The sequence below is a fragment of the Harpia harpyja genome, chromosome 2 (assembly GCF_026419915.1).
Source record: "Harpia harpyja isolate bHarHar1 chromosome 2, bHarHar1 primary haplotype, whole genome shotgun sequence".
Lineage (NCBI taxonomy): Eukaryota > Metazoa > Chordata > Aves > Accipitriformes > Accipitridae > Harpia > Harpia harpyja.
Window position 1 is genome coordinate 7,192,165 of NC_068941.1, and position 121,896 is coordinate 7,314,060.

The window sequence follows — 121,896 nt, forward strand, 5'->3', positions numbered from 1 at the left end:
AGCCTCCATCTGCACAGTCATTAAGGGCAAGCGACACCCCTCCTGCCCATATCATGGCTCTGGGGGTCAGAGCTGCAAAGACAGCTTCAGCACTCACGACGAGGGGTCTCAGGACAAACTTCCAGGGGCTTATGGCAAGAGGATCAAGAAACAGCCCTTTGGGATCTGGAGGCCAGAAACACATATTGGTTGTGCCTGCCTAGTTTTGGAGCCCTAGTGTATATAATCGGCATGAAGGCAGTGGTGAATATCACCATCTGAATGTGCACTGGTGGTATTTCACAGTATAATTCATATACTGCTGCACAGAGGCACAAATCCTCTGCTCAGACCTGCAGAGATGCAACACACACTGCAATTCATGCATAGCTTTGCCTCAAAATTATTTTTAAATAAAAGGAACCCACAAAAAAAGTACTTTATGCCAAATATCTCCCATTGTTAGCAGCTACAGAGCCAAGGGCTTGAGTTTTGTACAAGGATTTCATTAAGATGTATATCCCAGTATAGCAGCACTGCTATACAGCAATTCAAAACCAAGTTACCACAAGTTATTCTGCTGAATACAGCAACAAAGGATGCCTGCATTTTGTCAGACCCACATTCCCAGCCTCAGCCGCTGTAAGAATTTTAAACCACGTTAAACCACTCTTAGTGGCAAATTTTTCAAAAATAGCTACAGTACTAGTCAAAGAGGAAGTAAAAACATGAATAATGTAAATGCTGACTTGCTGAAATCCCTTCCCATATTTCAAACACAAAATAATACCAGTGATTTTGAAAGCAGCATAAACCTTATAGAAAACTGGACATCTAGTGGCACTGCATGAGAATTGCGGCACAGAGGAGAGATGATATCTCCTCAAACCCTCTTCCATGAAGACTGTGACAAAGTATAGGAATAACAGTGACGGCACATAAGAGTCCTCCAAAATCCTGACACATGACAAAATTTTATTGCAGGAGTTCATGCAACAATTATCCTTTCTAAATAATTAAAAAAACCCACCACCAAGTGATCAGGCAGGTATTCTACTTGATGGGTTTTTCTTTTATCACACACTTGCTCTTTGCTTCCCTTTTGTCCCCCCAAAACAGTCAAAAGGTTTACATTATGCCATCCTGCTACATCTGAATTATGGATTCCCACTTTGAAATACCATGGTTTTGCCATTATTTGTAATAAGTTAAGCAGAGAGCTCTGGTGTTGGGGAAAAAGAAAAGCTTTGTTTACCTACACTATCCCCTACATATCCTAGTATTTGATCCCAGAATACTTTTGTTTATTCAGCATTACCAGCAGCTGTGGGCAGATCCCCTGCTAGCTCTGCTCTTTTCAGTATGAAACCGTGAACAGGTTCCTGTAAGTAAAATGCTCCATACTGATAGATAATCTCATGCTAAGAGTCTTCAACACAGGAAAGCTTATTTCTGAGCTGGAAATGGGCCCAATACAAATGCAGTAGAGTCAATGGAGAAAAAAATAAAAGATGCTGAGGTTTTCTTTTTTTTTTGTCATCAGTCCTTAATAAGACTTTGCATTTAAGTTTGGATTATATGTTACACATTGAGGAAATGTATTTCATGCTTGAGAAACTGCATACTAGCAAATCCCACCATAGTGATGAACAAATAAGGAGAAAACAGTAAAGCCCACAGATCAGTCAGGTTACTTCAGTACAGACTGCAACCAAAACCATCACAATTCATAAGTGTTTAATTTCTCCCTCTGTACTAGCATTGAACAGAATTTCAGTACCTTCTAGCATTTAATAACTTCCTTTGAAGGAAAGCTGAAGGGGGAAGAATTTTCACAACAGTGAGCTGTCTGTACAGTTGAGTCAGATTTCAGTCAAGCAAACCTTTTTTAATTTGATATTCTTAAAAGACGTCAAGCAAAATGGCTTTCAAATGATGAATGAGAAATCCAGTCATGCATTGGCTATGCTCAATAACCTGGAGATACCAGATTTAAAAAAAAAAAAAAAAAAAAAGACTACTTTAAATTTAATTTCTCTTTAAATGAACATTGCAATTGCACAGTTCCAGGATTACGTATTTACTTTAAAAGTTGAAGTATTTCTACAAAAGCTCCCAGGTAATACTTCATTTCTCATAGCTGCAGACTGAGACAAGCAAACAGATTATTTTGTTACACGTCTTCTCACATCAAATATCTCTGCTCTGTCACAGGCATTTGTCAATGCTTGAGGTCTTTTACCTTCTAAAACGTTGTCACCTTCGGGTTTTCTATGGAGCCTGCTGATACTTATGGTGCTGGTGGCAGAAACGGGGGGTTGCAAAGGAAATTTGTTTGGGGGCTTAGTGCTACCAGTAAAAGCCACCAACTTGCTATCAAAGAGGGGGAGTTTTGTGGGTTCATTAAGCAAGTTTCCTCAATGCATCTCCTAGTAACTAGCCACCCATGTGGCAAAACAAGCCTGCATCACAGTACTCTCCTTTCCCCCTAAGCGGTTTCACCTGCCTTTCACACAGCAAGGGGAGAAGGGGAAAAAATGTTGCTTTTTCCCTGAGCTGAAGGCCAAATTGCAAGCTTTGTTTACCTGGCATTATAACACACTTTCTGGCAGGCTTTAGGATTTCTGACCAGCTTTTAAGTGGCAGATAACAGTGCACACAGGTGTAGCTCTGAGCCCATTCAGATTCGGCTCCGGGGACCCAAAATTTTGGCTTCAGCCACAAAGGGGCTCAAGGCCAGTGGGTCACCTCAGCCAATGCTCAGGTTTTGGGAGGCACATGAGCTCCCCACTGGCGATCCCCACCAGCAGCTTGTGTTGTATTCCTGCCAGTAACTCTGACTTTCTGCATGCTCAGAGCCAGTTTATGCCTCAGTTTCCCCATCTGAGGGATTAGGGTAGCAGGGTTTTGCCAAACACAGCAGTGAGGAGATAACAAGCACTGCACACACAGACCAGGTGTGGTACAATTCCCTCCCAGCTTTTTTTAGCCATGTACAAGGTGATTGAATTTAGCTGAGTTTGAATGAGTTACATGAATACAGGGCTGGTGTAGGGCAGTGATGAATCATCTTTTCCTCCGTGCTTATTCTTTGCACAATAACGTATTACAGACCTCTAATTCCTCTGCTAAACATTCATAATCTTCTGACAGCTGAAGAGTCTCCAGGGATTTCATATCTGAATCAGGGCAACAGACAGAGACAGGTCAGTTAAAGCAGACTTCAGTAGATCAGAGTTACAAAATGTAAAGACTTCTATTTTAACCAAACTGTGCATTTTAACATGGAAGTGGTTTACATCACTTCAACAAATTACCATAAATCACTCTTAACAAGAACATTTTGTTAGGGGCTTATGAAAAGACCATAAAGATATACTCTCTCTTTTTCCCCAGTTTTAAAACAAAAGAGGGCACCTCACCCTAAAGCAAGATGTGCCTCCCTCCGGCAGGCTTGCAGACAGAAAAACCTCTGCGCAGACACTGAAACCCCTATAGAAGTGCTGGGGAGTACGTTAACAGATCCCTCCATAGCTCCCCATGTGCTGGCTTGGGGTCCCCCTGCTAGATCCAGGGGCGTGAAGGGCCTCCCTTGCCATTGTGATGGGTTAACCCTGGCTGGACGCCAGGTGCCCACCAGAGCTGTTCTATCACTCCCCCTCCTTCTCAGCTGGACAGGGGAGAGAAAATATAACAAAGAGCTTGTGGGTCGAGATAAGGACAGGAGAGATCACTCACCAATTACTGTCACGGGCAAAACAGACTCAGTTTGGGGAAAATTAACTTGATTTATTACAAATCAACCGGAGTAGGGTAATGAGAAATAAAACCAAATCTCAGAACACCTTCCCTCCACCCCTCCCTTCTTCCCGGGCACAACTTCACTCCCGGATTCTCTACCACCCCCCCAGCGGCACAGGGGGATGGGGATGGGGTTTACGGTCAGTTCATCACACGTTATTTTCTGCCGCTTCATCCTCCTCAGGGGGAGGACTCATCACACTCTTCCCCTGCTCCAGCATGGGGTCCCACCCACGGGAGACAGTCCTCCACGAACTTCTCCAACGTGGGTCCTTCCCACGGGCTGCAGTTCTTCACGAACTGCTCCAGCATGGGTCCTTTCCACGGTGTGCAGTCCTTCAGGCACAGACTGCTCCAGCGTGGGCCCCCCACGGGGTCACAAGTCCTGCCAGAAAATCTGCTCCGTGGGCTCCTCTCTCCACAGATCCGCAGGTCCTGCCAGGAACCTGCTCCAGCGCGGGGTTCCCACGGGGTCACAGCCTCCTTCGGGAACCCACCTGCTCCGGCGTGGGGTCCTCCACGGGCTGCAGGTGGATATCTGCTCCACCGTGGACCTCCATGGACTGCAGGGGGACAGCCTGCCTCACCATGGTCTTCACCATGGGCTGCAGGGGAATTTCTGCTCCGGCGCCTGGAGCATCTCCTCCCCCTCCTTCTTCACTGACCTTGGTGTCCGCGGGGTTGTTTCTCTTACATGTTCTCACTCCTCTCTCCAGCTGCCGAATACCCCCATCCCAACTTTTTTTCCTTCTTAAAAATGTTATCACAGAGGCGTTACCACTATCACTGATTGGCTCGGCCTTGGCCGGCGGCGGGTCCGTCTTAGAGCCGGCTGGTATGGGCTCTCTCGAACACAGGGGAAGCTTCCAGCAGCTTCTTACAGAAGCCACCCCTGTAACCCCCCCTGCTACCAAAACCTTGCCACACAAAACCAATACAGCCATGCCTGGCACAAGGTGGCTGATTCCTCTTCAAGGATCCAGAGGCAAAGATGAAGGCAGCAATTCTCCTGCACAGCCTCAGGGTCTGCCTCATGCCCAGATTTGGCAAAGCATGAGAGGTCTCATTATCTAATACTTTGTAAAATCTCACTATTTTCCTGGAAATTATTTGGCTGAAGAAGACAAAAAAAACCCCCAAACACATTTCCCTTCCCTCTGGAGAGGTACCTCACCATACAGAGCCTCTGCTCTTTCCTACACATCAGAAACCAAGTAAAGCAAAATACATATATATGCCATCTGCTTTTCCTGGATCTCCTCTGCCCTGAGCCCCTCCATCTCTCTGCATCCTTACCTGCTTCTCTTGACAGACACCCACCAAGGCTCTCCGGAAGGCATCACTACTGCCCAGGTCAGCAGGCAACGGACACCCCTCCCCAACCCTCACCCCTCTCCAGGAAACCCACCCAGGTGCTTGTCCCACTCCTCTTAACCTCCCTGTTTCTGCCCTCTCCTGCAAGTAAACAAGCCAGCTCCTCTCTCTACAGGCAACACCTGTAGTTTGTCCTGCTCCCCTCCACCTCCTGCCCACCCCTCACTCCCCACATGGCTCCCTTTGGCCGGCAGCATCCCGCAGGGCTCACAGACGCAGCCCTGGGCTATCCCAAAGAGTCAGCAAGCTGGCGACACTGTCATAATATGAAGTCTGAGCGGGGTTTTGGGAGGCTTTTATCAATTTCAGCATGGGAATATCGAGTTTCATCACATGTCTGATGTTACATGGCATTCACATCATGTGGAAAGGACTGGTTTGAGTACATCAATCACCCCAAAGAAAGAGAAAACAAAAGAGGAAAAGTATACACCAGCAATCCTTTCTCACCAAGCAGAATAGCTAAACTTGTCTTCAGCAATCAATCAAGGCTCCAGCAAAACCTGTTCTACCAAAGATAGATGATCTTCTGCGAAAGAACAGATACCTCTGAAAACTTCATTACCATTTGTTAAGGCAAAGAGTTGCCTCTTGACAGTCTCCTTAATGCAGCATAAATTTTAATAAGGCATGCGCAAATGACCAGCTACAGTGCAGCTCACAGACTGCTGAGCTTTAGGAAAACAATTCCCTATAGCTCCTTTTCACCTCCTGTCTTGGTATTGTTGAAAATTTGTCCTGCTAATCACACATGGGAGAAACAGCAGCATGCGTTTATAGGCTCCAGGTCTGGTTTTAAGTTTACATCCATCATGCTCTTTCTAATAATCACTTGTCTCACATCAGCTGCTACAAAGTCGCTTAGACAATCCAAATTGCTTTTTTGAATCACTAACTGGGTACCCCAAACATTATTAAAAGGGGACAGTATTAAGGTCAGAAGCAATGGATAATTTTTTTCTACAGATACTTGGTAGGATAAGGAGATAAGGAAAAAAACTCTAGGTCATTCTGTGCTTCTTAGGTCAATACACAGTTATTGCAGCCAAGTCATGGAATTAATTTTTAGCATTATATTTGTCTTTTTTTTTTTAATCTTGGTGTATTGCATGTTATGGATCACTGTGCAAAAGTTTTGATATAGCTGACATGCTTTTAAATTTTCTACAAATATTGGTACTATACCAACTGTAAAATTAGGACTTGTACTATATTATCAGGCACATTGATTATTAAATTCTGATATCTGATATACCACTGATAAAGAAACAGCTCACAGTAACATTAATCTGTATGAAGGATACTCAGGCATGTGCAGGCTTGCTTCGTTTGGAAGGAGAGCACAAAAAAAACTAACTTCAAAATGAAAAATAGCTATGCAGGAGTGTAACAGAAACGTCTCACCTTAGTGCTAAGAGTTTCCCTTGGATTCAGCCTCCACCACTGCCTTACATTAACACTGCCTTACACTAACACAGTTCCTGTTTAACAAACCAAAATAAGGTTCATTGCTTTTAGTCACTGTGCCTTGTAGGACTGCCTGCACCCTGGGAAGATCATGAAGCAGCCTCTGCATGACCGCTGAGGTACTAGGAGAAAGTGGCCTCCCAGCACAGCGGGTACGGCTCACATGGCACACAAATCACCCCAGTTCAGCAGTTCATGCCATTTCAGCATATACAAGGCTCCAGTCCGAACAGGCCAGATGCAATCTGGGGTCATGAAAAGCTAAAGATGAGAGAAAGACCCTTGGATGAGATCAGTCCAAAGCACCAAGCAGGTGGTGGGAGAGAGGCAATGGAAGCAGTCCTCACGTTTGCTGTTATCATCTTTTAACAACCTTCCCAGTTCATATTCTGTCTCCTGGCTGTGGTATTGAAAATGAAATCAAAGGCAAGCAACTGAGTACTTTTTGCTCTACATCCATTTATGTTAAACAGAGCATCCCTCACTGGCACAGGAACACACCAAGCTTGTGATCACCCCATTGCAGCAGTCTGGAGAGAAAGGTTGTATTAGGAGCTATTTCACTAACTGCTTCTAGAAAACATAAGCACAGGGAAAATAGTATTTACAGCAAGGAAAGCAAGGTTTAACATTCAGCAGAAGATGCAGGAACTTGGCCTTTTAACCCTTTTTGCAGAGTGCTGTTTCTGTAAAGACAGGTTCAGAAAAAGGGTACAAAATTAATTTCTGAAAAATACACATAAAGACAGAAATAATAAACTAAGCAGAATGAGGATATACATTCTATCCTTGATTATTTAAAAAAAATACCCAGAAAAAGTGGAATATCATTTTAAGACCATTGTTATTGACATGCTGTATTCTGAAGTTTTTCTGAAATCAAAAATAAAGTACATGCATTTTCAGAAAGGAGTCACCTGAAGCATATGCTGCTGAATTTCATTGAAAGTCACACTGAAAATATGTAACATTTGGATTTGTGAGGCTTTTCTTAAACAATTCCTCCAATAATGGTCTAGATCTCTCATAGAACTGAATCATACTTCAATTTTTGTAACTACATCAAGTAACATATTCCCCATTTTCTAAAACTTTCAGTCATTACCATGAGGGAAACTAATAGATCAATCTAACAACAACAAAAAAATTTATTCTGTAAGCCCAAATCAGATGGACCATCATATTCTGTACTGAAAGCTTTGTGCATTCAGAGTCCTTTCCAGCTATCTGAAAAAAGGATCAGTTCTTTTCTGCACAAGGAGTAAGATGCAACCTCAAGACCTTGGTTGACGACCTTCTTCCCTTTCAAACTTCCTTGCATCATGGGACCTAGAGAGCTTTCTGAAAATAGAAACAGATTTGTATCCACCCACCCGAGTCCAGGAGCTGGGACTCTCAAACCAGCACTGAGTCTTCTGAGCATGACACAAGCAGCAGGAGTGGGTGGTTCAGCTCAGATGTGCCAATACTCCTGAACGGAAAACCTGTTTGGCTGAAGTCCCACCAAGGCACCTCAAAACAGGTCTTAAATGACTGTGGGAGTTTTGATAGCCCTCCACAGAGGCAGGTTTTCAAAGTAAAATTTGAGAGATGCAACAGCATTTGAAGGGAAGCAAAACAATAAAAAGTTTCTCGGGAATGCTGAGAAATCAAAGCTACTGAGCAGGTCTTGCAAGCTGTGCTGTGAGTAGAGCTACACTACATGTTACTGTGAAAATATTCATACTAGATTAACTACCAGAAAAAGAAATAGGTTGTTGTATTTGTTTTAGAGTATTTGCAAATGCCCAAAGCAGGACATTTCTGGCATAATTTTTCAGGCCTCACTGGAAATGATTTTGGTCCACTGAGCCTTTGTGTCTTTTAATGTAGAGATGGGAAAAGAGGTGATTACATAGTCAGTGCCTCTTCAGAAAAGCACATCTTTATTCCTTCTTGTGCACTGTCTAGTTTTCAACATACAGACATTGAACTTTGTGTGTTTTCCTTGGGAGATTATTTCTTGACTTCACGCACCTTATCCTCAAGTACCTTCTCCTGCTATTAGTTTTACTAGTCCCTACCCGTATTCTGTGTCGTTATGCCTAGTTACAGATTGTGCTAAATAAATCATATTCTTCCTCAGTGTTTATATCTTTTAAGTATTTGCAGATGATCGTGTTCCCCTATAGCTGCCAGCTAACAAAAGCACACATATTTAACTATTTTATTCTTTCCTTCTGAATTCCCCACAGGCTTTTCATCGCTCTTATCTGAATTCCCTCTGGTTGTCAACAACAGCCTAGTAATGAGGTGTCCTGACAGTGCCCAGCACATTAGGGCTGAAAAGAAAGGAAACCTTACTCGCTCCTAGGACAGGATACCTATGCCTATGCAGTTCAGCAACACACAGGACACTTTTGTTGCTTTGCAAACTCAGAATGAATTTACTACTAATGATCACATCTTGTATTTCTCTTGCCCTGCTGTTTATTTGTTTATGTCTTCCCAAGACGATTCATATGGCTAATCTTTTAGAGCCTTCAGCTTACTTCTGACTCTGGTCACTGATTAAACAAAATGATGCACATCTTCTGTTGTGAAGTTGGACACTGGGAATTTAGAAACTTCCCAGAAGAGCTCTGGACTGTGGGACAGGCATTCTTTGTGCAAGAGGTGGCCTGCCCTCCTCTCTGAGCAAAAGGACAAAGGGCTATCAGCAGCATCAATCTTCATTTGGAAAAACAATCAGGTACAACATCTGCGCAGAAGAGCCTGACCTCCATTCACCTTTCTGCCCTGTGACCATACCACCAGAGGGGAAGGTGTTACCTCCAGAGCTGTGCCCTAAAATCCATATCAAGAAATGGAAATTCACTTGAATGGTGGAGATGTTTGATGCCCCTTGCGTGTGTGGTGTCAAACAACTCCCCTGGTTGTCCTTCCAAATTACGCTGCAGGTGAGAACATTGAAATACGAAGATTACTTACAAGGAGCACTCATCTTACTTGCATGGGAAGTTTCGGGTATTTATTCCTACACTACAGGTATTTGTGAAATTAGGACATCTGAGATGCAGTACTAGTACCAAAACAAGACAAAACAAAGAGCTGATAATCCTCTGACTTCTCAATGTTTAACTGAGTAACCCCCCCAAGCTTTTCTATTGCACTGTGTTGGTGTAAAATGCATATATGTCAGAGGAAAATCATCTATTATAAAGGTAACTCAGCCTGTGCCCTGTCAGTCACGCTTGTGAAGAGTCATTACAAAAATCGGATTATCTCTATTCCATGCAATACAGTAAGTATGAAGTGCTTCTGCAAATCAAGTTATTAAAAGTGCCCCAACCATTCACCTGATTTGAAATACTTCAGGGGCACTTACCTGCAAAGTCAGCCGGGTATAAAGGTAATCTCTTTGTGCTCACGCAGAATATGCTTTACAGTTTTCTGGCTACTTATATTAATTGAGCAAAACCATTAGCCACTCTTCTTTCTAATCACTGACGTGAGGCCAAAGTCATTCCCACCACTTTCACAGAGGAAGAACCAGAAAACCATACAGATACAAGGTTGACGGGTCACAGGCAGGAAAACCTACACAGTACTGTTTCCTCATCATTTTCCCGTGACTTTGAAAAAGCCCACCCAAGAGTGCAGAAGGGCGGCTGGGGCACCAGATGCTAGGAGGAGGCACGGCAGGACTAGAGAGAATTGAGGCTCTGGCCCTCGCCTGTGCACCTGCTCTGTGGGAATCTGACAGATACAGTTCCCTTCAGCCGAGCTGAATTTGTCCTTGTCACCCTGTGCAATGAAATCCTCCTGATGCAGGAGCACACAGGGCATGGGGGAGCACTGCCATTCCTACCTGCGTCGCCCAGCTATGGCCCCAGGGTCCAAGAACCACAGAAGGGCTGCCATAGGCAGTGGAAGCCACAGTCCTGACTTCACCAGCTCCTACCAGCTGGCTACAGACAGCAAATCCTCGTGGCCCGAGGTATGTGAGGCAGGATGGCATCAGCTCCAAGCCTCCCATACCAGTAGCCCAAATAAAATGTCCTATATCTCGCAAAGCCCCTGGCAAGCAGGACTGCATGTTGGGACAGTCTGTATAGGAGATGACAGGGTCTATAATGATGCAAATAAGAGACTGACATAAATCACAGGGTGTGCAACAATTTCAAAAGCTTGCAATGAAAAGCCAGGGCCAGCCAGATGGAAGAAGAGCCAAAGCAATGCCAACACTCTATGGAGGAGGGCCTCTCCCACTTGTTTTAAACATTACCCCTGCACCCTCGACAGATACTTCCCCCCATGCCAAGTTACCCATCAGTGAGCAGAAGGAGAGAAGGGCTCAGATTCACTCCAGCGAGGGCTGGGGAGCCAGAATATCATATGGGCTCTGTGGCCTTTAACAGTGGCCTCATCCTCGCAGCACAACACCTCACCACAGAGAAATGCACAGCAGGCATGAATAAGGCAGACCGAGAGGCGCTTGTTTGAATTAGCAGCCTTCTGCCCTGTAAAATACACCCCACGGCAATGCTGAAGACCTGGCTGCCTGCTCTTCTGCAGCCAGACCGCCCCCAACAGCTGCCTTGCAATGTGACCCAAAAAAGAACCACCAAACCCCACGCATTTAAATAAGAACACCAGCTCTATAGTATTTATAAAATATTTTCCTTTTGCCAAGCTTACTGCACAGTTGTTAGCACCTATCCTTAACTTCTCCATGTGTCCTTCCTCTAAGGACAAATCTGTGTCCACCCTTTGCCACGGTGCAGAAACTCACTCAAGAGCTTTACCTCCTTGCCCTGCCAGTTGCCACCCCGATGGCTCAGTAACCTCAAGCCTAATGTAGTGCATCACCGAGCAGTTTGCCTTTGCCTCACGGACCCAGCAGGTATCCACGTGCCATTTCAGCCATCAAAAATCCTCCTCTCATAGATTTTTGTACTGATAAACACGGGAAAGGTGAGAGGCTTTTGTAAATAAATGACTGGATCAAAACTTGTATCAAGGTGCAGGTCATACACAACCACAGAACTCACACTTGCTTGAGCTCTCTCTCCAAAAGCCACTATGGTACAAGAGAGCTACCAAAACCGATGCTGTGAGAGGGCAACCAAAGGTCTGCCTCAAGCGCGAGTTTCCTGAAGGCCCAGTGGCCGAGTTGCTTCCTCCGTGCCCCCCTGATGCCCAGCACAGGGTGGGGGCAGCTGGCAGGAGGGTGCACCATGCCCCAGGGTGATGATGGACACCAGCCCCAGGCAGCGCCTGGGGAACCACAGCTGCTGTGCTGGGGCCAAAGCGGTCCCTGGGGACATCAGGGATGGGGAGAGGTCAGCCGTGGGATGTTGCCAGGTCTGTCCCCACCTACAGGGAGTGAAGCCTACTTAGCATTTTAGCCATACGAGGGAATAACTCCTGTGGAATAAAAGGAGGAAAACTGGGTTAGATGTGGTTAAAGTTTAAAAAAGTTAAAAAAAAAAAGTCATTTAAAAAGCGTGAGCATAGTCTTCTGCGTTGGAAAACGCTAAATTGAAAAATGCTCTAATCGGGTCAAATTCAGATCTCCGAATGCCAAAGTAAAGCCAACACAATCTCTTCCGCAAAGAGGGCCAGAGGGGAGTTTTATAATACTTTGTAAGAAAGTAGAAGCTGCAGGGCGAGCTCACCTTCAAATTTCCCCTGAATTTTGCGTTGCAAAGGCAGCCACTCCAGTGAGAGCGGGGCACCAGAGGGCTGTCGGGACGGGGAGCGCTTCAGCGGGGGAAGCGGCCGGAGCAGGACCCGCGGAGGAGCGCGCCCAGCCGGTGCCTTCCCAGGGGACGCGGTCAACCGGCGGCGGCCCCCGGGGGCGGCCACCCCCCTCTCTCCCCCTCCGCTTCCCTCCCTGCCTCTCGCCGCCTGCAGAAGCGGCGGACTCACCTGCCGGGCGGCCCGAGGCGGCGGCGGCGGCGGCGACGGGCGGTTCACAGCTCCCGGCACGCACCCCAGGGCTGCCGCGGTGGCGGGCGGCGGCGCGGGGGGGCACCGGGGACGCTGCCCGCCGAGCCCCGCAGCTGCCGGAGGAGCAGGCAGAGCAGCAGCAGCAGCAACAGCAGCAGCAGCAGGAAGAGCGCCAGGTAGAGGAGCAGGTTGAGCTCCCACTCCATGCCGCCCGCGGCTCGGCTCGGCTCGGCACGGCTCCCCGCGGACCGCCCGGTGCTGATGCCGGTGCCGGTCGAGCCGCCTCTCTTCTCGCCGCCCGGAGCCTCCTCCCCTGCGGCAGGGAGGCCGGCGGGCGGAGAGGGGTACCGGGCGGAGGGGCTGCGACCGGGCGCCCGCGGAGCCGGTCCTGCCTTCAACCCCCGCCTCTGCGGCACCTCCCTGCCCGGGCAGGGCAGCACCGGGCAGCACCGGGAGGGCACCGGGGCGCGGGGTTGGTGGGGGCAGTGGGCACCGTTGCCACCCCGCGCCCGCGGCTTCTGGCCCACGGTCCGAGCTGGGGCGCATTGGCCGTGCTCCTTGGGCACAAGGTCCCCCGTCAGAGCAACGGTGCTCCGAGACCACCCGTCGCTGCCAAGAGAAGTTCGCTTGGGTAACTCGCTTCGAAACTGAGCGTCCCGTCCGAACTGAAATGCCCACACGGCGGTACCCGCAGGCAGCATCCATCCTCCCTACCCCTCGTTTCACACACGTCCACCAGCACAGGCCAACCAGCTCCGAACTGCATCAGTGTGGGAAAATGTCTCTCTCCCCGAAGACCTTTGAGAACTGTCCCCTTAGCCAGTAGCAAAAACACTTGTCAGATGTTGCCATGGGAATAGGAAAGTTACTCAGATTTTTGGCCCCTTGACTCAGATTTCAGTGAACGATATAATTGTGATGGACCCGCCATGACTTTTGCTTTGAAGGCGATGAAAAAACATACTTTAAAAATACCGGATGCCCTTTGTCGTACCGTATTGCTAATGTCTGGCTGTCGGTCAGGTAACAGAGCCACTGCCCTTAGAGCCGATGGACACACCAGGGTTAGATCTGGCATGACCCAGTGGCTCCCGCACCCACTTTCGGAAACGCTCTACTTAGTGCATGAGCCTCCAGACTTAACAGACAGGTTACTGAAGAGCGCAATCACGGCGGTGGCTCACTGGCCCCCTCGGGACAGCGGCACCAATCGGAAAAAAACCCAGACATATTTCACACTCTCAAACTATTACATCTAATCTCCCTCTACTTCTCCCTGCTCCCCAAAGACCGCTAGTGCACTGAGGCTGCAAGAGAGCAGATGAGGCGAAGGGGGTAGAGGGATGTCAGCTTGCTGCTATCCTCAGGGAAAACCCTACTTGCACTTTTTGGGTACCATCTGTCCGCTTGCCCACATGATTTATCTCGGCTCAAGTCATATCCCCAAGGCCTCCACGGATTTATAAGCATCAGAACTGAAATTTCACAGAGTGAACATAAGCACTGCTGCATATATTGCAAATTTGAAAAATGATCATTCACCTTTTCTTGAAGTAGCAAAACTTCATTCTGATATCTTCATCAATACTGTAGAAAACATTATCTGTCAGAAGAAGGAAAGGCCAGCATCCATCATTCTCCAGTGCTCAGACATCCCGGCTCTGTATTCTCTCAGGCACAATAATTAGCACTTTCCCATTTTGATTGTATTATTAGTGAGGAGTTGAACTACCCAAAACACAGTTTTCTTATCAGCATTGATTCAGGAGGAATTAAGAATTAGGATCTTTGGGAAATATGGCAAGATTAACACTTGCACTTGATGCGCACAGAATATTGATCAGAAGCTCCACGAGAGACAGTCTGCTTTTGTGCAAGAGACACTGGTGATACAATGCCTTGTGAGTGGCTGTTGTACACGATAGCAAGTACTTCTAAAACATGCTTTTAACCTTTAACAATGACTGTGCTTTAAGATCCAACTGTAAATGTGAAATTGTATTTCAAATCAGCTGAATCAACAAAAAGATACATTGTTTTGGGGTTGTTTGTGGTTTTTATGACCAGAACAGAATTCTGAAATTTCTTAAAGCTGTACAGAAGATAAACAGTTCATCTTCTTTTACTCTTAAAACATTTTGCTTAATCCTATAACTAAATAGTGCAGTCTGGTTCTTGTAGTCTAAGCAGGACAGTATAACACACAACCTAAATAAGCAGGAATGCTAGAATTCCTCCCCAGTCCTTACTCCTCATATAAAGAAGCAGTCAGACTCTACAGAACAATGGCAACACAATTACTCAGAAGAGGCATATGCATAAATTTTCTAAAATGTATCTCCTGATTTAAAAGAAACATTTTGGTATCAAGATTTATTAGTTTCAAAAGAGGTCGTGCGTATACAGCAACAAAAAGACTTGCTCTGAAAAGATTATGACTTTCAGCATTTCAAGTAACCAGGCGGTCAAGATTAATTTCTGGTTTCTAACAGATACTTTGAAGCTGAATAAGCAGGAGAAATAATTGAAAAGAGCCGTTCTGATTTAATGGTTTAACCTGATCATTTATTATTTATCCCGCTTATCCTGAGGCTGATACCATCTTCCCTGTAATTGCATCAAGACACGCTGTTCTAACATGCTACAGCTGGCGAGGCTGCGCGTGCACAGTCAGATTTTCCTCGCGCGTTTGTAACCAAACATACGTACTGATTCAGTTATCACTCTGAGTCACGATGGTGGAGAATCTGGGAATGGGGATGATACTGGTCTGTTAGAGCTGCAAAGCTGGGCAGATTCAATTCATAGGCAGCAGAAATCCAGATCACGTTATCCGAGCGTTCCGTAGATACTTCTTACACCAGTACACCAGCAGCAGCGTGATGTGGCATTCAAGACCAATAGAACTGTGGACTATGAGAAGGGTGGCACAACACTGAAATGAATTATTCAAAATAATCCAGGTTTCAAAAGAGAAAATTATCCCCCAATTTTATTAAATGTGCTATCATCTCTTACAGATCAAATGTGACCTTTAAGCTTTTCAGGACTCTGGATTTCCAGGATTTGCAGGAGTATCGACATGTGGGATGAGATCACACATGTGTGGTACCAGTAAACATTTTCTGTCTTCTTTTCCAATAGAAAAAAGTAAGTTTCCAAATTGATATTCACTTCAGTTTCACACTCCTGAGTTCTTGTATCAAGCCAGTATTTAACCTGTCTGCTAAGTTATACTGAAGACCAGGATTTGAGAAAGTGATTTTTTTTTTTCAACAATTTTGATTTATTTTTGCCTACTCTACATGAAAGCAAACTATAGTTTCTACTTTAACATAAACATTTACTTTTTAAGAGAATTTGAAGATGCTTCTAAAAGGTTTGAAAATTTTAAACAACACTAAAATCTTAATCCAGACATTGGTTTTGTATGTTCAGAGCCTTCTGTAACAATTTCAGAGCTGTAACAATTTTGGCTTAACATGACACTTAACTCAGCAACTGTTTTCACTTGAATCAATAAAAATCATGAATGCAGCTTGGCTGGAGACAGAGAAATTGAAGGATGTGGAGACAGCAGACCTCTTGGTACTTAGCTATTGTGCTGAGACTCAAAGCTGCAGATTAATTAATTGCACTCACATGGTGGCAGGACAGCACTTGAGCCATTTCAGTAGCTCTTTGGAAGACTACAGAGCGAAACAGGCAGCAGCAGTAAAAAAAGAAGGCGTGTAATTTCTTTCCCCCAACTTTGTTGCTTGTCTAGAATCGAGCCTTGCAAATACTTCCCACTTTCCCAAATGGATTGCTGAGAGCTGGGAAGTGCTGAATGCAGCACTGTCTGCAGGATCAGAACTTTTGGCAGGACTCTTTGGTGCAAAAAACTTCTTTCACAAGAATAATAAAACCCAAGAGATTATGTGAAGGTGAAGTATGGGTGGAAACAGCAAGAATATTTTGGGGTTTACTCAGAAATCCAGCCTGTGAAAGACGATCAAACAAACATCCAGCAAGTAGATGAAGCAGAAGTTACTACCAACTTGCTTTAAGCTGGTATTTGGATGATTTGCTGACAGTTCCGGGTCCCTTTTTTGGCATAAAATTACTTTAGCATATATATTAGGCAACTGTTTTCCTAAATTTTAGCCATGCAAGCTGTGACACCTTCCTTCTAATAAGTAAGGGACAAAGGCACTTACGGCTGTGCTTCAGATAAAGAGCTTGTTTAAGTGCTTCTCTGGATCAGGGCCAGAGAACCCCGCTCCTCACTGCATCAAGCTGGTACGCAAGCTGTACTCTTCATGCTTTATTTCTGCCAGCTGCACTGCTTGCAATGATTACCTATCCTCCCACCTGCATGGAAATGTATCTGTTTCAAAGCCTCAGAGGCTCTCATAAAAACAAATTATAAATTATATTATTGCATCTCTGCAGAGCCTTTCTTCCCAAATAATCTTGTAAACTGAAATACGGTATACATCATGTTGTGCATGCATGTGCAAACGTGTATACTGCAGGCACTGGAGAGCAGGACTTGCAGCTAACCATCAAAGGGGCATTACAGTTAAGGCTACCATGAAAAGGGAAGATAAATTTTTTATTTACTTTTATTAGGTCATAAAATCTGGTTGCTGGAAGCTTGCTGTCAAGATGCTGAGATTCTGATGCTGTTTGTTTTTTTCTTCAGTCCCCAAATGCGATTTTCCCTCATGGCTCAGTTCGGTAAGGTAATCCAATTCAAGCATTTCAGCCTACAGAGCATTCATCTCAAATGAAGAAATGCTTCTATGTGGGCACAATAGATCATTAGGCTCTTCTTTCTGACAATTCCTGCTTTAGCGTAAGTGCCTGTGATTTATTCACTCATTTATTCACGCTGCAGTGTAAAACACTCATTCCTTTTCTTTCTGGTTTCGAACACCCAGAGTATTTCTATGACTTGATTACAGTTGTAACTCTGCCTTTCACTGTACAGAAATGTAGTAATTGCTCAACTTCAATTTAATTAACCTATTATATTGACCTTATTTTCCATGTAGCCTGCTTTAGATTTCCAGTGCTGTGATTTTATGCCTCCTTAATTTGTGCATGAAATTCTTTACCCTTCCCAGCACATGTGCATGCACAAAATCTGCAAAGTAGACTTTGTGCAAAGAAGGTGGCATGAATCAAAGGAGATAGCTGATTTCCAGCCCCCACACACGACTTGGTTCCCCTGGAATCACATCCAGCTCCTCCTGAAGTTCACCATCAACTTCTCTGTGTACTAATCGTGACCAGGACCAGCATCAGAAGCAAAAATCCACCATACCTGCCTCCCCAGCAATAAAGTTATAATTAGCACTTCTGGAAACCTAATGCAAATGACTGACAACACTGTTGAATGTTCTGGTTTAGTGTCAAAAATGTGAGTCCTTTGAAAATACTATTTCATCGAAGCTGTTATAAAACTTCCTTTGCAAAAAAAGCTATTGCTGTTATTTGCTAAGCAGCAAGACCGCAACTCCTCACCAGCCCAAACACTCAGTCACTCACTTCTGTCAAGAGGAGTGATGCCAAAGGGCACTTTGCCACTAGCCTGACAGATCAAGGCACACGATGGTTCACTGGGAGAGCCAGGACAGGAATTTTTCCCACTCTAGCCCCAAGCACAAATCTCAGCATATGCCCAAGTAGACATTTTTGTAATTGATGGAGAGTAACATAGTTTAGAAGGCACCTACAAACAATACAAACCCTTCCAACGTTGTTGATAGTAACTGAAGAGTTTCAGAATTTAAGCCCAAGCCTTCACTAATGAATATTATCACTGAAGTTAAACAATAAAAAAAGCAAAACCAGACAGAATTTCTACCTAAAGACTGCCAGTTAAACTCCAAGGAAAATACCCAATCAACCATATAGCTGCGATGAGAGAGAACCTTATGCCAAATGTTATCATATTCATGGCTAGAAAAAAAGTTGCAAGTGTTACATCACTTTGTTTCTTATTGTTGCTTCACATGTAGTGCCATTTGGGAAAACTGTTTTTGTGATCTCATCATTGTTCTTTACACTGAATATTTGTGATGATATTCATTTTATCCTAAACGGAAAATATAAAACCAGCATGGAAAAATCAGACAGCACTCGCCCTCACTTGCACAAACTTGAAGTTTCTGAAATGTGACTCACTTTTTAGTTTGCACTAGAATTTCAGTCTTAACAAGGTTTAAAAAGACAGTATAACAGATATTTCAACAATTTTGTGTGAGAAAAGTCAGAGTGTCTGGGGCTTAACATTAGTGGGAAGATACAGTAAGTGATTTTCTCGTTTCAACTCAAACTAAGCATAAAAGCCACTTGTAAAGGCCTCGAGTTTTTACTTACAGGCAACACTTCAGAACAGCAGGAAAGGATGTTCTTCTGGCAGATTTGAAAACAACAGGGAAGGATGTTCTTCAGACAAATTTGAAGCTTTTGCTGCATTTTCGTCTACAGCACTGCCTGCCTCGCTCGCGCTACCAGCTTGGCTGTTTTCTAGGGGCTGTAGGAGCACGCACATCTTGAAGACTGGGCACTACAACAGCGTTAACCACTCGAAATGCCTGAGACGCGGGGTTTTTTGTGTTTGGTTTTTTTTTTTTTTTAATTCCAGACGGTTTCCCCGACGACCGGCACTTTGTTACAAGCCCACAGGGCCTCTCTCCCTTCGGCCGCTGACGAGGCGCGGAGAGCCGCCATGGTGGGGGGCGGCTGCTGCAACAGCCCCGTCCCAGGCCGCGCTCTAGGCAACCGAACCTCCGAGCCGCGGCTTAAGTTGCCCCTACGGCGAGGCAGACCCCTGTGCCCACCATTTAGCGGGCTGTAACGGAGGATGACCGATGGCGGACGGAATCCCCCCGGGGCGGGAACACCGGCTCCTCACGGCCGGGCGGCCTGAGGTGAGCCACCGCCCGTGGGCGGGGTCGAGGGCGGGAGCTCGGCGCCTGCGCGCTGTCACTCACACCGCGCCCGGTGAGTGACGCGAGCGCGGCGCGCGACGCCTCGCCTCACGGCCTGCCATGAAGGCGACGCCGCTTTCCAACTGCGAGCGCCGCTTCCTCCTGCGCGCCATCGAGGAGAGGAAGGTGCGGCGCCAGCTTCCTCTTCCCCTTCCCCGCACCGGGAGGCGGCTGTGCGGGGTTCTGCCGCTGCCCGGCGGAAGGCCAGAGCCTCGCCGCCACCCCCCCCCCCCCCGCCCGGCAATGGCGCATTAACCGTGTGTGTGTGTCTTTCTCTCTGTGGGCCCTCAGCGCCTGGACGGGCGGCAGTGCTATGATTACCGGAACGTGCGGATCTCCTTCGGTGCCGACTACGGCTGCTGCATCGTGGAGCTGGGGAAGACGAGGTGAATGCGGGGGCCGGGGGGGCTCGGCCGGCGCCGGGCTGCGGGCAGGCCGCGCTGCCTATGGCGGCCTGAGGAAAGCCTTTCAGGCGCCTCTGTCGTTCTGGCTTTAAAGCGTTACGTGTCCAAACCCGCGGAAGCGAAGGGAGTGCATGGCGTTGAATGTTAGGCGTCTGAAAGCCCGCTGAGATCCCGGTAAACAGATTTTAAGGACTGGAGCCTAAAAGTAGCTTCTCCTCTATAGGAGGAGAAGTGGGAAGGGAAGGAATTGGGAAGGGATGGGGTTTCCGTGTTGACTGTAGATTACAAATAATTTATAAAATACAAAATGGTTATAATTTTTCATCCCTTTATTCGCTGATCTCACGTTACATTTTGCGTCCTTCCAGAAATCAAACGGCTCTTTTTTGTATGTGGAAAAGTGGCATATATGCGCTTACGTAAACATTTACTTACACATTCTCAGGTGTTTGAGCCTTATTTTTAATGCTAAAAGGCAGGAGGATGCTCTGATTTCTACATTTGGTTCGCTCAATTGTTGACCAGAGTTTAAATACATATGACAGGCATTGAAACAGAAACTGTCAGGAGTGAGAAATACAAACTAAAAGCCTCAGCGCGTGCTTTTTCAAAACATGTATTTGGTTTGTAGCGGTAGGAGTTTTCTCCTGCTAAATGCCGTGACTTAGCGGTTTGTTTACCTTTGCAGGGTTCTTGCACAAGTCTCGTGTGAACTTGTTCCCCCCAAGCCAAATCGGCCCACAGAAGGTATACTTTTCTTTAATCTTGAGCTCTCACCGATGGCTGCACCTGGTTTTGAGCCTGGCAGGTATGTAGCTTTCTTGAAAAGACTAAGCCAGGATGACATAAGAGCCACTGTTCTGATACATGTAAGTATATAGTGTAATCATACTCAGTTTGGGTTAATTTTGTTTTAACAGGCAATCTGAGTTACTGGTGAAACTGAACAGACTAATAGAACGATGCCTGAGAAATTCCAGGTGTATAGATACTGAATCTCTTTGCGTTGTTGCTGGTGAAAAGGTATGAAAACCTACTGTGTTGCTGGTGAAAAGGTATGAAAACCTACTGATTTCAAGTGGCTTTAAACTAAAAGATACATATAGTCTGTTTTTAAGGTGGTCTCTCTCTTGTTTTGGACACTAGAAATTCTGATCTTAGGTTAATGTAAAGATCCACAGATCTGACTTCACAGGTATTTTTAACTTGCGTATCTGCACAGGCTTTCTGAAGTAGTTGGGACCCTGCACACTTGAATATTTCTTGGCAGAATAAAGTTTAATTTGTACTTCAGAGTTAACGTATTTTGTCATAATTAAATGTAGCATACTGGGTATCTTGGAACGTACCGAGATCTTTCATCTTCTTAAGCAAAGACCTGAAGAATATATGCTGGTTCTTCTTACGGTTTGAAAAATTAAATTGTTTTGGAAAACAGTAACTTGTGTAGAATCATGTCACAAATTACCAAGCAGTTATGTATGCTTTTTCTCAGGTTTGGCAAATTCGTCTGGACCTGCATCTGTTAAATCATGATGGTAACATTATTGATGCTGCTAGCATAGCAGGAATAGTAGCTCTGTGTCATTTTCGCAGACCAGATGTGTCTGTGCAAGGAGAGGAAGTAACTGTGGTAAGTTGCACCAGATTATAATAAGTAATGTGGCATCGCGGGTAGCTGTTTCTTTCTGTCTAAAAGGGAGAAGTAAATGTTTGTGTAAGCAGATAAACTCCAAGATAGTTAAGTTTTAGGATAGATGTGTTGCTATTTAAAATGTGAAAGGATAGTAAGGAAGCCCGCTGAATAGAGAATTTTACCAGCCTCAGTTTATGGGAATATTAATTGTAAAAGATAAGTGTTTTACAGTATTTCGACCAAATCAAGCATAAGGCTGATGAATGTGCTATATTTACCTATGTAGGTAGTAAACAGTAAGAATTGCACAAGAAGAGTAAAAAGGTTTTAATATTTAGATGACTAAACATTTGTTAGCCTTTTTTTCTTTTTTTTATTTAACTATCTTTGTACAGAACATAACTTTAAAATTAAATGTTTTTCGTAAATAATTGTCTTCTGGGCCAATTCTTTTCAAAGTACACTCCTGAGGAACGTGATCCTGTCCCCTTGAGTATCCACCACATGCCTATTTGTGTCAGTTTTGCCTTCTTCCAGCAAGGGTAAGATTTTTAAGTTTTTTGACAGAAACAGCTTATTGTAAATCTGCAGAATTGATTTTAAACATAGAAAAGTCCTAAAAGTATTTGTATTGACAAGCTGATTTCTTACGACATTTTATCTGAAGTGAGATGCTATGGGGAGATATTTACGTGTTCTGCACGGTGTAACTAACCAGCTGGCTTTCCACAGATGATGTAGAAAAGCTTTCTGGGGGGAGTATACCCATAATTTCTAATACGTAAACCAATTCCTTTGTTTAATTGTTTTAAGGGTAGTAACTCACCTCTAACTTTTACTGTTGCCTTATATTTAAAAACTTGATTCTAGGACCTATTTATTGGTGGATCCAAGTGAACGCGAGGAACGTGTAATGGATGGCCTCCTTGTAATTGCCATGAATAAACATCGTGAAATTTGTACCATCCAGTCCAGTGGAGGGATTATGCTGGTAAAGGATCAGGTAAATCTTTGCTTTGACCAGTCTTTCATATAAAAACTCGTTCCTGTGTTATAATCTTGATACTGAAATATCCTTGACATTGGAAGCTAAGAAATCAATTACCTGTCTGATTTAATTGGAAAAGATGACGTATTTTCAGTCCTAGCGGAAGAGTGTAGTACTGTGCATCATGCTGAACAAGAAACGTAGAAAAGGCGTATTGCTTGGTCAGATACGCATCCTTTCTTTTCCCCCCTGTGATTTGGCTGAGGGAGTCTGTAAATTAATTCAGACTGCACTCACATGGGTAGCTAGAGGCTGTTGTCTTAACCTTTTGCATCAACTCGTAGTGTATCCAGTCCCTCATACCAAGATGCCATGTTTTATTTTCGTGTTTGCGACTCCTATGATGTTCTACAGTTTTAGTTAAAAACATCTTGCTTTCGTGATCGTAAACTGTTGTTGTACGTATAACAAACAGGTTCTGAGATGCAGTAAAATAACAGCCGTTAAGGTTGCAGAAATAACGGAACTAATCCAAAAAGCCTTGGAGAACGACCAGAAAGTCAGGTGAGTGTTTTGGGAAGGAAGGGAAGTGGGTATTTTTAAGAAACATACTGAAAAGTAATATCAACCTGTACTTTGCACAGCAAATTATTTTCACTTGTATTTGTTTTAAATAGCAAGTATTTGTATATTTGAACTTGAAAAGAGAAAGCATTTTTAAGTGTGAAACATCCTGAAATAATGTCTGTCACGGAATGACTAGGAAAGAAGGTGGCAAGTTTGGCTTTGCAGAATCTATACCGAATCAAAAGATCACCGCCTTCAAAATGGAAAGCGCTGCTGTCAATACTAACAATGTGGAAGAACAAGCAGAAGAAATCATCACTAAAGCTGACCCTCCTTCAGAAGTGTATCTTTTCTGTTGTATTATTCAGGGGAAACCCAGGCTTCCCATCCCCTGCGTTAGCACTACTTAGAGGCTAAACACACATCCAAGATTGCTCACAGCTTAGGTAGCCTTACAGCCTTCAGAGGAAGCATCAACATCATATTGGGTTTGGTTCTCACTGCTTTTAGGTAACTTAATTCCTAGCGTAAAGTGCAAACCTGAGGTCTGAAGTGACTGATTGTTACAGTAACTGGAGATGTAGTACTCTCTCTCAGCTCCCCTTTAAGGATGTTCTCCCCTGGGGAGTAAAGGTACAGCTTAGAAAACACCTGGTTTGCTCTCAGAATACACAGAGTTTACCAGCAAACACCAAGATTTTTCTTAACTACTTCAGTTTTGCCAAACCAATATTGCACACTCCTGGGACAGCCCAAATTGGGGAAGGAATAGAGAACTCCTGGGGAGACCTTGAAGAATCTGAGAGGGAAGAAGCAGCAGAAGAGGAAGGTGAAAGCGAGGCTACTGCTTTTGAATGTCAGACAATGGAAACCGAGGATACAAGTACAATGAGGGAAACTAAGAAGGGTAAGTATTTATTTATCTTGATATCTGATATGCTTTATTAGCAGTCTACAATTGAAATGTGAAAGAGGTCCATAGCAAAACAGGAGAACCATCTAGCCTCTTTCCATTTGAGAGTTAAACCCATTTGCTACTTTCACTTCATCTGGTCACTTTTGTTTTCTTCAGAAGAAGACTTGATTTCTGTAGTATATGGAGAGCTCCAAATTAAGCACTAGCCACTCTGAATGTTTCTTTAAAAATGCTGTGGTTATTAGTTACAGAAGTTGTTTGTACAGAACCAATCACCAGTTTGTGTTTTTTTCGTTTGGTTGTTTTTTCAGATGAACCTATTGTACTGTCTGACAGTGAAGAGGAAGAAGTTGTCATTCTGGAACCCCAGGAACTACCAAGGAAAACAAGGTAACCATCATGTGAAATTAAGAGGGGAACAGAGTTTGTAAGGAGTATTTTCAGGAAGCGGAGGATTTTGGCAAGGCCAGGAAAGGTCTCAGTTGATCAAGGGGACTACATAAATAGCCAGGAGCGAGGAATTTTAAAGCTAGGCTAGTTTGCTCCTGTCCTAGCAGCTGTCTGAAACAGTTATAGATATTTGACTAATCTTAATCACTCCAAAGAGAGTGAGAGCATAAAAGTGGATTTGAATCAGCTGCTCCTTAGAGATGCTGCAGAGATTTTTAGAGTATGCTACAGCTAATCTTAAGTTTTAACTCCAAGAAGTGAATTTATTGCTGTATCCCTGCATGAGACATGGAAGCCTTCGTTGTCATGTGTAGTACATTTTCTAGAAACTAAGTTTGAACTTTGCACCAAGTATGGTGGATGATTGCTCTGTTACAGATGATCAGCCCATGTTCTTTTGAAATAAAACTATTCAGTATGTTTCTTTGATATGAATGTTGTTTGCTCACAGAACACAGACCAACTTGAAACAAGAAAATACAAGTAAGAAGGCATTTAACAAAAGGAGAAGAAAGAAGAGAGCTGCTTATTAAAGCCATTGTCCCTCTTTCAGAAATGCTGTATAATACATAATTTGATCTACCATTACTGAACTTATATTTTTGTAGATAATTTTATTTTCTCCCACCCCATATCTGATCCTGCTTTTATGTATATTTTATAAAAGTGTTGTACACAGCTTTAAATAAAAATTTGCATGTAAGTGAAATTCCATGGTTAGCATCCAGCTGCAGCAGAAAACTCACTAGTTCAACTTGAGCTGACTCAAGTTCTACAGCTTTAATTGCAGAGGTAAGATGCATTGTTTTCTTAACAAAACAGCCTCTGCCATTACTGAAGTGAGCTGTGCGTAGTCAGAGTTCTGGTGATAAAAGGAATCATGGCTCAAGTTTAACACCTTAGGAAAAGCTTCTTTTAATTAAGGTAGCTATTACTACACCTTGGAATGTTCTTCACAGAGGGAAATAGTGTGCTGTGACTAAGAACACCTTGCCCACATCACTCCCCATCTTGCCTTTCAGTGAAACTGCTTTGTGTAAAAATCAGCAGAAATGCCTGTACTTAACAAAATAGCGTAGAACTTCTGCAAAACTTTCAGAGATAAGCAACTCATACTCAACAATAGAGTTTCTTAAAAAGTTTAATTAAATATTACATGCAACAGACAGGAATGCTTCTTGAACTATATTCAAAGAATTACGCTCTGATTTTAGAATCGGGCAAAACCAAGAGACAAGGAGGTTTCCAAAAATATCTGACCTAGCTGCTTTGTTCAAAAACGAAGTCCAATTGGAAACATGCACATATTTACACAAGCACAGGAGGACTATTTTACGTGTGACCTTAGTATTTTGTGAAATAAGAACAGGAGAGAAGTTACTGTTGCAGATGGATATTACATTCCCCAAATCAGATTTAGAATTTAATGTTGGGGGGGTAGGGGAAATGCTCCCAGCCAAGCAAAGCTTTAATCAAGTTGTGCTCTTTCAGAAAGGGACAAACAAAGAAAGCCCCATTCCTCCAGGAGCTAAACCAGTGTGTTCGTTTCTTAGTGTCAGTTCTTCCACCTGAAAGTCACTGTCAGGAGTACAAGGATGAGTGAAGATTCAGTTTCTTCTTCTGCAGTACTATGAGACCTTGGAATGTCTTCAGGAAAAAGAACGGTATTTGCGCTGCTTTTTCTCTCTTCACATGTAACATCTCACACCCTACTTTCCTTGGAGGCTTTACTTTCAAAGGACTAGAAGTTCAAGGGGATTGGCAAAACAGTAGTACAGTACAACCTGGGATATTTTGTTGCAAGCTTAGTAACAAGAGCTGGAATCGTCCCATGTTAACTTTGGAAAATGAGAAGATGGAAAAAGATGGTACTTACTGCAGCAGCGAGAGCTGTCGGTGAGGAAGGAGGAAGATAGCCTGGGCAGAGATGCCAGCCCATGACTGAAGCATTTTTTTAGGCCTGTAGAGGAAGTCGTATCAGTATGTTCAAAGTAAAGCTCTGGGAGCAAGGGAGAATTTTTCTCAGTGCTATGGGAACACTAACAGAACAACCTCCATTGAAAATAGAGCAAGGAGACATTTCATGAAGCAGTAAATTAATACTGTAAAGCACTGAAGTCCTTTCACTTAAGTACTGCTACTTGCTTTTTTCCAGGAAAAATAATTTGTAATCTTCCTTTAAATTGCTCCTCTTCCAGTGTTCGTATTTCTCAGTGGTTTTGGAAGGTTTCCAGCATATGTCACAAAAAAGAAGGGTAAGGCAGAACCCAGTTGCGCAAGAAGAGCACCATGCTCTGTTGTCTTCAAAGAATAATTGCCAGTCAGCATTTTCAGTTGCCCTTCCCAGGTCACAAACTGACTTCATAACTGTGGCAAATGTGTTCTGTATATACAAACTCCCTGTCCTGCAAGGTTAGAGCGTTACCAATACTAAGCACCAGACATGATATATGGCATAGGTTTTTTCCCAACTAGCTTTCGGTTTTCAGTGGTAACCTACTGAAATTAAGCTAAATAAAGGCTATTGGAGAACATGGTAGACCAATGAAATAACAGTTCTTCATTAAACATTAGAACATGTGTAAAAGTCAAAGTGCGTCCTAAAAAGCTCAAATTGGCCAAAAAAGGCAGCCTCTGCTGCTTACTTTTGTCTTGACTGGGTAAGCCACCACCACTTGACTTGATCACTTTTTTAACTGAGTTCGTTCATGGAGAGCTCAGACTGCAGCACAGGGGTGGGGGCAGAACAGCAAGTTTGTAGCAACTGAGTCAAGACACATGTTGTCTCACTATAAAGCATGCTTGTCAGCTTGACAAAGGACTGATTTTTAAAAATGTATTTCAAGTAGCCGACACCACAACAGCTGTTTGACACCTGTGAAGAATTTATACTGCTACCTGCCAGGCATCCACATAACCAGACAGACAGTGTTGAATCAACTTCAGGTTGAAGCAGCACAGGTTTCACAGGGCAGCCTTTGCCAAAAAGCTTTAGAAATGAATGCCAGTTCAAGATGGTAGTACTACCCCTCAGTAGTTTTAAGGTATTGGCAAGACCACTAACATCAGATGTAAAAACTGTTTATTAGCCAACCTGGAAATGGCTCGATTAAACCCACTTCCATGCACTCACTGCTTTACATGCAAAGAACAGCGGGTACAGGGCAGCATCACCCCATTTACACAGGTTGAAGGTAAACGTTCACTTGATCTAATGCTGTTTATGTGCTAGTTTGCTCATGTAAGGGGTCTAGAACTAAAGAAAAATAAGACCAGTTGGTCTACATTTTTGCCGTGTGCTGCAGAGGAACCCTTCCCAAGAGGGATGTACAGAATTCATACCATTCTGCACGTAGCCCATCCACACCAGAAGACATTCCCTCCTCTTGAGGGCAAAAAGCAGTAAGTAGTTCACCCTCCTGCAGTTTAATCCCTCTGCTGCCCCTGAAGAGGTACCAGGTAAGCAGACTGATGACTGTTTATTTTTTTTAGTAGATACTGATGGGCTGTCAGGCCAGCTAACACATTGGTGGGAACTCCATGGGTTTAAATTAGTACCAGTTTCACACTTTGACTAGAAAATGCCTATAGCAAGACCATTTTCTACATACTGGAAGAGAGAAGTATGAACTGGTATACTAGTTTTAGCTGCTTGCAGTCCCTGGAGCAGAGCGTTCAACCTTTAACCTGATGGAGATCAGGCAATACATGACATAGCAATCAAGGCTTCCAGTAACTGGCATATCCTAAAGAGCCTCACAAGAGTCAGTTCCAGCAAGGTGTTCTCAGAGCTATATAGTTTTGTTTCTTCCAGTATTATAGCCATTAAGCCACATTTTGGATCTATACTAAGTCTCAGTTTAAACTAGACAGTACAAAAATGCTACAAATACTGATGTGGAGTCCAAGTCATTCTTACTTGGAGGGAGAAAAAGCCCTACTATAATGCACTGCTAATATTAATGTTTAGTCTATAATTAGATAAGCAGTCTCAGACTTCACTTGGTCTGCATGGTTAATTCCGTGCTCAAAGAGAACATTTTTATAAAAACCCAGCTAAATATTTTAACAAGATTGCATGTACAAAAGATTTACATTAAAACCACATAAAGCTAACTTCATAATTAAGCTCCTCAAAACCTGTATTAATATTCCAAGTGATCACATCTAGAATTTTGAACCATGTTTAAAACTGTACATCATTTTCTTGTAATATACATCTTTTTAAAAGATCAGTCTCTTGATTATTACAACAAGTTTAGTGTCTCTGGTGGGTCAATAAGCGATACTCCATGGTACCTAGAGAGGGGGGAAAAAAAAAAAAAAAAAGATGCAGGATGTCATCTTGCTCAAGTGCTCTCTGCCGTGAAGAACAGCATACATACTGCAGCAAAGCACATTTCTCACAAGGCGAGGAAACATTTGGGGGCTTGTCAGCTGGATGCCGACACAGATTTTTAGAAGCATTAGGTACCACCATCTCCTGCCCACCAACTGTAGGAACGTCAAGAACATTCCTCCAGTTTCTACCCCACAGTTCAGGTAGTAATAGCACAGGCCTGGTGGTGAACACAAAGTATTGCTCAACAAAACATTGTGCAAAAACCTGGGGAGTCTTGCCACCATTTCACTTAGATGGTAGATTTGGTTACTTGAGTCTGACTGAAGACTCAAGATACACCCCGCCTCATTAAGCGGTTACATACTAGGACAACTCGGGCGTAACATACCATCTTACCATAATGTCTCTACAGATACTCACTTTGTACTCTTGTACTTTTCCCTTATGGACTGTTGTGTGTGCTGTGCTGCTTTGAGGTAGGTCTTGTGTAGGTCCACGAGGCAAGGCTTGATGTCTTCAAGGGTGTAGCCTGTTACTTTGCACAGGGATTCAGGCTGAGGGAAAAAGGAAAGGGGCAGGGACATTTGAAGTTTTTCTGTTCGCTTATGCTGATGACCACTGGTGGAGTTTTTAAGCTTCCTGTTGAAACTACTGTTCTAGTAGCTTGGCAGACTGTCATTTTCTCAAGCACAAAGTAGTTTACTACTCACCCTTCAGATTTTTTCGGTTCACATAGGTTTACATTAATCCTGCAAACTATCATATTCTAAACAAGTATTCCTTGCCTCCAGTGCTTAGGCTTTCTTACTGCCCCCTTCCTCATCACAAGGAAGCTGTTTACAGCTTTGAGGAGGATCACCAAAAGGGAGTGCATCAATAGATGCCTCTTCCTTCCAAGAAAAGGTGTCGCCCCCTCCCCACCCCATTTTTCAAATACCATAGGGAGCAATCCCTAATTAACAGCCTAGGAGTGCAGGGGGGCTGCGATTCCTGCAGCCCAGCCCCCAGCATTCAGAACCGTGTACGAATACACTAAACACGCATAAAGGTGTGCAAAGACTCAAGTTTTAGTGCTACGTACCCAGGTTTGTCCAGTGATTGTATAGCTTGCTAGATGAAATGCTGCAGCAGCAATAACTGATGGCAAGTATTTCAGGTAAGGATCAGCATCAATTAGACTCAGCTCCCCAAGGTACTGCAAGGGGAAACGAGAGAAAGGGAATCGTCTCCTTCCAAAGGGAAGTAGAAGAGCATTCAACAGTTGCACTAGAACCCTGATCTTTAAGCTTCCAATCTTGCCATCAGTTGGAAGAACGGCTTTTACTAGTTTCCACTTACCTTCTCTTTTAGCATCTACTGTTAGCTACCGTCAGCGTTCCCAATGCATGCTTTTTCAACACCACGTTTTGTATTTAGACGTATACAAGATCTAGAGGGAGGAGTGTAGTCGGGTCTGACCTTTGCACAATGAGACAAAGGCTTCTATTGAGGAGCTGTGGTACCTGCCGTTACAGTTAGGATTTAATAGAACTTTAGCTGAAACGTTATCTGTGCTCTGCTTTAGAAATTAGCCTCTGGATTTAGAGCTCGCTGCTTGTTGAGGGGAAAACCAAAACAAAAGTCCTTTTTAGCCAAAGTGGGTGAGTAGGTGTGGCAGTCTTCGATAAGAAGGAAGGAAACATCTAGCAGTGAAACAACCCCCAAATTAAAGTTTGTCAATCTCTGCCTGCTCCGAGTAAGCGTGCGTGCTTGAACCAGGCCAAGTGCCAGCCTGCAATAGGAATGGAGTATCTCCAACAGTAAGTGGCAGTAGGAGTGTTAAGCTTCTAGTGGTGTGGCAGCACTTCTGGAGGAGCACACGTCATACCGCATGCACTCTCCAGAACTCTCCCAGAGAGACTACGCGTTTAAAAATTGGAGGAGGCAGGGAAGCCTGGACTGAAGTATCCTTCAGCATTTCTCTTCTAGCACGATGAGGAAACAGAGCTTGTAACATGCTTTAATAGTAAGAGAACTCTCTAGTTACACGGGCCAAGCTAGGAATTCTTAACTTACCATTGATAGGCTCTCCACTTTAGCATTTGCCTGCTGATGTAGGAAATACTGAGTGAGGAACTGGTTGATTGTTGGCGCTGCCAAGTCAAATGATAAAACCTTCAAAATTAAGTGCTCCATCCTTAGAACCTGCTTCTTGGTATAGGTGTCATCTGTAATGTAGACAAATTCTGCTACTTCAGGAGGGTAGATTTCTTCAAACTTTCTGCCAGGAGAAATAGTTATGAGCAAATAATTGAGTACTAGAAAACCAGATAATCAGCAACATTTAATGAAAGCCAGCATGCTAATTTATATTCTGACTTGTGAAGTAGCTGGACACTGTTACTGAACAAGTTTGCTGCCCTTGGTTCAGTAGCTCTTGAATCAGCAGAATTTGAAATTACAGAGCTACAATAGCCTGATATTTTAGTACTAAGCAATTTGGGACTCAGAGTTACTGAAGTTCCAGAATAACCCACTGAACAAATAACTGGTGCAAGCAAAACTTTCTTGTCACATGCCTTCTGCTTATTCTCTCAAATACTGTTTAGAAGCCACCTGCTGCTGCAGCTAGAAATAATGAATCCTCACATTAGGGCACTCAACAAAGATAGCCTAGAACCTTGCTTGCAGAGTTTCACACAAACTGCCAAGCTTTTAGGTGGATAACTCCTGATTTTTCTTCTGATGCGAAGCCCTTCTGAGTTAGTCTGGCTATAGGCAACAGAAATGTGATAGCCACAAGATTTCCATCTGTATGAGAACAGCAGGTGGAATTTTAAATTAAGCAATTTCACTTACGATGCAAGCAGCATAGCTGCAGTACCCACAAGCTGAAGTTTTCCTCTCAAAACAGACATTGAAGAAAGAAACCTATCAATGTAATTTACAGCTAAGTGCAGGGTTTCATTCTGTAACTTGTATTCTTCTCCAACTTCCACCAGCCAGTCCACAAGAATAGCCCGCATGTTGTTTGTGATATCAGGTTGCTTCTTCATGTAACCTATTTTAGGCTTGCATTTCACCTGTAGGTTTAGATGACAGATAAGATTGAGTTTGGACTAAGTGCCGGTAGGGAAGCAACTGTTTAAGCTCTGTTTACCACTGTTTAAACAGATCAGAAGTAAACAATGGTTAAGTCTAGGATCAGTAAGTTCTATTTCTGTAATCTTGCTTTCCAGCTTCTGTTCAGTGCATGGCACAATCAACTTTATCACAAGAAACCAGTCTTGTGTTCACAGCAGTGGACACAGCATCTTATATCTCTATTTCTAGTAAGCTTTAATTTAGTCACTGCAGCAGTAGTAACTAATGTCTAGATGCATTTCTCAACTCCAGATTTCTACCCCGTAAGCTGTATGCAAGTAAGAAAGGAGCAGCTTACCTCCATTTCCCTAAGGTACGAATGGATATCGCTGATATAGTCTGGCACGTTATTAACGTTTGGTTTTTTCTCTTCTGCTTCTGAGGTTACTGAAATATCCATAATACTTGGAGAATCTAAGCAGAAGATAATAGCCATGTTAAAATGGGCACCATCAGACCATTCCCTCACAGCACAGGGAACTACCCTATTCTATAGTATGTGGATGGTGGCTCTCCAGGACTGCTGGGTCTCTTGCCTCCCAGGCAGGCAGAGAGGGCAGACTGTCACTCAACTAGACTGGTGGGAGTTGAGGAAGCTCTAGGGAAGCCAAAATGTTACGGCCACAGGGAAGCTTCCGGTTCCCCTTTCTCTTCTTCCCCCCAAGAACAAAGGGATGGAAACTCTTTTGCAATTATGTAGTGGTCAGTGCATCCTGTGTTACTTGCTACCTAAGTGTGAATCCTGTAAGCTTAGCTATTGTGGCTTAAAACAGGGCTGGAGTACCAGAGCTTTTTTTTGGACTGCAGAAACAGACCATGACAAAATCAGCCCTCAGATACTCATGCATGTGTTACAAAAGATGAATCTGACAGCTCCCATTCTTTACGCACTAGGAAGAGCTCAAAACACTTGTACCAGTACAGCGTATTGCCTGGGAGAAAAGTCTATTAAGTCTCAGGATTTGCCTGAGTAAAGGTCCCTTCTAACTCTACAGCAGTAGCAAAAGGTGAGGCTTCAAGGGCTGCTCTTGTCTGTAATTTGGTTTCTCTCACGAGGTACCGACAGTTAAGGTTAAAAGCATAAAACTACCTCCAAAGAGCATGGGATGGAAGCATAGCGGGTCAAGTAATTGATACCTCAGCTGGACTGAAAAGCTATTGTATCATAATGGTGGGCTCAAAGGAACCAAATCCGTTTCAGCAACTGAAGAGGTGTCTCCCGAGTCGAACCAAACCGGTCTATGCCCCAAACAACTGCAGGACCCACAGTCCTCCTCCAGTTCGGTCTGGAAATCATTCCCTAGGGTAACACCTCAGCGCAACCCTGCTCACCTCCCTGCTTCCCGGGGGAAGGACCCTGCAGATTCGGGCGCTGCCCGGGGCTGCTGCAGAGGGGAGCAGATGGGACGGGGCCCACAAGAGCCCGGGGCAGCACTGCCCTCCCAGCGGGCACGCCGCTCGGCTGCCTGGGCAGGGGGTACCTGGGGTGTGTGTGTGAGTGTGTGTTGTGTGTCACGTACCGAAGCTCAGCTCCATGGCGTTGTTCAGGGGCGCCAGGGGCCGCCGCTCCCCCAGGGCGCAGACGGCAGCACGCAGCCCCAGCGCCACCTCCTCCTTCTGGGTCGCCGGGCCGCCCCTCCGCCGCTGCTCCCCGTCCGGTTCGTCCACATGGATGGTAAAGGCCTGTTGCCCTCCGACCGGCCGCCCCACCGCCGCTCCATGGCCCTCACCGCCGCCCCGCTCCGCCTGTGAGGAGAACGGCCCGTCAGCGCCGCCGGCGGCCCGGCACTGCCCCGCCGCTGACAGCCGCCGCTGACAGCTCCCGGCGCCCCAAGATGGCGGCCCCCGCCACCCACACCTCCCCCTCCCGCGCCGCTCCCGTCCTCCCGCTCCCCTCTCACCTGCGGCGGGAGCCCGGGCCGCTGCTGGGCGCCCCGCAGCAGTCCCAGCGCCACGCGGGTGCCGGCGGCGGGCGGCGGCGGCGCTTTGCCGCCCGGAGGGACGTTCTCCTGGTTCTCCTGCTCCGCCAACATCATGGCGGGGGCGGCTGAGAAGAAGAAGGAGGACGGGGAAGGGGGTTGGGGGGGGGCGCCGGCGGGCGGGGGATGGGCGCGACTCGTGCCGGCGGCCGCCGAGTCTCGCACGGCGGCGCCGCTCTCGCCGTTCAAGTAGCCCGCGACTATTGAATCGGCCAATGAGAGGGCGCGGGGCCGCGGCGCGTCACGCGGCCTACGGGCGGCGGTGGGGGCCAAAGGGGGAGGGGGCTAACAGCGGGCGGGGCCTGAGGCGAGGGGCAGGGCCATCCTGAGGCGAAGTGGGCGGGCCGGGCCGGGCCGGGCCGGGCCGTTCCGTTCGGCGGGAGGCCAGAGGGAAGGGTCCCGGCGGGCCGGGACAGGCAGAGCTGCTGGCCCCGGGGGAACGGAGGGGTCGAGGGGACGCTCCTCCCGCTGAGGACGTGCCAGCGGTTTGGCTCTGGCTGCCTCAGGCTGGGGCGGCCTGCTCATGCCCGGCGGCGGGAGGGAGGGAGTGAGAGAAGCGCCTCGTCCGTCCGCCCCCCCCCCCCCCCCCCCAAACCAGGAAAACCCGTCGCCCCACTTAATGGCGTAATGTACTGGTTTTTTTTTTTACATCGCTTGTGAACAAATCTCTCGCTCCACAAGCTGGTTCCTCTCTTCTGACTTGAAATGAGCGAGAGGTAAGGTGGAGTTTTGAACGAAAGAACGGAGAGAGGGGAGGAGCACGGAGGACGTTTAATGGCACCCGGAGCCAGGCCGCAGCTCTAACAGCAGCTCTGCTCTGCTCTGCTCCACCCGGGCTGCCCGGAGGGTTCTTCCCTTGAGCCACCTCGCGTCTGGTGAGATTCCCCTACCCCCTCTCTCGGTGGGGCAGGCACACACCACAGTTAATGAACAGTTTAACACGCGAATTTCTTCTAACGCTGGTCAAGGCTCCCACAGCCAGTTTCTTCATACCTTCTTACAACTGGAGAGCAGCACACGTAGTCTTGAAGAGTAGGGAAAACATTTGTGCAAAAAGGGTATTTGGTATTTACACCTGATTTGCGTTTTCTTTAGCTATGAAGAACATTATGTACAGAGAAACTCGGCGCACGCTCAACACAGACAACAGCTTATATGAACCAAAGTTGACTGCTGTATTCAGTATGACAATAAATATGAACAAAACCTAAGAACTAACAGTACAACAAAAGAGTAAAAGTGGGTTTTGTTTTGTTTTCTTAAAGATATTGAACTGCCTTGATTTAAAAAGAAAAAAAAAGAAAAATTACTCTGCTTCTTCCTTGTCAGGCTGCAGCCTCAAAAAAAGCGATTAGTCCATCTTCATCACAGCCATCCAGAATTTCCAGAAGAAGAGGAACTTTAGTTTTCACATTGGTGCCTTTAAATTTAAATTTATCTATGAAGAGATCTGTGATCATACCTGCAAAAGTAAAACCCCAGGACTTATTATTAGCCTTGTTTTCATTGTGAGGTGCCTCTACTTTTAACTCATCATTATGTACCAACCATTCTAGTTGATTCTGGGTTTAGAGACAAGACTCGTTTTAAATTTCCCATTTTAAACAATTATTTACTGTTAAACAAACCCAAAACGCTGTTAGAACAGCCCAGATTCCAGCTTCATTCCAACATGTGTATTTCTGCCTTAGAATTACCCACATCTGAAACACTGAAGAGAGAGGAACTACCACAGGATGGTTGACGAGGACTCTGCTTAAGCTGTATATACATAGGCTTATTAAAGCTGGTGTCTGGCAGAGATTCTCTGAGCTGAAAGCTGCACAGGGAACACCACAGAAGGCTACATAACTTCCTTCACTAAATTAGTTCATCTTCTACGAGTCTCCCTTCCCACCCCATGTGCACTTTTCTGTTTTTCTGATGTTTTGCAAAACTTAACCACTCAGAATTTAATCACTTATTTAACTTGTATCCATTCTGAATTTGAATACGATCCTTAATCATGTCCATAAAGACAAGGATCACCCGAATGTAAGAAGCTGTCTGTTAAACAAAAAGTAGAAAAGTCACTTGCAAATAATACTGGTATTTTCATTCTCTGTGATACGCTTGTGACGCCAAATCAATTTTGGAAGTTCTCAGGTGAAAATTCTTGCAAACTTTTAGAGAGTTACTCAAAGTTTGTAGTAGCATACAAGCCATTTTCAGTTATGTGCTAGGTTTTACTGCCTCACCTTTAACTTCAGATCTTTATGATCAAAACCGCTGTGTAAACATGCAGCCTCGGCTGTATGACCAAACAGACATACATACTTAACATACCTATTGTTGTCCTGAAGCTACCCAAGTGTACCCACCTACCAAATTATTTCAATTCTGCTAATACTGACTTTGTAACTACTTCAGTTATGTCCAGCATGCTCTCTGGACATTGAGTTGCATGTAAATAAAAAGTTGAATTGATCGACAAACCATAAAGTCTCTCGAGATGTGCAGGTTGTCTCTTGTATTCCTCAAGCAGCTGATCTGCCTCTTCCAAAATGCTGCGGTATTTTGGTAGCAGGAAGTCCACATTTCCTTCATGAACTTGTAATTCCTCAAAGACATTTTAAATCATAAGAATTAACAGCAGTTAAGGATCATAGGAGAATAAAAGTAAGAAGAAATTAAGCTTGGTCCGACAGGATGAAGTACTTCAGAGACAAGACAATCCCGTTCTAAACTAGCAAGAGTGATTTTCAAAGCGCCTCGTTTTCTAGTCTTCTAATGAAATGCCAGGTGTTTCTTGTCACTTCATAGACTAGATTCTCCAAATCCTGTGTATTACAGTTTCCAGCTCCGAGTACTGCCTGAACAGGATCACGCCACAGCCCAGACCCTACAGAATCGAGTCTAATGAAGGCTCAAAGCCTTCACCACATCTTCATTTTTAGAGTAAGTAAATTCCTAAAAAGTGTAGCACATGCTGAAGTCTGAATGTAAAAGTAAACTCTGAAAGTATCACTCAATTCGTAACAGCAAAAGGGTTTAAAGACCTCTTCTAAAATGCCCCAGTCTACCGTCAGACCAATTTAAGATGGTCGATAGTATAGAACTTTTATCCCCCACAGAAGGACTGTTCTTTTCTAGATGGAAGGTAATTATGCTATGCATCATGAGTCTGCTGGGATAAGAGCTTTCATCAATCATCAGATTATTTTACTGCCTGAGAATAAGTTATTATCCAAAAAATGAATGACCAAAAAATTTGTCATAAAAGATTTGTCAGAGAAGATTTTCTGCCTAAAAAAAAAGCCTAAAGCAAGCAAGATGCGCAACATCATTATTATTGCACAAACATAACATGCATTAAGAATAAATTCTCTATTATTCTCTACGTCCCCTGTTTGCCAAATCAAGCCCAAGTAAAATACTTTTAGTGATAATAAAGATGCACGCTATTCTCATTGGTAGTCAGTTTTTCTACTAACTAAAGAGTTCTAACAAGTATTTGATTCCCCCAAAGGACAAGAGACAGTTGGTTGTCCATTTTCATCTGCCCTGCCCCTCAAAAAAAACCCCAAAAAACCCATACCAAAAGAGATGATGGCAAGTTTTTGACAGTAAAATGCTGGTTGTTGGAAGAAGTCCAAAAACTGAGACAAGCTGCCTAACTGGTACCTCCCAAAGACTAACTGCTGAGGAGGGTATTAAGCAAAAGAATAATAAGCAGATAATTCAGAAATTATGACACACTGGGATGAAATTCCAAAGCAAGGAAGTCACATCTGGCCTGGATGATCATCCCCAGATCTAAAAAACTTTTAAAGGTTAGTGGAAAGAGACAAAGAAGGAACTGGAAAATAACAGCAGGCAAAAAGAGAACATTAGATGATAAAGCTGGCTGCCTTCTACTGTCCGATTTAAGCATCCTCAACATCAGTCAGTAATCCCACGTTATTCACTAGTTACATAGTACAAATGGGAATTTTACTTGAAGAAGTCTGTCTCCTAGATAATTAAAATACATGTCCTGGGAATAGCAAGAGAACAGATACCAGTATGACACACATCTGACTTGAGCCCTACAGCTTGGTATCTGACAACGTAATCCCCCATAAAAATCCTTCCACAGGAGTTCAGATACTTACTCTCAAAGCATCTATTAAGTGAACCTTCTTGGCCAACAGCTGCTGATACTCTAATTTAGGGTGGATAAGCTTTAATGTGTGCCTCACAGATTCTTCATTTATGTCTGGTAGGGAGTAAAAAAAACCCAACAAGCAAATGAATACTACATATTCCGTTTATAAGAATATAAAATGAAGTCAAGGACAACAAAATAGAGAAGAAAGTTTTACCATATGATATGTTGAGATTAATCTTCCTTTTAGTAGCCTCTTTGGAAAGCACATCTTTTAGGATGGATATTGTAGAAATGTTGTCAGACATAAAACATCCCTCACCTTTTCTATAAAGGAAGAAAAACTTTAAATGAACAAACTTAAACACCCATGCATGCACTAGATTTGTCCCTATGCTAAAATAGAAGGCCTGTAAAAACAATTCTTGACATATCAGGTGGCTGTATACACACCTATGCTATTCCCTCCTTTCCTATTCCCAGTGTAATCCCGGTGTCAGAAAACAGTTTGTTCCAGTAAATAAGATAAAGCAGTATACACAAATGCCAGGTATACACAAAGCAGTTATCTTTATCGTATGGCACTAAGGTTATACAACTAAGATTTCTGACTGTATTCATTCCTCCTAAGTTTTATCATTACCTTGAAGCCAAAGAGCAAGCTTCAATACCAGAAGGGAGAAGAAAACACTCTCCCCTTCCGCCCCCCAAAACCCACCACCACCAACTTTCTACATTATGAGTAGACAACACATATGGTAGGCTGGGAGCAGGCTGGAATCTGTATAATTACAACACTTCATTTTTCCCCACTTAACAGTTCCATTTTCAGGTGGATGTACATAATTTGCTGAAGGAAGACATAACTAATTGATTTGAGAACAGAGTATTAAACACAGAAATAATATTTGCCTAATACAAGTTGCAGAAAAAGGTTTTCAGTTTAATGCTTATTCACATTTTTGTTTGCATGAGTATTAAATGCCTTTTAAATTATTTCTGCTTGTCAATACAAAAAAAAAGGAAGTTAGAAAACAATAAGCATTACAAAATAACTTCACTATATTAGTTAGCTAGGTTCTTTAAATCCTAAAAGCAAGCCATCATCCTAAAAATATATCAAAGCTTTCCTCCCTGGCAATTTTGGTTTTTGGACCAACTTCAAGAAAAACTCTATTCAAGTTACAGATTGCATTATTACTGGATAGTGCTCACCCCGGTCATGTTTGACAGTCCTTTTTAAGAGAGATTGCTGTTCTCTTTAATGGGAGTTTTGATGGGGCTGGGGGTGGAGAAGTGAACAGTAGTATGTGCATGAAACGGTACTTGCAGAATGGTCAAGAATGAAAAAGACAAAAGCCCCAGCATAGTCACATTGCGCTTTAGTAACTGTATTTTACCTGTAAGTACTTTCAAGCTGGGTACCCAGGAAGGTGTTCTGAAAATAAAAGGTGATACTTTCTCCAGCGGGAGTCTTTTCAGGCACCTCAGGCAAGCAAAACACAACCCACGAGTGAATTTCAGCAAAACTGAACTGGCCTTTAAGCGTCAGTGTATTCATGGGTCTATGATGTTATGAAATTAAAAAAAGAAAAAAAAAGTTAATAGTTATGAAGGAGGGGCACTGCCAGCGCACTTGTTATCCACATGAAAAAAGTTTAGCTCCACATGGTGATTTCCTTTTGATCAACACCCTGTAAAAAGTCAGGTATCTTGCTAAGTAGTTACGTACTGCAGATTACAGCTACTTTTCTGTATTTTGAGACAAAAAGCTATGCGTACATTCAAATTTTATCTCATAGTAGGCATGAGTAAAATGAGGCAGAACTGGATTAAGAAACTGGTTGGAAGTTTTTGACATACCCTGTTTCAAGTTGTTAAAACCTGAAACTTATGACAAAGGTAAATAACTGACAACACCGCAAATATGACTAAGAGCCTCAACAGTCTCCCATGCAATAAACCACAGGCATAACATTTATAATTAAGAACGAGGGAGCTCATTTGCACACTGAAGCATTTGCACATAAAAGCATTTGGTATCATTCCTTCAATCTTTCAGTTTTGTTTTGAAGCAAGCAATACCTTGGTGGCAAGACAAGATGATTTTTCCCCACTCTCAGTTAACAAGTAGAAATTGCATAAAGTACTAGGTTCCTAACAGAAAGATAAGGGGGGGAAGAAAGTCTTGGCTCAGTTTTGGAGCCAAATTAGCTATGGGAAAGAATTACATTAAAAGGGTGGAGGGGAGAATGAGGCTGAAACTGAAAAGACTGCGGTTGCTAACACAGGAGAGTTTCCTTTCTACCACACCCTCAGCTGTACCAACACATGGGGCTGCACTACAACCCAGGTCAGTAAAATGAAAAATAACCTGAAAACAAGGATAAAGAATGGCAAGGAAAGCGGGAACCCATTAAATCTGCATTTTCTGTCAGAAAACCCATAAAATGGAACTACAGGCTCAAAATTTAGAAATGTAGAAATGACATACTTAAGTTTATAGAGTAAACGTTGTTTCAACTGGATTGTGTCAGTTTTTCATGAGAAAAAGTAATTGATTTTTCTTTGCAAATACCTGTCATGGTCAATAGAATGAGTTCTCTGATGAAGCGAAAGTGGTTTAATTTGATATTGATGAACTTGGCAGGTTTTTGGTTGAATTCTTGGAGTTACATATGCTTGAAGGGTCCCGTACTGTCCTTCAATCGATCGAACCTGCAGAAATAAAAGCAGAATCCACAAAAAGAACAAAAGGAAAAAGATTAATTTACCACGATTTGGAAAATCAGTGCGAATTCAAAATATGTTAAAGAAAGACTGTAGGACTTCAAGAATATTTAGAGTACTTTATTTATTTGATAGTGCCACTATAAAAATGGGGCAGATCAAGAATGTTTTAAAACTAGATGAAGTAGTGTCCAATGAAGTGCTGCTGTATTAGGTGAATGAAATATTAAGAAAGCAAAACCTGCTAATTTACTTTCTGATCAGTTAAAATAAAAAGTCTGTAACTTGCTTCTAATTCTTCAGTGGCCCTATTACTTTTTTTTTTTTTTTAATTAAGGAAAAAATACATTCTGTAGCAGCTGGCAGCAAAGAATAGATCAAAGACTTTAAGAGAGTAAGTACACTGAATTTCAAAATATGTGTTCATCTCTTCGTAACGATCAAAGTTCTTCCTGAGCTATTTTAGGAAACGTAAGAGGCCAGATTTAAGTTCAAGTCTCAGAACACACAACAAGCAGGACGTACAAACACATTCAAGACACAGTAGGCACTCTCCACTCCTGGGGACGCAGCAATGCATCAATCACTTCTCTGCTGAGACCAGTTACACAGACTGCACTAAGAAGTCTGCCACTCGCACAGAATTGACAACACACAGGAGTGTCCCACCTATAGCACCAACGTGGCCATGAAAGTAGGCCAAAGAGCTACTGAAACAGCTTTATACAAACAAAAGAGCAGACTGGAGTTCAAGTACAGGTTTGCTTTATAACCTTATGTCCCCTATTTTATAGGGTCTCAGAACTCAAAAAGCAGTGTTTTGCAGCAAGACATCCACTTTAATGTTTTTAATAAAGTAAGTTCTCTTTGGAAATAAAATCACCAAGACTTAAAAGTTGTATGGTCTGCATGTGCATAGACAAAATACAAAAAGAGAACGAACTCCACGTGGCAGGTGTAAAATCACTAGACACCCTCAATGTATTGCAGTGAGGTGGCAGTAGAACCTGTGCAGATTGAATCCATCACCTCAGGATCCAAACGCAGGAATGATGGTACAGTGTTTTGATGACACACTGCACCATGATGGCGCACAACAGCAAGTTTGTAAGTGTTTTTAGTGGGAAAGTAAAAAAACCCCTCTTTTTGTGTATCACGAATGCATTTCATTCATTTTTCTTGTGTTGTTTACTCTTTACCTAGTATTTTCAATATTAAAGGTGGCCAGGGTCATACCCCTAAATTAAAATAAGAGAACTGAGACACAGGGAGATAAAGTAACCTACTCAGAACCAATAAGCACACTAATAGCATTTCTTAAGAAGGGGACCTGGGAAATAAGAGTCTTTAATTCTGCGCACTAGGTCCATTATTGCAACCTCACCAAAAAACAGACAACCACCCCCAGCTTCCCCACATTTGATACATCTTATGCAGGCTTAAATTTCTAATGATAATCTTTTGACTGCGAGTTTTACATAAATAAACACTATCAGATTTGGGGGCTGCAGTGTTAGGTGAATACACAAAGAGAAAACCTAGAGCCTGTGTGCATGTTGAGGATTTTCCTCATCATAATTTCCTTCATTACTTCCCCTGGTGGTAGCCACAAAATGCGTGAATTTGGTGGATCGTTAAAAATAAACCCCCAAACACCCACATGCCTCTAGTATAACAAGCATGGAATGACCGGATTTGCTTCCTCTCCAACATACAAATCCAGTCTATACTCCCTGGTTACTTCCCAGTGTAACTTCCTTCAAACATTTCCGATGACAAACAGTGCCAGAGCTTTCTTTCCCACGCCTCTCTCCACTTTAAGTTCCACACACTGTCTCCAGAATCAAGTATTTTCACAGTCTGTGATTTCCCCACTGTTTTCATCTTAGGGACACCCGAGAAGGACCCCAGGCTCTCCTCTGAAGTAACACATTGTTAGAAGCCTTTAGAAACCCTACAGGCAACTATAAAGGAACACAAGTCCTAGATTAGAAGGTTCTCAGGAAACAACCAGCAGTAGAAACTGGACTTGATCATTCACTCTGGCTAAGCCATCAGTCCAGGTAGAGATCTCTCCATTCCTAAGCAGACATCTACATAACCATTAGTTTATTATGGAAAATATTTTGGAACATTTTACCTTAAGTTCAAGTCTCGTAGTATTTGCTTGGCATCGGTAAGTTGCAAGAAGAAAGTTGCTATTTGGCTGTAAACAGTAAAAAAACAGAAAAATAATACAAAACAGGTCTGTGGATTCGCAAAAGTTCTACTGGTCTGTTTGAACTGTAGACATGTACAGTAAAGTTTTTGCTATTTATGTACAGCTATTTTACAACAGTTAAATACAAAAAAGTAATCTTTGGTTCCCCTGAATATTCCAATTAATTTTAATTATGGTGGAATTCAAAAAAATTCTCTATATGAAGAGAAATCAACTGAAGCCTCTTATACTCTTTAATACCACCATAAAAATTACATAGGTATCTACTTTTCATCTGAAGAATGCATGTCAGCCTGCCCTACTCATTTGCAATATTAGTCCAACATCCGAAAACTAAAGTAACATACGTAGGGAAAACACACCCCCCAAAAAGCTAAATTAATCATCATAAATGACAAGAAACTTAAAAGTTGATTTCTGAAAGCTCCAGGGTAGACCAATGATGTGCAAATTTAGTTCTTAAAATTAAAATACTTAGAGGACCGTTACAAGGAAAAAGACTTTACAGAAGATTTTCATAATGCTAGGGTAGTTTCTGGATTTTGCCCCTGGCCCTAAGCATCATTAGTAATTCTGTAAGTATTTAAGTTTATACTTATTATTCCAGAGAAAAAGAGCAATACTGAATGCATCTCTCACATTCCTGATCAGGCAGGAAAAAAAGCAAGAGAGCAGTTGTGTATATTTAGCTTTGCCTTATGTTAGGACCTGCCACTAACTCCTAATTCTGCAGTATCTCTAATGAAGCTGAGCTCTCCAAAATTAACAAATGAGTTAGTTTAACTCAATATATTTAAAATTACAAAAATATAAATCCAAATTCTATTTTTAATATACAGTATTAAGAGATTTCATCATGCAATCTCAATAAATATAATCTCTTTTGTTTCACTTACCTCAGAATCACAGCTGCTAAAACTAACAACAGCAGAATTTTTATCCACATCCAGCAAGTCTATTGGGACATCACTCTGCAGAACATATGAGGAAGGAAAAATAAAGAGCTTAAGTTCCTGAGTAGCTTCTAATGCATTTATCCTCTAACTGTCATCAATTATTTTAATAAGGGAGAGGCAATGATTGCTTCTTCCAAGAGGTAAAAGCCTAACAGACACGCAGCTTAGTACTTAATCCTGGAGTAACATGATGATCTTTCTCTTATTCTTTTACGGAGTCCTGAACTCTTGTGTGGCTGGCTTACAACAACTTCAGTATAAGATGTGTAACTACCTCTCAGACATGAAAGTCTATTCACGTCTTTCAGACACAAAAGCATACTTCATTCATATGCATGAAGTAGGTTAATGATTGAAGTGTTTCCCTACTTTAATAGGGGGATTACAATATTAATTCAAGAAACCAAGGATCATATTACATAATTATTAATGATCCTTTTACTTCCAGTAACGCTTCTGACACAGACCACTTCTTATCTAGATGTGTTTTCACTGGAATTAAAATTAAATCTAACACTGTTTTAAAAATGAGATTACAGGATATTAGAATGATTAATTACTGGATTTGGTACCGCTTTATAACTTCACAGAAGTATCAGGAAACATTGATAAATAAGCAACATACTTCCTAAAAAAAAAATTTTTTTAAAGTTTTATTGTTTTCTCACAGCAGAGGAATACCAGATACTGCTTTATATTTCTTTAAAGAAAAAGCCATGACTTCTAAACGCTACATTAAGTTCAGGACTAGATTAAACAATTTCATTATTCCTCACTTAGCTATGAAAACAGCAGATACTATAGAGCTGCATATTAGCTGTAGCTTAGCATTGCTCCAATAACACCCTTAATAAAAATAAGATTTTTATTAAGAAGTGAAAAATAAAATCCGACAGCAGTTCTCTTCCACCTGTTATGGCAAATTCACCTCACGAATCCCACCTTGTCAAATTTTTCTTCCCATGCATATCCCAAAGGAAGGTAATTCAGTACCACTACTCTTTCTGACTACCAAAGATAACATTAATTTCAGCTGATGCAGTAGGAGGACTAACAAATGAAGGTTGCTCTACTTGGCAGGAGTATTTATCACCAATTGCACACAAATCAGATGCTGTTCCACACTGGAAGTGCACAGGTGGCCCGTACCATTCTAAAATTAATATTCCAATACAGAGGGTACTTAACTGGTGAGTGAGAACCTGCACCTCATTTAAGATTTACTGAGTTAATTGCTGTTTAAATAAGGAGGGACATTCAAAAGCAAACACAAAAGTTACACAGAAACCTCCTAGTAGAGCAGGCATTTTGGTAATGTTGCTATGTTCAGTAAAGGTTTAAGTTGTATCTGTTCCCTAACAAGCATTTACCACAGTTACTTCAACGTTGCAAGGCTATACGCTTCAATTCCCTCTTAAAACAATTCAGATATTTAAAACCCCATATACTTAAGATATTATAACTCAGCTTCTTTTTAAACTAGAAAGTCTCTGAATGTTTTATTTAGATATCAAGAAAGCCAACAAGAACAAAACCACACTCACCTGTACCAGGACATTATCTATAGCTGTCTGCACCTCCAAGATGAGGCTGTAGCTAGCATCATCCTTATTTAATGTAAACTTATCATTCACACTAAATGCAGGTACTGATGAAACAGCAGTACTGGATTGAGAAGACTGCTGGTATTTTTCACGTTCCTGAAGTACTTTAATCTGTAAGTGTTCCAATTCATTCCTAGAAAAGGGAAACCACATATAATGTCTTAAAAAAAAAACAAAAACAAAAGCTACCCTAGAAATTAAGTAGATTAAGCTTGCAAGGCAATCACGTTTATCTTCTGTCCACAATTTTCCAACCAGAAATAGCTGGTGACTCCCCTTCCACATACGTAACAAAGACAAAATATAAACTGTATCACATGAAAATGTGGATTCTATTGTACCTTGCCAAAAGAGATTTCTATGAGTCATAGGAAAGGACAACTTTTTTCCTTCAAGAGTACAACGCATTTTGAATTATGTGCTAGTGACTACTTTCCTCCCATCATTTAGAAGACACAAGCAGCATGGAAGAAGGGAATCTTATCTTGCTGATACTGAGGAAGGCAGCATTAAGACATCATCATGTGAAGGCAAGATAGAAAAAGACTGTGAAATGAGGCTGCTATTAATTTCTACTGTGAAAAGGCTTGATTCTACTTCTAGATACATTAACGATACAGAAAATCCACTGAGATAGGAAGGAAAGATGACATTTCAGCTTTTAACATTTCAATTCTTCCATTTAAATTTCTTTCTAGTGCAATTACCTTAAGGATGAAATCTTGCTCTGCATTTCTTGACTTAATTTTAGTTCTTCACCTGATCCACCTTCTCTATGGACAGGTTCTGTAGTCAGTCCTGTCAGCCAGCCTAAACCAATATATGAAGTTTTTATTCCTTATAAGCTATAAAGAAAAGTCTACACTCAGCTTTTGTATGTGTGGAATGATGTTTGTTCCAGATACTGGGTAGAGAGAATCAAGACTTTAATTTAATACTTGCTTTGGAGGATTAATCTAAAGACTGAGCATGATTTTTTACGGGTTTCATTCTTAACTTACAGATTGGAAAACATTACTTATTCTTTTTCATGCAGTACTTTGAGCAATAAATCCCTCTGCAACAGTTTTTAACCTAGCGCTTACATTTTTCCCACCTCTGTTTCTCTGACAAAAATGTGTTTGTAACAAACTGTATGTTGCACAGTGTGCTTTGAGATTGAATGCTGCCAGTTGAAAAGGGAAAAAAAAAGTCATCTTTTTGTTTACTTAATTATATTTACTTATAAAAAAGCAAATACTCATTGATTATATCCTGACACCTCAGGTACAATATGCAGACTTGAGGGGCTGTTTAGAGCTCTAGTTACCTCACCTAATGCATGCAAACAGTATGATGGTGTTATTATAAAATGCACCATAAAAGCTGACGTCCACAATCTTTCACACTCCTTAGCTATCTACTTCAAGTACCAAGAAAGCCCAATAATGGAGCATGAACTTTAAAAAAATCCACAGAAATCCTATGCTGCCAGGCTTCAAATGTAACTTTTACTGCTCTAAGCACTACTTCTCCTGATCTGCCAAAATCTGCCAAACTCAGTTGACTGCACATCCTGCCAGAGTTTACCTTTGAAAACCCACAGCAGAACATGGGCTCTCACTTTTTTCTTTCTTCCATGATTCACGGATCTTTATAACATTCCCACTAAAAGAAGCCACAAATTACTTTGGCCACAGTATTGTTGCAGCCTATCATACCAAAACAATTCATATCAGGTGAGGTACGAGTCCTTTAATCATCTAAAGACTATTTAAAAGAGGTACTTGAACACCATTACTTCTCAATAACTGACCAGAGAATTGTATCTTGCCAAATACATGATTTTGAATAGGAGAGGTTTCAGTAGGCTCATTTTTTAGCTCATCTACGCAAAGATGGAGAATTAGCAATATTTTAGCTCCCAGCAGTTAACGTATGCAGCATGTTTATCGTGGCCTCTGTGACAGTCAGGCCAATAGCTTGAATCCTACAGAGGGGCTGCTGAGACGCCTCACATGGGGAAGCTTTACTTTCTACTAAAAGCAAAATCAACCCCATTTAAAGCCATATGAAGCTGAAAAAGAAGCAAACTATAAAAAAGATGGGAAAACAAAAAAAAGATATGCATGTCTGTCAATATTTTTAATTAAAAAAAAATCATAAATAATTCCTTCGGACATAATGTATTCATTATTTCATCACAGTTAGGCAGCAGTCTACACCAGAGAATAACCAGCCGCTGTGTTACACAGTGGAACACATTATGAATATCTTAAAATATAAAAACATAGCTTAAGTGTAGGAAACATTTTTTTGAAGTGTAAATATTAAATTACAAGAGATCTTTTCCACAAAACATTATCCTGCTTCCAACCAAAACAAAAATTTTAAGAGATGCAAGCTGCACTAACAACATAGCCTGCTTAATTTTTATCACATCACCATATGTGACATTTAATGAGTAAATAATATGAAGCTTACCTGAATATGTGGATGCTAAAATTTCATCATACCCATCTTTTCCTACACAGCCACCCTGGATTGATGCAATGCTCTCCGATAAAGCCTTCAAATAAATACATTCAAGCAGAGGGAAATATCATTTTAGAAGTTTGGGTTTTTTGTGGGGGTTTTAAGGGTTGCGCTCTTCCTCTTACCTGCATCACAAAATACCTACATAGATGGACAACATCTAGACCTAGAAAAGAGTAAGCTAGCTGATGACCATCACAGCTATATCGGGGGGTTTTAACAAACACATTCCGATTCTACTCTGCATAACAAAGACATTAAAAAGGAGTTTAAAGCAAAACACTGATGGACAGTATTTTTCCAGCAGGAATTAGCAATCTGACTGAAGGCTGAAATAATCACTATGGATCAAATCTACTATTTTAAACAATTTATAACCGAAGTAATTATGCTCAGTAAAGTCCTGACAGCTTACATTTATCATTTTGCATGTAAAACACAGACCACACACAACACGGGGTTGTTTTTTCACTGAGAGAGAAGCACTGTATTAGGTTTCACCCAGTAGAGACTTCAGTAGTCAACAGAGCTGGAACTTTAACATACCCTTTACACTATTTTGATATTTGCTCAAATCAGGACTATTTCACTTTCTGGTTCTTAAATATTAGGATACTGCTTTGAAGTTCATATTGTCAACATTACAGAGCTCATCAAATTAAAACCCATACATTTTAGTAGTAATGATCTTGTAAATACTTTAAGTTTTGAAATACAGATTTTTTTTTTTAATTCATTTTTCTAGCAAAGAAGAGTATGATGAATGTGGGCTTACATGATCATATCGAAGGACAGGATCATCTGCACTCTCAAAATTATAGATTTCTAGCACTCCATCATCTCGTCCAACGAGTAATTCTTTAACTCCATCTCCCAGAATGTCAAAACTATCAATACATAAAATACCTAATGAAAAAAAAACCAAAACCGTTTACTTCATCTTCATTCATTTATGACACAATAATACACAGGCCACATTCAGTTACATAAAAAGAGATTCTTGGTCGGCTTTTAAGGTTTCATTAATGCTATTTCTGGATGAGTCCACTAGAGGGCTGAAGTCCCTCACCTGTGCCTGAGGTTCAAGATTGTACAGTGGGTTTTACAGCAACTAATTCCAAACCAAAACCACTACAGCCCCCTTGGTGAAAAGCACTGAACAGAGACCCTTTCTGATGTTCAAACAGCTAACTTTCGAGGGGTTTAACCCTCACTCGTCAAACAATTCCCCAGATTAACTATCTGTCTGTCCACACTACTGTAACTTTGCCAGCTGAAGAAGCAAGCATTCTTTGTTTCCTATAACTGACTTACTTAAAGCTACTAGTAAATGGACTGACTGCTATGAATTCTGGCTAAGGTTGACAGAAGGAGGGTTCTGACTCGTGCCAGACCTGGACTAGGTACTGTTACTTGACACCTTGCTGGACAAACCCACTACTAGCACTTGTGGAACCAGCCTATGACAACTAATCACATTTGGGCAGGAAAGAGAGTTAGGGTCTAGAAGGAAAAAGCAGTGAGAGAGTTTGTACAAGAATTAATATGAGTAACGAGATGGAATTTAACTTTTATGACTACTTCGTATGAAGAGTAAGGACATACTAGGAACCATTTTAAGAAACTAATTTAGCAATAGCTTTTATGAGATAATTAAATTTAAAAAAAGAAAAAAAAATACTCTATTCTTGGTCTTCTCCTTAACAAAGGAGTGTGGGCTAACAGATGCTGCAGAAGCAGCATACGAAGGCTGGTATGTTTCCCAAACAGGGAAAGTGTCCTACTGTGCTCTGATCAGTTAAGCCTCATTTGTGGAGCTTTAATGAAAGCTTTATTCCATCTTCAGACAAAAACCCTTATAATAGCTTTTTTTTAAAAAAAAGAAGAAAAAAAAGTCTTGCAGAGAAGATGCTAATCTTTCCTCTGAAGAGACTTTAAGACCACTGAACATCTGAAAAATCTGGCAGGTATATTTGCACTTAGAAATAATCACCAAAATGATAAAAATCTCAAGTAATCGTATGTGAATCAACACTGTTTTACAAATGCCACTTTAAAAATACTGTAAAACAAAAGTATGCTAAAGTACTGGAAATAATATGAACAGAAAACCCAAAGCAAGACAAACTGATTAGAATTATTTGTAAGAAAATCAGAAGAATGAAAGAGACCTTACTCATATTAGTATCACATACTGGCATAATTACAATATGCCTCCAAAGTATCTATGAATAAGATTTCCTGATTATTATACTCGTAATTGTCGTGGTTTAACCCCAGCCAGCAACTAAACACCACGCAGCCGCTCACTCACTCCCCCCCACCCAGTGGGATGGGGGAGAAAATCGGGAAAAGAAGCAAAACCCGTGGGTTGAGATAAGAATGGTTTAATAGAACAGGAAAGAAGAAACTAATAATGATAATGATAACACTAATAAAATGACAACAGTAATAACGAAAGGATTGGAATGTACAAATGATGCGCAGTGCAATTGCTCACCACTCGCCGACTGACACCCAGCTAGCCCCCGAGAGGCGATTCCCCCGCCCGCCCCTTCCCAATTCCTATACTAAATGGGACATCACATGGTATGGAATACCCCGTTGGCCAGTTTGGGTCAGGTGCCCTGGCTGTGTCCTGTGCCAACTTCTTGTGCCCCTCCAGCTTTCTCGCTGGCTGGGCATGAGAAGCTGAAAAATCCTTGACTTTAGTCTAAACACTACTGAGCAACAACTGAAAACATCAGTGTTATCAACATTCTTCGCATACTGAACTCAAAACATAGCACTGTACCAGCTACTAGGAAGACAGTTAACTCTATCCCAGCTGAAACCAGGACAGTAATAAAGCCTCAGATATGCTGGAAAACTAAAGAGGGAGAGATTGAGACACATACCTCCTCTCTTTTTTTCATTTCCAATTTCCCACTTAGATACAGGCTTGGAACCAGTAATCTGGGTAAGACCCAGTTTACCATCAGAAGTTCCATATACAATTTCTTCTCCAGAATCACCTAAACACATAAACTGCATTTAGAATTGATAAAATCAAGTACACCAATTTAAAAGATTTGAAAGTATTGTGTAGTTACACTCTACAGCCTGAGGGAAAAAGAAAATACTAACACTAGTGTTGTGTAACAGAACTGTCAGGCTTTACAAACAAAAACAAATACATGAAAACTGCACCTGTTCTGATAAGTTCTTCATAGCTATCACTCTTCTGTGTATGAATGCCCCCCTGCAGTGGAGTTCTGCCTAAACACCATTCATAATCCAATACTTTGAATTACAGCAAAGATAGGCTATTAAACTGCCTTTACAGAAGAGGAACAAAGAGATTCATTCAGAACACACATCCAATAGTGAATGTTGTGCCAAGACATAAGCAAGAACGAGCAACTTTTCCAAACCAACTCTCAATGTCACTGTCACACCACCTAACCGAAACTAAATTAAGCACCAGATCAACACACTAAAGCGATTTCTATTAGGTTAGAACAGATTAGCAAGAAGGATGATCAAACTATTTTAAGCTTGATCCTTCCACAGTCTTAAACTTATGTGAGCTCTACTCTATATTGTCATCCATCCACGGACGGATGCAACTAGCAATTCTAGTTATGGAAATCCATGTGTAAGAGAAACCCAAACCCAGAACTTTGACAAGGCCCCCAAAAGTCCAGTTTGTATTTACACAATGAGACCACCTTACATCTCACTGCTCTTGTAAGAGGCTTTCAATTAAATGTGAATATCATTTAGAGCTAATACAGTTATATGTGTGTATGTATTTATTTGTAGGTAAGAAATGACTTCACATAGTCAGCTCTCTGCTGCATTTTTAACATCAGCTTAAAAATCAAGGCAAAATGTAATTAACAAATACAAGCAATAAAATCTTAAAAATATAGTAAAATAACATTATTTAGATATGTGTATATTCAAAATCTTGTTACCCCCATTTCCATTGTTTAGAGCAAGAACAGTAGGTGGTCCAGGAACTTCTACTTCATACAGTAAATCAGACCCCTAAAGACAAAGAGAACTATCTTGAATGAGTTTTGTAAAAAACAAAACAAAACAAAACAAAACACAAACCAAACAAAACCACACCAACCAAAACAAACAAACCCCAAAACACCAACCACAAAATAAACCATAACAAAATGCCACAAACATAAGGACAAAATTATTATGAATAACAGTAACAGATATGGTTCACTTATGCAAACTCCCAATACCTATGGGAGAACCATTTCTAAGCCAAAACAGGGCAAAGTTTATATAAATAAAATATAGGAGTCTTGAAATGTGTTATTATTAAAAATAATCTTTGAATTTATCTGGTAAATAAGGTTGTTAAACCACTTAATATCACTCAGACTTGCTGTAACAGTAATTTGTGAGAGCAAGAATTTCCAAACTGATAAAGACTTACACATTTAATTCCCTTATGTGAGCACTTTTTGTTAGAAGGGACCAATTTGTTATCTACTTCCACCTATGAATTCCAAATCTTATTTATAATGGTTTTATTAATCATCATTTTGCAAGTTGATAATCATGATTTTCTTTAGGGGAAAAAAAAAAAGAAAAAAAGGACCAGCATTATAAGCAGTAATGCTACCAAGTAAGATATAATATGCTTATCCTTACGATGCTCAAGCCATGCAGATATGCTGATTGCCTTAAGAATTACTCCAGTTCTATGGCATCAATACATAAAACATAAACAAGCAAGTATTTTAACCTGTAAAACTCTGAGGACTCTATCCTGACATGCAAGTACCGGTGTAATGCAATTCACTTTATCTACAGGAAGGCAGAGAACATCATTGATTTTATCTCCCGATAAGTAGTAGTTCTGGTCTTTGCAGTCGCAGTAATGGTTATAGATATAGCTTGCACAAAGAAAGAGATCTGCTCCTGAAATATGCCTGAGAAAAAGAAAACACTTCCTATAGCATTCTCCCAGTATAGTTGCAGTGATAGTCTTTTAGCCCTACTATATGCATGCACTACTGCTTACAGATTCAAGGCATTAGTGGGCCCCACAAGCTGCTCCAGCTATTAAAAAAAGTTTCTTATGAATGCTAAACCCACATGATTTCTACAGCTCTCAAATTTCCTATTTTGTCTTCACGTAAAATCCTAAAAATACCTTTATAGAAATGTCATTAATATATTTTGATTATATTAATTCTTCTCAAGCCAGTTTATATGTGGCAGCATCTCACAACACGATCCAAAAAGAAAAATAAAAAATTTGTTCCTGTTCTGCTACAGGAAGGGTATATGGACATCATACGCTATGGCAATAACCCCTGCTCTGCTCACCGGCCTTTGCACCAATGTGAGTGCCTCCAGACCCCTCCCAAGCTCCCCTGCACTTTCTAAACCTCACCTAAGTTCCTTCCTACAAGTCACGGCACAAGCTAAAGCTGGTCTGGCGCTTAGTGTTCCCTACAAGCACACAATACAGTAAAAAATTACTTCATAAAATCATAAACTAACAATCTGCTATGCCTATGAAAAATGCAAAATACCATACATACATAGCTTTGATGCTTTCAGTGAGGTTAGTTTCAAATGAAAGAAACTGCTTCCCTCTTTTTGTGAAACCTCTAACTTCTGATCCTGTAGCCACAAAAATTTTCTCTTGTGGTGTATTGAGAGCTCCTCCCAACTCCAATCTTGCAATTTTTTGGCCTGGCAGTGTTTTGAACACTGGCTGTAAATAGAAAAGCAATTTTCATCATAAAAGTATCGTATTTATGGTAATCCTTTAACATAAAGGATAATAAATTTGTTTTACAATTTCTGGCAAAACTAAGGATACTACGGATTATATGCAGACAAAAATAATCTGTGCGTTTCTCTTCAGAATCACAAAGCAATCAAGTATTTCATAAGTCAATAAACATAAAAAGCCATAATATAATAAATTAAGACTTTATTATTTCAGTGTTATTCATCCATAGGAAAATTTCAGCACTGCTAGTAGCTATTTTTTGGTTGTTTTTTTTTTTTAAAAGAACACACATATTCCCTCCCTCCCTCTTACATGTTGCATTCTTATTCCAGAAGACTACTTAGATTTCTTTGCATCGCTATAGAGTCCTTATGAGCTGGCTACAAACTTCCTCAAGGGGAAAAAAAAAAAAAAAAGATAAGTTTTTATTAAACTGGGCGTAAGTCTAGGCTCATAAAAAGCAATCTGCTTGTCAAAATCCCTTAAGGTGACTGACTTCATGAATCACTGCAGGTTTTTCTCCAGTCACAGTAGCTGAGTATGCGTACAGGCTTAAGCCCAACTGAACTGCAAAGCAAAAGGTGTTAAACTGACATTTTTGTGATGATATGCACTAGTGTCTGACTCTACAACTGTGGAGGACCATGTGCTCGTCCAGGCATGAAATCAGCACGCCCTCATCACGGCCAGGTACAGCTCTACCCGGACACCTTCCACAGGTATCTTATTTCCCATGTCAATAAAAACAGACTTTCAAAGTTCATTAGGAAGAGTTTTTAAAAAACAAAAATTTAAATGGAACATTTCCACTTACCACAGCTTCTCCTTTTTTTATGCCAAAACATGTAATGACCCCATCTTGATCTCCAACAACCACCTTCGAAAGTATAAAACATAATTATTTTTTATTACATGCGTAATTGTATTTTAAAATAATGCTTTTCCTATATTAATCATATTTGCCTGTATTTAAGTACTTTAAAGTCTACAGTACTTAATTTACACAGCTGGATGTAGAAAAGCTAGATAAACCACTACAGTGAGGACACTAAAGTCTAAGAGTAATTTAAGCGATAGCATTTACAATCCTTTTTCTGCTTCTCGGTGTAAACGCCAGCAACTATTGGGCAGAACACTCCAGAAAGATGTATTTGGGAATAGTTGTATTTTCATATTGAGAATTTATTACTGAAACAAAAAATGCACCATTATTTCTACTGAGTTTTCCTAAGTTTCCTTAGCTTGGACTTGTATTAAGGAAAATTTAAAAAGAGAAGTATTTCATCTATACGAGGCGTTAGCAAAACAGAAATAGAGAGATACGGAGGAGCTTCCTTGCGGTTTCAGCAATGCCTTAAGTTTTGAAAACGATTCCGTATCGGTTCTTGAAGTTTTCCAGAAACAAATCCAGCCTTCCCTATTTTTGCAAAAGTTGTCCAGAAAGTTCCAAGACCTTGGTTCCAAAGTTTTTTCCCCTCGGACGTACTAACACCTGAAGAAACTCAAGAGGTGACTACTACTCGTGTTACCACGGTACACTCCACGGCCAGAGAGCAAGTCAGCGGGAGCCGGCGGAGCCGGCTCTGCCTTGCCGACAGCCGCTACCTTCTGCGTCGCCTTTCTCCCCGAGGCGGGAAGAAGCCTCATCGTCTTCTGGGCTGTCACTCCCACCTGTGGGAAGACACGATCTTTAACCGACGGCCTTTCGGGGACCGGGAGCCCAGCGCAGGGCGGCGGGAGCGGCAGGGGCCCGGCTCTGCAGCCCCGCACCCGCCGGCCCCGCGGCCCGAAGCGGGAGGCCTGCCCGGCCCCGGCCCCACCGGGAGGCCCTTCCCGAGCCGGTCCCGCCACCGAGAGCCTCCTTCGGGCTTCTCACCGGCCCCGCCGCCCTCGCGTGGGGCCGCCGGACGGCTCCCCCCTCACCCACCGACCGCCTCGCCCCGCGGGCCCCGGCCGCCCCCTGCTCGCCCAAGCCGCCGGCTGCCTGTCCGGCCGCCCCCCGGGGTGGAAGGAGCGGAAGGTGGAGGCAGCCCGGGCCCACCTGCAGGTAGTCCACGCGGGCCAGGGTGAGCTCCATAAGGCCGGCGGGGAGCGGATCCCACCCGCGGCCGCTGCCTCAGCGCTGCCACAGGCTCCCGTTACCGCGGCAACCTCAGGCGGCGGCCCGCATCGCCCCGAGGCGGCTTCCCATTGGCTAGGCCTGACGGCGAGGAGGCGGGCCCGCAGCGAGCCGCGCGCCGCCATTGGACACCGTCTGCCGGAGGAGACCGGGGCCGGGCTCTCGGCAGCCGTCTGGCGGCCTGAGGAGAGGCTTGAGGCGAGGCGGCGGGCGGCCCGTCGTCCCCCCCCCCCCCGGCACTTGGTTGCCAAACTCGCGGGACGACGTGGAGTTATCAGTAAAGTAGGAATATTTTATTTAACAATGAAGCGTCGGAGGCATTGTTTGGAACAGTGTAACAAAATACCAGCCCTGGGCGGAGTCTGAATTTAAAAAAAAAAAAAAAAACAACATTTCTACCACATAAAGAGTAGCTTTGGACTGAGTTCATGTTACCTTCCAAAGTGGTTGGTGGTGTTTTTGTTTTTTTTTTAAAAATTCTAGTCCTTCCTCGAGAAAGTCAATACGCTGAATTAAGAAACGGTAGTTGTGGGTACGTGTACATACGTGTTAAACAGTGCTACTACAATTCCATTCACACTTTCACCCGATTTTCATTAATTCCTTGTGATTGTACCGCGAGTTCTCAGCTTACACGCATTACTAGCATCGCTAATAAAGAACAAAGATTTCATGTAATCCTCCACTGATCTCTAGTTGATTTATGGTATTACAAAAAAATCTCTTCATACCCAGTTGCAGCAAGGAACAGAGTACTATGCTGTATATCTGTTATTTTAATTTTTTCTTGCAAACTTAGTGCAAAGAATTCTCAATATGTATTCATAAACCTGTTAAAATATCAGCAATTCATACCATTATACCTTTTTAATGCATAAATGCAAAAAAAAAAAAAAACACCCAAACCAAAAACCAAACGGATGATAGTTCTTGCTTTCAGACAATTAAAATAGAGTGATGTTTTTGTGGTGAGTTAATAAAATTTCCTAAGACTAAATTCCAGAGAAGCTGTACATAAAGTTATTTAGTGCTAAAAATCTACAATACGTTTTTCAAGTATAAGATACTGAAATATTATTGCCAATAAATAGTTGTGCTGTAGTCAAAGCCATGGTTCCTCTGTTGAATCATTCACATCTCAACATATTAGGATTTAGTTTCTCACTGAGTTTATGTATTAAAATTGCTAACTCTTCTGTTGCTTGGGACTTATCCTCCAAAAGTTCGTAGCGAAGACTGGAGATATCCTGTTTGATTTCCTTTAATTCACCTGTATTAATCATTGAAAGAAATACTTGTTAGCAAAGTTTAACATTCATTCGATAATGTTAAGTCACATCAGTGCATATTTCAGATTATTATCTCAAAATGTTCACAAGAGCAGGTACAGGGGTGGGGCAGGAGGCTTTACCTCATCATTCTCAGTGAGATGTGAGTGTCTCCACCCCTAAATAGTACCAAAGGCATTTTAATAGTACATTGAACTCTAATGTTGTGCTCCACGTGTATACAGAACATCAAAAAGTGCTTTACATAGGTTAATGAATTAATCACGGCAACACTGCTGAACAGCTGGTAAATATTAGTATCCCCCTTTTAGAAAGAAAAGGCAAAGAGATTTTTTCTGAAGTGATGTGCCAAGATCACACAGAAAAAGTGTGGCAGAGCTGGCAGTAAAACTCACAGCTTCTGAGTCTCTCTCCTCTTCCTTACCAATATCCTTTGAATTAGAAAAAGTCAACCAATTTAAAATTATGTTACAAATGTGACACAAGTACACAAGACATTTAAAAGAAAACAATTGTCAAGGCCAGGGTCGTAACAAGCAACAGCATGTTTTCCATTACAGGATACTAAGTTCGAGAGAAGTTTTTAAAATATTCAAATACTATCCTTCCAGCAAGTGTGAAGTATGTGAATTCATACACAACAGCCACCGCAGGAGACTATTTGTCCTATATGAAATCGAAGACTATGAAAGAATACCTAAATTCTCTAGTGATGCAAAATGGGGAAAAATCCCTAGACTTATGTTTAAAATAGCTGCAGTACCTAAGAATGCAGAAGTTTTCTGTTTAGCATATAGCAGACTTCAAAAATTGTATCTTCAAAGGCTGGATCTATACTTTGGGTACCAATGAGATGGGGATGACACAAAAAACACCACCTCTGCTATGCAGCTGAAGACTGAGGTTCAGAGGTTAGCTGACTTGCTCAAAGCGGACTTCCCTCCATGAAAATTGGTGACAAAGCAAGAACCATGATGTCCACGGACCACAATTCTTCCACGCTGTCTTGCTTATCTACACACGTATATGCCAACACCAAAGAGGCATCAAGAACTGGAAAGACTTGTACACCCTGGCACTGTTGGTGAGAGAACAGTCTTTTCATCAATTGCTAGATAGATGATTTCCCCCACCACAGAGCAGGAGGAAAGCAGTGGGAATTCAGGAGAGGGGCACAAGGGGCACACTGAGAGGAAGACACTTTTAGGAGCTTCTCTGCTTTTGTCACTCACGAGCTCAGCTCTGTACAGCCACATAAGATGGGGAAGAGTCAGGATAACAGTCAATGCACAATGCTGCCTTTTGAAGGCACAGAGTGGGATTTAATTTATACCTTCTTTTCTGCTCCCTGCTTGTTGCTGCAGAGTTACAGGTAAGGAGAATAACTACCAAGCAAAACAAAAGCTATGCCGCCTTAGCCGAGAGTGAGCGCGTTCAGGCCCCTCACATCACATATGCACGCAGCCGTCTGATGCTTCCATGCCAGTAAAAGCTGTTCTGATCCCAAGTTGTCACTGCACACCAGCTGGAGAGCACAAGGCTGCCAGCAAAGTGGCTTAGGTAAACGTTTCCAGTGCACCGAAACCAACTAAACTAGCCCAGACAAGAACTAGGTATGCCAAGCAGGTATGTTCTTCTGGTGGCGGTCACAGAGATTTCTTACTGGCTGAACCGTGATGGTTATAACCTCCAGCCTATGGGGAACAAAACTATAGCTGGGGTGTTACCTTTCCAAGAGCAAAGCCAGCCCTGGAAGGGACATCATTCTACTGCCTGATAGTTTTAGCTAGAGTACAGAGTAAATAATGACCCATGTTGCACACACCCCTATTATTTTGTTTGGGGACCTGCCCAGAGCTCAAGAGTGTCATTTTTGGCCTGTAGGCCTGTGTTTCATTCCTGGAAGGCTGGAGGAAGGAGGACAGCATTCATCTTAGTGTCATCCCAATGGGGAGTCGGGGTGCGTGTCTCGAGCATGCACCCCTCACTGCTACAGGGAAGTTCTGCACTGTCACCAGACACCAAGCTCAGACTTATCATTGCTCTAAAGATCTCCGGTCGCACACTAAAAGAGTGGCTACAGTTGTCATTTTTCTCACCATGCAGCTAACTCTATGCAGCTTTGTTCAATGATAATGCAGCTTCACAGATGAATATTCCACACAGCTTTATGAAGGAAGGTAACACAAGTAGTTAATGGTGTAAAGTGGTAAATTGTGTGTTCAGGTGCATGAAACAGAAAGATGCCCTGCAGCTCTGACTAGGACTCTGGAAGTGTGAATGCAGTTAGCGGCTTCCTCACAAATTTCCTCTGTAACTGTACGTCACGTCTGTGCTCTCGTTCTCCACCTGTAAAACGGGGCCCATAATACTTCTCGGTTCTACTTTTTTGGTCCTGCTCGTCCATTTTTGTTGTCACAGGCATACTTCCATGTCGTGGTTTAACCCCAGCCAGCAACTAAACACCACGCAGCCGCTCACTCACTTCCCCTCCACCCAGTGGGATGGGGGAGAAAATCGGGAAAAGAAGCAAAACCCGTGGGTTGAGATAAGAACGGTTTAATAGAACAGGAAAGAAGAAACTAATAATGATAATGATAACACTAATAAAATGACAACAGTAATAACGAAAGGATTGGAATGTACAAATGATGCGCAGTGCAATTGCTCACCACCTGCCAACCGACACCCAGCTAGCCCCCCCGAGCGGCGATTCCCTGCCCCCACTTCCCCATTCCTATACTAGATGGGACATCACACGGTATGGAATACACTGTTGGCCAGTTTGGGTCAGGTGCCCTGGCTGTGTCCTGTGCCAACTTCTTGTGCCCCTCCAGCTTTCTCGCTGGCTGGGCATGAGAAGCTGAAAAATCCTTGACTTTAGTCTAAACACTACTGAGCAACAACTGAAAACATCAGTGTTATCAACATTCTTCGCATACTGAACTCAAAACATAGCACTGTACCAGCTACTAGGAAGACAGTTAACTCTATCCCAGCTGAAACCAGGACATTCCACTACTATCTATCTGAGTTCAGTGCATTTGAAGTAGAAATAAACCATCTTTTTACCTGAGACCCCCATGCACCACTGTAATAACGATTCCTAATACGACATGACAAAAATTGTCTCTGAATATTGCAAATGCAGCCTCTTTCTTACCTTCATTTACTTCATCATTTTCTTTGTCCACTTGTGCTTTCAGAACATAACGTTTTATCAGTCTTTTCATTATTTGCTGCCAGAATAAAACAGTTATATAATCAGGTGAGCATACATAATTAAACACTAGTCACTTTTCTTTCTTAACGATCTCCCTCACATCTGTGTAAGTGAAAGAATGAACAGCCCCAGAACAAGCAGTTGCCTCATATGGGCTTTTTTGCTGGCAAGCCGAGATTCATCATTACAATAAAGCACCTTTCTCATCCAATTACCTCTCATTTACAGAGCACCACAACTTTTTGTGGCGAACAGGACAACAGGAAAAACACACCTAATTTAGGCTTTAAATAGCTTCAGAATAGGTTTACTCTTTGTTAAACTCAGTTCACATGTGAAAGGATGTGTAATAGTAAGAGATAAATATTCACCTTTCAAAAAGAAAAAAAGTTGAGATTTTACAGTATGACAGTGCAATGTCAGTTGAGAAGGATTCATTAAGATTATATCTGTATTTTTATACCATAACTGCCAGGGTTCCTTGTATGTACTGATATTCTTGTACTGTGTTACCATACCTAATCTAACGTAGCTCGTCTAACAGAATTTGCACAGGTGGATTACACACCTTCAACGTCTTCACTAGGGGAACAAGAGCTCCTATTTACTATTTCTGAGCTGGAAAGAAGACAGGAAGGTAACATCTGACAGACTCCTCTTACCAGAAAGGCGCATTCCCATCTGCAGGAATGTTGAATGTCACCTCTCAGATCATGAGAAGAAAGGATGGGAAAGTAACGCTAACCTAGTCAGCTCAATGCTTTCACATCCCTTCCTCAGAAATCAGCTTCAGATATTTGCTTCTCACACTTTCCAAACTGGGACATCAAAGGAAAATTTAATTTTGTATGGGCTAGTTTTTAAACACTTCAAATAATGGGGCTTGAACAATAACTGTCTTTTTTCCAGTAGCATCCTGGAGTTTGATTTCTACAGGAGGTTTTCTTTGTCTGGTGAAGGCAAAATGTACTTGAAACACAAAATTCTGCTAGTACCTTCACACAGCTCTGTTACTCAAAACAGTGACCGCTGTATGTACTTACCTGATAGCGTGTCGGCTGATTGAGAATGCTGTTAAAACTGTGTGATTCAAAAACTCTGGAGTTGGACTGAGTGAAAAGGTTTAACTAGGAAGAAATAAGACAAAATTAAAATATGCTATGGAATTAACCGTTAGAATTCAGCTCCATTTTTTTTTTCTTGGAGACATCTTGGGGATGTCTCCATAGTCACTGTATCAGAATATTATCTCCAATAAACTGAGATTGCCTTGACTTATTTGTTGTGGTTTTTTTTTTTTTTAAACACTGATAATTTTAGCCATCCTGTTGCCAGCATAGTTTCAAAGCAGATGTGCATGCACAGCTGAGGAAACAATGAATTATGACTTGGAGGCAGGGGTAGAGTGGCCAGAGCAAGGAGAGACTCTCTAAGCTGGCTTTAACAAAGAGCTGTTGTGGATCTGCACTCTTAAGCATACTTTTAACTACAAATACGTGCTCAAAATAATTTCTGCTTAGTTCAAAGTGTTTTTCCAAAGCACCGTTTTCAGGAATAGTAATACATTTAGAAAAACGGTCATTCTTCATTTATTTGAGGATCACAAAGCTGTCAAATCCCAATTGAATATTTTTGTAGAAGTGGGCTAGAAACAGAAGTGAAAAAAGCCACCTTGGACAAGATGGCTTTGTGACCAACGCAGAACGTTTGTTACTACCAAAGCAGGGACCTAACTGTTCTGTCAGATACACTGGTGAGGGTGAAGTAAAAAACATGTATCCATAGAAGAAGGTTCAACCCCCTAATCTGCATCTGTCATTAATTTTCTGTGTGGCCAATTAAAAGTCACTGAATTAACAATCGCTGATCTCTCTGGTGGGTTAGGGGAGCAAACTGAACTCAGCCTGCCTCTATATAGTAAACCTGATGCTTTCCGTAACTGCTGTGGGTTTTGTGCCTATACTGCATACAGCCTGTCACTTAAGCTGGGCCACAAGTGGGCTATTTTTACCTACTCCAGGTTGCCCACCTTCTTGTGGGCAATGAGACATCAGCTCAGCCACCATTTTTATTAGGGAGTGGGACAGGATTATGCGATATGTAGGGACTATATAGTTGATACACGTGATACAGAGGGACTGTGTGATACATAGTGTGCCAGCCCAGCCTGACACAGAGGAGGCTGTAGGCTGCCTTTCCCAGAGAAAAATAATTTGGTTTGTAGTTAAAGAAAACTAGCTCCACCTGACCTGTCTCAGCAGCAACTCAGGATTTTAGTTCTTTAGTGACTAACATTCTAAGTATGATAGTAAGTACTGCTGCATGATATATAAGCACTACTGAATATTTTGTTATAAAAGTATATCTTAGGGTGTTGATGTTTCTTTGTTTTGTTTTTTAAACACATCTTCTGTACAGTGACTGCAGAGAACTAATGCAGTTCAGGCACCTGGAGCACTAAAAAGCAGAAGATGAACAGTTAGTACCAAAAAAGTGCTTCTAGCTAAACTGATTTAAATTGACATTTTTATAAACATGTATCTACTTCCATTGCCTACCGAAAACTGGAGAAAATGTTTTCTTTACTGAAGGTTCAGTACCATCAACACCTCAGAAGTCCTAGGCTCCAGAGAAATCTTTCAGAAAAGATGACTAGACTTGACATTTCTGATAATTTATAGTGAAACAAATAAAAATTATTTTCAAGGTATTGCTTTCAGTCTTTGTAATACACAAGGCCTTGAGCCTAACTTATAAAAAAAGCCACATGTATCCTCTTTAACCCATCTGTGCCCCAGTTTGCCATCAGCAAAACGAGGCAAATTATTATCTAACTCTCACAAGGGCATTGTGACACTGCATTCCATTAATATTTGTAAAGAACATTTAGATACCCAAATTTAGAATGTCATGGAAGTGCTGAAAATTATTATTACCACCACCACCCCTTTCCTGTTGTCTTCTGTTGAGAACATAGCTTTTGACAGGAGAAAGTGAATATCATACTGACCACACTTTATCCTTTTCCTGTCCTAGTGAAAGGAAAAGTTTTCTCTCCTTATCCTCCCCACCCCCCCCTTTTTTTACCCTGAACTAAAAATCTTTCTAATGGAGGCTGAAAGCATCTTTATTCAATATTTAGGTCATTCCTTGTGGGAATTATTTGCGTCTTTGAATACTCAGTTGTTTTTTAGTTGTATTTTTCCAGTCATTGGACCTTGTTGTCCTAAGAAAATTTATAGCTATTTTTTGGTTTTATGCAGTACATTTAGGCAGTCTGAAATACAGATCTATGAATATAAATGCTTGATTAATTATTGTACTATCTTCAGAAGCACATATTATACCCTAAAAGTTAAAGAAAAGCAGAATGCTGGAATGGACACACAATTCTTTGCTGCAATGAAAAGATTTCAGTACCTACCCTAGATTTGGAATTGCCCATTCCCATTTCAATGTCCTTCTGTAGCCGTCTCCTCCTGCACTTAGAAAAGTTAATGATCTTCATGATGAAATAGAAAAAAGATTTGGGGCTTGGTACAAGACTGAATGGTGGAGGTAATGTTTTTCCATCATCAAAATACGATAACCAAAGTTTAGAACGAGCAAACTTCCACTCTACGTCACTGTCATCCTGTGTTAAAATATAAAAACAGGTATGTGCTTTGTTTTTATGAGATGCAAAACTTCTTCCAAATGAAACTTCTTTTAAATACCAACCTTTTCTGGTTTTACATAAAATGTTATTTGCTTGCTAGTAAGACTCCCAGTAGTTCTGCAAAAATGTAACCACTTTATCAAGTCTATTTTAACTAAATTTCACTTGTCTCTTTATGGCAACATCTCATTGACAATACTTAGTTAAAGCATGTGAACCATTTAAACAAGTGTTATTTTTGCACTGAGTGAAAGCCAACATACAAACTCCTTGCTATTTGAAGTGGAACTTTTTTCTTTTTTTAAAGTCTTGTTTTTCTCATTGAAGTGGTCACATGATTTTGGTACTCACACAACTGACAAAGCATTAGCTTCAAGGCAGACATGGTCTAAAATGTTAGTACTCGCAGCTTTTTCCATAACCATGAAAAGTAACTCTGATTTATAATGGAGTACAGAAAATACAAACTTTGTTGTCATGAAGAAATCGTGTTAAAAAATGGACAAATTGATTTCGTCCTAACACTTTCTTACTTAAGTATTCCAAGGCTGGACTTGGTTTACTCCAAAGGTGAGAGCTTTATTTATTGTAACTAGTTTTCTCCTGCTGAATTTCCTGACATTGCCCAGAAGTCACTGAAAATACTGGAAATGACATATCCACTTGTACACTATGTCTTAGATAATCTTTTTTTTACCTGCTAGTGTGGGTGTGCGCCCACATCTATGTGAATGTAGTACTCTTTGAATAACATCAGAACTCATGGTCTGGAAAACTGGCAGTATAAATATATTTTTACTTTCATTTCAGCAACTTGGGATTTATTTTTAAAACCCAGGTATCTTCTCTACTTTAAATTTTCTGAATTTTTTAATTGGAGTTGGATGCTAAATACTCTAACTAATTCTCTTTAAAAATGAAGATACTTTGTCATCGTAATGAAATTCACATAAAATATATCTCTCTTAATAAGCAATGCAGCCAATAACCTTGTGTGAAATTCAAGTATTCATTCAACTGAGCCATTTGGCAGATTTGGAGAAATACTGCCACTGTGTTTTCAGGGCATATGGCAAAGCTCAGTAAACCTAGAATCAAGTTTTAATATTGTATCTAAAGTGGAAGAAAAGCACATATTACAAACAAAGCGTGTAAGGATTGTGCAGTGTGACTCAGTCACAACAATCTTGAAGGTAAGCACCTGTATCATAGTCCGTGTACAGAGGCATATAAATGTAATAAAGTATGTCCACGTATCACTGCTGTGCATAAGTGTCTAACTCCTGCACATTTAGCTAAAAAGTTTGAGGACTGGAACTAAAAACCAGATTTCCATGAAAGAACACATCAAAATACATTTAATCCATATACTAATGATCTGTCAAAGACTGAAGTGCGCTACATTAAGGAAACATGCGAGAAGCACCCTAGCAAACTGGCAATGAACCACCCATGTCTAAAACGTTACTCTCAGTAACTTTGTTTTCTACTTCACAGCAGTCTTCATTTGTATATTACTTTAGATTTTAAGATTTCTGGATGGAGGACATCTCCTTAGATGCATATACATGGCACAACATGAACTACTTGTTCAGATCCTGTAAGGTTCTGCAGCTTGGCTGGGTTGTTAGATAGTGTCAGTCCTAGGAACATGGTATTTTTGTGGTCCTTTACTGAGGTAATCTCTTCACTGTACTTTTGCCTATCAAGATGTGCTCATTGATATAATTGCTAGTAATTCTGCCCTTTTTCAACGTAACAAAAGAGAACAACTTGAGAACAGAGCCCACCTCAATTTCTTGATACGAACTGTTGATCATAGCAATCAGCATGTTGAGCAGAACTACCACCATCGTTACATTATATATGCCATAAAGAACATAACCAATGTTCTCTATGAACTTATGATCATATTTGAGGACAACAGAGGTTACTTCAGACAAGCCAAATATTGACCAAAATAAGGTCTTGAAACTTTCTTCCACTCTGTAGGAAAAAAAAAAAGAGGAAGGCATTATTACTAACTACACAAATAAATATATCAGTTGTGTTTACAGTAAATGATAAACAATCTCAAGTAATTTGTCTGTGAGCCAGCTTTGTAGAGCGCTAATCAAAACAACAAACATGCAAGCAAATATTTTTCACAGTATGTTCAATTTCTCCACCTATCCATCACAGATAATAGAGTTGTAATAATACATGCAAAACAACAGTCTAGGAATTTGACAGGTATTCTATTTCCAGGGCTTGAGATGAAGCATATTCTCATCTCATTATTTTCCAGTCTAACTCCGCAGGGGGCAGGCCTTCCCTGTCCTAATAAAGCTAAAAATGGGGCTGATAGGAAGGAAACTGCTGCACTCCTTTCAAGAACTTCTGATTAAACCTTCCATTAGGAAGGGTGCGCTCAGAAGTGGGTAGCAGCAGGTTCAGCAACAAAACTGACAAAACAAACAGATTTCATGAGATTTGTTCAAGACTTGTTGAAATCAGTGGGAGCCAGGCACTTCAACACGAGGCAGGCACCTAGACACCCTTAAGGCTCTGGGTCCAGGACCCACTGCCTCTATGCACTTGTCTCCATCCCATGGTCAGGGCAATTCCTGGGGAACTGAGCTGCCAAGGGCTCTCAGACAGCTCTACAAGCCTTCAGGGCATTTGAGAGTGGATCCTCTTCAAGCTCTCCTCCTCACCCTGCCATTCCTCTTTCCTCTCAGGAAACATTGCTACAGGTTGACCTGTCCTGCAGTCAGGACACAGCTCACTGCAAAGCTCTATCCTGCCTCACTGAGAGGTGGGCTAACGAATGCAAGCTAAGAGATGTTGATATTCAATAAAGATTTTGATGTGCCTTCCATTGTACCCTACAGAGTTTACTGGAAATGACTTCTTCCTCCGTGTTGCCAAAAAGTGAACTATCAGCTGTATTTTAGTAAGTGTAACTAAAATACGCCAGTACACGTATCTTGAATCACGTGTTTTAACACTGATAAATGATTTTTAAAAGCAAATAATATCCGAATGGATGTATAGTCTAGTAAAATAGCACCGCTGTTTAAGAAATGAATATTAATAAGCATTCAAATAGTATGCATACTAGACACCCGATATCAAATACTGTAACTAAAGTATCATTATATGTCATTATTTATCTAAAGAAAAGACAATGAGTAACAGCAAGGGCAAAAATCAGGCTCAAATTAAGGAGAAGTCATGGAATCAACTACATGAAAATATGGCAGTTTTTACAGAAGTCATGTCTCCTGTAGAAAGATGGGAGAAAAGGAAAAGTTCTGAATTTCACCATCCTGTGGAATTACTTCTGGTTTGGAACATCCTAAATATTTATCACTTCCAGCATCCCCTTGTTTCAGGAAGTAAAAAAACCAAGCAAACAAAAAAAAAATTTGGAGATCATCGCAAGCAATCTCATTGCATGAAGAGAGACTTGTAACTACCATCCTGCTGTACTCAAGTGACTAACAGTAATAAGCAGTTATCATCTAGACTGTAAACCAGGATCCAAAAGAGTCCAATGCAGTTTATAGGTTTGTTTCAGTACTAGTCTAAAAGACAAACATGCCGTCTACAGAATCACTATCTCTGTTTCCTGACAAATTAAAATTATTTGGAGGCCTATTATTAATACCTAGGCTAAATCTCTCTGTGTATCGGTTAGGTCTGACAGAGCCCAGTTAAAGATTACAATGCTAGCAGTTGTGTTGGGAAAATGTCATTCAGAAGATATCAGTAATTTTTTCTTGCATTTGGTTGTCCATAAGTCTGTGTGATTAACATAATATACAGGTAACATTATTTTAGACTGTAATGAAAGCTCCTGTTATACAAGTAGGAAAGAATTGGTCTTTTGTATTCTGCTTTCTAAGGTTCCAAGATACCTGATTTTCCACTGACTTCAACTGTCCTCAGTTTTATTTTAACGCTAGGAGACAGCATGCAATATCTCGCAGACTTTGCTACCTCAGTGAAAAACCTGAAAGTTTCATGTGGGTTTTTTACTTAAACGTAACTTCATACTTACGTTGTAAAGGCTGGGTTTAGTTTAGCTCCAAGGTAGTAAGAATACAGTATGAACATTCCAATCATAAATGCAAGAAATACCATAATAAAAAGGACCATAAATTTGAAGATGTCCTTAACAGTCCTTCCAAGTGAAATCTGCAAGGGCCCAAAACTCTCATTTGCAGGCAGGATGTACGCAATCCGAGAAAAGCTAAGAACGACAGCAATTGCATAAAGGCCTTCAGATATTATCTGAGGATCTGATGGGAGCCATTTATCTCTAGCTGGAAAACACAAAATATAGCAGTAAATATAAGTATTTACTCATTTATCACAATGTTGAAAAATAATTCTTGATAGGATTTTTCCATGAACATGTCTGAATTTACTTGAGACAAATATTTGAAGAGTCTAGTAGTTGCTACTCTATTCCTATTTCCTTTAAGTCACAAATGATGAATATAAGTTACATTACCTTTCGCTAGAAGAGAAACTGTACTTGAAGAAACACGACATTTTCGTCTATAGTTTGTATTTTAACCTGAACTATATAACAATAAATAATTCCTTATTGCTCTTCTTAATACAACTGCATTATTAGTTATCTTAATAAGCACTATGCTAAAGCCAGAAATTTATTCATGTTTTGCGTTTCATTGATGGGAAGTTAACAGTGTTGGTTGATGAACAATTTCATTTATTAATCACACCAAGCTTTTGCCATTGTTACAAGTTCAGGATATAAACTAGTTCCCATTGAAATAATGAAGATTTTTGCCATTTACCTCAATGGAAGTAGGATCATGGTTTTTACAGACAATATGCACAGAAACAATTGAGTTTATATATAAATTAATAAGTTATTATGTGAATTAATGCACCATCTTAGCAGAATAACACTAAATTAAGATGTGTTTCATATCAAAATACCATATGTTTCTAAATGTGTATTTACATATGTACAAATTCTGATTGATTATATAGCAATTAATGTAAACAACAAAACCAAGTCTGCTATTATAATATATTGGAGTTCATAAAGCATATGCTAAAATACACCGTCAGCAGCAAATACAGCCTTTGCTGGCATTGCAAATGTAGATTCATCACACCTTTAATTACAATTCCTGCACTGAAGTAACTATTTAGTACTTTTATTCTATTTGAGATCTTTACTGGGCCAGCATCCTTCCTTCAACAGGAAATGCTGTTAGATCTTTATGAATATGAATAACTGTATCAAGCAACTGAACCAACCAAAAAAAATTTCACATCAAAATTTTCTCTGTTGTGCACTAAGCCAAGAATAAAATACACCTTGCAAATGTTTAAAATCAAGAGGGTGAAATTTAGCTCTAGGATAAACAGTTACAACAAAATTATGGACAGCTACATTTGAACTGACTTTGTCCTTATGCCTATTGTTTGGTTTTAATATATTAGCAAACTTATTTGTCAAATTAGCATCATAACACCTATTGTTTAAATAGCATAGAAACAAAAATGTTGAGGCAGAAATGATTAGACAATGCTATAAACACAAACACGTGGAAATACATCTTAAGGCTTCAAAATGCTAGTGCATCCTACCAGGTTTTTTTTCTATGTTCAGATCTGTGTTGCAGAAAAGTTAAACTCACCGTAAGTAAAATACTCTATTTCTGGAGGAAGTGTGACCTCAGAGAGATCATCCTCCTCAATGTAGTTGTCCACATATTGTTGTGCTTTTGTGGCTTGCAAGAATGCCAGAAGCCTCGCTGTGAAAGCAGCGATGAAAATGGACAGCATCCCAAAATCCAAAACATTCCATAACTGCAAAATGTATTCCCTGGGTCCTTCCAGCCACAGCTCTTTGCATTCTGACCACATCATACCTGCAACAAGAAATGAAAAAGACATAGCAATCTTGGCCAAACTCTCTTCATTTAAACTCTCTGCATTCTCCCGTTTCATGAAACCAGGTGGTACCAGTGGAGCAAAAATACACTTATTTGCAGTGTCACAGTGTCATCATATACCTTGAGTAAGGCTCTCTTGGTTTCAACAGGGTTAATCAAATGGCAAGGTATTAATTGATATGCAGGAATAAAGCTCAGACATCTCCACAGCTTTGCAGTGGAAGTATTGTGGCCTAACAACATAACAGTATGTCGTACTTCTAAAGAAGGAAAAATGTTAAATGTGGAAAAAGAATTCCTCTCATTTCCTTACCACTTGCATTCATAACACTCTTCTGAATCAGAAGGATTAATTTTTACAGAGGAGCACAACTACCCAACTACACAGATGACCAAATATAAATGGCACAATTATACTACTGGTTCTCCACTTTACAGAATAAAATGCTTTTCAGCATCAAAAGTGGAATTTGGCTATGTGTAATTCAGTTTTCTTACTCAAGGTTCTCCTCAGAAATTCATTTATTGCGGAACTAATCCAGACCACAGCCTCATCATAACCTAGATGCAGTTGTTGTGAATCAAGACTTTCTCTTCAAAAAAATTTCTTAGGAAAAAAACCCCTAACAAGAAAACCACAACTCCACAACTTTTTTTCTTGCTTCCCTGGCTGGGTTAATTCAGAGGGGTACTGCTGCCATCCCAACCATACGCACAGCAGCCACGCACTGGATTGGTTTGAGGCTGGTTGTCTCTGAGTGCCCAAGAAATTTCTCACAGTGACCGAGTCCTAGAGACCACCGAAATCTCAGTCCTTGCCTTCTGTCAAATAAAGAGGCTGCTCCCCACAAGTATATGCTGGGACTACCAAAAGGCAGCATAGAAGGGATATGCATCTCCCTACACTAACACAGGTTCAGATAAAGCCGTGCTTAAACCAGGAGATATAGGTGATTCAAAAGGCAAAGCGAGGCACCTTCATGCAGCAGCCACAGTAACACTTCCTTTCTCTTCCACAGCCTGTAAAAGCTGAGCATGCTACATTATCATGTGGCTAACAGACATTTTGCTACACAAAAGCACCTGACTGGCAAAATGCTAGAAGATAGCATTTTCTGCCGTACAGTTTCAAACAGACTGACAGCTGATCAGGTTTTGTGAAAAAAAAACTGAGTAATGAGAACTGACTCATTAGACCCTTGGCACTGGTAGAAACTGTAATTTCCCCAAATGCTACCTAGGCAGCAATGCCACATAAGCACTGATGTGCTAGCACATTAACACCGAGCAGTAGGAACTCCTGATCTTCTGGCACGTAAAGCAGAGTAGGCTTCCTGATACTATTTAAGAATACCACTTCAGTAAAGTATAATTTCTGTGGCGTTCTCTTTGGCAAACGTGTGCTCCTGTTACAAATGCCAGAATTACCGAACAGTGCGGCAAATCAGCAAACAAAATTTTACCCCATGCTGCAAGAGGGTGCAGCACAGAGATGCTCTGATGGTCTCACCAGTTCTAATGCGCTGTTATCTGCCTTAAGGGTTTATCCTAACCGCGCAGCAGCCGGAGCAAAGGTTAGGGACCTGGCCTTCTCTCCTTTCTTTTAAAATTAATATCTGCAAGAAAACAGTTGACATAAAGATGAAGGGGCAATATACCTACCAAGTACCCATACCATGATCAGCATTTCTGTCCAGGTGAACTGGGTAGTCTTCACCCTAAAGATCTGCTTAGGGTAATCAGTAACAGTGACATTCGGTAGCGTTGTTATACCTTCAAATCTGTCTGAAGCATTGAACACCAGCAGGCCTAGGAAAATAATGAAGGATGCTGCATGTGCCACAAATTTCATAAATGGGCTTCGAAGAATTCTTCCAAGCTGCAAAGGCAGAACAAAAGCAGTCACTCAGTTTTCTCAAAGAAACAAACTCTTTCATCAGGCATTCCAGAAGCATAAATGGGCATTCAGAGCTCAGGACAGTCTGAAACCTCATTTTTAAAGTATGCTCTTCCAAGTGCACTGAACTGTGATGCTTTACCATTTCAGACAAAAGTCTCAAGAAGGCAGCCTCATGGAGTGTGTTGTCCTGTTAGTGAGTGTTCATGTTATTGCATAAACTCTAGATGGCAATGTTTGAGGGGAAACACTCCAAGGAATTACAAATGTACAATGGCTGTGACCAGAAAGAGTTTCATCTAATGCCCACAGATAACAATGGGGGAGGCAGAAGCAAGCCCATGGAAAATAAATAAAATCTCCAAGTAGCAAAATGCTTTCCCTACCAACAAGAGCGTACTATTAGTTTGTCTATGACTATAGCTCTAGGAAAAATTAGACTCATCTTCTCATCTCTGGCTAGTGTATTCCATCCACAGAATACATGTTCCCATCTCTGCACAAGGTGTGACAAGGTAGATGCTAGACAAACTTCTTCATCTTAGTTGCTGCACACCTTTTAAGGCCAAAGGTCTCCTGTCACCTTCAGTACAACAGAACAATATACTGCTCCGCACATAATGCCCGACCTTTATTAATGTTAACACACAGTTCTAATGTGATAAACTATCACATACATCACCAATATTATGCAAGATTCCAAAATCCCCTGTGAAGAGCTGCATTATCAGCAGTATTGTATAAGAAGAAAAAAACCAAGTTCAGCAGATGTGGAACTGGAAGTAGCATTCTTATTTCAAGAAATGGTCTTCCTGAAACTGGGGTCAGCTACTATGAACTAAGCGGACCAGCACACACTAAACGGCATTTACTACCTATGTAAACAATCTCAGGTTCCCTTCCTGTTCCTGACCTTTAGAAAGCATTTTGAAATTACAATATCAAACAGCTGATCTGAATGTACAGTACTTTTATTTGACATGAGCATTAGGAAAAATGTCAGGTATTTCTGGTACTGGGAATCAAAGCTCAAGGACAAATGTCACTTTTCCATATTAGACACCAGCTAAAAATATATTGATACGTTTCTATGATATGGAGCTGTGAGTGAGGAATGTCTTTACTACAGATATTCATGGAACGTGACATTTCAGAGAATAATGAGAATAACTATTATACTATTTTCATAAAGGCTTATCTTTAAAGTAAATAAATATTTAACCCTGAGAAAACATCAGGTTCCCTTGAAATATGCAGCAGATGAGCAAAATCTTACCCTTTTTGAGGTGAACTACAAGAGCAAAATATAAAATGAGTGAAACTCACATTTCTTTGCTGTACACTTGTTAAGGAAATAAAATTGAATGACCACATTCAGCACAGAATTAGATTTACTTAAAATTTAAGAAAAAGTTAATGTAACAGAGAAATATTCCTTCTTCTGATTTACCAAAGATCTATCAATATGCTTCATTTGCAGACAATTCACATGCTACAGACTGTAAAGATTTCAAAGAAACTGCTGTTATTTTCCTTGTGAGATCATCAGGAAAGCTGGAAACACCCATATATTTTCAACAAATTTTAAAGAGGTAAAAGTTTACAGTTGTGCTCTTTTACAAATATACCCTACCACATGGTTGGAATACTGTGTTTAATTTAATTTCTGCCCTATGGTTTGCCTGGTAAACAGACCTCCTAGGGCAGGAATAACAAATATTTTACTTAAGATTAAGTTCTGCATCAGCGAAGTCAACAGATGTTCTGCTAATGGTTTATATGGGAACAGCATCAGATCTTAAGATGCCATCATAGGAGACCTAATACAGAATCTGAGTGGTGACTCTCAAAAAACTCCATGTTACTAATACAAATACAGTTACATAGCAGAGATTGTGAGGTGAGCACGATCTATGGAAATTTAAAAAAGGAAAAAAAAAAACCTCTCAGAGAAGGGTTTTTTCTTTCTTTACTCTTAACAACAATTTATTTTCATGCTTCATCACTGCGGTCCCCTCTTTACAATGCAAATAAAACAAATAGCATCTCAAGACTAGAGATTACTAAAAATATAATTAATTAGTTAAAATTTGGAAGCAGCAGAATTAGAGGTACAATGTTGCATTTTGAACGCCAGAAATTGAAAAACAGCTCCCAGCATAGTACAAAACACGTAATTTATAAAATTCAGTACCCTGCTACATGGTGCAATCCAATAACCAATGGCTAGAAATGGAAGGCCCAATGCCACAACCAGCACAACCAGACACTTGATAGCTATGGTCTGCTCCCGTAATCCTGAGAGATTTTCATACCAGATAGTCAGTAGCTGTTGCTGACAGTTTGGATGGGCCACAAACTGTAAAGAAAAAGAAAGAAAACCAAGACATATAATTTGTAAGAAGAGTTACATAACTACTAAATACATGACCATGATCGCCTTAAATATCTGGTGTTAATTTAGACCTTAAGAACCATGTTTTTTCTCCTTTCCTTTAAAATAAAGGTTAATAAATAAAGAAGAAACTGCTGAGCTGATTTAAAGCAGCACTTTGGGGACAAGGTTGCACATGTGGACAGCCATCACTGATAGAAGCCTTTTATGCATTTTTAGAACAGCTTTGCATACCCAGCTGGATCTTGTCAGAGTTGAACCTCAGTCCTGACTTCTAACAATTTCTCAGCAAATCAAGCTGATCCAAGGTATGTGCAGAATTTCTGTGGAGACTGAAAGTTCTGGTCTGACCACAATCCACCATTAGCCTCTCCCCCTCCTGCACATGCTCTTCACAGACCTCCTCAAACATCATTGCCATTTGATCTGGTTCTTTGACAAAGGCTCCAAACACCTCCTTAACCATCTACACGTTTTCAGCCTAAAACTTACTGAGGCAAAAAATAAATGAAGCAAAAGTACAGCACAGAATTTTAAACCTTACCAGAACATACAGAGATTAATACTGAAAGGGTTTCTGCTTTCTTACTACCAATGGTGCTAGCTATCACCTCTACTTAGATGTACTTGGGATTTGAAAAATAATCAGAAGCCGCTTACTAGAAACACATTTTTATGTTTGTGGAAAATAAAATTTAGCATTCAGTAATACAAGTAAATTCCATTTGGTGAACCAGATGAAAAGATGACCTTATGGTTTTGATGATGCTCTAAGGACTCTGTAATAGATTGTATTTTGCTGTACAGCTTTGTATTTTCTCTAAGTTCGTGCCTATCTCAGCTGAAAAATACTAAATCCTCAAATTCGACAGTTTTCAAAAATAACTTTTTCTTTTTCACTATTTTAAGATTTTAAAGGACCCTGAATGTACAGATTGTTATCACTATACAGTCTTATGCTATTCTTTGTGTTTTAATGAGTTGTTAATAGCTTAACAACACACTGCAGAAAGCTCAAATAAGATCTGATGGGTATACTTTAACTAAAAATATAAACATTTCAGTCATTTATGAGCAAGATAGTTTTATTTTTAATGAATTCTTTTATGAGATGTTCCTTTTATCTTTGCTGATTAGTTTACATTATTATTTATCAATATTAAGTATTTGCTTAATTTACTTCTATAGCAGAAGAACTAAAAGGTATCAAACATAACAGAGGAAGCCACAAGAGTAGATGTGTACAAATATCTGAACAAATATAGTCTCTGATAAAATGACCAAAAGTTGACACTTTCAAATTTGAGCACTTAATTTTATAAGATAATATTCAGGCATTTAAACAAGAAGGTCCTGATTGTCAGTAGTCTAAGCATACACAGCTACCACCGGATTTCAATTCATTGAATGTCAGGCCATTTTTGGCATGTTCAACCCTATCCAAATCTTGGTACTTACTTTTCTTGTACCCAGACACAGACATGTGAAAGACCGTTTTCAAATATACTTACTCTCTTTTGACCTAACTCCGATGCCCGCTGAAGTCAATGGTAAAATTTCAACTGACCTTAACTAAGCAGAGCCAAGACATCATCAAGGACTTTTGTAACCAAGTGCTTTAAAGTAAGGGGTAGGAAGCCAGACAAACATCAAGACAAAGAAATAGGGCATCAAGTGAATTTACTGGGATCTAGTCATGAAGAAACAACCAGACAAGTGGAAAAATAGGCTTAGGATTAATGCTCAGCTTCTCCGCAGACAGTTATTACAACACAAACTTGCTCTTCTGAGCCTTTTGTATAAGTTCCGTCCATCCATAGCTTCCACAGATTCTTCCTTACGTGTCCCAAAATTGAAACGGAGCAGAGATTAAATGTTAAGATACTAAACTGGCGTATATTAAGGATCTAGTACCCAATAAAAAAAAAAAACAAAACCCAAACACCAGTCAACTTCCATCTTTCTCCTTTGCAGCAAATACATGCAAATGTTATTTTCCTAGCTTCAGTAAGATTTCAGTATGTTCACAGGGAAAGGGAGTGATTCCCAAATGGAACGATAAAACAAGCTGCTAGCAACAACTGCATTTGTTTAGATATGCTTTAAGTTTTATTTTACTAAAATCACTTTTGGTTGAGTTTGTTGAAGGGTGAGCATGTATTGCTCTATTTTTAAAGCACTGTTTTCTTTCTTTATTTATAGTACTACTTTAGCATGAAGCAATGTGGACAAAGGAGACAGTGCAGCCACGCCATCAGGATCATGTAGTGTAACCAGTAGTGTGTAGCTTATGTTGGGTGCTGCTACTGAAAAAAACATAAGGGGTGGGAAGAAAGAAGAATTCTATAGCTCCCTATGTTCTTTGCCTGTTATATTTCTGGTTAAGTCCATTTCTAAAGTGTTATCATCATACTCATCATTATCACCATTACTATTACACCATGTCCTGTGACACTGCCACATCACAAGAGCATGTGGGACATCAGTTAAGCACAAGGGTAAACAGCCTAGTTATCACAGCAATTTGAAGAAATCTGGTAATATACTTGTCACATTGGTTGACAATAACTAGTAAATCAGAGTAAAGAATGCTAGGCAGTTTCACAAAAAGGATTCAAAAATAATTCTGATAACTCTGATAATCCATGTTGGATTAAGAGTGAGATTTGATCTGAGTTGCTTATACTTTAAAAAAAAAAATACTGTAAACCTTGGATAAGCATTTTATTATCCTTTGTACTCTGTTGAGATCATAATGTACTATATATACTGTTGTTTGCCAGGTCTTGCCTGCAAAACTCCATTTATATTCCAAATCTCATTAAAAAGTGCATACAGTAGAACAATAGGGCAGACTTCTTAAAAAAAAAAAAATCAGATTAAATCATTGGCAATGAAAACAGGGAACCTTAAAACTCTCAAGAGGAGGAATCCGAAGCTGCTTCATGAACTTTAAAATGGAAGCAATCTTCATATTTTAATCTATTTTTCTCTAAAATAAAAGTCCCAAAGTATTTTGGTGTGATTCATTAACCAGTTAGATCACATATTAATGCAGTTTGTACCTACAGGGGAATGGCCAACAGAAATAAATAAAAAAAAATTTTAAAGTCTTTTAAGAAATTAATGTCACCTTGAACTATGTTTGTATTCTTTTTATTAGGCTGTCACCTTTGAAGCTTATGCACCATAAAAACTGCCAGCCTGGCCCATTTGAAAAAAATAGACTGTTTTCTGTGTGTTTGTGCATTCTAACCTATGCCCCTGGTCTCTTCTTTTGCTGAGATAAATTTCATTCTCAACTCAGGACATCAAGGGACAAATCCCACAGAAGATAAACTGTGGCCATAAACAGGAAAGTAAACAATTATTTCAAATTACAAAGACATTTTTAAAAAGTTTTAAAACTGTAGAGAAGAGGAGAGAGAAGAAACACCCACATCACTCCTCCTATTACCAGAGGGAATGGGAAGAAACAGCAAAGGAGCTTTAAGGGAGCTCGCCTAGGGCTATGAATCGGCCCACAGGCCCTCTTGCATCTCATCCAGATCTGTGTGCTAGTTATTCCTCCTGGTCTATCAACATTTTGATCTGACGCTAAAAGGACATCTGCCTGTGCTATAATTTCCCCAGAAAAGGGAGGAGTTAGTGAATAAGATGCCAATGGTTATGGCAAGTTCTTTGGCAGTAAGTCTAAGGGCCCTTGAGAACATCTTAGCAACTTATTTAACTGTTGGCACCTGCACAATATGCACCACTTTGAAGCCCTCAGAGCAACTCATGTCACTTGCCTCATCCATATAAGCTCTGAAATTCATCCTTCTCTCTGGCTCTGCTGAAATATTTGAATTTATGATTATGTTATTTTCAGGACCTGCAACCTCTTCTGTGTTCCCCCGGCCCGGTATATCTGTCTCCCCACCAGCTTCACCTCCTCCAAGGACAGTAGGTTCACATCATATTTCACCTACCAATCACATCATCCTACAACCTTGTTCCTTCTGCATTTCTCTTCTCTCATCCTACTTTCCATGCAGCTTTTTACTTTTCATTACATGTTGATCTTATTATCACATTTATCTAATATTTTAGGATCCAATCCAAACCCCAGTGAACAACAAAGATGCATGGGGACAGTATCTGGTCACTAAAAAAAAAAAAAAAAAAAATCCCGATTTTAACTTAGCTGCTCTTCCAGGCATAATTGACTGTAACACTTCAGATGCACTCAGTTTCATGACCATGAACCAACTCATCAGTATGTAAATATTTTTCTGTATTACTGGGAGTGATTATAATGTTGTTTATTCCTAACATCCTAATGAATGAGTTTAGACATAGCAGAAACAGATCCTGGCACGCTCTGATACACAAACACACAACATACAAAGAGAATTTTGAATCTTCTTTCTTATCTGCCAATTTGAAACTTCAGTGTTTGAAAACTAAATCCTGTGATTTTTCTCAAACTCTTATTGATTTCACTTGGAAACTCCACTCTGATTTTTATCTCAGCAAGAACTGCAGAACTTGGCCCAGTGTCAGCAACTTCTCTGAAATTTTGTTGGCAACCTAAAGACAGAGTTAAGATACAATACTAAAAGCACTACTTGCAGCAGCAACTCAGCATACAGAGCAAGACTACTTGTTCTAACTAGTTTTTCTTGTTAATTCCCTTAGTCCTTCACTATTGGGGCTGCAGTTTCAGTCTGAACTGTAGCTTCAAACTCATATCCTGTTTACCCAAAGGGTTACACTTTAATGCAGTGCCTAGGGTATTAAGTGCAAGAGTTTCATTACTAATAGAATTAAAAACTCCATTTCCCTAGTAGTGAACTTCTGAGCACATCTGCTCACTTGTCATAGCTTTTCCTGTCTCTCCTCCCTCTGAAAAGGGCATACAGCTCATTAACCATTCCAGGGACCTGCAGTTCTGTTTGGCTGTACTATCTGTCTGGCAACAATGAACTGACCTTAACGTAGCTGACCCAGAAGTGCAGCTATAAATACTGAAAGCTAAGAAACATAAGCCACATCCTTGTCGTCTTCCTACAGTCACAGGGTTAAAAGCATCCCATGTGGAGTTCTGAATCTGTTCTACAGTCAGAATATCGCTATAATCTGCCACTGCTGTAATGGAGCCGATCCCAGCATCAAAGGACCACCATGGCAGAGACATTTCCTGCCTCAATCCTTGTCATCCCCTCTGTAACAGCCATTCACAGGGAACAGCACATGTAAGAATATGGTAACAACTCTGCACCATCTATTTATTTCCTTCCACCAAGATCATTAGTCTTGTAGGTTCTGAACTGTATTTGTCATGAATTGGAGTCAAAACTTTGAGTTTATCTACAAATAATTAATCTCTTGCAAGAGAAGAGGTTTGCTACATGGAATTGCCTTTTTTTGCACTATGTAGGTTTTTGTTGTTCCTAACAGACCTGTGTGTTCCTTTGCTCAGCAATGAATTTAATCAGTGACAACGACCTCTTGGAAGAAAACCAGAGTCTTCAGCAAGAAAGCTGACACACGAGTCTTAGCAAAGGTTTGGTACACATTAATATGCAACAGCATAAAGAATTCATATTTTATTTAGATATGATAACATGCTTATGTACTTTCTTTCCCTGTTCCATTCTTTTTAATTAAATACTTGTATATATTTACCTTGAATTTTGTTAATTAATATGCATTTATCTGCTGTAGACCAATTCTATATTGGAAACAATGATTTGCTGTTTGGGATCTGCGTTTACAATTTTTGTTAACCATCTTTTGGGGACATAATAAACACCAACATTTCCCAGTTTTGTGGCAGGTTGCTTACAATTAATTTTATATGGCAGACTGGCTCAACAGGTGGCCACAGAATACAGTGTTATTTATTCTGAAAGACACAAGACTTCTTGCAGAGATAATGAAACTATAATGACTGTTAAGAATGGAAATGATGCTAACCTTGTAAATAGGTAGCTGTAAATAATACATAGGCATTGCAGTATTTCTTGAGTCCTCTCACAGTAGGACACAGTATTAACTATTTTCTGTGCTAGGGTAGCGGGATCTTGAAAAGAACAACATAACTATATATTGAAAACTGCTACGATAAATGGATATGCATTATGTCAGATGTGTGATACACAGCTCCATTTTTCAACACATTCATTCACAAAATAACTGTTCATTAAAAATTACTTTGAGAGGCATCAACTGAAAACACATTGCACTTCACAAAACACCAATAAATACAGGTACAAAGATGAAGAACTGAAATTAACTGATTAACTAGCCACAAATATATTCCATACATTTTCAGGACTGAATTTGAACTATTTTTTAAAGGACACACACAGTAAATCATGTAGAATTTCTCACTACAACCCACACAGTTGCAGATGAGCCGTTTGATTTACTGTCATATTTTTAAATAAATTAAAAAAAATATACTTAATGACAACTTAGATGTTCTCTTTTACAAAGTAGTAAAAGGAAGACCTTTTTTTGAAAAAAAAAAAACAAAACAAAAAACCAAAAACCAAAAAACCACCACCAACAAAAAAACCCTAAGCCTATGTGATGATAGGAACACTAGTAGAAAGCTGCAAGACTTACTTCCCAGAATTTAGTTGCCCAATTAAGTTACTTAAGGTAGAAAGCAAAGGTAATAAAAAGAAATAATGAACAAACCAGTTCTTTTACTTGGTTGAAACCAACACTTTCACAAATACAGCCTTCTCTTTGGATTAGATATTATCACACACACTGGCAGGAAGACACATCCTTACCTTCAATGAGTGAAAATCTGGCTCCACTGAAATCTCTTCTTTTGGCTTAATCAGGAGGAAGATCTGACCAACTGTGTATAACCTTGCTAGCACAGCTGATTTGTCATTAAAATCTCCTGCCAATTCTCAGCTGTGGAAAATAGATTAAACTAAACTCCTTCACTTAGTCCCCTTCTGCCAGCTTCTGCCTTGTGAGAATCTTGATTACACACACTACGTCTCATTAATGCATCTGACCACCAGTTCATAAGACCTGTGGAATAATGAGATGACACTGTGTTCCTATCACACTGTCTGAAAGCACTGGCTATGAGAAGTTACCTTTTTGACTTCATACTTAATGGCCAGCTTCACACGGCTCAGTGACGCTCTGTGTCTCTGGGCTTCAACTGGCTCAGAGTTTAAATCCCCATTCAGAATGGCCTCCACTTCTTCTGAGTCTCGGCAGAGATCAAGAACACCAACCACAAAATCCTTGCACTGCATAGACAGCTTGCGATAGTCATTCTGAAAAAGAAGTGTTAGAGAAAATGGCCTGTGATTAACATGCTTAAGAGTCATTAGCAAGGAAAAAGGAACGTGTACAAGCTGCTAAAAATTAATAGTGTTTGTCTTTCACATACTACGTCAAGTTAGCAGCAGATCATTATGGAATTTTTGTACAGCAGAATCATCTCTTCTCTAACACGCGGCAGCCACTTGAACAGAGCTTGGTAACATTATCTCATAGCATGATGAATATAACCCAGATGGGCAGCAAGGGGAAGTTGAATGGACAAATAAGAATTGCACGAACAAACCAGGACCAAAACTCTTGAAATATTAACATCACTCTTGCAAAAACTTTGCAGACAATTAATGAAATAATTCTTACAGGGTTGCCTCCCAGGCTATGAATGTATTTCTGCTCTTTCTACGCTGCTAAAATGGCTGCTTACTCTTTACTCTGATGTATGCCGTATTCACTTCCCCGCTCTGCTTGCCACTTATCCTTGGAACTGCTTCACCCCCAACAATGTGTACAGTGGGTTACAAAGCAACTGCAAAGAATAACTGTGGCATGAACTTGGACACCAGTCTTGTGCACAAAATACCCCAAATTTCTTGTATAGGCAACATGGAAACCAGCTTCTTCAAAGGAGAGTTCAAAGATACTAGGCTCCTGAGTCATTCTCTAAGAGACCACCTTTCCATTGACAACACAGCTGAACTACAGAGAGACATTTCTTAAAACCTCAACCCTTTTATTTAAGAGCTCTATCGACCTATCCCTTCCTCTCCCTCTCTTTCACTTCCCTGCACCTGTCTCAAACCATTCCTTTTCCAAAAATCACCTATTAGTTTAATCTCCGTCTTGTTTATTCTCACTCCATCAGCTTTCCCTTCCATTACTGCTGGAGTCAACAGCTCTGCTTGCATTACCTTCTGAAAGTATATAAAGCCAACAATTGTTTTCTGTTATTAAAAACATTGCCCCTCCTCCTTTAAAAGTGCTTTTAGTAAAGCACTTCTTTTTCTTCCTCACTACTTCCATTTTTGCACAATATCATTGGCTGTTTCCAACTTGTAGCTTGTTGACTATAGCTCTGAAGTCTTACTGTGTCACGTTGAAAAAATAACTACATTTTGCTGGTCCTTACTCTTTCTACCTTTCCTCAGCTTCCTTCAACACTTTGGGACCGTGTCCTGAGTTTTGCCCATGTGCTGTGATCCTTTCTGTGCAGCTATTAAACTACTGCATCTAAGGTGCAGTGGTACTGCTTTTCTCTATGTTCATGCCTTATGTCTGGCATGCTGCTCGCAAGTTTCATGCTTTTCATCCTTACAAGCAAGTTTATGTCAATCTTTGAGGTGCTACCTTTAAACTTCTCAGTTGCTCGTATATGTTGACATCGGAAAGATTTCCATCTATCTAATAATCTCTCTCTTCTGACAAAACATTTGTGGCTACATTTCAAAATTTTAAGATAACTCTGTAAAGTATGCACATGTGAATCTTTGCTTGCGCTTTTGTTTACGCTTGTACACGTCCTCCACCACTTCTGTGACATTACCTACAAGTTCTTATCTGATATCTACTTCAGTAGAAACCTTGGTCTTCATTTATGTGTCCATGTCCTCTCAGCTAGATTGCTGGGACTTCTTTATCTGAGATACAGCCTCTGATTTCCTTGCATGAGGCTACAGTTGGAGGAGGAAACTTGATTGAACCTGCCAGTTCTACCTTGTTGCATCAAGTGTTTCAGTGCCTAACTGAAAATAGCATAGCCTTCTTTTTCAATTACTCCACAGCTTTTCTTCATTTTTTTTCCCCCCCACTAGGCCACGAAAAGACTAGTCTGAGTCCTTTGTCCCTCCATTTTCGGGTGTTTACTGTTCATTTTCAGGCACTACCTTTTTTAAAATCACTTTTGGGGAGTACAGATTTTTCCTTTGTGGTTCCTGCCTTTTCAAAAATGTTTCCTTACTGCTTCTGCCCTCATAATTTTCTCATTTAATCTCAATTTTTTTCCTGAAACCCTCACTTTTTCCCCCTTGCCTAAGTAACTTTTACCTCCTTGTATTGCTAGTTTTGTTAAATTTTCAACTTAGCATCTATAAAATGGGATAGAGAAACTAACGTGCTCCCAGTAATTGCAAATTGTTTTGGGAAAAGATGGGAAAAGAGGCTGCATAGGATAACAGCAAGAATCAGCTATCAATCCCATAGGTCAGATTCAGATACAAATCAAAATGAAACATTACTGGAGACAAACAAATACTACTAGGAATTGTGTTATTATGGAAGACTAACATCCCAGATGCAGACTTGGAAACAACCAGTCCTAATCATAGACCTAAACAGGACCCAGTTATTTCCTTTGGTCATAGATGACAAATTAATTCAGTTGTCAGTGAACCAGCAGGATGTAAGGTTATTTTAGATTTGGTTTTGGTAACCAACCAAGGAGAACAGTACAGAATAGCCAATTATAAAAATAATACTGGGATGCGTGATTAAATTCAGTGAAAGGATAAGCAAGCATATGTATGACTAAGATTTAGGACTTTTAAAAAGGCAAAGTCTTGTAAGAAAGCTAGTCAAGGGAGTGAAACGTACTTATAAGCATGGAGGTCCAAATGCAGAGAAGGCTTTTAAGTAAAAGATGTGAAGGTGATTAGACATCAGATCCTACAAAAATAAAAACCTTGCAGAGGAAGACTCCAGAACGGTGGCTAGAATAGCAGTCTTCAAGAAGACAAAAGGGAACAGTCTTTCTTGACAGTCTAGTCAAGAAGGAAGGTTTCATCATAGAGGCCATGAACTTTAAGTATAAACTGCTAGAAGTCAGGCTTGTAAAGGATATTAAGCAAAGCACAAATAGGTAAGACAATACAAAAAGATGAGACGAAGTAGAGACTAAAGACAACTCTAGTAAAGCCAAAAACAACACTGTGCCTTCAGTTTACTGAAGACCTATGCTCTTAACACTGTTTATACTGTTTTCACAACAGAATTTCAAGCAAGAGTTGCTTACACATTCCACTACAGCTAAAGAAAGTCATTTACTGAGATGGCTGAGCAAAAACCACAATATTAATTTCATGTAGTATTAATTCAACAGGAATAAGACTGGTAATCGATTTTTCTTTAACACTATAAAGTAGCTGTAAATCTGCTATTTGCAGCACACGGGAGGATACCCTAACTTCACTAACTTCAGTAGTAGTACTATGTAGTTAAGAGAGAAACTACATTCTTTCTCACTTGAATTTGCAGGCACTTACAACCTTACAAGAAAGTCTTTGTTTTAGTATTATTTCTATTTATCCTATGCTCAAAGGTGAAATCTCATTAAGGTTTAATACAGTTGAGTAATACAAAACCATCTGAACTTAAGTGCTTTGTAACATATCACAACCCAAATTTTTTCCATGCAAGCATGAATATGGGCTGTCCAGTTAAGGGTAGTGGCTTCATTTACAATGTCTTTTCTCATTCCTTTGCTAACTGTGAAGAAAGAGAAGGAGAAATAGTGGACTTCTAATAGTTAGGAAGTAACAAGTTACTCTTGCTAACGGTTCACTCCATTTTCTTTACCATTTAAGTATTCTCTTTTTCCTCAAAATAACGCAGAAATGTAGTATCAAAAGTTACATTATCAAGAAGTTACTCCTTAAGAACTTCCAATATATAAGACAGGAAAATCTGTTTCCTTGTGTTTAAGCTATAACCAAGTCTCTCACACACACAAGTGCACAAGTACAGCCTAGCATCAGGTTCATAAAATGTAAACATTCAAGTAAGTTTCTGCTATAGTCACACACACAGTTACAACAAAAGATCAATTGACACAGTTTTCTCGATTAGTACAAACTAAGCAAGAAGAATATGTTTTCACAGGCAGTTACAGTTGTGAAACATTGCCTACAAATGTCAAAGTGGTGTAAAATCACCTTTGGCAAAAGATGGACAAATTGTGATTACAGTATCATCACATGAAGACTGCTATTTCAATGGACTACAGATTGTTTCCTTTCTCTGTTCTCTCATGAGTGGAGACTCATCCCCACAAGCGTGTGAGAGCTCCTGACTGATCCTGGCAGAGGGTGCAAAGCTCCTGACCTCACAGCTCACACTGTATTAACTGGTATCCCGAAAAATACACCCATCCACTCTGCGAATAGCCTTGCTGGTTCCTGAAGGACAGACTGCTTTGCATGGACTATTTGCCTACTACACAAGAGCTACCTACATTTTTACTGAAAAACTAACAGTGCTACATGTTTCTTGATAGGTGGATAGACCACTTGCTTATAGAAGTTATGCTTATTGCCAGATAAAATTCAAGATATGATGGATTAAGTTTTATGCTGTCAAATTTAAGGATTAAATACAGGCTACATTACTTAAAAATGCTGTTACAAGAACTGAAAACCAGTATGTGCATTGTTATCTGACTCAGGTGTTGAAACTCATGCTAGGAAAACTTGTCAGATTTCTCTCTCCAGGTCTTTACTTACTTATGTATTAGCAAATCAAATTAATCTCAGTCTATCTGATTGCTTTACAGAATTAAATAGACAAACACTACCCACATTGCAACCATGGGACCCAATTCTCAATCTTCTACCTCCAGGGTGTTATGTGAATAGCAAAAACCAGAAATCTGTGGTCTCAGTCATCCACATACACCTCTGCTTACTCTTGAGAAGATACAAATGAAGCTACCAGATCACTCATCTCTTCCATGTCCTAAACAAGACTACCAGAACTCCCCATGTGAAGCATGCATGTTTGAAAAGCCCTGCCACATACTGTGCAAGTTGCCGATTCATTAACATAAAGCTACTCTTCAGGGGTACACCAAACAGACTAAGGCACCAATAGACCTGCTTATATAGTGGGGTTCTTTGCCTATTTTTGTCATAATACAGGAACTCTGCCTCCTTGATCAACAAAGTGCTTCTTCAATTAATTCACAACCTAACTCAACCAGTTTTACTAGCTATATCATCTTAAATTGTACCTCTCAAAAAAATTAATGGTAACACAGACATCTATGTAACATCAAAAATATCAGCCTGTATTCTGCATTTCACAGATACTGTAGCTGACATCGGTACATAGTGGACAATTGATGATGACTGGAATTGCAGAACTGTGTCTCACAAGCAGTTTTGGAGGACCTTGGCACACATTAATGTTGGATCTCAGCCTGCCCAACTCTGTATATTCTCCTCTCACTCACAACATTAAAGACTACCTTGTATGTTCATCCAGAATTTGCAAAGAACATATCAATCTGTGCGCAAAGAATGAAGCATATGAACAAGAAATCTTCAGCGGATTCAACCCATACGATTTTTAATTTTTTAAGATTTTAAAAATTTGCATCGAGCAATCACATGCAGTCAAACAAAACGTATATATCTGTTTTCTATTATGAGAGCCACATTCCTGTAAGCACCACAGTTTTGTGACTGTGTACAACTGCATAACTAGTTCACACATATGATATGCAATCATAGATTTGAGTATTACGTATTAAATGGCCATTTTGAGATCACATATATAGTCAGTTTGCATATATAACTGCAGGAACTGTATATGCAAATCAAGCACATAATTGCACTAATGATTATGGATCTGGGCCCTGTCCTTTTAAGAGTTGGACCTAAACGCAAATCAAGCTTGAACACTCTTTGTTAGTTCAGCTGAGATAACACTATGTAAATTTACTTGGAACAGTGACAGATTCCACTTTTAGATGCACGTCCACATCTTCCGTTGGTTTCAGTAGGAGCTTTTAGCAAAGCTAGGAACAGGGATTTATCCTATATAAAGCGGGACTACAATCTTTTTGATCCTTGCTGTGATGAACCAAATTCTGACACGGTATCAGCTGGCGCAATTTTCACTGGTAGAAATGAGCTTGCTTACACAGGACAGTATTTAGTTGAAAGCTCGTATACAGAGACTATCATGTGGCTTTTTAGCTACCTTGTCCTGCTTTTTTCTAGTGACTCCAAAGGAAAGTTCCATCAGCTGTTCTGACTGCTAGACATTCTCCCATCACTGTGCAGTAACAGTTTTAAAGTTCTCAGGGAGGAGGGTAAATATCAATTAACTTTAGTAACCCACAGCAGCCAGGGTCTGCTAAAAATAGAAGAACAAGAAAACATAAAAATTGGGAATATTTGTATTGCAAAGTATTTTGTGGTTCTACTGGGATTGGAAAACATAATTCTCCAACTATGGTAATGAACACTTTTTTACATTAAGACAAGATACAGTTCCAGGCTGAGCTTCCCTAGGCAGTCTATCAGGTACAACACAGTATACCTCAGAGATCTCTAACCACTCATAAAGACAGATGCCAGTAGAACACCACTCCAAAACTTTTTCTAATTTAACAGGTTTTGTCCTTTTCAACAACAGAAAGAATTGAGCCAGCAGATTTGATACGCTTTGAAAATGCTTTCTGATCAGGCGCATTGGTTATAAAAGCCCTTATAAATACCAAAATTGGTGAAGAAGCCCAGAGTGAAGCAGAACTCTGGTTTTGCATCTTAGACACAGAACTTCATCAACAATGCTGCTTTCTTTCTAATTATCTCTACTACAAATAAAACATCCCTAACAACCTGACAGGACAGAATCTAATCAGCTGCTTTAAGAGACTGAAATTTGGTGTGATAGCAGTAGGTATGGAAGAGTGAAGGACTTTTTTACGATTTGGTAGCAGTCGACTCAAATAAAACAAACTGAAGTTTCTGACATCATCTGACATTCTGCTGTCAAGTCCTGGAATGGGGACTAGATCACCAAGGAAGGTCAGAGAAATACTGTAGTTCCTACCCTGGCCACAGGGATGATATGCTGCTATACTGGCCACTAAAATGATGTCTTGCTGCTCTGACAGCCAGGCACTGATAATCTCTGCTGTTCCCTTAGCTGGTTTCCAGACCTAAAAGAGAAGTCACCAGCACGTTCAAACAAGCCAGCCATGCTTTACCAGGATTAGAAAATGCAATAGAGAACCTAAAGGGAGGAAGATAGAGAGGAAAAAAAAACCAAAAAGAAAAAAAAGAAAATTAGGTGAGCACTTAGAAGTGAGACAAGAAAAAAGGAAATCCAAAGAGGGAACTAAGAGGGAACTGAATAGAAAATACGGGAAGAAGAGAACACGACAAGTGGATGCAAAGTAACAGTGCCAAGAAGAAACTACAATAAAACAGATGAAGAAGAGCAAAAGAGGCAACAGGAGCTTGGAACAAGGATTTCACAAAGCAGCAGGAAGTAAGGAAGCTTGAAAATGAAAGTAGAGTGAAATGGTCTTTAGGGCTCCAGTTTCCCCATCTATTTTTACTCATTTTCAGTACTTATTTTTGGCTACATGTCTTTTATCTTCCAGGAAAAATGAGCGTTCACTGGTTTCTTTGAATCCTTTCTCCTTACTTCTGAAGGGGAAATAAAAAAATTAAAAATCAGTGTAATTAATAAGTTTTTTTAATACTCACAGGGAACTGACTGTCATAAATGAATGTCCTAAGCCACATTCCCACATTTCTAATACACTTGTGCAAACTCAGGTTTGCACAAAAACACCAGAATTTGTTAGTGTAAATCATAAGTGATAGAGGCAGACTGGACTTTGCATATGCAAAAGATGTAAGGTTCTATTTAGCAAGCATTTACTAGGAAGCTTTGCCCTCAGGTGTTTTTAAACAGGTTCACCCTATATTCTCTCTCTGTAGGAAAACCACCTAGAAAAGTATTTTCTGTACGAGTGCTCCACATCCAGTAAGTGCATTGCTGCGAGCGTGCACAGGAAATGCTATTGGGCTTTCATGTACCACAGATACTTAAGAATAAATCATTAATATCATTGAAAGCCCCTTTAAACAGATTTGTCCATTTTTTGTGGGAGATGAACTATTTTGTCCATTTTTCTTTACCCTGAAACAATTCTGCTCAGTGTTGTGCTGTAGATTGAATTTGATTGCAATACTTAAGCATTTCCAGTGATGATCCTAAGGGAGAGTGCACCAGAATTCTATCAGGCATTCTGCCTCATAGGGAGTGCAAATGTCGGACTAGAAGCCTTCTCCTCTGGGACATGACAAAGGACACAGTTATTAGCAAAACACGTTCAGATGACATACCTATAGAAAAGAAAGCACTGAACAGACAGTTACACATTGGACTTACATCAAACGTGGCAAGCTCTCACAATAGGCTTCTGTTAGATGCAGAAGTGCTGCTTGCTTTCTCCTTGATCTACCTCTACAGCTCTCAGTGGAGCATCTTGTGTTACATCCGTGCCACGAGCAGCCCCATCATACCTGCCCACAGCCCCAGTGGAATACAGTCTTTTTGTCAGCCGTACAATTACAGCCCTTCCTGGACTTGATTTAATGTCCAGGATGCTAAAAAATTCCTTGCCTCCTCATTTTCCTCTTCCCTCCCTCACTCTTCCACTACCCCTTCTCCCCAGGAAGGGCAGCCAACTATCGATGCCAGAGGAAAACAAGCAACTCTCCTACCAGGCTTGGTAAAAACAGAAAGAATGCCCTGAAACACATCAGAATCAGAAGGAAAAGAGATAGATGTGAGGTCAATGAGGAGAATAATTATTTCACTGGAACATTCTGATGTTGATGAGAAGCTGGAATTTCCATGCTAGTAAGGAGCCAGGAACAATTTCTACTGTAGGTGCAAAAACTGAATGATCTTATACACCTGGCAAGGTTAGAAGCCATACAAGCTCTATCCAAAAATACTGAAATCTGTGAAAATAGTGGATTTCTTGGGTTCTTAGGCATCCCAAAATATCAATGAATAGAGCCTTAACAGGTGAGAAAAAGGGGAAAATTAAAAAAAAAAAAAAAAAGGAAAAAATTGAAAGCCAGAATATTTTATTCTGTGACAATTTAACATTTTAAAAACTGAAGTAATTGTTTTAACTTCTGGTTTGAAATGAGAAGTCCAACGAAAAAACATTGTTTTTTCTCCTCCAAAATTTCAAGCTATTTTTTTTCTGATTAAATTTGTATTCATGGTATTAGTACCTATGATATGGGAGCTTCCCATGAATTTCTATTTTTACTGAAATTTTTCTATTCAGTTCTAATCATCTACATTCTCCCCTTACAAAAACATGACACAGCTTGCCTTAATTTAGCTTTTGGTGGCACAGATTGTATTTTGGATTCCTAGGGAGCTGTGTAGCACTGAAATTGAGTCCCTAAGCCCACCAGTGTTTCTGAACACAGGTATAACAACAAAATTTGTATGCAGTATCACAAAGAAAAAAGATGGATGGTAGAGTTTCTAAGGTGCCAACCCAGAAGAAAAGTTCTCTCTAAGAAACTGCAGGAGAAAAAAGGAAAAAAAGAAGGGAAGGAAAAAAAAAAAGCTTGTATCCACAACCACCAAAGTGTTACTCAGAAAACCCATAAATCTCCATCTTGGGCACGCGATTCTGGAGACCCTGTGGCTCTCGCATTGTTGGCCTAGTTGAAAGGAATCAATGACAAACAGGACTGAGTTATACACATCAGAGATTTAACCTTCTATAATGGTCCCTAAATGAGGCACATTAACTGTAATGCATTGCGTGAAGCACACAAGCCAACAGGCTCTGCGCATGTGATAAAATTCTCTAATTCTTCAATTTTATGTTCACAAGGAGCTTTCCCGGTTCAGTACTTTTTCAGCAGAGGAAAAAGAAAAATCTGACATTCTTCCTATACTCATGAATAAATACGTTGAGGAAGTACTCAATCCTTTTGCCAGATTACACAATACATAGCATGGTATGAGGGGGTTCCTTCACCAAAGGAAGGAGAGGAAAGGTTTAAGCTGACTTTTACACTTTATTAGTGCATTGTATAATACTTGAATCCTTCTCAGCACCAAAACCTTATTTTTAAATTATATTTTAACTCACTTAGCTATATCTGGAGCTATTCTTTGTCAGAGGTCTAAAACTGTTTCTTCCTCTTCTCGTAAAGTTCACTTTATTAATTTCTGTCTATATTTCTCCAGGTTGTTGCATATTTCTTCTGAGTACTCCACAGCGTTAGCAATACTTGCTGTTGTTTGAAAAGGTTAACGCATCTTTTGCCTCTCTCAGATCATTTATGAAGATATTAAACAAACAAATGGTACCCAACACTGACCTTGCAGAACCCCATTAGATTTTTTTGTTAAAACTAGATGCAATGCTGTTAATATCACTACTCACCGAGAACAATCTGTCATTCCCCAAGCTGAGCTTTTCTTATTACACGCAGAGTACTGGGGTTTGATTTTTTTGTGGGGTTTAGTTCAGGGGGAGCGGGGCGGGCAAGAGGGAAGGTTACTGTACTTTTCAAAGTATTCAACAGAACTGCAAAATCATTAAAAAAAAGCACTGGGCAACAGTTAACTGAGTCACTAATTGTCTGATAGAGAAACTGAAATATATAAAAAAAGTCAGGGCACTGACTTACTAAATGAGATACAGCTCAAAAACAGATAACAGGACCTACATCTGTAATCAGCCTAATATCTGGTTTTGAACAAGTGACATTTCTAAAAGGTGCATCAAAAACACCCACTTTCTGTATTCTTAACAATTTGGAAACATCATTCAAAATTAGTACGAATAAAAAAGGAGAGAATAAGGTCAATGCTGCAGTATGCTCAAGAAAAGCATAACGTTTCTACTTTCTGCACTTACATTACTCAGCACCTGTAATTAAAGATGATCTTTGTCTGCTACAGCAACCAAAATTGTTTTCCATCAGCTGCAAGGTTATCAGAATACACACAGCCCCTTTTTCCAATCTTCTCCGTACACAGTAGGTGCAAAAGCAATTTCATTTCATTAAAAATTCTTTTTTGAAGGCTTATGTATTGAAAACTCAAAATCAAGAACAGAAGAGACATTTAATAAATATCATGAAAGCATTTGCAATTGAAAAAGTAAAGACACAGGAAATAATTTCAAGCATCTAAGGACATCACGAAGTACCAGCAACTTTAAAACAATAACAGAGAGAAACAGGAAAACACCATTACCTTGAATTCTTTTTCAATGTTGGCCAACTTGGCAAGTTCATTGCTGAGTTCTAGAGCAGTAAGTACTGGATCTTCACTGGAGAGGGACAGATAAGCCGGACTAGCCAGTCCTTTGTATGCATTTATTCTTGACCTAGAGTGACTGAAAGAATCATGCTTTTGCTTCTCTGTACAGTCATTACATTTACAGAAATAATCATGAGGTCTTTCTATCCTTGCTCCTTTCATCAACAGCATGTGCACGACTTCGTATTTTTGGCAGTGGGCAGCTAAAATTATGGGAGTGATATCTGGAGAAAAGCGGGTACCATCTTCATCATAGGAATAAAAATCATCATCCTGGAGCTCCTGCTCACAAGGGCTCAGAGTCAGTCGCTTGTTTACTGAAAACCCAGGATGATTCAAAATTGCTTCCACTATTCTAATGTAGCCCTTGCTGATTGCAAGCAGCAGGGCATCTCCAATCCGTGCCAAGTTCTCTTTTTTTAACAGAAGTTCTGTCACTTCCAAATGTTCATTCCCTACAGCAAGCTGCAAGGCGTTTTGGCCCATGTAGTCAACACAGTTGACATTCAGTGTTTTTGACTCCTCCAGCATTTTGCGCACCACAGGTATGTTCCCATACTCTGCTGCATCTAGAAAGCGCTCTTCTTCAGCCGTAAGACTGGTGCCCCTGTTGTTGAACATGAATGCTGGGCCCCTAATGGCCTGTCGCCTTCCCTTTTCCCTCATCATAGTCATACGTCTCAGAGATGGACTTTCTTCAATGTACCTAATGAAAAAACAAAAAGGTAACAGAATTTCACTATGTTGGTTATTTGCAGTTTCCATTTCTCCTGTGGCCACAAAAATAATGACTTTTGTCCCTTGTCATTTGCCCATCTATTGACAAGAAGTATTCTTTACTGTGATCTTTCTGCCTTTATGCTTGCTTGCCTGCAGTCTAAAGGCACTTACAGGTTCAATGCCACAGGCCATTTCTGTTTTGTAAGCACGGTCAAGATTTTTTTTTTTTTTTACTTTATGAAAGACATCACTTTTCTTCAGAAATCCCTCCCAACTCACTTCAATACATATATAAAACAAAAACACAACTACTATACTACTTTCAGTAGTAATTAATACTGTCTACCATAGGCATTCAAGCTGATGGTTTAAGGAAGGCAATATTTATGCTTACTGTATTGTAGTTCACATAAATGAGAGGTGAAAACAAGTTTTCTTTCTGATGTCTTGCCAAACAATACGCAGTGAAGCCTGATCTCATGCCTTCTAGCATTACTACTAGAAACATTAACCAAATCTGGAAGATTCTACCCACAAATCAAAAACAACAGTTCATGCATGTTCATCAGACTTTCTAGATGCTAGTAACTAAACTGCTCACAGATTCCAGACACGGGGCATGATCCAGTATAGACTGGGACCAGCTCTCCAGCTGGACTTTGGCAATGCTGTGGGTTATGTTGGGCCTATTTCTGTTATACATCTATCATTCCAGGCGCTGAAAGGAAGAAGCTATCTAATATTAGTCATTACATGAGTGTATATATTTTTTTAAAAGCCCTCACGCATTCTTGTAATACAATCAAGAAAGATGGCAAAGTCAAAGAGCTTCTGAATGAAAATGAAAATTGGGATGGCAGGCTGCACTGGAAAGAGGAAACCTGGGTGTAGGAAAGTGAGATTGTTTGGGAAAGAGGAGGCTGTGAAATCCCCTCAAAAACTGGATGCAAAAGCAGAAAGAGGGAGAAAAGAGAAGGGGAACAGGAGAAAAGAAAGGGTGAGCAAGCTAAGTCAGAAAACACAGAAATTGGAATTATAAACCAGTGAAGATACTGGCCGAGAGCAGTGGGGAACAAACAGGAATGGGCTGAGAGAACAGACAGATCAGATGCTGAGCTGGATTGAGCTAGGTAAGGAAACTAGAGAGGAGGTTCAGAGAAGCGAGACTAGGAGTTGCAAAGAAAATGGACCTAGGACAAGACATTGAGGAGCAGATGCTACCTAGCTGGAGAAAACAACAGCAGGAAACAACCGCCTGGTGAGGTCTGAAACAACAGAATAAATGGGATCAGGCTAAAGTGGTCATAGCTGGGGAAAGAACAGAAGCATTTATGCCTGCCAGAGCAGAGGCCAAAGGCCTGAAAAGATACTTGGGATACCATAACCTTCCTGCACTACCATCTGCAAATAAATGTGAAATCCATCAGCTATCTCCCTTTTTTCTCTAGTCCAGCTCAATATTGAGCAAGACAGCCTCCAGCTGCTATCAGTTAATCCATTAGCTCAAGGGATAGAGATCACCTGAGCTGATTTGATGGGCACAGAGACACCAGCGCAGCTGATAAACAATATATGAGTTAATGGAGGGTGTGCTCTGAATACATATAACACTATATATATATGCTACATAGAGACAAACAGGCCTTATAAATTTCAAATTTAGTCCTTAAGTCCTATGTGCCTCTGTTCCTCATCTATAGAAAAAGAACAGTTGGCTCCCATTTTACAGGAGCATTGTGAAAATTAATTTATTCACTTCAGTGAAAAACTCAGATACAAGAGTAAAAAGCCAGACAGAAATACTGAAGATTAAATTAATCCTTCTACCCTCAGTGCAAAAGCCAGGTAATGTGCATTAGGAGAGATGTGGGTCCACGTAACGAATGCGGAGGGCAAAACAAAATATTAAACAGCCCTTTTTAAGCAAACCCCGTCACTCTGTGAAAGGACAGAACCAAGGGAAAAACACCACACACACATCTTTGATGTGCACAAAGACTATGCATTTACGTGTACATAGTGGAACCTGCACAGGCAGCTTCAAAAGCTGCATAGCCTAATTGCTGCAGGTTCAAATCCACAACCAGAGTGACAGCCTGTTAAATGCAAGTGGGTTTTTTGGTGTGCGTGTGTGAGATCTTTCAACAATGAGCTTAGCTATATTACCACTGCACAAAATATGCCTGTTGACATGACTGGATTTCTCCATATGCAGCAATGTCAGCCCTAATGGTTTTCATTGGGCATAACTAATTCCCTTCAGGTTATAAGACTATGTCTGGCCTTCCAGCTATCTGCAGCAGTTGTAATAAATTCAGCAAAACATAAAATCTTAATCGCTTTATCACAGCTACAAATATCATAAAAGCTAGCCCATGCTCCAAACATTTCACTTAACACAAATTGGCAGTTCCACTGCAGACCAAGTGAAGAGACTGTAATAGTCATTACTAAGGGCAGGTCTCTCCTGGGATGAAGCATTTGATCTTTTTACATTTTCATCTGTGGTTGGTATTTCTGGACTACCAGAAATGACCTGGGTGGCACTACAGTATAACCAATGCTAACTGGTATTTACTTTTTGAAATACGTGCCAAAACTGCTTTGCCAAACGTGACAGGATCCATTTTTTTCCCCCCACTTCTGTACCACCTTCTTTAAGTCTATGAAAAAGGCTGCATACCAGAGAGGATTTGTGACTCTGTTAAACACAGAATTGATTTAAAAGTCTTAAAGGTCAGGCATCTTTCACATTTGCGAGTACTCAGATATAAAGATTCGAGCCTAGAGTGCATGGGATGAACAGCCACAGTATGCTACTACCTTATTCCCCAACAAAGTCAGAAGTAAAACCAGAAATACTATCTTTTCACAGTTACCTTTTAAACAAGATCTTATTGTCTGGTAAGCTGTTACGTTTCTATTCTTCCTCCACATCTAAAAACATACAGGTACAGAAATGTAGTTGTTTACTGTAATGTTCCGAGGGAAAAAAAAAAGTATGGGTATTAAAAAAGTAAAAAAGACAGAGAACAAATTGACTCATGCTGACTTCTTGATTTAAGACGACTCTAAACTGCCATCCTGAATCTCATTTATCTTTTATGAAATACATAACAATACATTTTCCCCTATATATTCAGTTTAATTTTTCAGATTATTTTGAAATATGACACTTATTTTCTGTTTTATCTATCTATCTATCTTTCAAAACTCACTGTCTGACAGAGGTGACTCATCTGACTTCTGTAAAAAGAGATATATCCTTCCAAAGGTGTTGCATTAGAATATCTTCCCAATAAGGAAGATATCCTTAGCTACAAATCTTGTGACAGAAATGATGTATTTGAAGTGACGGCAGTATCGTCTCAAAATAAAGATGAAAGTTGCTTGGTATTTTAATGACTAAAATATTGTCAAGACCTCCCAAAAAAATAAAAAGCAAAAAAATCTTGTACAGCACCACACAGCCAAAAGACCAACAGGTTCATCCATACCTCTCTCCTCTCTTCTTCCCCTCTTCCCTTACCAAATTCAAAGACCTTGAAGCCAGTGCAGCTCTGGTCAGAGTACTGCATGCAAGAAGCATCAGGTACAAGGTCTCCTATTCCATTTTCTGCTCTCCTGTTCTTACATCTAAGGTTTTTAAGTTATCCCAAAGCATGAAGAAAATGGTTAAAATTTTAGTTTTAACTACTTAACTATTTTCAGCACATTTTATACGTAATATTTGCCAACTGAAATAATCAAAACAACAAAATCTCAAGTCACATCTCTAAATGTCATTAGACTGGCTTAAAAATTATTAAAATAGAACTAAGTGTGCATTAATTATTTGTGTTCTATTTCCTAAAGCCTTTAAAGTTCATATTCTCAACCTTGTCTCCGTAAAGAGCTGAAAACTTGCATTAAAAGAGGGAAGAAGAAATGGAAATCATGATACTTCTCTTCCCAACTGTTTCCAATAGTTGAAAGAACACAAAAAATTAAAAATCTGTGGAACGCGTGGCAAAAAATCCACAAGAACACGAAGCAAGAAAAACGCCCAATTATTTTATGTTAATTCTTCAGCAGAGATACACCACAACATTAAGTAAGTTCTAGTCCTAGTACAAGGGTTGCATAATTACACTACGTGGCACATGGCAGGAAGGTGAGATGACAGAATTCAGTCCTCTCTTGCCGACATGGAGCAGCAGCTGAGCCCCTCCATTTTTTCCAGAACTATTTTTCACATTTCACAGCAGAAAAATGGCCATGGGGTCTACAAAGCCTCAAGCCTGTTTGCTGCTCAGCACAAATAAGGAGGATGGAATCGAAGAGCAATCATGTTAACTGAAGTACACCAGTTCCACCACATCTGGACACATTTCACTTGGCCCTAAGCATGCACCAGTTAGGCAGCTGTTTCGAGGAACCAAAGAGCTTCACTGGCAAGAAGGAAGAATTTCAGAAACTGTGCAACCACCTTCAGAATCATTCATTCATCAGTATAAAACAAGGATGGTCTCAAGTTACGAGTTTTATTTCCTAACTATACTGCTACCATCAGCCATTTGCCAGCTTAAGTCTAGTTCATTGCTTCCTACTTCAGCAAACTCTCAATAACTTCAGCAATAGCCGTAAATGAACATAACTCACTACAATTAACAATTAACTAAGATGTGACAAGACCTTAAGTCAGCCCCTTGTTGAATAATATTAAAGCAGGACACCTCCATTTCAGCTTTGCAGCAGAACTCTCACATTAATGAGGCCATGGCTCCTAAAGGAGTATACCACCTTTCAAGACCTTTACCTAATGATAAGTATCAGAAGCTTTCAGATACAGCAATGTTATGTACACTCTGAACAACTAACTGGTTCGTTACATACCAGGTAATGCCATAAGACACAAAAACCTGTCCTACGTTGTAACATATTTCTGTTTACCTTAAATATTTTCATGTAAAATGTATGACCTTCATATGTGCAATAAAAAATATTTTTAAAAAATTCCCACTAAACAAGCAATGGCCACTTGTCTCTTGTGTTTTGCATGCCTCAAATTTACTATGATCTTATATCACATCATATTGTTACCTGGACAAGGTTACTCCTACGTACAAGGCTAGAAATTTGAGCAGCACAGCAACTGCAAAGGACTGGAGTAAGCATGATGATTCCTCTGCTTCTACCATGGACTGTTTCAATTACAGACTTCTACTGTTAGCCTACCTATCCCCTTTCATGTTCAAACTTCCAGAATTGTAGCAGAAGGACAGAAATGTGGGGCAAACAGTTGACCTGAGAATTCCTTGTGTTCTCCTGTTCATTATTTCATCAACAGCAATTCAAAAGATTTATAATCTTGTTTCTAAGTCTCTTTTTTAACACTGCAAACTGCATAAGCAATTTTAAAAGAAAAACAGAGAAGCTGGAAACACAGAGGTTTTGTTCTGGGCCTTCTCAGATCCATAAAGCAATTTTCTAACATTTGTACTGAAGAACAGGCTGTTATTCTCCTTTAACTATTAAATGCAATAAAAGATAGCCTCAACAATTTACAAGCAGTTTACCCCTGCTAAACTGCAGTACAACATTAGTGATCTTGATTCCATTCTAGCCCTGAAAAGGAAATGCAGTTCAGTGCTTATAGACAGATCAGATGAGTACATCACGGAAACAGCAACGCACATGCACATTTAAAAGCAACAACACTGGAGTCGGCCGCACGGGAGATGCGGATTGTGCCTCTTGTTCTGCCAAAAGTAACCTCTGAGGTCCCAGTTTTAAAATTAAAGAATGATAATTGCCTTACAAAAGTAAGTGCTCAGACATGCACATACATACGAGCAGCATTTTAGCTCACGACTCCTGAGATCTCTTAAACTAAGCATTCTCAAATGTTTGCTTTGTTATCATCACAGGAAAAGACTGTGCCATTCCATGTGAGCTAGCAGCTCCTGGCTCTGTGTAGGGCCACAGGCAGTGTTAGAGGGGCAATCCCCCCAGCCTCACTGCCTCTCCCAAATGAAGGCTTTGCCATCCCTCCAAGCTCTGCTTACAGCCATGGGCCAGAAGAGGCTGCTGGTAAATTTGTTTCTTCACCAGTAAAAATAGTGTCATGTTAATGTATGTTTGCACGGAAGCTTGCGCATGTTCCACACAATTTGGGAATCCCTGCAGTAAATCTAAAATCTATTAAATGAGAGCTTCCTTCTCCCTTCTGTGAACTACTGCCTGGGCTTTCCAGAAGAGGGAGGCTAATTCAGCTGAACAGCAGAACATAAATCAGGCCAGCTGCAAGCTCTGACTCAGGTCTATACTCTCCCACTGGTTTGAAATGACACAATCCATCATCCAAAATGCCCTCATGTCAGCTCACAGAAGTTCTGGCTCCAAACTGGAAAGAATTAAGTCAAAAAAATGGAGCAAAGCACAATGAGATATCAGGAGGAGGTGTACGCACACTTAGTTTGTTCCTTCTGCTCCCACCCCACAAACTATGCAGAGCTTTTTCCTACCAGTACTCTTCACTAACTCCTCACAGAAAACATCAACCATCTGAATTCCTGTGGGAAAAAAACAGGACTATATTTTGATGACTGGAGTGCATCTATGCACACACAGAAAAAGGCAAACATCTCACCAGGAAAGAACCAAGTTAACAGGGCTGCAGCAACAAGGAATTTTAAAGCTTCTTTTACACTCAGTCCTTTATTTGTGTTCTGTCGTTCCACTCCAGAAACTAAGCTACGATTTTCAGAGAAACTCAGGAAATCAGGCATCCGATGCCTGCTACATTTAATTTACAGGTTTTGTCCACATTTTTCCCACTGGGACATATAGTACCCTGTGAAACAAGTATTACATCCAGTCTGCAGCCTTAGTGAGAATCTGAGGTTAATTACTTTTTCCAGCAATATTTGGCACAGGAGGGAGCCAGCTGTACATTGACGGGTACCTTGCACAGGTTACAGCTTTCAGAGCAAAGACGTTTCAAATACCAACCAAGTGCATCTTCTTGTGCAAACTACTTCACATCTTCCTGCCTCTTTCCCCCTTGCACTGTTTGTCCGTACTGAATATTTAGACCACAAATTCTTACAGTCAAGGATTCTCATACTCACTTTGTGCACTCTAAAGCCTTATGTGCGTCAATCCGAGCGCATTATGAGCAAACTGATACTCATATTTATTTCATTAACATATGCTATGATTTTAGGCATTAGCAGCAAACACGAAACGTTACTCTAGAAGAAGAATCCCACTGCTATGCCGAGGATGACCATGGGCACATAACAGGGGAAATGGTAGTTGTGGGTCTTTTTCCTCGATGCCCTGTCAGTTCAATACACTCCTATTACATTGATTAATGTCAGCCCTTTTGTCAGTCCACTGGACAGTGGCTCGCAATCACCTATTACATTGATTAATGTCAGCCCTTTTGTCAGTCCACTGGACAGTGGCTCGCAATCACTGCTGTTATAGGCTCCCAGGACAGGATCACAAGAATTATATACCAGGAAGCAATTCCAACAGTCGGACCTCACGCCAGGCTCAAATGCCTACAGCTGTGCAAACTGAACTCCAATTATTAATCCCTGGTGGCATAATACCCATTTCTTAAAGAAAGAAATATGCCAACAGTTCTAGGAGGACACTAACCTAAAAGGGATACAGAAGTTTAGGACTCATAGCTTACAATTCATCTGAGCTAGCTTCAACTGTCTAAAAATAAAGCATCCGAGTCTAAACTAATCCTCTAGGCTCTTTTTATGGTGAATGGAGAAACACAAGGCACCTCAAGAAAAAAGATAAATGATTACGCTGCCTTGCCCACTGCTATTTCCTCTCTCATCCCATCAACTACAGAGGGAGCCTAGACAACCAACTTAAGCGCAACTAACTTCCAGACAGCTAAAGACATACGAAAGACTCCCTCAGTTGAAGTCTGGGTTGCTTGGTACAGGGTACTTGTGAAGAATTTCTGCACTGGGATGGTAAAAAACACTTTCATTTGTGGTTGTCCCATTCTAAGCACTACTCTAATAATTTCTGTACTTTACAGTTGTCTCTAGGGTGATTTTAATTAAGGCTTCTTCTATAAATGCTGAATATGTTATAACTCAAACTAAAGTGTTTGTCATCTGTTAATTAAAATATTTAATTAAGAACTAAATATTGTCCTGAACATACAAAATACTCAAGTAATCCTCAGAAGTAAGTCTATCTGAACTACAGTGTGTTATAAAAATAAGTGAATAATTCACAGACAACCTATATTAAGTGAGAGAAAAGAAAGTTAACAGCCCTATTACTAAAATTGAATTTCTCTTGCAGTAAGACTAGCCATTGTCAGTATTTATACATACATATATATATATGATCGGATCTTGAAAACCAACAAACTGAAATTTCTGAAGACAACATCAAACAGGGTAAGACGCATCTCAAGAACGGAGGCTTTTCCGCACAGGTGTCCTAGATTTCTGTGGGGAGTCTGGTTTTATCACAGCCTAGATTTTAAAAAAACATAAATGGGCTGCATTAGCACTCCTAGCACAAAAGGGTGCAATGGGTTCTCCAAACCTTAGCTGAGCCAATAATTAGGTGAAAAAAAACAAGAAAAGAAGAAAGAGATGAAATCTCTTATGCCCCGGCACACCTGCATGCCTTCTGCTACGTGCTGCCCCCGCCTCACTCTGAAGGAGCAAAGCCGAGGGGTTGGGGAGAAAAGAGCCGGGGGGGGGGGGGGGGCGAGGGCAGGTAGCGACCGGACTATCCCCTCAAGACACTTTCTCCGAAGTCTCCGCACCTCAACCGCTGCAAACTCGGCCCCGTCTCCCGCTCGCTGCCACCGGTCACACCCGTTTGCTGCCAGGCCGGGCGGGCTGCGCTCCGGCCGCGGGGCCCGGGTCGGCGGGACGGAACGGGGCGACCGGCAGCCGGCGGCTCTCCCCGGGACCGAACGCACCAACTTGCCGGGGACAGGCTGCTCCGGGGAAGTTGCCGGCCAGCACCCTCTTCACCCCCCCACCCCCCCACCTCAGTCCCCGGGCCCGACTTACATGGTGCTGGAAAAAGGGGGGGGCGGGTAGTAGCCGTAGGGCTCCCGGAGGGTTTTAACGGCTCTTTGAGGTGGCGGAGGGGGCTCCGGTCCCCCATTGACGCCTCTCCAGCCGCGGCGCCGGCGCTGCTGCTCCTCTTCTTCTGCCCCCTCCTCCTCCTCCTCCTCCTCCTGCTGCGGGGGGAAGGTCACTCTCCCCTGTTCCTTGCTCCTCCTGCTCTTGCTCGACATGGTCAGGGTCCCCTCAAGCAGCGGTGACGGCGGAGGCGGCTGCTCCCGCTCCCGGCCGGCCGCGTGTGACGGGGAAGGCGGCGGGAGGAGGCGGACGAGGAGGAAAGCCCTGCCCGGCGGGGGACAGAGCACCTGGAGAGGACAAATCCCTCACCATAAAACCACCGCCGCCCCTCCGCCCTCTCCTCCCGCCGCCCGTCAGGAAGGCGGCGCGATGCGCAGCCCGGCAGCCGAGAAGTGCCGGGGACGCGAGCAAGAGACAGGGCTCCCGGCGGCAGCAGCAGCGGCGGCGGCGGCGGCTCTGCCCCTCTCCTCTCCCTGTCATCATCCCTCGCTAGGACAGCATCGTTACTGAGGCGGAGGGGACGAGCCGCGGCGGAGAGGAGCAGCCGCCTACCGCAGCGGGCGCTCCGGAGAGGAGAGGACGCCTCTCCCCTCACACACACCCCTACCCCGCCCGCCCCCTTCCATCTCCGCCCGCCCAAAGGCCGTCTCCGGCCCGGAGGGAGGTGAGAGGGAGGCGCAACGGCCGTTACAAGTCTCCCTCAGCCACGCCCGGGCCGCCGCCGCTGAGGTAAATCCTTCTCCCGACACGCTGGGTCTTCAGGTACTGGTATCGCCGCTGCCGTAGGGAGTCCTCAGGAGGTTCCCGCCGGCGCACGGTGCCTGCAGAGACGGTACCGAGCCTTTCCAAGGGTGCCCGCCGTGGGTACGAGCTCCGAGGGAAGCCGGGGCTGCTTTGCTCAAGTAGTAACGGCGTGAGGCGGCGGGCTGCCCGCCAGCAAGGTAGTTTTCGCTAAAACGGCCCAAACGCAAAAGCGGTGCACATCCCGCGTGAAGCTCGGTCATTATTTTGAGAAATGCTCAGCCCTACACTGGAAACGGTTGAAGTTAAAATTTTCAGGTAAAAAGAGGCTCTTTTGACTGGTTTACCGATGATAAAAGTGAGTCAGGATTTCCAAAGTGTTCCAGACGTCTCTGCCTTAGACTGGACTGGTTTAATTCTGCATGGTGTCAAACTAAAAAACAGTGGGAGGATGTTAAGACGCCCATTGCATGTAATCAGAGCTAATTATACTCTAGATACCAGTCACAAAGATTCTTGCTGTACAGAGATGTATTACCGCTTTTCTTATTACAAGATTTTCAGTGCATTATGCCATAGGGAAAATTATTCTATGACAAAACTGCAATGCCCTTAAAATTGGGGTAGAGCATTTGTGGTTTTATACACAGAGTATGCAGAACAGTAGGTACACAGAGACTACATGTGTTGATTTATATATGCAATAAAGCTATTCCTTTGTCTACATACTGCTGAGATGCCATTTTTCTCTTGCTTTAAACTTTTCTGAAGCATTATGTGGCTATCAGTATAAACTTGCATGAATCTGTATTCAAAAACGCAGGTCCTACTGAAATTGAAATTCATATAAGTTTTCCAATTACTTCAGAGAAAGTGGACTTTAAATCCACGTATGACTGCTTAGATAGAATTCTCACTGCCGAGCATCATTAAGTAGTCTCTTAGTATAAAACACTCATTACCTCCCACTGTACGCTGTTTTCAGTATCAGCCATAGTTTTGCCTTTGTTGTTTTTCATATGTACAAAATTTGTGGTCATGAAGCACAGGAAAAGCCAACCAAGTGTTTCACAGAGATAATTTACTCAGCTACAGCTTTGAAGAAAGAATTGGGTTTTGTTTTGTCAGTTTAATTAGTTTGCATCTTGAACTGTTTAGGGAAGTGGTTTTTTGTGTCTTTCGTCACATGCAAAAACCTATTGAGCTTCAGTGGAATTACGTACATGGCAGAGCAAATTTTGCTCTCTAAGAAACTAATATATTGTGTAGCTACTGTAACTTTGAAGTACTCCGGGTTGTTCATTTAGGACAGTCTAGGTGTCTAGCCTAATTATACATACTGTATCAGTGTTACATATTTTAGAGCATAGCCATGCAATGATCTGTTTGCACCAAACCTTGTATTCTTGCAGGGGCCCTTTCACTTAAAAAATGATACTGCCCATCTTGTATTCCTTTTTCAAAAAAAAAAAAAAAATCCTCTGTTATTACAGTGGGCTACAGGAATGGACTTTCAATTGCCTCTAGAATTTCCCTTGAGAACAAAACATAAAAGTACAGCTGAAAGTAGATGAGAAATGCTCTTGCTTCCCAAATGTATGCTCAGAGCAAGGCTTCCACATATCAAGATTTATTTTCTTTTCAGAAATAGATGAAAGAAGGGTTTAATATTGGTTCTTAGTTTTTAAAAAGTCACATTCTTGCTTTTTATGTTGCACTTCCCAACGCTAATTTGAATTACGTGTTCTATGGGCTGTGTTTTTCATGATTTGAGTATTGTCTAAATAGAGATTATTTTGCTGTTTCTACAATGAAATGTAATGACCACTCTCTATTCAGTTACCAAAGTCACTGATAATACTCGACTTGGAAGTCATCCTTGCAGAAGCCTTCACGATACATCCCTCCATTTCGAGGGCTAAAATGATGATAACTCTCCAATTACAATACTATATGTTATGGTATATATTTCATGCCATAGAACGTTCAGCTAAACTGTTTCTGTAGTTTGCTTCTGAGAATGTCATGTGAGAGAGTGGCAAAAAAACCCTTATTAAAGTCATGGTATATCACTATAAGCACCGTGTAGAAGGCCACTCTCTCTACTACACAATATCCCTACAACATGGACTTCTGACAAATCTGATTCCCCTCACTGCCTATGTTAGAGAGGAAATGCCAGTCAAATTTTTCAGGGAAGTGAGCATTCCTTCTTGATACTGAAGGAAAAGGATAATAAAAATTGACCAAATCCTTTTTTCTTTCTCACCATACCGTTACAAAGCCACCAAGCCAAGATACATGGTTCCTAATGTGCATTTAGATTAAGTGCTTTTCTTCATCCTACCCTTCCTAGTTTACTTGCTTTCTGGACAATTTTGGCCAGCACTTGCTTGCATTTGAACTCTACAGCACAATGATAGTGGAGAAATTTTCCCCTTTGTTTATTTGAAGGAGATCCTACCTGAAAATCAGCCAGGTTGGCAACAAAAGAATCCATTACAAATCTCAAATGTACTTTTTATGCTTAGAGTCGTAGAAATATTTTGTATTTCCAACTGAAATGTGTAGGGAAACAATCACAGTCACAATAAAATTATGTATAGAAAATTTACCACAGTTTGAAGTAACAGGCTGCTACCAGAACACAGTATCGGAACAGGGATATGAGAATCCTTGTCTGATTAAACTTCAGCCATCACTACCTTACCTGACAGTAAGAATTTTAAAATCATTGCTGTGTCTTGGAGGTATGGTTGAGGCTCTGAAATGCCTTATTCAGGCAAAAAAAATGCATGAAGCTACATTTCCGAAACACCAGAACAAGCGAGAAACCTAATAATAGTGAAATTGCACCTACAAAATCCTGGGCATGGCCAAATGTTCTCGAAAAGGGATTTCTGTTCATGAGTCATTTACCCATTTTTGAAAACATTAATAATGTCAATAATGCAAATGTTCCAAAATAATTATTCTTCTCAAAAAATTGTTAATGTTATCAAAGTATCAGATAGATCTCAACAGAGCCAAACTGCAGAAAGTGAGGAAGGAAGGATGAGTAGATTTGAAATACCAGGCAGACCAATACAGGGAACCTTGTGCCGTCTGTTGTTTCAGCTGCATAAAGACTTTACAGTCAAAGGCTGCCAATCTAGTACATTTTGTGAACGCTGACTTGAATTTACAAGGTTTTGAAGTCATGTCATTTTAATTTAGAAAATCGCTTCCTGGAAGTTGCTTAGACAGGAGTAAAATAATGAAAGGTATACTACTATAAGGACAGAGACTGAACAGAAAAGCCTGAAAGATTTACAGCAAATAGTGAAACATAGCAGATATGGTATTATATTACTGAACATGCTAGATTATTCTTCATAGTCTTTTTTTTTTTAAGGAGATGGATTTAATGCCATAACTATTTCATGTTCCAGTTGGAATTGCAGCCAGAATACAATCCCTCATTCTTATCACCAGACTGGCTTGATCAAGATAGGGTGGAATTAGACTGGAACAGTTTTTTTTTTTTATATGGATCAACTACTCTCTGGTGGAATTTTTCTGTCCTCCTCAAAATTATGAGAAATACACAATTAAGATTTTAAAATTTCTATTGGCAGTATTCTTCAGCTGGAAAGAAGAGGTAAAAAAATAGGTTTTCTAAATTGAAATAAGGTGTCTAAAGAGCCCACAGCAGTAAATTTCCTTGAAATATTGTCACAACCATGAGTTCTGTATTTCTCTTTCCCATTTTTTTCAGCTTCTTTAAGTTAGGCAAATGAATGGAGTAAAGATCTGAAATATGAAAACAGATAGCGCAGCTGGCATTCAGCGTACAAAAGTATCAGGAAATATATTCAGATTCTTAGACTGAGCTAGCACAGCAGTAATACTTTCCAGATCTATGAGGCACCTAACAGAGTGGATATGCAAATCAGTAGGAGTGTGACAAGTGGTGGGGAAAAAGGTCATTTAATGAATATACTCTGGGGTTTTCTCTTATCAGAATTTCTCCGAGAGGTACATTTCAACAGTGTTCATTTGAAAATAAATCTAACCTGCTTGTTGAAAATTGGATTGTTGACCCTAAGACCTTCTTGTTGAAACTAAGTGATTCAGATTTAAGAATCAGCAAGATCCAAGAAACTTCTAGTAACAATTTCTCTTGCAGAACAACCTTGTATGTCATATGATTACGCCAAATGGTTATTTTCCTGCTTTATAAAAAACTAAGGGTATCTTCTCTCAAGAGACAAAACTGGTTTTTATTTGCTTGAAGTGACGGATGAAGAGAGGCAAAAAGACACTCATGGTAATGCCAGAAATAGAATCCAGGTCGTGCAGTACACTGAACCCTTCTCTAACGTGTGTGTGTACTACTTTCATGAAAATTGGGAAGTTGGTGGGAATAGCAACAGTGTAATGAAAGCAAAATTGGCCGCCTTTGCCTCATACTGGGAATTTGCCTACTTGCCAAGAACCCAGTGTTTTCAAGGACATTTAGCTCATACATCAAGGACTTCTATGAAAGTCTAAACAGGTTAATCAGCATGAAGAAGAAAGAAGGAGTGATGTGATGTCACTGATCTGTAAGCAGATCTCAGCCTCAGAACTAATATTATGGTTTAAGGCTTTTAAATGAGATGAGATGAAAAGATAAATTCCTGAGACCTGAGCCTGTAATTTCATGCACACTGTGCAGCCATTCAGGCCCATGCAAAGGGATGGGTATAAAATACTGTGAAATCACCTACTGGAAACCAGGCCCTCAGAGCTGTGTCTTGCAGTTCTATTACGTGGTCTACTTTATGATATTAAAAGGCTACTGAAGTCTCCTGCCAATAAAACCATTAGATAGATACTAGCTACATTTTCAAAGGTCTGCAAAATGTCTGTCTAGACAAAAATGGACAAATACTCTTCTTTTTTTTTTTTTTGCATTAAGTGGCAACTGTGTGTATGTTTACATATTTGCACCTGTTATTTCCTTTTTTCTAAGGCAAGCCAGATATGTCTTTAAACAAATCTGATGTCTTTGCACACTTTTGAACAAATCCACAGGATTCGAAGCCTATGCCAATTAAGTTTTATTCCTCTCTTTTCAATCATACTAGCAGAAATTAGAAGTTAACAGAAGTGCTACTAGGAAAGGGACTACAGAATCAATTGCCTTATCTGTACATTGCCCTGGGGACTGTATGTAGCTTATAAACTTTAAAAAGTGTACTTTCATAAGATTTGCTTTACTTATCATTTTTTATATAAGGCTGGATTTTCTTCCTTAAATTAGTTTCCCTGTCACTGTGTCAGTCAATACTCCTTGAAAATATAAACATGAATCTTAGCCTATTGCTGAGTGCTGGCAAATAGGCAACCACGTGGTAAGTAAATTTATTGTCACAGGACAACATCTTTAACAACTAAGTTTTCTTTTTGACAGTGCTTCACTTATGGGTGGATGAATGCAATGCACCCTACTGTCCCCTTGCTGGTTGAGAGAAAAATTTATCACATGGATGTATTCAGTGTTTCAGCTAATGAGATTGAGAGGTGCAATGGATGTATGGAGTGCAGAGTAGCTCTTATTTTAGCAAATTAGCAATGATTTCGGTCCTGTGCAAGTAATTAAGTCTGAATATATTTGGACACAGTTCAATCTTTCTGTAATTGGGGGAGCAGGATTTGAGTCACTGTGGGGATCAGAATGGGGAAGCAGGACAAAATAAAAATAATAGCAAGAGACAAACAGTTCATGTGATGAATTAAAACAGTTCACAAGGATTTTTAAACTCAGAAACAAGTGGATTTTTCACATTGTTTTGTGAATTGATGTTGTAATATATTTTAATTTGTGGACACATTCTCCCTTGTGACACCTTGGCAGAAAGAAATTTAAACAGCAGCTTACCATTATGAAAGACAAATCTGAGTGACAAGCACGGCTCCCTGAGGAGGAGAAAATCCTTCATCCTGGTTTGCACCATTCAAAGCTCCGTTGTCCAGGATGTCTGGTGATTTTGACTGAAAGATTACCTGATTCTGTCATAGTTCAGAGCCTAATTTTCTTAAATCGCATCAGAACCCTTGGATAAATACCATCTGGTACTAACTACTTGCCATACCTCAAAGCATAAATTCCTCTTGTTGGAAGAGGAGCAAATACCACAGCACACTGTGTTGATTGAAAATGTAATCTTTCCTTTCATGGGCTGCTGTGGAATAGGTGATAACACTCGACCACAGGTGCTAACTATTTGAGTGACAGCAACTCAGTGGGTCATCCAAAACTGCTTCTTTGCTATGTTGGAGGAATGGGCAATTACAAGGGGAGGAGATTAAAAGAAGATCCTGCTAAGTAGTGTAACTATGCTGTGAGTGGGAGTACATCCTCCTGCAGAGCTCCCAAGTCATTTGTGGCCAAGTGAAAAAATGGTTCAGTATCTGGTATGGCAAAAATTGCGTTTCCAGCTCCACCAAATAATTCTTACCCTTGAAATTTTTTGCTGTTCAGTGCACAGTGAAGCACTGGGCACTTTGAATATCATCATTCCCAAGTGACCAGGAGATAATATTGGCAACTGGTGGATTAGTCTTAAGTCTCTTGGTAATAAACTTCTTATGAAGAGGCCACATCTTATCTCTGAAATAAGATGCGCTCAGAGACATTCATTAGGAATTAATCAGAATCGATATGAGACACAGTGAAGCTATATACTTGTCTGATTAAAGCAGCCACAAGATGCCAACAGCCTGCTTTTGCATAGCACACAATGCATTTAACTCCTGCCAAATTCAGGTGTCCTACAAGGCTGGGGATCCCATATATGTCTTCTGTGTTACGAAATGAAAAAAATTCCTATATAAACTTTTGTTGCAGTTTTCCTGCCTTGTATGTAAGAAAAGCCACAGTTCAGAAAAGGGAGCAAGGAAATGCCAAAGTTTCTAGCAGTTGAGAGGTGCTCAATAACAGAAAGAAAGAAAAAAACAAACAGGATGTTTCTGTGAGAAGAGACTATACTTACTGATAACAGTCTTCAAAGTGACTGACAGGGAAAATGGAAAATTGTGGAAAAAGGGAGACATGACAGTACTTAAATTATTCCCTGAAGCCAATTTAAAATATAGTGAAGGTGCAATATCTTTTGCCACGAAAATTAGAATAACTCTACTGTTGTTGGTAACAGGTAGATGTCCCATTCAATTAATATGTGTTTTGGGGAGGAAGATGGTTATAGAGGTGAAAGTAAGGGTTAAAGAACCTCAGCACTCCTGTCTTTCAGCAATCCCTGTGGTACCCCAGCATGTGTGACGAGGTGCTGACAGAGAGGGATGGAGGTCAGATTTCTGACTTCACTTTCCGACTTCAGGAAAGCAAAAACCTTTAAGGGTATTGTCACTTTTTTTGTGAAGTCAGGTCAATGCAAACCTTGCGATCACTTTCAGTGGAGTTTGAATTTCATATTTGGCTTTTAATAAAAACTGTAACCCACGTTCATGAAAAGCTGGAAGAAATTTTCCCAGGGTTTCGGAACACAGCCAAATCCAGCTGGACTGGTACCTCAGACAAATTAAGGAGAAAAAGTAAATCTCAGGAGACTCTCATAGGTTGCATTAATTTTTAAAACACCCATGTCCTGGTTTTTAGGAGTAAACAGCAACTACAGTTCTCACTAAAACTCAGAAAATGAGACCAAATATGCTTATTCAGCAGAAGAGCAGTAGAAGGCAAACTCTTCTGCAGTAACAGGACAGACAGACATAAGGAAAGGTCTTTAATGCAGAAAACATTTCAATGCCCATGATAGAGGTATTTCCATCTCCCTCAATATTTTTCATTACATTACTACAGCTGCTGTGTGGAAATTGTCTGCAACAATGAAGTCTTTGTCTAGGAATACCACCCCCTGGCTTCTAGATTCAACTAACAGGGATTTGATACCAATAGAGACCTCAAATAAAATTTCATTTTAATAGCAAGAGGTAAACACTGAAAAATTGGAATACTGAGCATCAAAATTAGTCTATAAGGGAAAAGTGATACATATGGTTTCCTTATCAGATGAAACAGCTGATATGTGCCTGGCAGGTCAGAGATTTTGGAAAATTAGGAATCTGCACATTGTGGACTTTGATGTGGGCATGGAATTCATTTGAAGAGACCCAAAGATTGTTCAAGGGCTTGTTAAAAACACACGTGTAAATATACATCCTGGGTGTAAAAGCAGTATGTTAAAAGACATACAGGAGTATTTTAAAAAATTGCAAAAATAAAAATGTGGCCAAAATTGGATTCCAAAATTAATAAAATCTCTTCTACTTACATAATCATAAAAAAATAACTAACCTGCAGTATTAGATTAAAAAATTTCAAGAGCCTTACACACTCAAACTTTCTATTTTTGAAATTATATCATAAGCCATCAGAGGGGAAACCCTTTAACTTCTTAACAGTCGAGGCACTTTCACTTTAAAACAGGCTATTAGCTTTGTCCATTTTTGAACAGTTCATTGTCAGATTCAGATAGTTCTTAACATAATTCTGTATAATTTCAGGAAACCTTTTGGCAAGAGTGAATCTGTTAGGTTACCCATTCTGTCTGACACTCAGAAACGGAAAGGATTGATTGCATGTGAGTATAGGACTATCTGATAGAAATGGTCTCTCAGTCGTACATGAGTGACAGAAATACATCTTGACTACTCTGTTCTTTCTTCTTGACACTTTGTAATGAAGATCCTTGTATCAGATAAAAGATGCCCCAGATTACATACATTTGCATTATAAAAAGGGGAGGGTGAAAATTATTGTGAACGCAAGCAAAGTTCTAAAAAGGCCAACAATGATACACAGACTTATCCAAAACCAATGAGATACATAGGAGAAAATGAAAAAGATTTTGGGAAGGAGGCAGCAGTTTGTTCTGGTCATCTTCGGAGATGATGTCACCACAGAAATGAGGTAGATACTGAGATGGAGTGGAAGGAAGAAAGCACGAGTGTATCAGCATTTTTGTCCTTTTCTCCCCGTGACACCCCCACAGTTAATACAACACAGCTCATTAGATCATGAAAAGACTGCTAGACACTTTCCTTAACAGTGTCTCCCTGTAGCCCTATTAGATTCCCCATTGTCTGGTTATGCTGAGCCAATTAAATAATCAGCATTCAGTTTTGTGGAAACCACAAATAAAATCCAGATAAAAGGCACTAGGATATCCTTTTGCAGGAACTGAAAGATCCATATGACAAACTGAGATGTTAAACCTGACTCTTCATCCCATGAAGAAAAATAAGTGGGAAATTTTGTGTACCATGGAATATAAAGCTTGCTGTTCCCATGTAAGTTCCCTACTTGCATTCCTTTACTTTGCCCATCTTTCCTCTTGTCCCCTACGCTGCCATCCCGACTCAATGGAGCAACAACTATTAGTAGTTCTCACTGAGGCATTTGGAGCCAGTTCAGCAGCAAAGCCCTGGCAGAGAATACCTGTCACTGCCATGGATTCTGTCTGAAAGTGGGGGAGGAGATGTCAAGAGAAATGTTACCTCGGCATTTTGGATCAATCCTTGCTGCATCTGACATACCATTTTACTGGACTTCAGTCAAAGTTTTGATTGTTCTCTTCTGCCCTCTCAGCCACTCTCTGTTTTGTATAAACTTTTTCTTCCATTTGTCTCCTCTACCTTTTACTCCTCCTTGTATTATATTCTTATATTTGTTTTCTCCCGTGGTCCCTTAAAGCTATCAGATCCCTCAGATAGATACTCTCTGCCATGCAGTGCTGAAGAAGAGAAACTCTACTCAAACTAGCCTAGATAAGAAAAGAAAAATCTGTATTTTGTAGTATCCATTTATCGTCTCTTTTCACATACTTATCTTGAAAGTTTTTTCTTTCTGCTTCTTATACAGATACACAGTCAGTATCTCATAGAGTCCTCTTTTCCCTGTTGCAGGGCCTTGGAGTACAACAGTACAGAACATACAATATAATCCTAGACTATAAATACATATATAAACATACCAGTCACTATAGTGCTGGTTCTGACCTTACTTTCCAGTCTTCTTCTGTCGCTTTGCCTTCTGATACCCATGCGTTGCCCAGAATATAAAATACTCTTAATGTAGGAGGGTGGACCTAACCAACATGTCTGAGATGGTTTGACAAACCCTGATTCCTAAATTATAACCAAGATGCAAGACAGCGAAAGGAAAAGAAAGGTGAAAACATTGCAAAATACATCGCAGGCCCTCAAACGGTGAAGGAAATCCTGAAAGAGAACAGCAGAAAACAAGAAAACAAAAATGTTATGCCCAGGAAGTGATAAATAAATAAATAAATAAGCAACTTATATAAAAAGAAATAATGAAAATATCTTCCTGTGGTTTCTAGTATCTGACAACACACCAGGTCCCTTAGCCAACAATACATTAGCATTTGCTAGGCATGGGTCAAAACTTCGAAGTATCGAGATCTGAATTAGAAACTTTTCTCACCTCAGAAATTAAAAGTTACTCCCTTGCAGCAATAGAATATAAATCAAATGAAGGAAATTGGGTGGAGCACTATTGCAATGCTTTAATCGGTGCATGCTGTTTTGTTACACCAAGTAGCTGTTTAATAGAAATACCCTCTGATGTCTATTTACAATTATAACTGATTTTAATACTGATGCAAAATTGTGGGTATTTGTGAATACTGTCAATTTGCTTAGCTGCTGGATTGAAGTAGAGTAGAAATAGGAGATGTAATGACAACAAATGTCAGGAGCATTGTACACAAACCCAACGACAGTTCAAGAGAAACAGACCCAATCAGAGCATAAACATAGCCTTAAATATTATTAAAACGGTACATTGGGTCATTCATGCCACTTGATTACTTAACATTTGTAACCATATGGGACAAGGACTTGACATGAAGAATGGAGTGGCTTTTGCACAATGGACTATTCAAATTGAAAAATTGGCCAAGTGCATGATGGGCAATTTGCCTTCCCTTGAAGCATCTTGCATTTGCCAAGCAGAGTGAAGAATATTGGACTTGATGGATCATTGGCTTAATGGAGCATGGCAGATCCTATGTTCCTATTAAAACTGACTGGTGGAGGGCATTGTTCCAGACACAAATTTGGTATTAAAAGTAAATGTATATATTCTTCTGAGCTTCCCTATATTAAAAAATTACAAGTTGCCCGATTTCTGTTAAAACTTATTAATTTTATGTAGCTTGATTTTTTTAGTGCTGCACTCTGATTTACAGATGACCTCAGAATAACAATAATTTCTTATGAGACTGAGAAGAAAAAGAGCTATTCTGAAATCTAAAAGGGAATAGTGGTGTTGCTGGATTATTTTGTATGTCAAATTTCTATCTCGCTTTGCTAGAACAAGATCATGTGACAGGAGGCTGTTTTTCTAAATTGCCATGTAAACAAGCAAGTAAGGTGTTAAGATTTGTGTAGCTGAGAAATGCAGGGGTCTTGTGACACAAGAAGTACTTCTAGCTAAAACGAAGGATACAGTCTCGGGAAACCAGAAATCCAATTCAATGATCACTGTCTTTATTATCTTTCAGCAAGTATAATGCCACAAACCTACTTAGCTCACAGCCATAAAACCTCTTATCAGAATTAACCCAAAATTAAGAAATAAAGAAACATTTAAACCTTTTTACAGGCAAAGACAGGGCTGGAATGGATAAATATCTCAGAATTACATCATCCTCCACTGTAATCTTTGTGGCAGGTCCACACCCTCAGAAAAAGGGCAAGGAAGGGCATCTTGTATTGTTGCCTGTCTGCCAGTTAGTGCTACAGAATCCTCTCCCTAAATTTACAGGGACCCGTCTTGAAAGTATTTAGGTGTTTTACGTGCTCCCCTCTCCTCCATTGTTAGAAAGCTATTTTAGGACCTTACCTCTCCGTCCAAATAACTCCTTTTCCGTGGCCGGTCCCCTGCTGAACACCATCGTTGTGGTCTGGTGACTACATGCGGTAACACAGCACCATACAGCTGATTTGTGCATGTCATTTTTTCAGGGCACAAGCTACAAAACTATTGCAGTAATAAATGCAAAAAGCCTTTAAAATCCATCTACCTCCAAGTCATTTACATCATAATTATTAAATTACTTCAGAGCTCGGGTGAACATCCTGCAGTGAGCAGTAATAGGAGCGAAGGAGAGTATCTCACTGCCTAACTTCTGGTATCTAATTTAAGTAATGAATTAAGAGTCTGTATTCTTAGCTTCTTTACATATCAGTGGAGAAAAGGAGCGGCTCTTCCAAACAGTCATTCTAAATGCCCACGTTAGGGAATGTAACAAGAGCTTTCCAATTTAGCCACCTGTATTTGGTCCCTAAAGTCAGGTGGTGCATTGTAGTCAGGAAGGGGAAGCTCTAATAGGAATTGAAAATCCTTGCTCTGACAGAGGATATAACTTTATATCAGCAACAAAATGGAGATGGGAGAATTCTAGAATTTTGTGAAACACAGAAGTGCCGAGGTCACTGTATTTTAACATGGATTTTATGTGATGTCATAGCTGGACTAATAGAGATCATTTGTAACGGCTAACACTCAACTTATGATTCTATCTTGATCCTTTTACTAACAAATCATATTTTAAAACCTTGAAATAGGAACAGAAATGAAGCCAAAACTGAAAGACTGAGGCAATTTTTTAGGTCCAGAGCTCACTTTCCAAAGACTTGGTTTCTTTTCTTAAATACATTGCTAATCATGTTTTAATTTTTAGCGAGAAAAAAGAAGAAAAAAAAGTTCAACGCAAAAATTTATGTTACTCTTGATACTTCCTTTTTTCTCTGTGCTTTCCTCTTTATCCTTCTTTAAAAAAAGTATATATATGGTTTTTTACATGTATGCTATATATATATATAAACTTACACAGAGGTTTTGAAAGAACAATTCTGTCTGACATCCTCTGAACTGTCAGCTTCACAACATCCTTGATGGGAAGAGGAGCAATTAAATTTGGTAACTTGTTTTTTTGTCAAAGTGAGTTCATGGGTTTTTTACTGAAGCAAAAGAGAAGAATTTACAAACATGGAGAGAAAGAGGTCAAGGGCTATCAGAAGTGAAGAAAAAACAGCTACTGCCAATGGTGCTTGAACTTCAGCCATTGGTAAGTCACACAGAACAGAAGAATAGAAGGTTTGCTTTTCCAGCTTTATCTAAGTTTTTCTGTATTATCACAGGCATACGAGAGGCATATTAAGCACTTTGAGACACCAGCTCTACTAGAATCTATTGCTGGAAGTGGGTTTTTAGATGGCAAAAGGGTTACTGTAAGATTTGTTCTGACTCCTATCAGATTTGGACACTTCCCTGGGAGAAGGATGCAAGGAAAACGTAGGTAGAGGGTGTGAGGAAGAAAATGAAAAAGAAACATATGTCCTAGAGATGGTATATGAGATTACCATCCTCTGACAGAAAAGTCAGGAAAATGCTGATGGCATCTGGTTCAACATTTGCATCTGAGTAGCGTATCTGTCAGCTTCAGATAAATGAAAGCTGAACAGCATTATGGTGACTCCTGGGATGGTATGGTATGTACCAAATTATTTTTTTAATAGTGAAAGATCCAGAAAGGTGTTGGCCATTTCTACTTGAATCTGATAATAAAAGCAAGCTTCCAATGACCAGTTTGGAAATTTCATGAAAATTCTGGCTTCATGCTATTTTATAAGCTCTTCAAAGGACTTGAATACTCTTAAGTGGCAATTATTTCCGCCAGAGCACTCGCGTGCTTTTTTGTTCCAGTAATGGGCTTCTTTCTAATCTAAAATTATATAATATATTTGCAAACAAAAAATATTTTCAAACACTTCCCCTCTTTTCTGGACATTTAAAAAACTCACTCTAGACTACTAGTTAACCATTCTGTTGCTGTTCAGAGCTGCAGAGATAATTTAGCTGGATGACATTTAGATGGGCAGAAGAAAATTGCCCTGATTCAGATTTCATGTGAACATCACAGCATGTGGAGCCATTCCAATGATTTTAGCTTCAAAATGCCATTTTTTATTAAGAAAGTGCTTCTGTCCTCAGTTTTTACATAAGATAAACAAGAGTTTATGGGAATAATAAAACGCGGCTTTACTTAATTGTGAGACCATTGTTTATGATGGACAAGATTTATTCTCACTTCAGGTGCTAAAGAAGTATTTTTGAGTCTTGTCTGGAGAGATCTGGAGCAGGAAATCTGTTTTAAAGCCTATTAAAAATCTGTTTCTGGACAAAACTAGTTCCTATGTACTTGCCTGTTGTAGGGCATGCATACTGAAAAGGGATCACACCTTCATTTGCTGATGACTCACTTCAACGTAAAAAGCTTGCAGGGTTTAGCTTCCACCATCCGGTAATACCACACTCAGGCAAAGAGCTTCACTTGCAAGGAGTGACATGAACATGATGAGCGGGCATTGCTTATCAGGGCCGATGAGCAAAGTACAGAAAAGAGACCTGAGTATATCTGAATTTTGTGCTTCTTAAAAGTGTTTCCATTTTAGGCCTTTCAACTTTGTGCAAGTATTTGCTTGGGAATGGTCATGTTGCTGTAACATACAGATGATTAATGCTTACAGAGTGCTTTATTTTTTCGAAGAGCTTGAAGAACATAAATGATTGCTATAGTGTACCCACTACTCAAAATGTTAAGCAAAATCTAAGTTCATAACAAGTTTAGGGCCAGATCATCTGCTCCACGGCAAAAAGGCTTGAAATTGCTTTCAAAAGCAGTCATATCTGGTAGCTATAAAGAGAAGATGATCACTTCTTCTCTTTACAGCAGCCAGAGAAGACACTGAAAAGGCATACACTGTCACAAATAACAAATTCCCTGTCATAGGACATGCAAGATTTTGGGACAGGTGAAAACGATACGCAAAGTGGTAGCTTTTCACACTGATGACATCTTGGGCACAAACTTAAGTCATTTCTGAAAACCCTGATGGTGAAAGTGGAGATAGCAAAGAAGATTGTGGGTAATAAGCCAAGACAGTTGCGTGAAGAGGTTGCTTCTCAAATTGCCTGGCGTGATGCCTTCTGCTTTCTGAATGTGTTTCTTTGGAGCATGTAGGTAAACAGAGTTACATCCCTTGGTGCTGCATATGCCTGCAAAAGCCTCCCATCTTCCAGAACACAGTTAAACCTAAGGTTTACTACAGCTTTCAGGTTGCAGGGATTTATGAGAAGCTTGCCCTCATCTGTGCAGTTCTGTGCAGACAGGGAATATGAGGTCTCAAGGGCTTTCTTTTTTATTAGAACAAAAACATTAGTTTTATGAGCTTTTAAGTAAAGCATTGGCAAAAAGCAAAAAGTATTAGTTGATATAAAATATGCATACATCTTTATCTCTGCATGAGAAATTAAATTATTTTCATTAATTTTCAAAGATAAAAAATAACTTTGACATACATTTAAAATCAGGACAGGCTGGGGATAAGGAAAATACAACATCCTGTGTGAGAGCTGATCTCAAACAACCAAAATGTTCATTTCTCATTCACTAATTCACAGCTCAGGAAAATATATTTGGGTCATTGCCCAGCTCCTTTTGCCCTGAATTTGGATTGGCCATCTTGCTGCTGTATTAACAGCTACTGCTGTCTTCCAGGGAATGCTTCTGGGAATACATTTTTGTATTGTGATTGCAATAACAGTAAATACAACTGGTCTTTCAGATTATGAAATACTGAATGTGTACAGTTCACTCCACTTAGTGCTGGCTGCTTTTTAAATGTATTTTCTCTCCTGCCTTTTTAGACAGTGAGGTCAATAGGTTGGCCAAATGTGATGAACGTTTCTTAGCTTGTGGAATTTGCGTATTAATATACATCCATTACTAGTGTACAAAATAACTTATAAATTGTGCATTGAACTTTCTTACCTAGGAAACTATTCAATGACCAATTTAAGGTAATAATATAGTGTAGCGGGGATTGATTGTAAGATGCCACATTTAAATGAAGATCTACTTCGCTACAATAGAGGTCTCAGAAACCGTAGAAGTTTAGGACTAGGTATAATCCCAGCCATCAATTCCATTCTCTGGGCTCAAGTCTAGTAACTCACTGATATTTGTATAGCCTGTTCTTAGGCACGTCCAGCAATGCAGATTCCACAAATTCTGTAAATAACCTCTTTTAGTGCTAAAATGTAGTTAGAAAGTTATTCCTAATATTTAAGATGGATTTTTCCCTTGCCATAAAGAAAGTAGATTAATTCTTGTTCTGTTCTTGCTGTCATGCAGAATAACAGTTGGTCACCATGCTTTTATGACAATTCTTTACATATTTTATGTCACCCATCTTTCTCCACATCTTCACTTTGCCATGCAGAAAAAATTCATTTTTTCAACTCTTCTTCAGAGGCCTTATTTTCTAAACCTCTCACCACTTGCTCACCTCTCCAATTTATCCTTTTTGGCACTGAGATTGGTACTCAAATAAGGAAGCATTATATTCCAGTTTAGGTCATATCAAGTTCCAAGTACAACAGAGTACCTCACTTACATGCTATATTTCTGTGGATACCTCCTAGAACAGTTGCTGTTTTTCTGTTAGAAAGAGTTACATAAAAGCATTCCCTATGCTTATCATTTAGGCCGTTAATTAAAGCATTAAATAAGCCCACATCCTGGTCTGACACAGTCAAGAGCCAATTTTGAAACTATTATTTTGAATATGAGCTTTCAACACTTACCTAATAACAACATCATCTTGTCCAGTGTTTCTTAGTTTTCATGTGAGAATGACACTCATGTCTTGATGTAGTAAAACTGTATCGACAGTCTTAATTAAAGTGAAGTTATACCATACTTACAGGTTAACCCCTATCCATTAGGCTGGATGTTCCATCTATAAAATAGACCTGTATTGGTCAAGTCCACGTTGGCTGATTTTATCTCCTTATTGTCCTCTGGATGAATACAAAATGAGCACTCTATAATTTGTTCCATTATCAAAGCACCATTGGCTGGTCTGTAATTCTTCCAGTCCTGTTCTCCTGACCTCTCTCTAGTGAATATTAAGAGGTAATTGGGAGCAGCAGGAGGGGAAATTGAGCCAGAAACTACGGGGTGACGACAAAACAAGCAGGGGCATTGACCTCACCATCTTGGCTGCAGTCCCCCAGGACGCCAGCAAGGCAGGGCAGGTCTGGTAACACTCACCAGGGTCAGCCACAGTCCCGCGGATTGCCAGGCAAGCCCGTAGTGATGGGGCACGTCCAAGATCAAGCCAGGAAGCCAATTCAGCAGGGCAAGGTCAAGACCAGCCAAGTACAAGGCTGGGCACAGGCATACCTACGACATAGCTCAGGCACAGGCTGAAGATGAAGACCCTGACCATAAATGAGCCTTCCAAGTGAAGGAGGAAGACCTGATGTGGCTTCCCACAGCTGTCTCTCACCTAAGCCTGACCCAACATTATACAGCTATGGGTAGATGGCATTTCAGAGCTGGCCTACCTTTCTCAGATGCCTCAGAGGGGTGTAAGGGGTTGCAGAGTCTCTGGTGCATGCAGGGCCCTCGCAATGGCTGGCTCTTGGTAACTTATTTCCCTCCTCTCCCCCCTTTTTTTTTTAATTTCATTGTACCATGTGTAAATTGAAAATGGAGTTTTTCATGGAAACCATTCTGACCTCATTTGACCTAGTCTGAGTGCAGCCACGGCACCTTAACATTACAGTTTTCTGGAGTCATAGGCTTCAAGGACATTCTCCCTCCAGGTAGCTTCCACTGGTAGCACTTATCCACATGCCCATATTTCCACAGGTTGGTATGTACATAATTACATTCACACTGGGAGGACTGTTATACTTCTATTATCCAAGCCCAGTGATACAGCTTTTATGTGTAAAAAAAGTATTTTAAAGTCTCTTTCTTCTTTTTTTACCCCAGTTACCTCTTGCCTGCAACTCATCCTGTAAGGAAGGGAAGTATCAGGCTGCTTCAGTATCTCTAGACAGGTAATATAAACAGAGAGGTTGTAAGTGTTCTTACGAACAATGAAACTATTTTTGTAGCCATTAATAATAAGTAAATAATTGTTGAATTGGTAAGAACAGAAGATCTAGCCTATTCAAGCACTATTTTTAAATGATCACAGTTCTAGCAGCTTGGTATTGGACTGCTTTGCTTTTGCATATGCATTTATCAACAATTTTGAAGGTAATATAACTGGTTTAGCCAGAAAAATATTGTATGTTTTCATTGGCAGGCATGCAACATTTTTTCACTAAAGATGTAAAGACCATATTACCAGGCATGGGGTTGAATGTACAAACTAAGATTAACAGTATAACTTTACCATCTGATAAAGCTCGCAAGCCCTTATATGCTAACCAGCTAGCTGAAGGAGATGCAAAATACTTGGCCGCACAGAATATGTGCACACCCTTTATAGAAACACATAAAAGAAACTTTTATTAAAACAACATTTCTTCAGAATCTGGAAGAGGAGACTGCCTGCCTCGGTAGACAGATACATAGAAAGAGGCATGTGAGGGCTGTCACCTGCTTCAATGT

General features: G+C 40.5%; 4 protein-coding genes and 2 long non-coding RNA genes across 8 annotated transcripts; 3 read left to right on the plus strand and 3 right to left on the minus strand.

Annotated features, from left to right (window-relative positions):
- Nucleotides 1–19,528: 19,528 nt before the first annotated feature.
- Nucleotides 19,529–25,208, plus strand: EXOSC9 (exosome component 9). Its single transcript, XM_052814497.1, has 12 exons — nucleotides 19,529–19,664; nucleotides 19,830–19,924; nucleotides 20,631–20,750; nucleotides 20,863–20,965; nucleotides 21,438–21,575; nucleotides 22,038–22,120; nucleotides 22,449–22,581; nucleotides 23,042–23,130; nucleotides 23,330–23,476; nucleotides 23,850–24,040; nucleotides 24,361–24,439; nucleotides 24,951–25,208. The coding sequence occupies exons 1-12, from the start codon at nucleotides 19,599–19,601 to the stop codon at nucleotides 25,030–25,032; spliced, it is 1,326 nt and encodes a 441-aa protein (XP_052670457.1). The 5' UTR covers nucleotides 19,529–19,598; the 3' UTR covers nucleotides 25,033–25,208.
- A 2,356-nt stretch (nucleotides 25,209–27,564) lies between these two features.
- Nucleotides 27,565–34,038, minus strand: CCNA2 (cyclin A2). The gene is given in 8 exon segments (XM_052814486.1): nucleotides 27,565–28,798; nucleotides 29,262–29,395; nucleotides 29,923–30,036; nucleotides 30,897–31,101; nucleotides 31,680–31,903; nucleotides 32,263–32,378; nucleotides 33,485–33,803; nucleotides 33,806–34,038. Coding segments are annotated over 8 exon segments (1,359 nt in total). The 5' UTR covers nucleotides 34,001–34,038; the 3' UTR covers nucleotides 27,565–28,746.
- Nucleotides 34,039–35,094: 1,056 nt separating this feature from the next.
- Nucleotides 35,095–56,038, minus strand: BBS7 (Bardet-Biedl syndrome 7). The gene is made up of 19 exons (XM_052814397.1): nucleotides 55,891–56,038; nucleotides 55,455–55,520; nucleotides 54,664–54,726; nucleotides 53,653–53,828; nucleotides 52,848–53,034; nucleotides 52,054–52,126; nucleotides 50,992–51,108; nucleotides 48,870–49,000; nucleotides 48,044–48,128; nucleotides 46,288–46,390; nucleotides 45,521–45,713; nucleotides 43,917–43,991; nucleotides 42,940–43,005; nucleotides 40,648–40,787; nucleotides 39,470–39,634; nucleotides 38,287–38,396; nucleotides 38,077–38,180; nucleotides 36,419–36,542; nucleotides 35,095–35,405 (listed from the first exon to the last, which is right to left on the minus strand). The coding sequence occupies exons 1-19, from the start codon at nucleotides 55,924–55,926 to the stop codon at nucleotides 35,269–35,271; spliced, it is 2,151 nt and encodes a 716-aa protein (XP_052670357.1). The 5' UTR covers nucleotides 55,927–56,038; the 3' UTR covers nucleotides 35,095–35,268.
- Nucleotides 56,039–56,239: 201 nt separating this feature from the next.
- Nucleotides 56,240–103,157, minus strand: TRPC3 (transient receptor potential cation channel subfamily C member 3). Of its 3 annotated transcripts, XM_052814376.1 has the most exons (13): nucleotides 102,533–103,157; nucleotides 92,694–93,465; nucleotides 81,464–81,649; nucleotides 74,154–74,318; nucleotides 71,725–71,941; nucleotides 69,805–70,038; nucleotides 68,184–68,448; nucleotides 65,929–66,124; nucleotides 63,905–64,114; nucleotides 61,524–61,607; nucleotides 60,421–60,496; nucleotides 57,653–57,688; nucleotides 56,240–57,238 (listed from the first exon to the last, which is right to left on the minus strand). In XM_052814376.1, exons 1-12 carry the CDS (start codon nucleotides 102,760–102,762, stop codon nucleotides 57,678–57,680), a joined length of 2,646 nt encoding a protein of 881 aa, XP_052670336.1. In that variant the 5' UTR covers nucleotides 102,763–103,157; the 3' UTR covers nucleotides 56,240–57,238; nucleotides 57,653–57,677. The 3 variants fall into 3 exon arrangements, with proteins under 3 accessions (XP_052670336.1, XP_052670328.1, XP_052670343.1); XM_052814368.1 differs by lacking the exon at nucleotides 57,653–57,688; XM_052814383.1 differs by lacking the exon at nucleotides 57,653–57,688 and having other exon boundaries at nucleotides 102,529–102,629.
- A 113-nt stretch (nucleotides 103,158–103,270) lies between these two features.
- LOC128154260 (uncharacterized) lies at nucleotides 103,271–107,422 on the plus strand. Its single transcript, XR_008239305.1, has 2 exons — nucleotides 103,271–103,336; nucleotides 106,743–107,422. It is a non-coding gene; the product is annotated as an uncharacterized LOC128154260 (long non-coding RNA).
- A 1,170-nt stretch (nucleotides 107,423–108,592) lies between these two features.
- LOC128154264 (uncharacterized) lies at nucleotides 108,593–111,635 on the plus strand. Its single transcript, XR_008239307.1, has 2 exons — nucleotides 108,593–108,872; nucleotides 108,920–111,635. It is a non-coding gene; the product is annotated as an uncharacterized LOC128154264 (long non-coding RNA).
- The last annotated feature ends 10,261 nt before the right edge of the window (nucleotides 111,636–121,896 follow it).

Excerpts from the sequence above, each read along its gene's own strand:
- BBS7 (XM_052814397.1), bottom strand. The coding sequence starts at position 55,926 with ATGGAGCTCACCCTGGCCCGCGTGGACTACCTGCAG. Across the intron at positions 43,992-45,520 it reads TAGATAATGTCCTGGTACAG|AGTGATGTCCCAATAGACTT; the intron begins GTGAGTGTGGTT and ends TATGTTCTGCAG. Across the intron at positions 35,406-36,418 it reads ACATCTCGAGAGACTTTATG|GTATGATCACAGATCTCTTC; the intron begins GTTTGTCGATCA and ends TTACTTTTGCAG.
- TRPC3 (XM_052814368.1), bottom strand. The coding sequence starts at position 102,762 with ATGTCGAGCAAGAGCAGGAGGAGCAAGGAACAGGGGAGAGTGACCTTC. Across the intron at positions 70,039-71,724 it reads GATCATGGTATGGGTACTTG|GTATGATGTGGTCAGAATGC; the intron begins GTAGGTATATTG and ends TTCTTGTTGCAG. Across the intron at positions 66,125-68,183 it reads CTAAACCCAGCCTTTACAAC|AGTGGAAGAAAGTTTCAAGA; the intron begins GTAAGTATGAAG and ends TTTTTCCTACAG.
- EXOSC9 (XM_052814497.1), top strand. The coding sequence starts at position 19,599 with ATGAAGGCGACGCCGCTTTCCAACTGCGAGCGCCGCTTCCTCCTGCGC. Across the intron at positions 19,665-19,829 it reads GCGCCATCGAGGAGAGGAAG|CGCCTGGACGGGCGGCAGTG; the intron begins GTGCGGCGCCAG and ends GTGGGCCCTCAG. Across the intron at positions 23,477-23,849 it reads GCTGACCCTCCTTCAGAAGT|TTTTGCCAAACCAATATTGC; the intron begins GTATCTTTTCTG and ends TAACTACTTCAG.